The 109,613-nt window shown below is 45.5% G+C and overlaps 2 protein-coding genes across 2 annotated transcripts; one reads left to right on the top strand and one right to left on the bottom strand.

Moving 5' to 3' along the window:
- Nucleotides 1-1,714: 1,714 nt before the first annotated feature.
- On the top strand, nt 1,715-77,771 carry RBM47 (RNA binding motif protein 47; the record flags this gene model as incomplete). Its single annotated transcript, XM_084266971.1, has 5 exons — nt 1,715-2,127; nt 70,908-72,067; nt 73,349-73,555; nt 76,967-77,169; nt 77,529-77,771. Exons 1-5 carry the CDS (start codon nt 2,099-2,101, stop codon nt 77,769-77,771), a joined length of 1,842 nt encoding a protein of 613 aa, XP_084123097.1. The 5' UTR covers nt 1,715-2,098.
- A 25,736-nt stretch (nt 77,772-103,507) lies between these two features.
- Nucleotides 103,508-109,223, bottom strand: CHRNA9 (cholinergic receptor nicotinic alpha 9 subunit; the record flags this gene model as incomplete). The annotated part of the gene is made up of 5 exons (XM_084266826.1): nt 103,508-104,064; nt 105,857-106,389; nt 107,063-107,217; nt 107,990-108,135; nt 109,157-109,223. 5 exons carry the CDS (start codon nt 109,221-109,223, stop codon nt 103,508-103,510), a joined length of 1,458 nt encoding a protein of 485 aa, XP_084122952.1.
- Nucleotides 109,224-109,613: the final 390 nt, after the last annotated feature.

Raw genomic sequence — 109,613 nt, 5'->3', positions numbered from 1 at the left:
AGTTTGCAGAGAACACACTGCTAACTTGAACTTTGCAACATTTGGCTGTGTGGCTTAAACGTGTTATCCCAACAGCAGTTTGATTCATCAGTTCCTGCCTCAAGCAAAACTCTCTTAGGGAGTCAAGGTGGATTTGCTTAGGTAAAACCTGCGGGATTTTTCTCTACTGGAGGATGAATGCAGTTCCAGATGCACGTGTTTAGAAGTACAAACTGCTTTCAAAAAAACATAGGCAATAGAACAGCAACAAAGCCACATAAGTGTGTAGTCAACTCTGAATATTTCTTTTAAAATTTAAGGATTAAAAATTCCTAATTAAGAATTCCTAAGAATTAATGAAGAATATTTTTTTAATTTTTTTTTAAATTAGGAACAATTAATTTCTGTCACTAGCTTTAACCACCAATAATATTCATTCTTTAGAGATTTAATTTGTAGGATTGATAATCTACTGTTTGTTGAGGGCTTGCTTTGTCCAGCTCTCCTAGATGAAGATCCTCCATCTAGTCATCAGTATTAATTGGGGAGGGGAGAGGGGGGCAAGGGAACGTTCTGCACGGGGCAACTGTAAGATCTTTAGATGGCTACTGGTGGTAAATGTTGTTCTGTTAAATATTTGCATGTAAGTGATGAAACGTGGCCTGTACTAAGTTTAAAAAAACAAACAAACAAAACAAAAAAAAGGCATTTGAACAAAAGTGACTGAAGGGAGAAGCTGCTTTTTTTTCTTTTCTCCAGTGCATGACAACGCAAGCAGGAATTACTACTTAAAAAAAATGTTGTGTGCTTCCTGTTCCAGTTTGTTTAGTCACCAGTCTGAATTAGTTCTTTCTGTTGGTCGGTTTCATTTACTATAAACAGGTCTTGTGCTTTGTTTCAATACATCAAAGCCCGTAGCCAGGCACAGACAGGTAATGTAAAAGGGGGTGAGAAAGTTTACAGGCTTGCTTCATTGTTTCTTTAAGCATCGAGACAACGGTCAGAGGGATCACCCGGAGGTTAAAAGAAGGCTTGGCTTTTTTTTTTTTTTTTAATAAACTGGTTTCTCTTTTGTTCCTTTTCTAGAAACCGTGGGTAATTTTAGGTCAGAAAGGGGTAAAATGTGGCATTTCTTTAAGCAGCGTTACCGCTGCGTTGGGTTAACCGGATCAGGCAAAGGTGTAGGTTCCTCTCCCTGCTATGCTAACGCCGGCGATGCTATCCTTCAGGTGAGTACCAGAAGTTTATTTTCTTTTCAAATCTCCATCCACCTGAAGGATGCAGATGGCTGAGGAGGGTACGTCCTCGTGACTGGCGCTGCCAAAAACAATAAATCACTGGTTTAGCCCTTTAGAGATAACAGGGGCTCGCTTCCTCCCACAGTATTTTTAGTAAAGCACCTCTAAAAGTTAGTTTCCTCCCAGCCTTTGCATCCCTCCAGCTTTCTCGCTCTTTTCATCCTTTCATTCTTTTTTTTTTTTTTAATCTGCCCTCTTAAAACAACAGGAATGCTGCACTGGCCCTGGGCCAGCCAGCCAAGGCTCAGCGAGCAGGGTAAAATTTCAGTTCAGATTTACGGGAAGGTGTTGGGAGTAAAAATCTGGTTTGGTGAGTTTAAGGCAGGGAGTAGTCAAGAGACAACCTTGCTACTGTGAGTGCGAAGGGGAGGAGGGGATGAGTGGGGGGGGAAGGATTAAAAAAAAAAAAACCCGACACCCAGGCTGAGGATGAGAGACCAATTTTTCCCCTGTCCGAGTTTCAGTCGGTGTTCCTGAGCTCCCGCAGCCGTACCGAGTCTGTGGGCAGAGAGTCGGGGCTGGAAGAGCTGCGCGGTGCCGGCGAGGAGCTCAGCGCCCCTGGAATGTGAACGTGCGGCTTAGGGCAGGGGTGAGCAGGGGCTTTAGCTTAGCGGGTACTAATTACAAGTTTTAGTGCGCAAGAACTCTGCTTAAAAGAAAAAAAAAAGGAAAAAAAAAAAAAAGAGCCAAGAGAGGGTGTTAAGGCTGGGAGAGCTGTTGCTCCAAGCACCAGTGTGAGGAGTTGCTCAACTCTCATTTAGCAGGGTAGTAGTGAGGAAAATGCATTAGGTTGCTGCCCTGAAACATCGCTGTTGCTGCGAATGGTGCTGGGTGCTGAGGCAGGCTCCAGGTAGGTACCGTCGCTTTTCGGTTTGCTCTGCTCTTCCTCTGTCCTTACCTGAGGGTTTACTCTTCTGTGATTGGGTCGACAACGTGCGACGACAGAAGTTTGCTTGGAAAATACATTGAAGAGTATTTTTAGGAGGGGGAAGGCAAACGGAGAGGACTGCAGAGATTCTTGGTGAAGTTTTGGTGACTCTTTCCAAGTGACAGATTTCTGGTGATGCTGTGGAAAGATGACAGGCTAAAGCGGGTATTAAATAAGGAGAGAGCGAGAACTGATCTGCAGATTTGTGGTTTACACTTAAAGGTCTCTGTTTCTCCGTGCCAAAGAAAAGCTACATCGTGACGTACCTAGTGTCCTTGGAGGAAATTTTGGAAGGAATGTTTTGTTCGTATGGCTGTTTTCTTCTTTTTCAACATGTAAAAAATACCGTGGTTTGCGCGGGCAGCGGAGCGGTGGCACAAGTGACAGGGAGGTGGCAAGAGGTCTCTGAGATAGGCTGCTGTCTGCCAGCCGGTTACAGACATTAGCATAAGAATGGGATCTTATCTGGGAAAAGTTTCTGATGACTGTCTGAAATACACGTATGGATCAGGAGGTCAGGCATCTCCTGCACTCTGAGCTATGCGTGATTAGATGAGAAATACCAGGGAGTCCTTATTCGTGATAAAAGAAATAGCTGTTTTCTTTTTTGGGTTTTTGTTGTTTTGGGGTTGGGGTTTTTGTTGGGGTTGGTTTATTTTTTTGGGGTTTGGGGGTTTTTTGGTCGGGGATTTTTTTTTTGGGGGGGGGGGTGGGTTTGTTGTTTTTAAGAGGGAAAGCTGCACAGCTCACTACTTCTTAGGAATTTAAAATAGAATTTTGAGCTAAAGCCAAAGTATTATACTAGTTGAAGGTGGGCAGGGACCTAACAGGTTGCAAAATCCCTCCTAAATTGTATCAGCTCGACTGGGCTGACCTGGCAGAGAGGGCAGCAGCGTAAGACCAGGCTGAAATGAACCGCCCGGGGCGAACGCAAATTGAGTATCGGAGCTTCCGTGCGCCTCCGAGACTTCGCGAACGGTAATTTGGGCAAGCCCGCAATTACCCTGCACCCGCCGAGTCGAGTTCACATGATGCGAGCGGGGGAACTCGGGCGTCTTTCGCAAGCGCGGAGGCAGCGAGCGGCCGGGCGCAGGCCGGCTGCCAGCGGGGCTGCCGGCGGGGCTGCCGGCGGGCTGCGCGCCCGGCCCGCCGCGCCGCAGGTGCCAGGCCGCGGCGGTGGGAGCTCGCCCGCCGTGCTAAGCGCAGCCTGGTGTACGGCTGGAAGGCGATGTGCGCTCTGGCAGAGGGAACGCAGATAACGCCGGGAATGCGCCGCTGTTTGGTGTCCGGCAGGCTCGCAACACAGTTGCTAAAGGCTGACAAACTGATGTCTGGGAGATAAAGGCAGAGACAAACAACTTCTGGGCGCTCCCCTTGCCTGTTCCCGTCCCTGCAGAGGTTTCTCTCCTGGCTTTTATATATATATATAGCCGTGCATCCCGCCAGGAGCTGAGGGCAGGTGTTATCCCTGCCCGGGAGACCCTGGTTCCCTCCCCTGCTTTCAGGTCGTCTGATCCGCAGAGTCAGGGCCCTGGGTGTTAGGGAACTGCTTGGGGTTGGCTGTCACGTAAATACAATTGCTGATGGTTTCTGCGTGTCCCTCGGCAGCCCGGGGTGCAAAATCTTGCAAGTTTTAGGAAGTAAAGGAATGTGCTGCCTTCAGCACACCAGATTTAAAATAAAAGGAATAAAAGTATTTAATATAAGTGTGGGAGATGGCAGAGCCTTCAGGGAATGCTGTTTCAATGGCTGTGTGGTCTGAAACCTCGACCCTTGGCAGCCCACGCCTGGCTGGCCCAGGAGTCTCCTTTTGGGGCTCCTCTCTGTGAAATGATACACCCTCTTGTGCAGAAGCTGTGTGAGCATCTGTCAGAAGGCAGAGGGGTTTGCTTTTGCTTGTTGGGATTTTTTTTTTTCCACTGTCAGCTGTTTCTTCCTGTGAAAATGAAGACCACGTGGGTAAAAAACTGGAAATGATGATTTTTTTTGGGAAGCTGGTTAAAAATACTTAATCCCAGCAGCATGGATGGTGATTCATATTTTTACCACCATAGATTTATCTCTGGCTCTGACAACCAGTGCGATTTATGGCTTTAGCTGTATACTGAAGTCCAGATCATTGGGTTGCCAATGACATATTCAAAATTTACTAAATATCCTATTTTTTTTTTTACAAAAGCAGCTTGAGAGGTAGATCTGGGGTCTCCTCTGGAGCAGGCATACAAGCACCTGCTGGTTTACCTTAGGAGACCAGAGCACTGTTAGTGACAAACTCTGTCAGATGTTACACACACTGATAGGTGAAGCAGTAACATAATCTTGATTTATTTTATTCAAACCGCTGGCCCTGATCATCTGCACATGGTTTTCCAAATCAACATTGCTCTGATCTATTGAGAAACTTGGTAGGGGAAAATACGTGTTCTTTGTGAGGAAATGCTGCCAGATCCTGTTCCTGTTGAAAATAAGAAATCGGTGGCTTAGAGGAACATACTGATCAGGTTTGCTTTGTAGCAAGGAAGCAGATTTGCCTGACTAACTGTGAAGGGACTACTGCCATGCCAGAGTATGGGTGTATGTAGTTGCCTCCTTTGTCGGGAACTCAAGATCTCCAAATTACTGATGTCCCAAACTCACAAATCCTTCCTTATATTGCGGTTGAGTCATTTTGAAATTCGATTCACGTGGGGATTTTGAGGTGCAGTTTTGAAGGTTGTAAAATGGCTTCAGTGAACAGGATATTTGTGCATGCTGCTTTAGCAGAAGGAAGGGCTCTGACTGTTAACCTTTCCAGTAAGAGGCCTAAAATAATATTCCTTTCTGTTGTTATAATTTTTTCTTTCAATAAAATGCTTCTGGGTACACCTAGCTCTTGCCAAGATCAGGAACATCTCAGTAGCCTTGCTGAGACAATGCAGGTTTTGTATAGCTATGGCTGTTAGGTTTTTGGTGACATGGTAAACTCAAGAGAGCAAAGCAACTTCTGAGTAACTGCAAAGCTGGCTACCTGGTATTTGAGGGCATTTTTGTCCCTTCCAGTATTTCATTTGCCATGACCACAAGCAAGCTTTCATTTGAAATGGAGAGTGGCTATCTATTTGGGTTTAAGTGTATGTTTTAAAAAATATATGTAGAGTTGTAGAGTCTGGGTGTTATCTTTTACCTAGCTCAGCCATAAAGCTGAGAGTAAATCAGCACAGATGGGCTTATTTGGCATGAGATGGGAAGAAACAACAAATGCACAGGAACCCTCTACCAAGAATCATGATGCAAAAGTAGCTTTCAGCTGTTTCCAAAGTGGACGTGGCTTAACCAACCAGTGACAACCAAAATCCTCTCTCTCCTATTCGCCGATGCTGGGGCCATTGGGAGATTTACCCTGGAGAAGCACCACCCTGAGTGACGTAGCTCAGGATTTGCATTGCTGCTTTTGCCTTTTGAGTACCCAGTGGATGTCCTTGAGTTCTACCTTTGAAATAAACTGAGATACTGCCCCTGCATTTCTCTCTTTTATCAGTCAAACTTCGTGAGCTCTACCACAAGTCAGGGTGTAGGTTCAGCCCCAGCAAGTTGAGTTCTCAGTAACATTAAAGATGTCAATTATTGCACTGTCATAGACCTGGGATTCCTGACTGGGGTGTTGCTGCTCTGTGTGTACCTGCTCCACAGGTGGAGCGGAAGGACTGTCGCTGCCATGTGGGTTTTACACATTAAATAATTGGTGAGAGGCAAGAGGCAGGTTAGACGTGCGGTGGAGCAGAAGGAAATGGTGAGAGGGGTCAGCTGTTGGACTATTTCAGCAGCACGGGGGAGGGTTTTAGAGGTAATTTAGGAGATAAGAGCGAAGTTTCTCTGCAGTTGTGACCAGGGAGGTACTCACAGGGAGGAATTACAAAGGAAAACAGCAAAGGTACTTGATGAGAAGTATAAATTGGGTTCAAAAGCTGCAAAAGGCACTCATCTGTCACTCAGCTTTGACTGCACAGGTGCTGTATGTAAGGATGTCTTGTATTTTATTTGTTAGGGAATGGAAAGCTGGTCAGGAGAAGCACGAAACTGAGTGGCACACACAAAGCATCAGGCTATGAAAATGACCCTTGTATTTGCATCTGGAAGATGAAGCAGCAGATCAAGAATGTGTCTATGAAAGCAGAGAAAAGGATGTTGCCGTGATGGGGATAATGGAAGGGGGGGGCCCTGGAGAAGTGTTTTAGCTATGAGAGCAGATAGAATAGGCAGCGTCTTGGACATGTAAGTGGAAAGCATCAACAGATTGTAGCTGTACCTTGAAAGCAAGGCTGCCCAAATAAAACTGTGCCCTGCCTGCAGTCAGAGCAGTAATTGTTACTGAGGAAAGCAGAGAAAAGAGATTATGGGTATCCCTTGAGAGTGGGGGTATTAGGGACTCTGCTTTATCCACATTGAGCTGGAAGCTATGGCTAGGCTTTCAGCAGACAGTTTTTCAGAAGACACCAGAAAAAGTGGGTGAGGGGTGTCAGCTGGGCTGGATATTGATGGGAAAGCAAAATGAAGGAAATTGAAGTATAGGGAGAAATTGCAATTGAACTTGGTAGAAAGTCAAGGGTTAAAAGCAAAGGAGAAGCCATCAGGGTTGATGGAGTGGAAATCACAGGAAGGCTGAATGGTGGAACATAATGGGGGAGGCTAATGGATGGTGCTAAATGGGACCACTTGAAGGTTAGTGCAGGGGAAAATCATCAGTGGAGAGCTTGGAGTCTGAGCAGCGCATGCCAAATAAGCAGTCTTTTTTATGAGTAAAAGAAAAGGACCAAGGCAGCAGAGGAAAGGAATAGGTGAGATGGACACAGCACGTTAAGGGGATGATATGAGTCATTAGTGTAAATCAGCAACAATGAGAAGAGGAAAATGGAGAATCAAAACCAGAGGAGGAAGGTGGTGGACTTGGGTGAAGGGAAGGTGTCTGCCAGGCAGGGCAGAGTGAATGAGAACTGAGGGATCCTTGTAAAGAGAAGAAGGAAAAGGGGAAAAAATCAACAAGGTTTCAGGACCTGGAGGGAGGGACATGTGAAGACTTTAGCTAACTGAGGTCATTAAAGGTGTAGTGCATGCTGGAGTGGGACTTCGAGTAGGACTGGGCAGGCAGCACACAGGGTGCTACTGCAGCTGCTCTCAGGGGCTGAGGAGGGAGGAACAGCCAGTGCTGGGAAAAAAGGCACCAAAGGCAAGGAGGGAAGATAGAGTCAAACACAAATGTGCACGCAGAGACATGTTTTTACAGCAAAAGAGCATGTTCAGCTCACCTTCATAAAATACTCACGTTATTAACATGACTTTAGGCCATGTCCACGTCATGTGCATGCTTTTGGCAGTAAAATTTCTGTTGGCTGTAGATGCTGCAATTTCACCAGAGTTCATACACTGGCACCCACATCCTAATGTGAGGGCTATTCCTCACCAAGAACATTTCACTGCCATTAGTATTCCCATTAAAGAGTACTAATAGGGTGCCTGAGGCTCACAGGAGCATAGTTGCAGGGAAAACGGCAAGCAGGGATAGATTTCATGGGTGGATGCATTCAAACTTTTGGGATTGCAGTACTGCCTGTGACTCTTGAAGTTTGACTCAGTCCTTGGCTTCTTGGCCTCATGAAATGGGTAGGAAAAGATCCACCTTATCTGACTTGCTTAACGCTCACATTCAATGGATAGGAAGCTGGAGGCACTTCAGATTGGATCAAGTTGATCTGAAAGTGCCTATTGTTGCTGGCATGTGTGGTATCTTACTGGGTGTTTATGAAGTAAACAGGGTGGAGTTGATGATGCTGACAAGGTTGTCTGCTAACCCTGAGCACCAGGGCCAGGATGGCTGCAGGGGTACCCGGCTGTACTGCACAACCCCAGGGCCCAGGAGCAAGCTTCAGCCTGGGCACAGTCCAAACAGGACTGCAAGGAAAGGGTAAAAAAACCACCCCAAACAATGAAGTGATTTTCATGGAAGTTAATTGTACTGTTTTAATGAACAAAAAAAGACTTCTACGTGCTTCATCTGCATACTGAAGTCCAAAGTCTTGTCTTACCTGTGTGAGTCACAGGTCAGGCTATACCTGTGCAGAATAAATCCTCCCAAGCAGGGAGGGGTGACGAGGGGTGTCTGGTATGCTAGGAGGGTGCTCTGCCTCCTGTGGTGTGTGATCAGTGGGAGTGAGCACAAACTGAGATGGGCAGCAGCTCCTGAACACATCTGGGGCTGCTCTGCTCCTCACTGCCTTGTAATGTGCCAGCCCACAGCAAGACAGGCTGGCAAACAGTTTTCCTTTCTACTGCCCATTGGCCTTATGACTCAAAGTAAGAAAATTCCTGTTGACATTCCCATGCAAATTCCTGGCTGTTCCCCTGGCCACCTGCCTCAGGAAAGTTTATCAGCTCACTATCTGGTTGATATATAGGGCTGTATAAACCCCCCAAGTCTGAGGGATGTGGAATGAGCTGCTGGAAGTGCAGTTAAGTATTGGTGAACTGGAGGCACTGGTGGCCTTGGCTCTTGGCCTTCTCACCAGAAGGAGAAAAGCCCCATGCAAATGGCTGTTTTGCTCACAGGGCACTTTCAGAGCTTTTCTTCCCCTCTAGCTACACAGCATTACCTGATTTTTTGATTCCTGTCATCTCCCAAAGATGAGTATGTGGTGCTATGCTAGTGGGAAGAGAGGCAGCATTAAAACACAGCAGGGATTTGAGAGGTGTGTTACCTGCGATCTTGTTAGCCCCTGGGCTGTGGGGGGGTCAGTGTGAGCAGGCTGTTGGCACAGTTGTGGTGTCCATTCTCCCAAAACAGTGGAGGGCTGAGCCTGTTCCACCAGCCACAGCTTGTGGTTTTACAGAAGAGGCTGAAACCTGAGCCGGATCCTGGCATTTCCAGCTGTAGATCACCAAGCTTTAAACTTAAAAGAAAAAAGAGAAATAAAGGAAAAGTGTGTTACTTATATTTGTATATTTATAAAAATATATGTTTATGGTTTTTATTTTATATATTTATACGTTATTTCACTCCTTAGCCTTTCTTCTACGTTGGTATGAGTGATCACTGAGTTCAGCGAAGTCAGTTTACAGCTCTGTACCTCTTTAAGTGCTGAGAACAAGGCTTTGGTAAGCTTAACTTTGCAGCTGTTTGGAGAATACCTTGCTGCTTCTAAACAGATGTAGGCCTCTCTGTATATGCACAGCAGGTATCAACACAAATCAGTGTCAGTGGTGGATTTTTAATTCCCAGAGCACTGTCAGTCAGCTGTCAGGTTTAGTTACACCATCTTTGTCTCTGGTTTAGGGGGATGATCTTGATGGGATCGTTTCCCTTCACTGTGCTGTAGCTTCCCCATCATCAGATAGGAAATACATGGCTTTTTCCTCTCCTCTTCTGAAACACAAGAAATGCACTCTCAAGGAGTGCCACGGGAGATGGGCTGTTAAAGAGCATTCTAGCAGGAAGCATCTCTCACTTTTATATTTTCCAGTAGACACAACATTTTTTCTTTCTAAATAAACAAGTTTTGTAAAGAATACAGGATTTCCAAAGAAAACTAAAGCAAAATAGCTGACAGGGGAATCTACTTACCTATGGGGAGTATAATAAACTTAGGTTTATGAAAAATGCCATGTATCCATAAGCCTAGAAGGTTAGATTTGCAATACAGCTTCATACTGGTAATAGTGAAACTACTTAAAGGCCATGGCTCTCCACGAATGTTGCAGGTATCCAAGGCACAGTCTGCCCAGGGGAGCTGTATGTAGGAGTGTACAGTATCTTTGGACACACCTTTGTGTTTTTACCACACAGGCAACTTTCTTTTCTTTTCTTGTATTCCAAAGTAATCAGGAAGGATCCTGCTGCAGCTTGGGAGCTGTAATCATGCTACCACAGGGCAGATAGGAGGCTATCTGTCCCCATGCGTACAGTTGTGCCCTGGGAATACCCACAAACGGATTGAACAAACCCTTTCCTGAGCTAAGGCCGGTGCAGGGAGGATTAGATAAGCTTGCTAGTCATTGTTGTGCAAGTTTCTTTCTGAGTTCGGGGTTCAAAGCAAAACTTGGCCAAAACCACAGGGTTGTAACTCCTCAGTGGCCGTACTCCAACCATAGGGTGCACTATGGCAGTCAGCATGCACTGCCTACTGCTGACTCACTGCTTCCCCATCCTGCGATGTCTGCCTTTGCCTTCTAGCACGGGTGCCAGTTTCTGGGGCCCCCACGGTCCCTGCTTGCTCTGCCTGTGTTTGGGTCTGTGGCCAGGGATCCTGGAGCAGGATGCACGTTTGCAAGGGGTCTGTGGAGCACCAGGGCATTTACAAGCCTGTTCAGAGCACTACATATCTGGGTGCAGAGGTGCTGATACCATGGAAAAGCGAAAGGGATGAATGCCCTCCCTGACAATGTCAGGAGCTCTGAATGACATACGATATGAAAGAATCAAGCTTTCATTTTAATTTCTTTTCTTCGCTGTTCAAATCTGGGTTCCAGTCATGATGGCACAGTGCAGGAAGGGCTTGGCTTCTGCCTCGCCTCTGACCATGGGTGCACTGGCTCAGAGTCTCCTAAAACAAGCGCTGTAAACATGAACAATGTGAGACACGTTATTGCTCCTGCTATAGATCCAAACCATTTCTATTGCATTTCCTCTTAGTCTAATCTTATCTCTTCTGTGTTGCAATCCTTGCTGTGCTTCCCTATTTCCAAATCAAAGCGCAATCTTGCTGCAAAAAAATCTGAGAGCTGCCTCCATTTTGAAATGCAGCCTGTTTAAAACAAGGAACATCAGCTGGTCGTTAACTCATCGCTTTGTTAATCCTTACCTGGAAAGTAACCCATGCCAAAATCACTGCATTCTTAAAGCTCTTCCAAATGTCAGTCACTATTAAATAAAGGTTTCTTCTGAGTTCACACATACTATTGTATGTCTATGTGCAATAGGGTGCAGAACAAGCCAGGCAAGAAGCAAAAAGTATACGAATGACAGGTTTTGCAGGAAAGGTACTGGTGCAAAGCTTAGGAAATCTGGGTTCATGTCCCTGCCTTGCCACAGAAAATGGCACGGATGAGTTCACGACAATGCGGTCAAGTAGGTTGTTTCTGGTTGCTGTAGGTATCTGTTTTGTGGTTACTGGTCTCTGACGGTGTAGCTGAACATCCCATGGGGTTGTGAGGTCTTGCAGCAGGATCTGCTGTGGCCTGTCTTTGGGGAGTTATGACAAATCTCAGGGGTTTCCCTGTGTCTTTGGCTTACAACTCGATTTTGATAGGGTTGGCAGCTGTGCAGTGAGAGCCTTGGGGAGGGAGCAGGGAAAATGCCCATCAGCTGGACACCTAACCCAGACCTTTGGTAGTCCCTGGGGACCCTGCCTCAGGTCCCCTTCCTAGACTGTCCTGAGCAGCCCTGGTACGTGCTGCTGGTACTTCATCAGTCTTTGTAATCACCAATGGCACAAGCTGTCCAGGGAGGCTGGGGAACTGCCCAACCGGTTGTGTTTCATGCTCCAGTTGTGCCCTTGTGAGGTGAGAACCAATTCAGCTGCCAGAGTAGGTGAATGGCGCTTGCTGTGAAACCCCAGGGATGGGGGACATCCAGATATGAGGGAATAACTCAAATGGAAGGGACTGAGAACCGATGGCTGGGCAGGGAGACAGCATTGTTGGGAGCAGGATCTGACATGGGGGGCTGCAGATGGAGCCAGCCAGGTAGGGGAACTCTGGATGAGAGGTAACGACCAGAGGGAGGTAATGGTGTGAGCCCAGGGCACCCATAACCAGCAAGGGCAAGGGAGGGCAATGAAGCAGGTCATCCAAGGAGCCTGGACAGAGCCCAAGCTGGAGTGCTTGGGGATATAAATCCAGAATCGGCAGCTTTTTCCAGCACTACCTTTCCCTTTGAAAGCTGGAAGGAGCACCCTGCTCCTGCCTGTTCCCTCTTTCGTTGCTGCTGCCAGCAAATGTCAGGCTGGGCTGCTGCCTCACCTCTGTGATTTACTCAGTGACTTCATGGAGCAGAACTCCATGTGGTAAATCTCATGTGCTACCCCTCCGGGTGACACAGGCATCAGTAGGATGCCACATGATGGAATTTGGGGTTGGGTTTCAGTTTATATCCAAGAAAAACCCATACAAGCTTAGGAAACAGTGCACAGATATATCCTGCTCAGAAAAAATGCAAAGTGTGTAATTCAGATAGTGCCAAATTTACAGCCTGCACAATCCTATATATATATAGTATGATCCCATTTTTTGACACATTCAGTACTGTTGAGCTTTTTGTAGGATTATTGCCATATAACATGTATGAAAAGGAGAGTAGTCAGTAAGCAATTTACTTTAAATATTTATATTTCTTTTTCTTTTCTTCTGCTGTTCATGAAGTAAATGGTTCGTGCTCTTGCATTGCTTAGTAGTTCTGCAAAGAGATTTATTACTCTTTGGCTTTTTAATGGCAATCATCTCTACAGCATTTAAATACTTACAAACAGTAATGAGATAGCCTGCACAACAACCTTTTGATATTTATTTTCTGAAAATATAGGGATACAGAATATAAATTCAGAAGTTTGCCATAGTTTTGACTGTACAGTTTAGGATGCCAGGGCCAGGCATAGATGAACATTTTTAGTTAAAGGTCAGCTTCATTGTATGCTTTAGGAGTAACAAACTCTAGCTATAGATTTATATCAAGCTGAGAGGCTATTTTGGGTGATCAGAAATAAACATATGTAAATACATTGAAGTCTTATTATTTTTGAAATAATGCAACCAAGTTTTGGCTTTCAAATAACATTTCATTTCAGTGAGCAAATTTAACAACAATAAAAATAGGGTAGAGAATTCAGAAATGAAATGTTTTCTCCTTGGGGCAAAATAAATTAATAAATTGCCTCTTTTTCCCCCCCTTCAGTTCAGCTAGCAGTATGAGTCAGTCATACTGCTTGCCTTATGACTCTGTTTTCCAGAAAATGTAGTTTTGCTCAAGATCCACATTTTCAAAGTGCATTTCCCAGTGAACTCACTTGCAGCTTTAAGTGCTCTTTGCTTCTGCAAGCAAATTGCAGACTAGAAAATGTTCCCACCCCAAAATAAGGAACATGCAGTCTGTGACCATCTGTACAAATCTTGGTTCAAATGACTCGGCCAGTGATACATGGGATCCATGTGCAGACTGAGGACAGAAAGCAGTAATCAAGAAACTATTTATCTGCCCTAGCTACAAGTTCCCTTTTCTCACAGTGCATCAGGCACCATGTTCCCTCTGACATCTCTGGCATAGTGGTGGGGACAACAGCCACCGTCAGTGCCCAAACCCAGCTCCTCTGCTAGACCAGGGCCAACCTCTGCACCACACAATGAATGAAGGAGAACACTGTCTCCTGTGAGGGTCTGGGACGGCATGAGATCTGCTCTGCAGCACCCAGCTTCCAAATATTGGGTGCTCCAGGAGACCTCTAACCCTTCTCAGGGAGAGCAGCACATTACAGCAGTTGCTCCCCCATGCACAAGTATGCAGCATCCTTCCAGACCCAGGCTGGCACCTTCACCTAGTGAAATACAGGGTTGGGGGCAGTGGTACTGCTTGTCAGGATGGAGGGTACCCAGGCAAAGCAACCCAGGGAAAGCACCACAATGTTTCCATCCCTTCTGTACCGGCAAGGCTATGTCAGGGTGTATGCCCAGGGGCAGGGAGCTGGGGTGGGATGGCATTAGCCCTATGCCACTGCAGGGGCCTGCAGGACAAACCACAGGAAGAGACATCCTCACCACCAACAATTGGTTTTGGGCTGGGAAGGGGGAATCCTGGGATGTCATGTCTGTGCCATGGCCCGTTTCTGTGTTTTATCTGTTGGGTAAAATAAAAGAGGTAGGAGCAAACATCAGCCTCTCATGGGCAGGAGTCACCCAAGCTCTGAGTTGTGCTGGATTAGGGGCCATTTTCAGGGAGGTTCTGGACACAGTGGTCCCACACAAAGCCCACATGGCAGGCTGGAGAGCTGATGAGCCCATCTTAGCAGGGACAATGACCAGTATCTTGCAGGGGTAGTCTCACTGACACTGTTACAGCTGGAAAAACAGCCTGTGGGAAAGATAAATGAAGCTGGTGTCCTTAGCATGATGAGAAAATACAGGAGGATAAAGAAGGAAGAGATAACAGAAAATGAATAGTGAGGAGAGTGCTGAGGGCTGGGATTTCGCCCTTGTTAGGTCTCCTAGTGTTAGACATTTCCTTGCTTAGGGAATATGTCCAAGCACAGCTCTGACCACCATGTTACACCCCTTCTGGAGACCTATTTTAACCAAAGTGGTTTGTAAAAGCAGGAGTAAAATGTAGCGATCCACACTGTGCTGCTAGGGTGTTTGGCTCTGCTTCTCCTGGTGGATAATAACTGCAAATGATAATTACCAGAAACTGAGCTGTTTTCAGGTGAGGAATGGGATGTCAGTAGGAGCCTGAGATGAGGGGACTGTGGGCTCAGAGGAGCCCACTGCCTTTTGCCATCTCTCTGCTTGGCACTTTGCTTTCAGACAGACTAGTGCTGCAGCACAGCCTTGCAAGGGGGCTCCTTCCCCTCCACCAGAGGCATCCCCAAAGCCCCAGTGACTTGAAAGGTGCAAGGACTGGAGCTTGCATGGGTTCCATGTCCCAGGCAGAGTGAACTGGCCAAGATTCAGGTCTTTTAATGAATTGTTCTGAAGCAGAAGTAGGTGAATGAAAGATGCCCGTTGCACCGCAGACCGTGGAGAGAAAGGCAGCCCCTGGTCAGACAGCTTGAAATCCAGAGTAACAAACACAGCACACAGAGTAACCTCCCTCACAAGTAGAAAATTATTGAAGATAGATTTGGGTTAGATAGTAGGAAAAAAGTCCTCACTGTGAGGGTGGTGAGTCCCTGGCACAGGGTGCCCAGTGAAGCTGTGGCTGCCCCACCCTGGCAGTGTTCAAGGCCAGGTTGGATGGGGCTTTGGGCAACCTGGATTAGAGTGAAGGGTGTCCCTGCCCATAGCAGGGGGGTTGGAACTAGATGATCTTTGAGGTCCCTTCCAACCCAAACCAGTCTGGGTTTCTGTGAAACCTGCTGCCTCAAGTGGGCTGAAACACAGCAGATCATGCTTCAGCCTTCATTGAGCAAGCCTGAGTTGTGAACATGCTTATGAAAACTAGTGGGTGGATGATTCACAGAGAAAAGGACAAAAAAAAAAAAAAAAGCAGCAGCAGCAGAAAAGTTTGTACCTCTCTAATAGGGGACACGGTGTTTAAACTCTCCTCCTAACCCAGTGTGGTAGTATGTTCCCTTTCATGCACCTGCACCCATGCTCATCAGCTCTTCCTCTGTTCTTCTGCAAGGTCACCAGCTTTGAGGATGACCTGCAGTGCATGACAGCAGCTTTATAACACGATAGCAATTTTATAGAATGCAGGACTGTTGTTATCATATCACATCTGTCCATTCTTCTGCTCATTTACCGGGATGTTCATACAGAATGCAAGCCACCTTCTTTTCATCTTCAAAGCTTTGGCCAGATCTATAGTGCAAATGTTGGCTGGCCCAGCTGTTTTGGCCAGATGATATTTAATTCCTTCTCCCCCCTGCATCCCCCCACTAACAAAACTAGGGGTCATACCCAACAACCCTACCAGGAGAAGGCCCACATCTGCTGGCCAGATTTTTCCCATATGGGCTGTATGTACAGCGTCCTGGTACAACATACAGGGGAGACAGACTGAATTTTGTGTGAGCCACTGCAGCCCGTGCTAGTGACCACCCATCAGCAGCTCACAGCTGCCTCAGCTGTCTAAGGCAGACACAGGCTCTCCTTGCCACCATAATTTATTGAAACTGGTGAAGATTGGCACGCAGTTTTCTGGCTTTCTAAGCTGGATTGATGTCAACCCCTTTGGAAATAACATGCATTATCCTTGCTGTACTTGAGCAGGTCTTCTTCCTTTCTATTTTCCCTCCCTGTTCGGACTTTGATTTAGTTTTCCCTTCTCTCCCTCTGTTTTAGTTACTCCGTGTCTTAGTGCTTAGAGATTTTCTGCCTGTATATTGAAAGATTTTAATGAAGAATTTCAGCAACATTCCAAGTTACCAGTAAAAGCCCTCTGCAGATTTTGACAGAAGGAGTTATATGAAATTACTTCTAATCTCTTTATCCTTGTCACACCACTCTGCTATGCAGTAATACACTAAAGAATTTCCAGAAAGCAAAGGTTGGCGACTTACAATCCCTACCGACATGGCTGCAAAAATAAATAATAAAGGACTTGGGAGGTGAATGCAACCTGCTGCTGTGTTAGCTGGGGGACAAAAGAGGAGAAAAGTGGAGAGAGAAGGCTGGCAAAAGTAAAAGCTTTCTCAGGTAATTTAAAAAAAAGAAAAGCCAAAAACTTAAGGCCAAGCAAGCCACTTCCATCAGAAGTTTAGATCATGTTCTGAAAGTTAAAAAATGAGACATTTTGGTTGACTTTATCACGGGAGCAATCAATGGCACATTGTTAATCCCTGTTAGAGTGGCAAAGCTGCAAAACAAATAACAGTATGTCCTTGGGTGCACTGGTTCTGTGCCTGACAGGTTTTCATTTTTCACCCCATTGCATAATGCTGGCACGCACACGCGACACGTAGCGTACGAAACTTTCTGGGTAGGGCTTGATCCTGCCTCCATTCAAGTCAAGGGCGATACTCTTCCAGCTCTCAAAAGAGGCAAGGTCATGGTGTACACTGGAGCCAACTGCAGCCCAATTGGGAAGCCGGGCAGTGGGATTTTAGAGAAGGTCAGCTGTCTCCCACTCCAGTCCAATCCCACGTGTGCTTGTGCAAGGACTTACCTTTTGAAATCCCGTGGCAACTAATGGCTTTCACCACTTGTCTGCTGTTTTATCAGGTTTATTTCCTTAAAAGAAGAAAAAAAAAAAAAGGGAAAAAAGCTAAAAAAAAACCCCCAGCTATTATTTCTGAGATATACAAACACAGAAAACAATATATTGATTTTCTTGTACTCTGTGTTTGCCAGTCGTAGCCGAGCATAGTGTGTAGGCGTTACAAGATTTAAAAAAAATAAGATGAAATGTGGGTGGGACTGCAAATGCAGTTGCTATTATTCATCTATTTATGCCATCACACACGTGTGATCAGGCACTGATCTGGTGCAGAAGCTTAGGAGCCTACGGATTGCTTGAATCATCCTCCTGTAAAAGGGCTAGGAGATGTGTTATTTAATCCTGCTACAGACCAGCAAGATCTATATATACTAAATTTGTATTTTGTACCTAGAGCTAGTATCAGCCCACACACGTGATGAAACATAGAAATCCATACCTGTGCAATCATCAGGAGTCTAGCTAGGGAAAACAGTCATGCAAAATGCACAGTTACCGAAGTGTGAAGATTTTGTAAAAGTAAAATTACACCTGAGTTTGGGTAAAGTTTGTAAAATGATCTGTTATGCATAAAAATAAAAATTCCAAGGAAAATATTCCTGCTCTTCAATTTGGAGCAACTTATGTGGAAATTGTAGGAAATTTTAAAGCAACACCACAGGGAAAAAAAATTTTAAAAATTTTTTTTTCAAGAAAGGCAAGAGAAAAGAATCTTTGTTCTTATAGTTTCCAGGGTCAGTTTGAGATAGAAAGAAAAAAGTTTGTTTATGCACTTCTACTTTTGATACTTTCACCTTTCCAGAATGAATGAAGATGTGGCACTGGCACTTGATGGCCAAGCCATCCTCAGCTGGTTTGAGTAGGAAGGCTCTACATGGGTGTTTAATCCTGAGCACTCTTTCAGCTCTGTGGAGACATACCTTTGACATACGCAGACCATCCAAAAATATTAGGTATAGATCCCTTATCGTGTTTTTGCAGGTTCAACCACATTCCTGCTTCCACAAAGAGCAGTTCTTCTAGCTGCAGGCAGTACAAACTTGTTGCAGTACTAATTATTTGATCATCTTCCCCAATATTTCTAGATGCAAAAGATTTCTTTATTTTGCTTGTTAAGGAAGGAGGTTGGTTTTCTATCTCTGTTCCCCATTAGCTACATCTCTGCTAGTAAATTGAACGTGTCCAGAATTGCTCCCTGGCACAGAGGCTGATTGCCTCCAGAGAAGGATGCTGTCTCACCCACCAAAACCAAATGGCTGCACCCAAACCATGTGTTAGGAAGGATCCAGAGAGCACCCTGACCTCTGGCCTGCTCCTGGCAGGGCAGCATTTGCCCTCTGTTTGGGGTGACTGCTGTTTAAATGATGTGGGCCCAAAGAGTGTCAGGGGCTGTCCTGGTCCTTAAAGGGTGCAATCAGTTTTCACCACCTAGGAATGCTGGCTGACATGATTTAACTTCATTTACTTCTGTAGAGGTAGTTCTCACATCTCTCCCTTCCTTATTGGCACTGATCAGCACAACAGCCTTCTTTCAGAGGCTCCAGAAGCAGGTGTATACTTATTATGTCCCCAAGCAAAGTATTTACCTTCAAATAAAAGTATAATTAGTGCTACCAGCATTAGCAAGTGTTCTAGCATGAGGCTGGGTAGGGGAGGATGGAGCCATCAAGATAAAAGCCTACATTCTGTGGGATGTCTGCCCGGGAAAACACAGTGGAACAAGGCAAAACGACAGGGAGCAGCAAATGCTGATGGCGAGGGCTGCTGGCTGCTGCCAAACCGAACAGGCTCGCTGGGAATAAAGTCAAGAATTTCTGAGCAGGCATCTAAATTCCATTTTCCCTAATCTGTCCTTACTGGGGATGCTGTGGGGTTCCGTATTGGGGCAAGAAAACAGTTGACTTCTGATTCCCATGGATATGCAAAGGAAGACAATTCTTTGGGAGCCCAGTGGAAGGACAGGGTGCAAAGTCATTGAGAGCCACTGACTTCCTGGCTGGTCAGTACAACAGGAATGAGACACATCTTTTTCAGTTTAGAAGCAGGCAATCCTTCTGATAAAGGTTTGGAGTGAGGTTGTCCTTAGCCAGCTTTTGGTGCTATTTGTATGTACCTGTATAGCCACTGGGCTAGGGTGCAAACCTGCAGAATAACAGCAAATCCCTACATTTCCTTCACAGGAATAATTCTGGAGATCAAACAATTTTAATTAAAGCTGGTTTTGCCTTCTGTGTGTAGAGTAAAGTCTTCCCCTGTTACATGGTAATATTGAATTCGAGAGAGATGCTTTTTTTTCCTATGGAATCTACCTGATTTGACTGTCATCTGAGACTCTTGTTTCACAGATTAGTTTTGTTATCCACCCCTTTCACCCGCACGGACTAGGGCAGCATTTTTAAGAATTAACAGCAACAACTTTGTTTCTCAGTTATGTCTACTTTAACTAACGTCTAATCCTCTTAGCTTTTATACCTTCACAAACAGGGATTTGTTTGGCTAAAAACTTTTAATTAGCCCAATCACATGGAGCAGGTATTTAACAACCCCAAGGCAAACCCACTTCAGACATCAGAAGTGTCTCATCATCAGATTGGGAGAGCTAATTCTAGGAGCCCTTTGCTGTAGGCTGCAGAACTTGAATAACAGGGTCGGCGAGCGGTTGGCACCCAGTTTTTCCATGTAAGTGGGCAGCATTCTTTAGTGGTAACTTGCTGGAGTGTTTTGCTAGCCCCCCCTATCACTGCTCTTCTTCCAAAGCAGCCCCTCAGTTTGCACTTGCCCAAGTCAAGCCAGCTCTGGAGGAAGCCAAGGATCTTCTCACGGGTTTGATAGGACTGCTGAAAACCTGGCAGGTTACAGGAGGGAATAAATACGTTAGCAGTCTGAGCAAGAATTGAACCTGCTGAACTTTTGATCTTAGTAATTTGAATCCAGAAGAAAGGCTGCTGGAGCAGCATACGGGGCCTAACCCAGGAAGCGCAGGGTCACTGCTGCGGGGCAGGCAGGCTGGGGAGGGAGTGCTGATGCTCATGGGACCCGTGCTCCTGCCGTGCATGAAATCAAACGAGAAAAGGAGTGGCTATCACGAAACGGAAGAATGGATGCTGGCAAAAAAGCAGGAGTGAACGCTTGCATAATATGCTAAACATGTAATTATTAACTTGAGACTACCTCTGCAGAACCAGGGCCGTGGCCATGGAGGGGTCGAGACTGTTTCTCGGGCAGCCTCTGTCAGCAGTGATCCTGTGGGGCTGTGTGGAGCATTTAGCACTGCCCCTTAGGCAGGTCTGAGGGAAACAAGGGCAATTTTGTGATTGGAGGGAAAGACAAAATGAGTGGTGGCTAACAGACGTGTCGCTTCGATGCACTTTTCCAGCAGTAATCTCTTCTGCTTTGTCTGCTGCTGCGGAGTTTCCAAAACACCTTTGCCAGTAGGAGTGATGCTGATGGAGTCACTGAGGGTGCTGCATGGAGTTATTTTTTGCCTATGTGCTCATCTTAAACTTGATTTGGAATTTCTCAAAACATAGCAGAAATAAATAAGTAAATAATCGAGAAATCTTCTCTTGAGCATCTTCTCTTTAAAGTTGCAGAGAGGTGAACCTTCAGCATCTACCGATCTCAGTCCTGACTTTGCAGCATACTCAGAGCTTGTCTAGACATCAGCTTTAGCTGATTACAATTAACTTAAGGTATTTCATACATTTGTCCTTACATTCTCACCTATTCATTCCTGTCTCTAGCTGTTCCTCTTTAGGATGGCAGTGCTAACTCTCAGAGCAGGGTGGCCCTGCCTCTGCAGGGGTAGCCTGGAAGGTCTACCTAGTTAGCAGGGTGTGATGTGCCCTTGGAACGTGCTCTTTGCCTTAGCACACACACACAAACCTGTGAGGAAATTGACTGTCCAAGCTGGGTTTTATGGATGTGGTTATGATGAGCTGTCCTTGCTGTAAACAATTAAAAATGCCCTCCCATCCCGGTACGGGAGGAAAGCCAGGTAGCCATATGGTTCACTTGCTAGGTGCAGGGCACTTGGTTTAAGTCATATTCGATCACATTCTAGCTTTAAAGCAAATCATTCTTATGAATGGATGTAAAATCAGTTGAAAGTATGTTGCCTGGCAAGAGCTGCATGATCGGGCAGAATTTCCACTACAGACTACTTACTGAGAGAAGTTAAAATAGCAAAAACATGAAGTATTAGAAGTTGTTCCTTAGGAAGACAGCTTTCAAATAAATTTGCTGAGCTCACCCTGAATTTTTTGCCTTCAGAGGGCAACTGCAAAACTCACAGAGTCCAGCCAGTTGGGTTATTTAGCTCAGTAGCATCACGTGGAGATGTTTGCAGGCAACAGTATGAGTGCTCACAGTGCTGGCAACGTTCATACCATTACAAAGTCCACTTTCTGGCAGATTCTTACTGCTAACTGAAATGAAAACATAAGCCAAATGAAAATCTGGCAGAACGTTGTGATGGAAGGGAAACATGATGTTGGGCAGTATAGCTAAAAGCTAGCAAGTGTATCTAAATGATGCTCATCTAGTGAGGGGACCTTAGCTTTAGTAGGAACATATATGCTTTATTTTAGCAATCTGAGTTTCCTTAATGAACATTCCTGCAGGACAGGTCTTCCTGTGGATGTGTCCATGGACGTCAGGGGTTGGACTTCATGGTCTGGCAACTATGTTGGACATGCTGGCCAGGACACCGATTACCAAAGAGCAGGTTGGATTTCTACATGTCTTTCCAAAACATGGACACACTGGCAATTAAATGTTTGGGATTATTGGTCCACACCAAGCTTTGCGTGAATATTACGTTCAGCATGTTCAATGTCCAACCAGTGAGTGTGGAATGAAGTTTTGCAGATGTGCAGGGAGCCTGGGCAACAAGAAACAGATGTGTGCTACTTAGCTTCTGGTAGAGTAGTCTCAGGCTCTGGCAAAGAGACCACTTGGAAGAGAGATCCACCACTGGGCAAACTACATCTGGCTCGAGGAGTGTCCTGAGCTGAAAGTGGTTGGAGTCTGGAAAAGAACTTGCAGGAATGACCACACAGAATCATGGAATGCTTAAGGTTGCAAGGGACCTCAAAGATCATCTAGTTCCAAACCCCTGCCATGTCCTGCAGGGACACCCTCACTAGACCAGGTTGCCCAGAGCCCCATCTAACCTGGCCTTGAACACTGCCAGGGATGGGGCTTCCACAACCTCTCTGGGCACCCTGTGCCAGTGCCTCACCACCCTCATAGCAAAGAATTTCTTCCTAATGTCTAGTCTAAACCTACTCTCTTTCAGCTTGAAGCTATTACCTCGTCCTATCACTATACTCCCTGGTGAACAGTCCCTCTCCCACTTTCCTGTAGGACCCCTTTAAGTATTGATAGGCCATAATGAGGTCACCCTGGAGCCTTCTCCAGGTTGAACAAGTCTATCTCTCACAGCCTGTCTTCATAAGAGAGGCTCTCCAACCCCCTGATCACCTTTGTAGCCCTTCTCTGGACTCACTCCAACAGCTCTACATCTTTCTTGACCCTAGAGCTGGACACAGCACTCCAGGTGGGGTCTCACCAGAGTAGAGTAGAGGGCAGAATCCCCTCCCTTGACCTGCTGGCCACACTGTTCCTGATGCAGCCCAGGACGCGTTGGCCTTCTGAGCGGGTAGTGCACACGGCCGGCTCGTGTTGAGCTTGTCATCCATCAGCTCCCCCAAGTCCTCCTTACTTGTCCTGCTCTTCCTCTGCTGTGTGGATCAGTTTGTGGTGCTACGTAGGCCCCAGAAACCGGAAATAGTAACACTGTCCTTAGTGTTTTTATTTGGATAATGAAGAAATTTAGTGCAGGCTTTCTGATGTGTTGGTGAGCTCGGGGTGCTCAGCCTTCCCGCCTGTGCCTGAGCTGGAGCAGAGAGCACTGCAGGACCTGTGGGAAGCGGGTGGCTCTCTTGGCTGTACCATGTCTGTAGGTGCCAGGTGCAGAGGAGGACAGCAGAGCTTGGTGGCAGGAGCATTGCATGACGCTGTGTGTTAGTTGGGGGTCCAGTAAGATGCAGGCTGAGCTCTTTGAAGGCATGCTACCCACATGTGCTGTAGTGCTCTGAGTTATTTACACTGGGAAGGTCTTTTAACCCTGTTAAACTAGCTTGACAAGATTGACTTAGCCAAGAGCACCTTCTTCTCTGTGTCCCCTACCCCCTTTTGTCCCTCTTTCCGTGCTTTGGAGGACTTAGATTTGAGCTCTCTGTGTTTTCTTATGTGAAACTAAAATAATCTTTGCAAAGTTTCTGGATTAACAAATGACCCCGAGTTCTTCCATTATCCTCTAAAAAAGGTAGAACACCCTTTGCAGCTATGCAGTGAAATTGTATTGCCCTTGCACTTGAGGACATTATGCTCAGTGCTTAAATTAACTTGCTTATCTTCAGACCACCGGGAAAAAAAAAAAGCAAGCATTATTTATCCCCCTCTTTTATAGTGCAGCAAGCACAAGTGCTTTGTTAAAGCATATTAGAGCAATGCAGTGCCATTGCCTGGAAGTCTGGAGCTGTCAGGAGGGGAGACTGACCAGCTGGTTCTGGCCCACTGTGCTTCTGGGTTTATAATCCCAGTGCCAACATGGCACAGCACAAGCAACATCAGTTAAGAAATCAGAAGAAAAAATCACTCTGGTGTTACTATTGCTCAAGAATTTAAAAGAAAAAAAATCAAATAAGTGATTATTTAATTTTAAAATAGTTAAATATTATTTTAAAGACTTTAAAAATTATTTTAATATCATTTTAAAAGGTGATACCGCAGGATTGGTGCACAGATACATGCACAAAAGCGTGCAAATTTGGTCAAACGTGTGTGCAACTCTTCTGTAACAAGTTTTATAAACGGTATTGGCTTTTTTTTGAGTTGCCTTAACTGCTACAGCACTTTGTGTTTTGTCTCAGAAGGGATAAAGTGACTTACTCCTGATATTAGTCACATGGTTTAAAGGTCTGCTGCAAAGCCCTCACGTGATAAGAATGTATCTGAAATAGTGCAGCTACCTTGACTGTAGTGGAATTAGGGTAATTTGCTTTAATGAAGAATGCAGGCTCGTTAGGTTAAAAGAAGTTGACTCAAATCATAATCTGATATGCCAGACAACTCAGTGGATTCTGACTGATACATTAATTTGCATGGCTGAGCACTGCACTGTTTTCCTTTAGGTTAGAAATGCGGCCATTTAGCTTAGATATTGCTTCTGCATCTTAGTCACAAGGCAAAAAAGACCTTGGGGACACAGGCTTCTGCAAGAGTGTCACCAGTAATACGAAAAGAGTGAAAACTGCTGCAGTCCCACCATTACCACCTTCTTCACTCAACTGGTATAAAATCAGTAGAAAATTTAATTTCTAGAAATCCATTTCCCAGGGATACATATTTATAATGAGGCCATGCAGAATTCCCTTTATCTTCTCTGGAACATATTTTATTTTCTTTTCTTCCTTCATAGTACTTCGCGTGGGCCTACACATGGAAAGGGAGCAGAATCAAGGACATGCAACAGCCCTGCCTCCATTTCTGTTCCCTTCCACATTGGAAGCCTCCAGGCTAGGGGCAGGGGACATTTTAGACTATTTGCTCACTAGAAATAAATTCCCTCAGAATGCTCACCAACAGCTCTGCTACCTGCAGAAGCCCAGCAGCTTACAGAGCTCCTGAGGACCAGCATCATCATGTGTAGCACAGGGATGGAGGGTGGTTTGATTAACCAGTGGCAATCCCTTGGTGTATATCTGTCTCTCCTTAATTTTTCCCCCCTCTGAGTATCATGGCTGGGAGATCTGCATGCCAAAGGAGTTGTGAGCTACCACTTTCTTTTCGGTTCCTTAACAAAGAATGCAACCAGCAAGATGCTAACACCCAAAACATTGACTAACATACTGATGAAGATTAAGTTTCAGCAAGTGTTAATCCATATGCCATTTTTCTGCAAAAGATCACTGCAGGCCCTGCCACACAGCCTGCAGACTGATTCATAGCCTGGAATTCCAGGCTCACACACAGTGTGATCCCAGAGGCTTATATTCATCACTGCTCCGCCTGATGCATGGTTTTTGTGGGCTTAGCACCGCAAGAAAATGTTGATTGACACTGGTGATTTACTTAACCTCAAGCAAATGAAATTGTATTTGGCCTGTCAATAGAGTGGCATCAACCAAGAACTAGACATGGGCTGAGTAACTGGGGTCGAATCGATAAGTGAGCTGTAGCATCTACTGTAATAGCATCAAAGCGTCAAGTGTGCGTGTGAAGAATAGCAGCAGATCCCAAAGGTGCAATTTGTTTCCCCTCTGTGCTTCTATTTGTTTATTTGTACTGGCTGAGTCTCCCTCACTTGTTTGCATCTAGGAGTGTTCCAACACGCCATTGCCTTCGTTCCTGAGAGAAGCTCGGTGTGAAGAAACACCTTACCTTTCCCCTGAATGTGCTGGGGTTACAGCTCAGCTCCCCAGCTGCTCTCCCGGCATCCTCCCAGCCACGCTGGAAGCGAACGCTGGGGCCACGGCAGGACAGCAGGAGATCTGCCCTGGTGTCAGGCTCTCCAGCCCGGCTCTTGAACCTGTGCCCCAAGCCAGAAATGAGGTTACAGAGAGGAATGAGGCGGGTTGGAGGTGGTGCCAGGTGGTAGGGCAGGCTCTCACCAGCAGTGTGCCACAGCTCTGCCAAAATCACTGCAGTGCTGCTTCTCCCCTCAGCTCAGACAGACACAGTGCCTAGCAGGAGATAATCTATTAAGTTTAGTGGAGAAAATAGAAGTGGCAAATAGGAAATGTGCAGGTGCAAACTTGGCTGGCCTCACAGCACACGTAGCGGAGATTTGTTGTTTTGGGTGTGTTTTCATTCTCCACAGCTCTTCACTTTCAAGTGGTCGTGTGTCCCTGCTTCCTACCTGGGCAATGGGTGAGGGTATGGAAACACTATTTGTGACCTAGATCCTTTTTTATATTTTAGTAATGAACTTGATGAGAGCTTTTTGACTTTTCCTGGGATGAATGGTGCTTGCTGCTGGTAGTCTTGTACTTCTGTAAAAAAGGAAATTTCAGAAGTGGCCAAGATGCTCAGTTTCCCAAGCATAGTCATCCCTATGTCCTCAACAAGTAGCCGGCTAATGTGTGAGATCAGATAAGTGCATTCTCTCTCTCAAAAATCTTCCCAGTAACTGTGGTGAAACCAAGTAGGTTTTGTTTTTAATTTCTAGTCATCATTTCACACTGTGTTCTCCTTCAGAGCTGACTGTCCGTGAAAGGAGGTGAACACACCACGTTCAGCAAGTGAGCTGGGATTCCTTCAAGGGAAAGGCTGGGCAAGTGTAAACCACTAGTAGCATTTAAAAGCTCACATGTACATAGCTGTAACATGAAACACTGACTATCACTGCACAATACTTCACGATTATTCCAAAATACCAACCATGTTTGGGTCTAGGTTCAGGCAGTAAGTTGCATAAGAAAAAGGAGAGTACAAACGATCACCAAATAAATTCCTCTTTTCAGCTTTGTGGTGCCATTCTCAGACTTACCGACGTCACCAGACTGCTAAAGGCTTGTTTGGTCCAGAATCTGGTATTGTATTAGTGTTGGGTGACTCTTCAGCAGCCACCTAGCAATCTTTCCTAATGCATCTTCTAAGACCCTTCTCATAATCTGGTGATGCTTGGAGTGTGTCAATCCTTAAAATAGGATTTGTCATCTCTCTTCACAAAGGTCTGTAAATCCATTTAAGTTCTCTGAATGTATGTTCTTTCAGAACAGCGCTTTCCAAACATCTATTTCCCTGTGTTTACAAAACAAAACCATCTAGCTGTCTGTGACTGATGTGTAGTACCATAAAAATGACCCAACTAGGAGTTCACGACACAGGCAAATATCAATACTCTCCAATTCCCATGTGGAATAAATGGAGCTGCATTGACTCAAATGCATCCTTCCATCCTTCCAGGTGTTTAAATCCTCACTGGCTTGGGGACTGTTTTGAACCTACAAAGCCAAAGATCTGGTTCTAGTACATACAGATGGAGCTCAACTCAAATGCAAAGCCCTGCCCTGAGCGAGGTTTTGTTCTAAGCAGAACTCTCACAAGAACAAGCTGGCCCCGAGAGCCCCTCTATCTTGTGCAAACGTTAACAAGAGCAAACTGTGTCGTTCCAGTCTTAACATAAATCAAATCCAAGCCTCAAATCTGAATTGTAGCCTGCAAGTAAACTGGACCGAGGCCCAGCCAACCACAAATGTGTGCACCTGTGCATAAAAATAGACAGTACTCTTTTTTTTTCTGTTTTCTATTTTTTTTTCTTCACTAAAATACGTGTCCAGCAGCTCTTGATTTCATAGGAGTGAGCAGAGTCAGGTTCTGTGTGTCAGCTCTCAAAATAGGGTGCCTGCTTAAGCTGAAAGGTTACAGTGTTAATTTGCAGAATCTGGTTAAAGGTTTTTGAATTCTAAAAATGTGTGGGAACAAGCTGGATTTTACAGCTTGGGAGTTGGACTTGGGATTTTCCCACTAACCGTGCTGCAAGCCTCAGGACAGCTGGATTGCAGTCAGTTTGCCACCGAACTCAGGAAATGCATCAGGGCACTTGCAGGAATAGGCATTACAGTTTTTCACTTAAGGTAGCCCTTTGCATGGAAAAAACAGTGTTAAAGGAAGATCTAAAGAATAGAAATGCCATAAAATTGCCCTGGGAAGCTGTGATACACTGGCTAAACACTGCATTTTTCTGGTACAGAACGTAGCATTACTCAGTTCTCCAGCTTCCATACAATGGATGGGAACACTGCAGCCACAAAGTGTGACTGGCTGTGTGTGCACCAGAGCAAATGGTATCTGGTTTTTGTCCTTACATAGGAAAAAACCAAACAAGTTTAGCAGCATATTTTATTTGCACATGTGATGCAGCTATTGTAGAGAGGGTATTGCTGGTTCTCCTGGGCTCCTTTTATGCAAAGAGTTTTTAATAAGTAAGAAAATCTGCTTGGGGCTATTTTTATCATAAACAGGAAAAAGGTTGTTTCGTTATTCTTTCTGAACCGTTACCCCTCTAGTTCCCACTCCTCTTTTCACCCTTGCCCCTGGGCCAGCTCCACATGACAAGTACTTTTGGCCCTAACCTCCCTGTTTTACTGTAGTCAGCCTCCCCTGAGCTGTCACCTGCTGCTCTCTTCTCTCTATAGATGGACTCCATCTCCTTCACCTTTCTGCCAGTGTGGCTTCCAGCAGCAAGTACAGTGGTGTCAAATGCCTGGATCAAAAGCAGTCAACCCACCAATTTTTCCTTCACCCATGGTCTAGCTGTCCTTTTGGAGATACCCTTTCAGTACACTACAGTTTCACCTGAATCATTCACATTTCTTCAGAGCCAACATTTATAAATTATGTATTTACTGTTTCCTCTTTCCAATTCAACCTTCATTTTCTCTTTGTAGATCAGACATTTTCTTCTTTCTCACAGGCATTTCTATGTCTCAGCAGTTGTCCCCCCCAAAAACACCTTACCTCACCCCAGTATTTGGGTTGCCTCATCCTGCCTTTTCTTTCCCTTCACGTCGTAATTTTTCTTTCCCTTCAGAAATGATGGATTTCCTCTCATCTCTTTTATCAGCAAGATGCCTTCCAGCTCTACCCCACCTTCCTTACCAGCTATCACCTGCCCTGTGAGCAGTTCACAGCTCCTGTTCATCCCAAACCACACCTGATAGTCTCTGTGATTCTCTGTTAACTTCCTTCCAAACATTATCAGGTCCCTGGCTCCACCCTAAGCATCCTCAATCTTCCTTAGAGTTTTGCCATGCTGCTACCTCTAGGCCCCTCATCCCTTCAAGCTCTTTCTGTTTCAGAAAGCCTCCTTCCACCTCGGGCTTCCCCCAAAAAAGAGGATTGAGAGGCAGCCAGATGCCTCTAATGGCAAGACAATAGGAAAACCACAAAGCCAGGGGTCCTCTGTGTGGATCAGCCCTTCATCCCTTCATCCTCATCTACAAATGTGATTTCTTGCGCCTTGAGCTTGGTGATGAAGTGACGTGCTGTAAAAGGCATCTTGCATGCTGAAACTGAGGGATGGTTTTGGTTGCATGGAGCTAATTAAGCAGTGAATAATAAGTTGCAAAAACTCAAGTACAGTCCTCAGGAACTGGCCTCACAGAGATCTGTATCAGTATCTCCTCTGAGATTCTCAGCGAAGAAAATGAGAACAAAAAATATTTCATTCATCAGCAGGGCAGTATCTGCTGGAAGGGTTGGTTCGGTCTCAGCTTTTCCCTTCAGCTGTAAAATCTCTGTATGTATTATCTTAAGTATGATTTTTAAACAGAAACATTACTTATCTCCTGGGATTCATTCAAAGCAACTAGCTGCACTTGCAGAGTCTGATGAAAAAGTTTCACGTCAGCAGATGTTAGGCACTAAATTAGGTGGCGAATATTTGCCCAAATTTAACACAAGGTACTAAGGACAGCACTAAGAAGACCACTCATGGCTAAAATGGCTACAGGCTAGATTCAGTGCCAATGTTAAAGCCTGAGAAAGTAGAATTAAGGCATTGTTAGCAACACATGTACATTCTTTTATCAGAGACTCTTAATTTTACAGCTCCATGTACCCAGTCAGATGTCCCAAATCATTGCAAAACCTAATGTGTCTTAACAGAAAGATAGGTAATAGATAAATAGATAGGTACAGGCAGACAGCAGTCTGATGTTGATTCAAGTACTCTCCCAAATAGAGTTAACAATTTTATTCATATCTGAAAGCAACTAAAGATGTCACATAGCAAGCTGTGGTTTAGAGTTATTTAATTCATATGCATAATCTATGTATTTTCAAAAAGTAATTAAAAAGGTCTTAACTGAAATGTAAGTAGAAGAAACCTCTCTTCCTAGTAATACCCCTTTAAATCAGGAAATTAGTAAAAGCACTATGCTGATATTAGAGTTGTTTATTTTTTCAAACTGTTACATTTTCTAAGCAACGGTCATAGAAACATACAAATCCTTTGTGCCAGTATAATTTTCATGTCCAGCAGCTCATCTGCATGGCAATGGCACCGCTGCGAGGGACTCCTTGCAGACCCTGCCTGGTTGCTGCAGGGAAGCCTGATGCCCTGGGTTGGTGCTGGCAGTGCTCAAGCACAGTCTGAGCAGTGGTGATGGCCACACCAACATCCCCAGGAAAGGGTCTGATTTATAAAACCACTCCACAACTCCTCTGGGCCCAGGTAATCAGTGGGGCTCTGGTTTGGGCTTAGGCTTATTTTGGTGCCTAAAGGTGAAGTGATTTCTTCTAAAAACGCGGTCCTAATGCACTCTATTTATTTCTCCCTGAAGTAGTAATAATCTTCTGCTGTCGCTGAGAAGCTCTCTGGCTTCTCTGGGATACCTTTCTGTCACACTCCCCAATGTACGGACACTGTTGTGTGCACCCAGCGCCATCCCGATGGGAGGCCAGAGCAGATGCACCAGCCAGGCACTCCTGGTGCCGTGGGTGCTCCTGGGGGCATCTCCCCCCAGACCACTGCCAACCTGCCTGTTTGCTCCTCTGCTCCTGGTCTGCACAGGCAGACATGAGAGACCAGGGGAACAACTAGGACATTGCTCAAGCACCCAAACCATTCAGACTCCCCAAATGGCTGGTGAGGATTCCTGACTGAACCAGCACCACTGGAGCGCGAGGCTGAGATTCTCTGCTCAGTAATTGTCACGTCAGGGAAATCCCAGAAGCAGCTTAGCTGAGCGGCTTTTGCACTAAAATCAAGCCCATGGGGAATGCACCTCTGTGATTATAAACCATCGTGTTTGGTCCTTTCCTAACTGTGACTGTGGGTGGCATCATGCGATGCAGCAATACATGTAGAAGCGGTTGAGCAGCTACAAAGAAGGGAATATTGTGAAATATTTGTCTGCAGTGTGAAGTTGCTAAATCACTAGTATAGTGTGGTCGTACAAAACACAGATAAAGTAAAAATAGGCAGTGCTTAAGAAAGCTTTGTGCTTTTAAATATTTGGGGGGGGGGAAGCTGCAAATAAGGGAGTGAACAAGAAAGGTGGGATGGGGTGGTTTGTTTATTGACTAAAACCTCTTCTTTTAGGAAGTTTATAGCCTGGCTTTCTATGATTCTGTAACACTGGTGCCTATTCTTTGCTAACAAAGTGTTTAACAAATCAGCTCTATAGAAACTGTTCACAAATGTCCTTTCCCATCAGCATTAAATTTCCCTGTGAATCGTGAGCAAGTTTTCTTACGTGTCTTCTGTATTTTGCAAGGTCTGTTCCGTCCAAGGGAATAGGGATGACTGAAATTCCGCCCAGTGAAACCACTAGCAAAACAGCTCTGGGATCGGCTAGTAGGGACAGCCTGTAAATAATTCCCTTGCTATCTCTTCCCTCTTATCAGCCAGAGTAACACTTTGTCTGTCTAGTGCTGAGGATTCATTCTGCAGTAGGTGAAGACCTATAGGGCATTTTGGTCTGAAATCTCAGCACAAGATACTCAGATTACGGACCAAAGGGAAGAGTAGGTAAGGCAAGGCTGTAGCTCTTGTACTGCTGGCATGGCCAGGTACGATTTCTGAGAACCCTGACACCCAGCCACAGCTGGAGAGGTGCCTTCATGAGTACCACCTTCAGGCCGCTGCTGGGGAGCCCCCTCAATCCTCGCTTCATGTCTCTGCTATTTTCCTGTACGGTAACGATCTTCCACAGCTCACAGTGATTATTTTCCCCCTTCCACCTGTTTCTTTTGCAGTAGGTAGTTGCTAGTCCTCCTGCTCCAGAGGAGGGGACATAGCTCCCGTTGGAGGCGATCAATGCTGTTCCAGTATTTCCTGGGGAGGTGGTTTCAACACACTGCTTGGGGATGGGTCTGAACATATTCCTGACAGCACTGTGTGCTCAGGCACAGGAGGTTCTTTACTGGGAATGTAAAGTTTTCAAAGCCCGTGCAGGAGCCCCTCTGGAGCTGTCTGTACTGTTTCCCAGAGCGAGTGTTGCCACGCAGGATGAAATCCAAATGCATCTGTTGAAAGAGAACTGGAACAAAATTAAACCCCACTTAAGATTCACAGAAAGTTCCCCTTCTGTTACCCGATCCCCACGTTTCAGTTTCGTTGTTTGATCTATGTGTTGTTAAGGCTGCTAACACTTTGTAAATAAATTGGTGTTGCATTGAAAGTGCTTTAAAGCCCAGAAGCCTGAGAATTTTAGGTGCTTTTTCACTTTTACTTTACTTGCTTCCAAGCCAGCCTGAAATTATAGGGTGTCTGTACTAAATTAATGTTTGACTTCACAGCCTGTGTGCTGTACAACCCAGCACCTCCTCCATTTGCAGTAAGTAAATATGCAAGTGTTACATTGCCCTTGAAACCTGTGCTCTGTGACAAAGGTTGTGCGCTGAGAAGGGACTGAAACGCCAAGTTTCCCTGGGTCAGAGTCTCTCCTGACAGTCACACATTAATCAGAAACCCACCCCAGCTATCTGCAAAAGCAGAGGACTTTGGACCAGCTGACACTGGGTCAGACTTGGCCTCACGGGTAGCATATGCCTCTCTCTCTGAGCCCTTGGCTGTGAAAGCTTCATCTCTAAGAGTGGAAAATAAGGAGAAGCATCTTAAATTCAGGTTGGCCAGAAGCCGACCGCACTCGTTTCAGGAACATGGGAAATGATACCTGCAGAACTGACTGCAGGCATAGTGCTGTCTTGCTGTGTGACCTTTGGGAAATTACTTTATCTTAGCCTTCTCCAGCCTGTGAAGAGCCAAAGGCATCAACACTTCAGCGAAATGCCTCACAATGGTACTTAATCCAGTCATCCATGTTTGCAGCTTGGTTTCAGCTGTAACACCCTATAAAAATCAGTACTATCACTTTCTTACAAAGAAAGGTAAAACTCGCCGTGGTTGGATGATTTTCCTTCAAAGGTTAATCTCTGAAAACGTTGCACAAGCTTGTGTGGCTGCAAGGCTGCGTTTTCTCAAGGTGGTAGCTATGCAGGGCTACGGTGGGAACACACATATTTTTTCTTCTTGCTTGCACTGTGCAGCAATGAAAAAGCTGTTTGGTTTCTGTTACTTTATAACAGCTTATCTACAAGGGCAGATTCAGTGGGAGGACCCACCGAACTGTACAGTTCTACTTGTCCAGTGTGACAACTGTCCAGCATGACAACCTTGGCTGTACCACAGCAAAGCCATCATTTTTCTGTGGTAGCTATATACCTGGCAGCTGGGACTGGTAACTGAGTTTCTCCAAAGTCCTTTGGCCTTCAAAGCAGGTCAATACTACACAGAATTTGACTCCTTCAGGCCTGTGCCAGGCTAACGTGCTGTGCAGGAGCGTTAGCACTGTGGAAAAGTGAGCACTTGTACAACCTTCCCATAACAGGCAGTGACCTTGCCTATGCTGCCAAGCAAACTGGATTGGAGCTGGCTCCATAACCTGAGTACCTCTGCTGTTCTTCCACTTCCAAATCTAGCCACTGCAGCCTCAGTTCCCAACCTTGCCGGTGACATGAAACTTGATAGAAATCAAGCAGACTTCATAAAATCTAGATCTGATCCAAATGAGCGAGCAGCACTCCCCCAGAACCTTCTTTTGGAACACTTCTGCAACCAGGAAGCACCAAGTTGCCAAAAGCAGAACTTTTCACAAAAAAATCACCCGTTCCACCCCATTTTTGTTAGGAGGAGAGCTCTTGGTCAGTCTCTTTGTCCAAGCAGGAGACAGAAACAGCGTGGCTGGATCTCCCCCAGGCCCACCTAGTGAACCTCTCTGGGAGCAGCTCTCAATACCAGGTGGAACAAGACTGCTACCAGTAGTTCCTGCTCCCTGGAGCTGGTTAGACAGGGTCTTCTTAAGTGCAGATCAGCCCTTTCAGATAAGCCCCTCTTTCTGCCCGGGGGTCTCAGAGGTGATAGCCAACAGCTGAGGCTCCAAGCAGTTCTGTGGACTAGCAGGTTGTTATTACCTCCACTTATGGCTGGGGAATCAGAGAGGCACCAAGAGGTTAAGGTGATGTGGCAAGTGTCCTGCCACAAGCACTAGAAGCTGGCTGAATAAGTAAGATGGGTCTCTTGCTCCCCTGTGCGTTCATCACAGTGCTCTTCCTCACGGGTTGGGAGCAGATGCTGTAAAGCAGCTGTGAGGGTTTGGGGATTTTTATCTAGAGTGAAGTCTAGCTGGTGGTTGGGAATTAATAAGACTTATGTAAAAGACATTGCAAGGTCTTGCAGGTTGCCCTTCAGCAGCTGCATGGTGTCTAGCAGCTGTAGGGAAGTCCATGTGCCTTCTCTGCTCATGCAACAGCCTGTTGTACCAGGGAGTCACAGCCTGCTGCTACGGTGGCCTTAAATACCAAATCTGTGAGAGATGCCTCTTCTGCCTCTCCTTTTCTAGGCACAATGAGAGGGGAGGTGAGTGTGGACTGGCAGGAGGGAAGACCACACCTGAAAACACCCACAGCAAATGGTGGCTCCTTGAAGAGCCAAGCAGGCTCATGGACTTCGGGTGCACTGTGCACAGCAAGGGGCCTGCGTTGCTGTAGTGGCTGGCCATGCATCAGCCCCTGCAGACTTGCCTTGGGCTATGAGGAAGCCTCCTCCAGAGTCCTGGTTCAGGGAGGGTACTTCTGCTTTTGGTGACATGTCTGCTCAAGTCCAGCCACAGCCTGTTGCTGCACCATGTGCATGCTGGCAGGAGAGCTGGACACAGCTGTTCCCCCCTGCCCACCCGTGAGCACACTGCAGCGTGCTCAGCAGGCAAAGAAAGTCTCTCCAACCTGAGCAGACTTGGCTGGTGTCCCTCAGTCCAGCATCACTGAGAGTGGGCAACCCCATCCCTGTACAAGGCTGTACCAGATCTGGATCAACAGCAAACCCAGCACATGGACATACTCCTTGTTGCACCATGGCAGGTTTTAGTAGCTAATCCGACTAGCTAAAGTAGATGGTGATGTAGATTTTTCTCATTAAATGCATGGAATAAAATACATACTGCTGAGGCCAGGGATCCTAGATAGGAGAAAATGAACCACCCTTCCCCAAACCAGACTGCAAGGCTGTGACAGATGAGGCAGTATCACAAAACCAGTACACAGCCTAGACGCTCCTCCATGAGCACACAGGTCATGTACCAGGTCCAGAAAGGGTCTCCCAGGTTGGGAGCAACCACTGTGTCCAAGCCAGACTCTGAGTCCTTCCCAAGCTCGGCAGCTGTCCTCTCCTTCTCGGGGAGCAGCGGCACCTTGTCAGCGCCACGCTCGGCTGCCAGCCTGTTTCGGCTGCCCTCTGCTTGTAATTGTTAACTTGCTGGGAATGGGAAAGCTCTGGTTATTGTGGGTAGAGCTTTGACTCTGAGGCGCTCCCGAGAAGCCGAGACACAGGAGCAGAGCCTCTACCTGCAAGGTAAAACATTGCAGATTGCCTTGGCCATTTCTTCCCCCTACCTCTTTGTGTTTAGGGTCCTTTTGCATTATTTTATGGCACGGTTTCAGGCCTTTTTGTTGTTGTTTTGAAGTTTTGGCTGTCATTTGAACGGCTGCTTTCCTATGCTAAGGATTTATTTGGAAATTTATGTACTCCCATAAATTAAGCGTTCCCTCTCAGCTTTCAGCCAGGCACGCCTAGGCTTGCACGCAGCCTTAGAACAATACAGAGAAAGGTTATCATGACTTACCTGCCACAAATCATCTATTAATAGCACCATTTATGTACTTTTTCTCCCCCCCCTTCATTGCATGCTTTTCCTACATCCCGCTCTTAGCAGGTTGCCTTTTTTTTTTTTGTTGGAGTGCTTTGTTTTCCCAGTGGAGGACAGGGCGGGTAGAAGAGAGGCGACCTTTTCGGCACCGGCTCTGCCCCCGTGGCCCTGGTGCTGCCCTCCCCACGGGGTGTTTGCAGGGAGGGTGGGACGGTGGGTGCTCACAGCCTGGTAAAACATTGACCTGTGCAGGCAGCCGTGGCTGCGGAAGTGCTGGGCTGCCCAGGGAGGCAGGCAGCGGGAGCCCTGCAGAAGCCAGCACCCACGGGAACGCGCCAGCTTCTCCCCAGGTACAGTTTTCCACTTCAATTTTCCTAGCTTTGAGAGGCAGGAGGGTGACAGCACTCGGTTATAAGGTTTGCCAAAGGTTGGCTCCCTAGAAGTCGGAAGAGGGGTTAGCGTTGTTATTTTGCAGTTTACTTGTGTCAAGTGTAGTTGACTTCATGGGTTGATTAACCCATCCTTAATTGGCTGGTTGTTTATATTTTGTTGTATCTTCAGCAAGGAAACAAAATTGATGCACTGTTGTATTTGAAAACTTGATGGTTTTCTAATAAAACTCAAACCAGCTGCTCATCTTCTAACTGAAGAGTAGGAATGGGAGTCAGAGTTGCTAATGAAAATGTATAATCCACTTGCTGCAGTAGCGACGTGGGTCGTGACTCATGCTGAAAAATCCTTGCTGATTCTTGAATGAGCTTTGCAAAAAGAGGCAAAGTGACTAATTTTTTTCAAGATTTTTTCCCATGTCCCAAAACAGTAGATGCAAAAAAAAAATACCAGGATTTAAGTTCCTCATATGCGTATGCCACTGAGAGAGGTGGAGCTGAGTAGAGTCAAATACTTGTTTCAAGTTTGCTCGGTGACTGAAAGTTTCTGCCACATGGTAGAAGCTGACTCGTTCATGTGGGAACCATCCTCTGTGTGTGCTTTGCTGGTCTGGATGTGTCTTCATGTAAGTGCATGTGGTGACTCCCCAGAAATTACCTTTAGCATCGCAGGTAACTGTCAGGTAATCCTGCAGAGGTCTCAGTGTGAAGATCTTGTAGTCACTACTCACAATTTATTTACAGTACGTTTTGCGTGCAAAAGAAAGTGCAAGAAAGGTTGGGTTTGGAGAGGGGGTGTTCCCCAGTTTGTTGCTTCCAGTTTATCAGTGTGAGGCCCTAGCTGTGCTTGCTGCTTGCTTGAGTCCTACCTGATGTGACACAGATTTTCTTGATGTGTTTGCTAACTGGGCTTGCACATGACGCTTAGTAAATGCTCGGTGGTGTTAGGCGGTACTGAAGTGTGGTAACACGTGTACTTCATTAAAAGTAGCCTAAAGTGTGCTTTCAGTTCTTAGCAGTACTGAAACTCCTAAAGCAAAGTGCAGGGGGAAAATTAGCAGAGAACAAAGTGACTGGCTTCCCACAGGTATCTGCCTTAAAGAAGGGAAATACAATTCGAGAAAAATTTTGGTAAAGGCTGCCCCATAGTTTCAGTCTGTTTGTGAGTTTGTAGGTGTAAAGCGTGACTATGCTTAAAGCCTGTGATTTTCATGTGGGTCATAGCTGATGTGTCATCTCCTCCCAGGAACGGGGGTTGCAGTATTTGACAGTAAATTGGTTTGATGTAGAAATTTCTTTTGCAGTAACCAAAGGAAGAGATCAAATCTTATCTCAGAGCACATGGAGACTGAATTTAAAAAAAAAAAGAATATCCAAACTGAAATGCAGTGATGACATTATTATCTTGTCTGTTTTCATACAGAGATAGGATTCCAGCTGGTGACTCTGAGGGAGATTAAATGGAATGAAAAGCACTGTTGATAAAATCTTTTCAGTCTTTGGGTCCTGTTTGCACTAGGGAGGACTCCTTTCAGAGTAACACCAAACCCTTTTGGTCTCGGAATCAAGGAGTCAAAGAAAAACATCATCTGATAGACAAGTTTCATGGCAAGGGGGTCTTAACTATCTGTGAATTATGATTAACTTAAATTGTTTCTGTAAATAATAACATATTATTACGTGCTAAAATGAAGCAAATGGGTTTCATTCCATGTGCTTGATTTTCAGCACAGCTGTTTACCAAGTTTCGGTTGGTTAAACCTGTGTCCATACACTGAAAGGAGCAGGGCTGCACAGGGATCACAAGGACATCCTGGTCTGCCAAGTCTTTTTTCTGAATATACAAGGTGGAAAAGACTGAGAATGGTGCTTAGCCTGGGCTGGTTTCAGAGTCGCCAGTTTAAAAGAAGCCTCTCTTTACCCTTAAAGGCAGACCCTGTGAAGCCAGCATTATTGCTAGACCTACACAACATAAATTCTCACGGATCCCACAAAGATCTCAGCGATACTTTCCCAACTTTCCATGTTAAAGGGATACAGGAGTAATCTCTTCAAATACTTTGGAAGGGAGCATTACTCTCAATAGAGATGCCAAATATTTGGATTGCAAAAAAAGCAACCCTGCCAAACAAAAGCCCCCATGCAACCAGGATTACAGAAGAGTAAGGAGGGCATGACGAAACTCTGCTGTCTCCTCCTTAGAAAGCATCACCATTTTCCGGCTTTGCCGCGTGCCCAGGGCCCCACATGCTGAGTAGTGCCCTTGCAGAGGCAGGAGTAGCCTCAGTCCCTGGTCTCCGGGGGTGGGTGACAAGGCTGTCGCTGGGAGGGTGCCACAGGGACCCTCTGAGCTGTGTGCTCAGCGACCTCCTGCACTCAAGTGTTTGTTCCAGTGGCTTTCACTTGCTTATTTTACTTGTCTCTGCAGCAGCCGTCAGACCATGAGTGACATGCTGCAATTGCTTTCCTTGATTCCCCGTTACATAAATGGTCAGCAAGTTGTCTGGATCAGACAAGTTACTTGGGGTTTGCTGTGCTGGACCTCTTTGCTTAACAACTTACCTTGAGTGGAGACCTTCATTGGCATTTTTTTAGCCCAACGCAGCAGCTGCATGGCACCTGGATATGGCCACTGCAGGTGCTGTGGGCTTGAAACAGAAGAGTGAACATCTCTGCGGTCTCTGGCAGGAGTCTCGTTCCTTCCATGAATGTGCAGCTCCCTGCTTTTCCCTCTCAATATCGGACAATCTTTTCTGTAGCTGCCCCCTTGTGTAACACCCACATGACCAGAATAGCTCCTTCAGAGCCATTTAAAATGTTAACATTTAAGTGGTTTGTTTCCTTAAGGCAGAAGTATGAATTTTACTGGGGGACTTTTGCCTTTTACAGGAGGGAAACGATTCACCTTTGCAGAGCCAGCCACAGAAGTGTATTTTTGTGACAATAAGCTGGCTTTCCTCTTTCTGGGGCAGTGAATGAAATGGTCAGGTAAAATGCATAGGCCACTGAACAGAGCCCAACAAACGTACCCTTGCCTGTTTCCAGCTGAGCAGAAGCTCTGGCAATGCCTTGAAACCCCAGCTTGCCAGTGTTGCTAAAGTAACACAAAGTACTAACCCCTGAATTAAATCCAGTCGTGAAATATAATTTCTGTGAAATGAAGTAGCCTTGATTATTATAAGTGCCAAAATTATTTTGTGCTGGGTGCATGTATCTGCAGTTCCCAGTGATGTGAGTGAGAAATGAATGGGTAGATCTTGATTTTGGTTTTTCTCCTTCGCAATGCGTACTTTCAATGAGAATATTTCTTTATAGGATTTATTGCTTGCAGTAATAACTTTCAGAACTTTTATCTCATCAGAAGTCAGATGTTGCCCAGATCAGAGTGCAGTATGTAGTTGATGATTAAACATATCTATTCAAATGACAGCCCTGCCCTCCTCAGTGCTGGGTCACACTGTTTCCCTTTACTTTCAGTATTCAACAACAGTTGTCAGTATTGAATGGTATTTGCTGACACACTGGAAGGCAAAAGTAGAAATAATAACCAAAAATCTTGGCAGGAACAATTTTTTTTAAATGGCTGACTAAAGGAAGGCTTATTTCTCGTGCTGTAGTATCCTGACTCATGTGGGTTTAATGTTCTTCTCCCAGGCTGTGAGACCAATGAGGGTGAAAAGCAAAGGACACTGAGAAAAGGTTGCAGTGCTATTTAACCTTTGTATTTGGAAGGAGTCAAGTTTGCGAGGTCATCAGATTGTGTCTCCTGTATCTAACCAGTATTTGGCTGTTTGACACATCACTCAAACAAAAACCTTTTGTGTGTTGGGTGAAGGAAGTCATGTTTGGCAGATGGGAAGCCTCCACTGACTTTTCATCCTCTGCAGAAAACAGTCATTATTCCAGGCCTTCCCACCTCCTGCAAAGATACAGAATCATAGAACAGTTAGGGTTGGAAGGCACCTTAAAGATCATCAAGTTACAACCCCCTGGCCATGGGCAGGGACACCTGCGACCACCCAACCAATTCCTTATCCACTCATCAAATCCATATCTCTCCAGTTTAGAGAGAAGGATGTTGAGGAGGACTGTGTCAAAAGCTTTACAGAAGTCCAGAATATTATATAACATTGCCCTTCCTGTGTCCACTGGTACGGTCACCCCATTATAGAAAGCCACCAGGTTGGTCAGGCAGGACCTGCCGCTGGTGAAGTCATGTTGACTGTCTTGAATCACCTCCCTGTCTTCATGTGTCTTAGCATAACTTCTAGGAGGATCTGGTCCATGATCTTCCCAGCCACAGAGGTGAGGCTGACAGGTTGGTAGTTCCCCACATGTCCTTTTTACCCATTTTTTACCCATTTTTTACAGACTTTCTACCTATTCTTACCACTTTTTTACCTGTTTTCACAGACAAATGCTGTATGGCTATAGCAGTGATGTATTTTTGATTGTTTCCAGAAAAAAAAAAAAGATGCACCTCTTGCTTGGATCTTCTTTCCTTTAGGCAGTTTCTGTATTTGCAACTGAAAGCAGCCCCAGCAGCAGTCCTGTTGGCTGGGATCATGCTAAGCTTTACTGAACTGAAAACTTTCACCTGAAAAATTTGGGTTGTTTTAAAGGTAAAATTGCTATGTAAACACTCTGTAATGCACAGAAACAGCTTTTTCTAACCTGGTTTATGGCACTTTTGTTAATGCTTCTCCAAGCAATTCTCAGGGCAGCCACTTTATCATCAAGCTCTTCCACTTGAATGGCTCCCAGAGATGCTCAAGCCACACCTGTAATTAGCTCCGTGTGGGCAGAAAACTTTATAAATAAAGCTGAAACTGAGAACTTGACAATAGAAAATTAATGGGTAGGCACCTTCAGGTTGACTTTATTGGGATTACTCCATTGGCATTAATCGGTAGGATTGATAGTTAAAATCTTGATTCTGCAAACCCTTCTCTACCTGATATCATGTTTACTCCTGCTAACATTATCCTTGGGATAATGTATATAACTGCCATTTCGTACTGCACACTGAAGAGACTTCATCAGGCTATGCTTATGAGCAAATGCTATTTCTGATAGAGCTATACCTGCCTGGGGCCTTAAATAGACATAATGGCAGGGATGGCTCTGAATGGAGTTTCAGGAGAAAACTCAGTCTGTAGTACTATAAATGTATAGGATGTGTCTATGGACCTCCAGAAGTCTCTTCAGGCGCTATATCTTCATGAAAGTGTAGGAAAAGTGCCTGGGATTACTGCATGGAAAGCTTGTTTGGCTTGGTGGTGGGTATCATCCGTACGTATGGCAGGGAGTAGGTACAGTAGAGGTTACAGGAGGTATCACCACAACTTCATTTCTACTTAAAACTTCTTGTAAATCAGCGCTGAAGTACAGTGCTTAGCTCAGCATCAGTGGTCAGGTGGGAATCCCTTAGCAAGGGGGACATTGTTTCAAACTGTGCAATGCTGTAAGTAAAGCCATAATCACAGTGGCTGCAAAAACAATAGTGTAAGTAGGAGCTTGAGATCATCAAGCACCTCCACCTAAACGAGCACCACTGATTCCAGAGCTCTCTGTAGAGAGATCAAGGGGTAATGGCCTTAAGCAGGAGAAGGGTAGGTTTGGATTACATATAAGGAAGAAATTCTTCTCTATGACGTTGATGAGGCCCTGGCACGGGGTGCACAGAGAAGCTGTGACTGCCCCTCCCTGGCAGTGTTCAAGGCCAGATTGGATGGGGCTTTGGGCAACCTGATCTAGAGTGGAGGGTGTCCCTGCTGTCCCCATGGGAGAGGTTTGCCACTAGACGGTCTGTGATTCTGTGATTCTATGAAAGGGGGGTGAGTGTGGGGGAGCCCTGCTGCCCTCTGCTGAAGGGAGGGCTGGAAGATGGGAAAGGAGTTCTGGGCTCCTGGTGTCTCAAGACAACCTGGTGAAAAGACTCCCATGGAGAGGAGCAGTATCACAGAAATGAATAGGGAGAGCAGTGGCTGGGGGAGCAGCAAGCATGGCCGATGTCCAGCAATCTGGATGTTGGAGAAGCCACCTGTCTCAGAGTCTTATCATAATCCATAGCATAGTGGGGTCATAAAGGGTAAGAATCTGAGATGACAGTGCTGAGAAACAGAAAGGGGCTAAACAAGGCCCATCTTCTCCATTACTCCCTTTTGTTCATCTTCTACTTCTGAGAGACTTTATGCTTCAGTGTCCTTTGATATCCTCTGTACACCAAAATACCGCAGGTGCCACGCCTGAAGGAGAAGGATTTCCAGAGGCTGACAGGAAATACTCTCTCTCCTTTTCACAACCTGGAGTTCAGGGGAATGGCCCGTAAATCCAACGGAAACGTATTTTGATAGTCTCACCAGGCCACAGTCCTCTTCCGCAAAGCCCTGCTGGAGTTTCCTCCTAGACTAAAGTCAGCAGGGTGAAAACCACCACTGTGATTCTATACTGCCACCATAATTACAGATCACCCGTATCAAACCTGGAGTCATGTGCAGCTGTTCCATACGCTACTGTTCCAGGCGCTAAGGCATTTTTTTCCTCCAGGTCGTAATCTATTTTCAGCTGCAGAATATTTTGATGTAAATGGCTGATGAGTTAATCCTGATGTTGGATACCAATGCTATGACTAACCAGACTACTGTACGTGTCTGCAACTGAGCGTTTTTCAGAGAGACTGCTTTCTGCACAGACGTAAAGGCCTTTCTTTGATGAAGAACGTGTTTCTTTTTACTTAGCTTTTAAAGTGCTAAATGGAAAGGTGAGCAGCCTTTTGTAAATAGAAGCAGGTTGCGTAGAGAGCTTTCTTTTGAACTTCATGATGACACATCTCCCCTACGGAAGCAAAGAGGGATGACATGGAAATGAAATCCGGTTGCAGCATTTCAGTTTATGTTCATTCAACACTGTAGGCTCACCTCGGCTCGTCATTTGCATTTAAACAAGGAAGTTTCAATAAAGAAATTGTTGAATTACTTGGGAGTGTCTTCAAGGCAGTGAAAGCTCTTCTGTACATTAACTGCAGTGGTAGGGAGGTTACTGAGACCTCTGGCTACATTTTGGGAGAGGCGGGTAGGGTTTGCCTCAGCCAGCACATGTTTCATTCAAAATACATTGTAATTGTGGTTTACATAGATGAGGTTTTAGCTGTTTTCACTTGCTTAGATACTTTGCAGCATTAAGAGTCTAATTAGAGTTTTCTTTTATGTAAAACTAAAGAACTAGGTTAAAAAGAAGTCAAGAACTAATTATCTCAGAAGCATACATAGTAATCATTCTTAGTCAAACCTTAGAATGTCTGATGGACACTAGCAAAACTGGCAAACTCATGCTTGCGTCATTTCTCCTTTCTCTTCTCTTACGGAGGCGAGCAGCCTTATTCAGCTCCCTCCTGATGAAGGGAAAGAGCTATGTGTTAGCACCCCATAAGAGCATTTCATGGTGCACATTTCTATTAGCCCCATGTAGTGCTCTCCAGCAACCTCACTAGACTTTGTATCCAGATTCCATGATTACTTTGCTTGGCAAGCTATAAACTGGCACTTAAGTTTAGTGTAGTGATAGCATGAGGGGTAATGGTTTTAAACTGTAAGAAGGTAGAGTTAGATTAGATATAAGGAAGAAATTCCTCACAACGAGAGTGGTGAGTCCCTGGCACAGGGTGCCCAGTGAAGCTGTGCCTTCCCCCTCCCTGGCAGTGTTCAAGGACAGGCTGGATGGGGCTTTGGGCAACCTGGGCTAGTGGACGGTGTCCCTGCCCATGGCAGGGGGTTGGGACTAGATCACTGTTGAAGTCCCTTCCAACCCAAACCAGTCTGATTCTATGATTTATCATGGTGCTGAACTTTGAGGCATGATGGTTTTGTTCTTTAGTATACTGGAGAGGTATGTAAAAAAAAAAAAAAAAAAGAAAAAGGGGGGGGAGGAAAAAGAAAAAAAGAAAAAAGATTGTTTTGAAGAAGTCAAATTTTGACAGGGCTTTAGGAAGTCCAATTCTGACAGTGTTTTGGGAATAGAGTTGTGCTAACATGCCAGGCTATGGGAGATAGGATCTGTGTCTCCTCTTTTGTTTTTCTGCTCATCCAATCCACTTCCAGTGAGTTTGCTGTTTTGTTTAAACTCAGGTTTTCCAGAGTTGTAATTATGTAAATTACTTATAGTTAAAGTTATGTTTTTGTGAGTGAAGTCCAAGTAATTTTGAAAAGGGTTTTTCTAGTTTCTAGACTAGTTTCTGTGTTATGGCAGCAGGCACGTCTTTCTTAAGGGAAGTGAAAAACTGAAAATATCTGTTTTGTGTCCTTCAGACTGCTAGCATGCAAATCTGTGAGTTGGTGTAAGGGGGGACATCTGCAAGGATCTGACAAACAGACTTGCAAGCAAGTCAGTGAGTCCAACCTCCCTCTGCTTCTCCTCTTTAATCCGGGTGACCACCTTGGCCCTGGAAGAAAATGTCTCCAATGTCTGCAGGTGGAGTTTTTATATTAGAGATGATGGCCAATCCCAACAGAGGAGCAATTGCACGTAGCTCAGCAACTGGCATTTGGCCATTTCAAGTCTAACTTTCATCAGATTAAAAAACCAAACAAACCCAAACCCCACTACTTTTTCAATTGAGCCACTTTATAAACATTAACTGTGAGGGCAGCTTTTTGAGACCTTGGATAAGCATATTATGTTGGTGGTATTTTTATATGCAATAGATTTGCCTGTTTGCTTTGAAAAATATTTGAGAGTAACAGTTTTTAGTCATATAGCTAATTTACAGTGGGTGTAAGTCTCCTGTCAGTAAAAGATAGAGAGAGTCAAATGTTTTGTGAGTTTTTTTTAATGTGGAGTTGAGTGAAAAGGCCGGGAGGTGGGTTTTGTTGTTTTAAGAAAACCATCACCAAAATAAATGTACCTGTCTGGATCATCTGTTCAAGTCAGCTTTCAAAGAGGATTTACTCCCGATTCACAAGCACACCCTTTCTCATTTCTTCCTCTGGTTGCTCATGTGAAAAAGAACAGATACACACACTGGGAAAATGGGATCCCTTCCCCAGCCAGCCCTAAAAGCAAGGAAAATGCACAGCAAAGGGTGGGAGAACTCAGGCCAGCTCACAGTCCCAGCAGCCTGGAAGGCACGTGCCTGATGGTTCTGTACCCAGGTCTGGTGGGGATCCGGCAGTTTTGCTTTGCTGAGGAGGGCATAATGCAAAAACATGACTGGCATTGCCTGGGCTGGCTCTGAGGAGGGGGAAGCATTCAACCCTTTGCAGCTTCTCAGGTTATTATGCGCCAATTAAAATAACTCCCACCATGTAAAAACACGCCATCAGATAACAGGACACACTGACTCATTAAATATACCCTTGCCAAAATCGCTTCTTGGGGTGTTCCAGTTTCTCGCTTGGGTCACGATGTTAAATCATCGCTTGCACTGGGAATCCATGAGCCAGCTACTCACAGGCTGACCAGACCCATAAACACAGCTGTGCTGGCCGCCGCTTTATAGAAGGTTTTCTTTGAGCATTTGGCTTGACTTTTAAAAATAGCCTCTTTCTTCTGCGCAGCCTCTTGTCCCCAAAGCATGAGCCCCTTGTTGAAATCTGGTAGTGGAATAGGACGTTCCCACTCACCTGCTAGGAGCGGGACACTTTCTGTACAGGCTGGGTGTAATAGCACAGCATTTCAGTCGCCTTGTTCAGCGATGTGATGCTCTTGGTGGCAGGCTGTGCAGTGAGGCGTCTCTGTCTCCTCTGCCTGTCTGTTCCCTGGGGAAGGCTCCGTTTTCATTTGTTTAGAGTTGTTTTTTTTTTAACCATTTGCCCTACAAATGCCTGTGGGAGGTGGGCAGGGTTGTGTGTGGGGGGGTGCATGTTAATGTCTACGCCTCCCTCAAAATGCTCCATTGCTAGATGCAAGTTTCTTCACATTTATAAAGGCTTTTTAGCCTTTATAAGACCTTTTAGCTGTGGGCCTGTGTTTCAGAGAACTGCTCTGCTTCCAAGGAACCAGAAGGAAAACAAGTTTTGCCTCACCTGAGCCCAGGGCAGGCTTCAGTAGAATCCCTCCAAGTCCTTTGGAGGTATGACACCAGATATTTGCAGCTGGTGCATCAGATTTCCAAATTCATTTAGCCTACTGGACATTATTTTTGTTTGGAGTAACTTTTGTAACCATCAGCTCTCACTTACATTAACTATGCTGTGTTGCTTAGGGAAAAGCAAAAAGTAGGTGGCAGATATTTTATTAATATAAATCAATGTAAATTTATTATTTCTATCAGAAGATGTGTGCTTTGCTAACCCCTCCGGACCAGGGTGGCTTATCCAAACAACATGTGTCCTGGGTCTTCTCTAGCACTTGCAAGACCTTCTCAGTCTTAAGGCAAAGTTATAATTTCTCATATGGTTTTAGTTAGCTCTCAGCTCCTGAAGTGTGGCAGAGGGGTGTCTTGAAACTGAGGGTGTGCATTTGGCCACAGCACAGAGTCACACAGGGACACCTGTGGGTGCAGGGATCTCTTAGAAGACGGTGCTACATCAGCCCAGGCAATCCCACCAGGCACAGGCTAGACCATTTTATCTGTCCCTGGAGCCACATCTGGGCTTTGTCCAGGAATAGCTGGTCTGTTCTGTCCAAAAGAGGACCTAAAAGGAAGCATTGATGTAGTGTGGATGCACAGCAGACCAAGACCAAGATGACATGGAGAACTGAGCTATAGCATGGTGCAGGTGTGCAGAGAGCATGGGACTGCCCAGAGCAGTGGGCAGCAGGTTTCACCAGCTGGGGCAATGGAAAGGACACATAGACCCCTCTGCAGTTTCACAGGCTGAATGGAAGTGCAGCACAGGCAGTGGTCCAGCGCTGCCTTCATGGGGTATCTCCTCTGGCTTCCCTTTGTAGGAATAAATGTGATCCCTCTTCAGAAGGGAGAATCTGGAGTGCCTCCACAAGAGCCAAATGCTGAGTGGGTGTTATGTGCTTATGTTATGGCTTTTTGAGATTTCTTTTTTAAAAGCAAAACATAGTTTTTGATGGAGAGCATACACAATTAGAAGTAAAGGTGTTCAGAAGATCTCACAGTTTCAGTTAAACTTTCGTGCCCAGGTTGTGATTTCTCAGTCAAACCAAGAGAAAGAACCTCTCCAAAGAAGCTGGGAGGGCAGAGAACACACCTGGAATGTAGGACCCCCAGCAGCAACCTGCACCCTGGCTGCATCAGCTACCTAACTGCAGCATGCCAGTTTTCCCCAGACAACATCTCTGGCTGTCAGGTCCTCTTTCTAGCTAAGAACTGACACCGGGGTTTGTAAAACTTTGTGCTCCCAGCTTGACAGGCATTCAGAGAAACTCCTGACAGGTAATGATGGGCTCCCTTTGCTCCTATTATGAATTTTACCTGCTTTCATGCTGTTCCTTATTTTCTTTGAAAAGCCCAGTCTAAATGTAGAGTTACATTTCTTCTGGCTGTGCTGTTGAGCAAGACTTGATTTCCCTGTTCTGGTGAGAAATAAGAGCATTGTTTGATATTAAACAATGCATTGTTTTGGTGCTTTTGCTGCTTCTGAAAGGAAGGCCATCAGAAATAAATCCTTATAATGGGGTAATAAATAAACCGGGTTTTCCCTTTGCTGAAATCAATGTGCAATGGTAGGCAGCGCGTTAGCTGTCAGGGGTTTCCAAACCACCAGGCAGACAATTAGTGGGATTGTTCCCTTATACATTCTTATTAAAAGGAATCATTGACTCTTCAGATTTATACCTGTGCTAGGTGTTTCTTCCTTCTTTTATTAGAAGGTCAGCTCTTTCTGAATATACCTCCTTTGTTACTATTGCCTTAAAATCAAGCTCTGTTACAAAGAGCAACTGAAAGATGGAAAAAGATAAGAGAAAAGTAATTTCTCCATTTTGTTCCTTCTTTGCATTGTCCTCTTCCTACGGGAGGGAGGGAAGGAAGGAAAGCAGCTTTCTGGAGACAGCACTTCTACTAATGAACTGAAAATAGCAAAATCAGCAGCCAGGATTTTCCACACACATCTCCCCATTCCTGAAGTGGAGAAAGGGTTTCTTTTCTTTTCTTTTCCTTTGCTGTAGGCCACACTTCCAGATGTTGTCATTACTTCTGTGACATTCCACTAACTGCACATCTGTATCTGCAGTGTAGTTAAGGGAGCTTAAATTTAGTGGTTTTCAAGGTGGAAGAATCATTTAAGGATCTAGGTTAATTTAAAAAATGGAATATGCTTAATGAAATGAAGGTGTAGCATAGTCTTAGAAATTTGGGGTTTACTCAGAATGTAACTGTGTACTTTTTGCACAGGTTTGTTGATAAGGTTTCTGTGAGTTGGGCAGTGTAGTGATTAAAGTTTGTGTCTGAAAGACAGACCTTTTTTTTTTTAATATGTTGTCATTTTAGGACAGGGGTATTTAAAGTCAGACCTCCCTGGGCCGGTATCCAGGCACTTACACAGCCTTCAAAGGCTCTTGAGCATACTTAGTTCCTACTTATCTCAGTGTGAATTTGACAGACAAGGACTGGAGGATTTAACATCATTATAACAGGCTGATCTATGAATAGCAGAACTTATTAAGTCTGGTTTTCTACAGCATCACCCTAGGAATGCAAAGCAATTCCGGCTCCATCCCGTGTCCCCAGCTCCTCCCACCCTTTTCGTTCCTACCTTGCTCTGCTCTGCACCCCCTCCCTGCAGACTAGGTGGCTGCTGGGGGCTGTGGGTGCCCTCACGGGCAGGCTGTCCAGCCCTGCTGGCACTGCTGCTCCGGGTGAGGGGAAAGGCACGACTGTAACCACCTCTCCCTCAGCCCCAGACAAATTTCATCTCTCTGAGTTAGCCCTGGCTTCCCTAAAGCTGCAGGAGCCCTGGGACCTCTCTCCTTCCCGTGCTGCTTGGCTGCAGGTGGCCAGCAAGTCTACAAGTGGTGAATGGGGGGAACCAGGGCTGGTGGCCACAGCATGAGTTCATACGCCTGGGTGGGCTGTGGGGCTGGTTTTGGGATCTTGTGCTGGGAACACCACGCATTCAACAAAACCAGGAAGAGTGTGCAAGTTCTAGGATGTGCAAACAGGGAAATGAACTCCCGGGCAAAGACAACGAGTCCATTTATTGCCTGTTTGCCCAGTCACAGCAGCAAAAGCTGTTTGTCCTCTGTGCTGAAATGCATTCCCTCCCCTTCCAAATTCTGCAGTGTTTTATACCTGTGAGCTTTGAGAGTCACAGGAGCTTTAGTTCTGGGGGACCAGCAGTAAAATGGAGTGGCTTTAGCTGTTTAGCTGTTTAACCACGAGCCACTTCTGGACTTTGTTCAGCATGCTGACCTTTGGCCAGTGCAGGTAGGAGAGAATCTGGTTGCTCTTGGCGAAACACGATCACAGTGTACCCAGGGAGGAACCTTTTGTAAAGTGCCCTTTAATCAGCTCTGGTCGTCGTTAGGGGTTGTAATGATTTAGATTCCCTTGATAGTTTCAGTAAAAGAGCATCTGAAAGCACAAGGTCTGTCCTGCTGTTTCTCCGTGACCTACAAAGTCCCAGCGGAGGAGTTGAAGCAGCAGGCGGCTGGGTGCTGGGGACCTGACGGCGACGGTGGCACCAGGCACGCGGCGGCTTAGCAGGGCACAAGCCTACTGCTGCTGGCTGGCTGAGGAGCGACCTGTAGGTTAGTACCCGTGCCCTGCGGCGGTGTTATGGTGGTATTTCCGACAGTATTTAGTGGGGGCACAGGCTGTGTTGGAGGGAGCCTAGTCAGTGAGGCACGTCTTTCAGCCTCCTGGGCAGCAGCAGATGCCCTGAAACACAGCGTAGTGTTCATAGAGGGGGTAATGATGGAAAATCCTTGCTTCAGCGTGATCTGTCTTCCTAGTCACTCAATGCAAGAGACTGTCTCGTGCTTTAGATGGGAAGGTTGTTTCTTTTGTGAAGCTGACCATGTTCTGAGTACAACCGAGTATCATCGATAGAGATGGGCAGTCATGATGGAGGCTCCTGGTCTTGCAGGTTGCAAGCGTCCTGTGCCATGGAGTAGTACACAGCATGCACAGCAGCGCACTGTACTCCAGAACTGCTCTTTTAACATTATAATTAATCTTCTAGGGCAATCAATAGCAGATCAAAAGTAATCTTAATGCATATATAAAATGGTCTTTTCAGGGGTAAATGCACAAACTCAAAATACTGTTTTCTTCTCCCTGAAATTCTGTCATTCAGTGACTGCACAAGGAAAATACTTTCCTTTTGTTGGCATCGTCAGTATACGTAGGAAAGTAGCAAGGCAATTTTAATCTACTTAGGTTTTATTTTAACATTAATAATTCCCAAAAGAATTGAGAAGTTCTAAAGGAAAACAGTCAAAAGCCTCAGTATGACCTTGTAGTCTTGTGGCACATCTTAAGAAAAAAAATTTGCTTAATTTTATAAAGGCCAAACATAAAAACAAGGGAAACCTCACCACCCTGATGGCTTTATTTGAATTTTCTGTAATGTGCTGTCATGTATGTACCACTACTTCCATACCATGAAACATATAATGTTTGTTTGACCCTGGCTTGAGGCCAAACACCCACCAAAGTCTCCACCCCTGCAGCACACCCTTCTCTATCAGAACCCAGCCACGCAAAACTACAACACATATGAAAAGTCAAATTAAATCCCTGATGTAACATTGTTTGTGTCAAGCATGACGATGTGCTGTCAAGAGTGAATTGGCTCAATTCAGATAAACAAAATTTCAACCATCTCTTCACATACAACCTTAATATAAACAGAGCAAGTAATTCCTTCTATAGATACAAAATTCAGGCCTCGGGTGTGGTGGAAATCTAAGTCTTCAGACAGTTATAAGATAGGTGGCATCCTGGTTATTGCAACATTAAGCTGTGCACTGGACATCAGTATCTGACATTTTCATAATGAGAGTTTCTGCGCTGAATCACGTGCTGGTGAACCAAACGCGGTCAGTCTGGGACAGACTGCACAGAAAGGTCTTCCTTTTTCTCTTGGCATAGCCGCCTGCACTGCAGCAGGAAGGCTCTGCTTGCCTTCAGGGGCGCTCCAAAGACAGGACACAACCCCAGAAGGGCCAGGCTTCTGCCATCTTAGATCCACCAAGGCTGTAGCAGCTCTTTCCCTGGTTATCTGGTAACGTTTACCTTTAAAATTCACCCTGTATGTATCCCCACCACTTAAAAGTGCTTCCATTAGCAGGTTGGCTTGCATGGTTTTTGAGAAGGGTAAAGTCACTGACCTTTTAAAGTTCCTGAGAAGATATTAACTGGTTTTGGTTTGTTTGTTGTTGGTTTGGTTTTGGTTTGGTTTTTTTCCCCCAAAAAAGGGGAGTATCTCTACAGGGTGACAGTCATTTGTCACCTGGTTAACCCACCGAGGACCTGCAATTTCCTGTTTAATTACAGATGCCTTCTTGCAAACAGCTCATGTCTCAGCTGCACAGAGAGCATTATTTATGCCCAAGAGTAGAGGACAGTAGTTCTCATAGGTTACATATTTGCTAACTAGTAAAACGTGCTGAGGTCTCTTGCTTGAACCGGAAGGCCTGACAGAAGACAAATCTTTTAGCTGAAGTCTTCTCCTTCTTCCCCCAAAATGAGGTGGACTTGCCAACAGTGCCTACCCTGAGCAGTCCCAGGGTCTATACACACCCACCCTGCAGAAGAGAAGAAATGCAAGAGAGAAATAGGGCAGGGCTGAGAATGCAGACACTGCTCAGAAGAGCTCATTCTGTGTCTCCAACCCCTCCTTTAGCCAAAATAAAGGCATCTTCCTGTCTGGGGACCTTTTCATACAGCTTGTGAGTCTGAATTCAAGGTTACGGTTGTTGCCAGGTTGGAAATATCTTCTTGAAAATAGAAACCTTCCCCTAGAAATAGGAAGTGTTGGCCTGAGGTGTGCCCTGAACGAGCTATACCTCCTGCTTAGGCTTTGAGAGTGGCTCAGGAGTGGCAGATCCTAGGTCACTGTAGAAACATTTTCTTTACCGAGGAAGAGAAAGAGCAATTTAACTAATGGATTTAATAATTGCACCCATTAAAACCATTCTTCTCATTCCTAAATGTTTCAGCTATCACTGTCCTTGAAATCACAGACACCCTGCCTGTTTTATCTTGTCAAATATCTACCAAGCTAAGTTATGTCAACAAGGCTGGGAGATCTTTCTTTGAGAAAGAAGTGTTTTATAGCAGAAGTATAGTCCTGTAAAAAAATCACCTTCCTGTGATTACTGGGAGCTGCCCGTTAACACAGCCCTTGAGCACTTTCAAGTTTAATTAGGCCAGCTCTAACCCACAGGGTGACCTGGGGCAGCTCTGGCAGTTAGGGGGATGATGCTTGAGAGCCCAGCACCAGCGGTGGGCCCCAGCCCCAGCGCAGCAGTGAAGGTGAAAGTGCCTTTTTACTCAAGCATGTTTGGTTACAGTGGGTGGTTTTACCACGGGGTTGCAAAGTTCATTCCAAGGGACACTTATGTTACACTTGAGTTTCTGCATCATGCAAGTGACTCGGTATAGACATAGCTCCAGGGCTCGCTCGTGCTGTAGATAGTATTTGGTGGAATAACTGGCACATCCATCCTGTAGAGGCACACCTTAGCCTGGCAGCATAGCTTAAATCAGCCCCAGACCAGAGCAAGCCGCAGCGGCTCGGAGCAGCGTACCCGCAGCTGGTTCCTGGCACAACGCTGGCTGCTGAGAAGAAAGCTCAGCCCAGGTCCCGCCTGCCCATAGCGAAGGTCAGCAGTGGAGGGGAGCAGACAGGATGCAAACACTGGTGGGGGAGGAGCTGGAGAGCTGAGGTGAGGTTAGGTAAAGTGAGAGCCTGTGATGGCACAGGCAAATCTGTGCTGGGCCAGTGGGACAAAGTGTGCCATGCCGAGCCAGGGTGGTGGGCCAAGGAGCAACCCCACTCCTGAGACACAGCAGCACCCACCACTGATGGGTGGGTCAGTTACAGCAGCTTTTTACCATGTAAAGCCCTGTATTCTGGCAGTGTAAGAATGGTGTAAAGCTTGGTCTGCTTAACACAGACTTCTTTGGTAATGATGCCTTCTCTGTGCACGGCAGGTTGCTCTGCTGACACCACCAAAAGCTGCTTTTTTCAATCCTGATAATAAATCAGTGTTCTGAGTCACGGAAGTTGTGAACATGTCACACAATGTAGTGTAAGAGACCCTGGAATATGAAAATATTGAGCTCATTCAGTCCCCTTAGCTTAAATTTTTCCCTTGTGTTACTGAGTGGCAGGAAAATAAGTTTGGCTTCCTGAAGGAAACTGTTGGTCCCTTATCCAATAACTTCTTCTTAAAAACAATTTCCAAGTGACATGTATCGTCTTGTTTTCAGTAAGATATCAGGAATCAAAGTAGAAAAGCTTATGCCCTAACTGGGGGTGATGCCTGTTGGCTGGAGGAAAAGCTCTTTTGCTTAGTATTCTTGTATTCTGCTGCGATCTGTAAAAGGCAAAGCGATTGCTGGAAGAGGGGAATCAACTGTTATGTGTGCTCATTTTCCTACCTTGATTCTGGAAGCATCCTGTAAATAGAAGTTTGGAGGTCTTTACCCTCCCTCTTGTGAACATGTACCACAAAACCCCGTGATGCTTTGCTTTGCAAAAAGGGTCCCCCAAGGGAGCCCGTGAGAATGGTATTTACCAGGAATCTTTTAATTATCAAAATCAGATGGTACATGGATCGTGTCTGTGCTGGCTGGATGTCCCTGTTAGCTGTGGGAGGTGACGTTCAGGTGCCTTCAGCAACTTGTGGAGCTCACGCTGCCACACTGCATCTCCCTCCTTGATTCCTCCAGTACCTTCAGCCTCTCAATACCTGCTAAAATTCACTCTTCTGCCCTACAATCCCTCTGGATGGTTCAGTGAGATCCTTTTTGATACAGAAAGACTCTCAGCTACCCCACCGTGAAATCTCATTGGCTTCCTCAGAGCAGGAGCTTTGAAACTAGATTCAGCAGGCTTGAAAAGAAATCTTTCCCCTGTTTTCTCACAAATTTGCTCAATGCTGGTTATTCAACAAACACTTTAGACCAGCAATGCTGGCAGAAGGACCGGTCCCACCTTCTTCCCCTCTGCCAGCACAGGTGCTCAAGTAGCGTGTGTGCAAAGGCTGTGTGGGGTGGCTGTGGGATGGATGGAGCGGGATCTCACTTTGGTAGCACCAGTTTAACATGGTTATGAGACTGTGATGTGACACACTGGTCTTGAGCAGCCACATCAGGCTACTGAGGGATAAACTGTTTTCCCATAGAGTGTTTATTTACCCAGGGACTGAAAGGCAATTGTCATATTAACCTCCCTTGTAGACACATCTATCCAGAACCCACCCTGTATTTATTTTAATGGAAAGCAAACATGCCCCAGAAATGTAATTGTTGTGGCTATATAAAAAAAATTTGGTTTTGCTGGCTTCCTTCATTTGTATGTGCTAATTAACATCTAATGCACTCCGTGGGTTTATTCGGTATCTTTCTTCTTACATTTTGGAACCTAAGAACTGCTTTCAGGTTTAAATGGAAGCACAGAATTGCACATGGGGAAACTGAGTCTACTTTCCAGGGTGATCCTCTGTGCTGACTTCCATTGCAAAATGACAGTGACATTGTTTGCTAGAAATAAAACTTTGTCTAATGACCAGTAAGGTTATCAGGGCAACTCTTACTGCCCATGAACCAGAGAAGCCTAAGATTAAGAAACAAAAGGGGAAAGCCCAAGGTGTCCTTGGCCAAATATTCCCCCTTGGGTGGGTCTCCACCATCAGGGTTTTAATTTAGTCCTCTCTGTGTCGGGATGGGGGATGTGGCTGGGGCTGACAGAGTAGAAGGGTAGTTCACCTTTGCAAGGGCATTTACTGGGAATCCTCTGTGCTATGGCAAGATAAAGGTCAAAGCAGTGACGTAGTTTATGGCTGGAAAGGGCTTCAGTGTGAGAGAACTTGGAAAGCTATTGCTTTCAAGTGTCTATGTGGGTGCCTAAATGCCTTGAAAAATCTCTTGAGACTATATAGTAAAGTTGGTTTGAGGTGTATAATTATGTGCGTGTTTGTTGTATCCTACCCACCCACTAAAATACAAGAGTGTTGCAGTACAGCCTGTGTGTTCTCTGAAGGATGTCCCTGGTTTTTCTCTGCAATAACATATGAAAGTCAGGAATCGATGAGTTGTGCCGTATTAACTCACAGGGTGTAAGAACAGGTGTAAAATAACATGTTATTCATTTAAATAAGTGGTGTTGTCTCTTTAAACATTCAAATAGGTAATAAAATGGTTTTACAAACACATGGGAACCTGTTCCACCAGACACAAAGTGGTTTTGTTAAAAAGAGAAGGAAAAGAAAGAAAAGGGGAGGAAAAAAAAAGCTTGGCTGTTTCATTATGAGCTCCTGATTTCTGTGGCTGGGGACGGGCTTGTGTGTGAATATACTGATAAACTGTAAAGACTTTCTGAGACTGAAATTAGAGACTATGCAGGTCTCTCGTAGATTTGTGTGTCCTTTTGGTGAGATATTTTACTTGGCACATTTTCTTCTCATTCCACTACAGTGTCTCAGTAGTTTTTGAAGACCAAATATAACCATAAGAGCCAAATCACTGCTCACTCCTTGCTCTCCCTTCTCCTTTCACTTGCTCACGTGTTTGCACTGTCATGCAGTCTAGACCCTCTTATATGCCATGTCACATGACACCAAGCTGCCAATCTGAAATACCACCTGAAAGCCAATATCCTTCCTTCCATCGTCATCACAAGTTTTCACTCTCACCCACAGAAAACCCCCACCCCAATAAAATGACTGTCCTGTGATCTGCCTCGGGATCTCCCATGGCATTTGGGTTTGATCTTTGTAAAAATCTCAGGGAGCAGAACTGACAGCTACAGGCTGAGCAGAGAATGGATGGAGAGCAGACCTGAGGAGAAGGGCTTGGGGGTGCTGATGGATGACAAGCTCAACATGAGCCAGCCATGTGTGCACTACCCACAGAAGGCCAGTGTCCTGGGCTGCATCAAGAACAGTGTGGCCAGCAGGTCAAGGGAGGGGATTTTGCCCTCTACTCTGCTCTGGTGAAACCCCACCTCGAGTGCTGTGTCCAGTTCTGGGGTCCCCAGTGCAGGAAAGATGTAGAGCTGTTGGAGCGACTCCAGAGGAGGGCTGTGAAGGTGATCAGGGGGGTGGAGCACCTCTCTTATGAAGACAGACTGCGAGAGATTGGCTTGTTCAGCCTGGAGAAGGCTCCTTGGTGACCTAATTATGGCCTATCAATACTTAAAGGGGTCCTACAGGAAAGTGGGAGAGGGACTATTGTCTGAGGAGTGTAGTGATAGGACAAGGGGCAATGGCTTTAATCTGAAAGAGGTTAGATGTTAGGAAGAAATTGTTTACTATGAGGGTGGTGAGGCACTAGCACAGGGTGCCCAGAGAGGTTGTGGAAGCCCCATCCCTGGAGGTGTTACAGGCCAGATTAGATGGTGCTTTGGGCAACCTCGTCTAGTGAGGGTGTCCCTGCCCATAGCAGGGGTTGGAACTAGATGATCTTTGAGGTCCCTTCCAACCTACAGCATTCTATGATTCTATGGTTTATTAGTGCTTGTCATCTGGTGACGGAGCCCAGTGCACCAGCTCAGCCCAGTGCATCGACTCAGGAGAGTCCAGATCTTGTGCCTGCTTGTAGGAGAGAGCCAGACAGGGGAAGCACACCATCCCCTTGGAAGCCTGTTCCGTGTTAGAGAGCAGGTGCCTGGCTGAGAGACATTAGCACGTTCTGGTGACTCTCTGTCTTTCTTCAAATGTCCAGCCTTTTCTATCATTGTGTTCAGGAGAAAAACAATTTAGGAAAAACCTCTCGTGTAGTCCCACTACTGCTGTTTGAGGAGAGGAGTGTGTGTGTGCGTGTGCACAGAACCCACCTTCCCTGCTGCTGGGGTGGTTCTGCCCTTAACATTTCTCCTCTCTGCCTTATGTGTATCCCGCTCATGATGCCAGAGCCATCAGAAAGAGGCACATAAAAAGCCATCTCATTGTTGTGAATACAGTGTGCTTGAAGCCAGGGACGTAGGTGCCTAACACCAGGGAAAGGTGGGGGGCTCAGTTGCAGTACTCTGCCCAACTTTCTTCAGTTCCCTATAAAAGCACAGCCTGCAGGACAAATTAATGTATTTCGAATTCTGCCACTGGAGATGCCAGCACCTCAGAATTCCCTGCAGCAGCCTGATCTGCTGATGTTCACTGCTTGAGACAATAATGGGAGCATAACTTGGAAACAAGCTGAACCTAAAAGTGAAAGCATAAAGTGAAAAAGTCAAGAGTTTGGGTGGCCTCCTGACATGAGCCTAATCGACACGGTATGTTGAAAAGCCATCTGAAAATGACCCCACTGACTCATGAGCATTGGTGCATTTTCATTCCACTCACGCCTGAAGTCTTCCCCGTGCATTCGAGTATGTGCACGGTTGTAGCTGGTATGACTGGCTTTACAATGCTTATGGTGACAAGTTTAGTTTATTTTCCAACAGAAAAACACAACACAAAGAGTAGGATACTGACTTAAACTAATTAATCTGTTGGAGGGGAGTTTCACAAGGTTATTCCAGCTACATATTTTATACTAGTTTCCCTACATAGATTGGTGGGATTAAGGCATGGGTGTGATTTTAGCAGAATTTCCTAGATTTTATCCCTGGATTAGAATTTCCTAGGTTTTATCCCTGGATTTGAGACTGATTCCGTTCATAGTCTTGGGCAAAGACTTAATTTCCATGCAGCAGCTTCACTGCCAGCAATCAGTACCTGCTTCTCTGTGGCTCTTGTAGCTAACGAGTTAACATGTGCAGGGAGGAATTTCGAAGATAAAAGACTTGTGCAGTAGACTTGGGCTGCAGGCATTTTGGGACCAGGATCCGGGCTGCAGGTGTGTTTGTACAGTGCCTAACACACCACGGCCACAGTACTGAGGGTAAACAAGTATAAAAATCCAGGAGAGAGTGACTGAAATCACCCTGTGCATTTGTGGTGTGAGTAGAGCAGCTATCCTTCCTGTTGGCTCAGAGACTGCCACAGGGATGCTTCTTTTGCCGGACTTTGCCATCCCCCACATTTCTCTCTCTAACTTGGCGCCTTTTAATTTGACTCTCATCTCTGTACTGGTTGACTCTCTTGCCCCTCTTCTCTATTGGCCAGCCTCTGACTCTGCAGTACAGGGATGTCTCTAAATTTTACATGCCCAGATTAATCCGCTCAGAGGGCAAGAGCAAATTATTATCCAGGAGCGTCTGGTACAAAGCAGCGGTGCTTTCTCTGCAGAATCCACCTCTGTGCACAGCCCATCGTTGAGAGGTTAAGACACTTCTCCTTCCACACTAGGGTGCCCTGAGGTTTCTGCCTGTGAGCTGCTTGGCTGGAGAGTTGAATCAAATCTTTGGAAAAAAAAATTCTTTTGGAAAAAAAAAAATAGAAAAAAAAAGAAATAGCAGGGAAAAAAGAAAAAAGAAAGGAATGGCTGCAGCAGTAAAAAAAAACCTGGGAAAGGACCAAAAGCTGTAGTTGTTTTGCCCCAGTAATATGCTGTTTGCTTTTCACCTTCTGCAGGCATTGTCCTTTCCCAGAAATTAGTCGTGTCCCCAGGCATGCCCTGCTCCCTCTTCTCCCGCCGGCTGGCTGTGCACCCTGCTTGCCGACTGGGCAAATTCATCATCCAAAGAGCGTTTCGGTGTGGTTCCTCCTCTTGGCTGCTCAAGAAGGTGTGTTGTTTGCTTTGCCTAAGTGCTCCCGGGGCCTAATGCTCCGTTGTTATGTACAGACCATTTCTGCTGTCATGATTCATGTTTTACCACCCCTGTGCTTTTACTTCGGCACCAGGCTCGCTTTTTTTTTTTCCAATTTCAAGCAAACACGTTTGCGTTTCCGTGTTTGCGCTGAAAAGGCGCACACGGGCTGCGCAGCACCGCCTGAGCTGTTCCTGCCGGCCCACCGCTGCCCAGATCCCTAAGCCCACCTCCTGCTCCAGGAGCTGCAGGCCTTTTTTTTTTTTCCCCTTCTTGTAACTGAAGGTAAATGGATTCAGCACAGCCTGAAGTTGTTTTGCCAGACATATAAAGGAAAAAAAAAAAAAGCCAAATAAAGAAGAAAAAGATTTTCACTGAAAAACCTCATGCCATCAAGCAAAATATGCCCTTATCTTATCTGTTGTGAGTAACTCAAGCTATTTGCACAACGCCTTGTGCTAGGAAGGAGTTGTTTGTACATGTTTCACTCCCTTTTTTTCCCCCCAAGTTTTGGATTTTGAACTAAATCTTTCTCTTCAAAATCCTTCTCCCTGTGAAAATGTGAAGCTCTTCCCCGAGCTTCCCTGAAGCTTGGACCCAGCCCTCCCTCCAAAGATCTCTTCACTGCAGATGGTTTTCTATTAATCTTCAAACCGCTTTGGAGAGCTCTCTGCGTCTGGCAGTGCTAACATCCCCTCTCCCTCCCGTCCCACCCACTTAGCCTCAGCCTAAGAGCCCTTAACAAATGACTCCCAAGGAATTTAAATGGCTAACGCTCGCTGGCCAATAACGAGATGCATAAACTGTATAACCAGGTTACACGGCTCTTGCCATTAGGAAGAAAGGTTGCTCGGGCAAAGGCACAAGTCCTCTTAACCTGTTGCACTTCGATCGCGGTACCGGAGAGGTAAGGGAAATCTTGTTTGCTCTGTAGGGCTTTTTATCTGGTTTTCATTTATCAGGAAGTTGAGACTGAAAGTATGTCATTGTCAAGGTATCGGGTTTGGGGTTTGCTTTCCCTTAGAGGGTCCTAAAGAGTTGTTTGAGAAGGAAGCAACTACTTCTAAGCTTGAACTACAAGCTCGACATGCGAATGCCTAAAAGAATTCGCGTAGCAAATAGCAAAGCGAATGTCAGAACAGTGAAAACTCAAACACTGATATTTTATGCAGAGGACAACAAATGAAATTTTGTCTCAGAGGTATTTTTTTCTACTGTCTTAAATTAATGAAGTGAAAGGTAGCCATTTATAACCTCCTGACGTGGTGTTTTCAACTTGTCCGACATCGCCTGTTTGTGCTGGCTGGCATTTTGTTCTGCTTTTTCAAGAGAGTGACATAAAAATCAAGCACTGAAAGTTGGTTATTAGCTTTAGGTGCAGAATTTGGGTCTTGTAGATCGAAGGTAGCTGGGAAGGTTGAACAAGCAGGGTATATATATGCAAGTCTTATTAATACAAATGAATCCACATAACTCATTCTGCGTACTGAAAACTTAATAGCATTTTAAGAAAATCAAGTTCTGATGTTTTTCTATTCATATCCTACTTAAGCAGCATGTGAAACATTTAAGACTTGTATATGACATTGGACACGTGATATTAATCTGTCCACCCATATTTATTTATTTATTCATTTATTGCTTTATGGGGGGTGAGTGTTGATAACAACAGTGAAGTTTGAACTTAAAGCTGGAAAAAATCAGTTAAATCAAAAACCTTTAAAAAAAAAAGGAAATGTAGTTGTTGGAAGTAAGGTTTCATTTAAACCAGTAACAAAATTGTCCATTCACACATGGAACAGATGTAGCAGTTGTGTATAGTGCTGTCCTGTCCCGAGCTAGGTGGGATTGCAGCTGTGGTTCAAAATATGTGTGTAAAGTGCTCCTTCACCATTTGGACACCCAAACTTGCCATGGATGACAGCCAGTGCTTGGAGAGTGTCAGGGATGTCATGGCAAAATGTTCCTGCCATCCCTTGCAATGCTCCATGGCCTGGCAGGCTGGGGTGCAGGAAGGACATCTTTTTTGATAACATTACAATAGCTGATCTCTGAGGGCCTTCACACCCAACACAGTCCATGGTGGCACATGCCAGTGTTAGCTGATGATGTTGCACCAAAGACCTTTCCAGTGTCTGAAAGAGTTGAGAGAGCTTTTTTAATTAAATGAACATGGTTAATCTAACCGAACTGCAAAACACGTCCTTTTTGCTTGTCAAGACAAGGCCATATGACTGTCTATCAAGAGCTTCTTGTAATGTTGTTGGTCTGATTATTTTTCCATGGGCTTCTCATATAACTCTGCACTGTATAACTGAGATTAGATAAAGTTGGATAAAAATAAAGTTAACAAAGGAAGAGCCATTTTGCACTCTTTAATCATTTCTATTCAATTCTGCATTTCAGCTCCATTCTTTGCTGAAGAAATGATACTGAACCAAATGTTGCTTGTCTTCTTTCTTCAGCTTTTAATTAGAAAAAAAAAAAACAGTTAAGGTCAGCAAAAGGAGAATTTCAAATGACATCTGTCTCAAATCCCACTCCCTTTCTGAAGCACACGGAAATTTAATTTCCAAACCATTGGTATTTTCAAGTGCGCTGTAATTTCAGTAGACTTAAGTCTAGAATTCCCCCAGCACAGGAATGGTGCCTCCTGAGAGAGTTCCTGCCTTGGTTAAACATTTTTTTTAAATTTATAATATTAACCCCAGGCACAGGTAACGAGTGCTGGAAATCTCTTCCTTGTACTTGTAAATCTTGTTTCTCAATTTCAATCCAAGGTTCAAAGGTTTGTACAAGCTTCTTAGATCAGAGGTCAGGTACGAATTGCTGCACTTTGCAGCTCCTTTCTGCCGATATGACAGAATTTCACAGCAAAGACGATTGCCTTTCATCCCCCCTCTCCTCCGCGCACGGGCAGCGCCAGGCAGTTAAAAGTGTGATAGGTACAAGTCAGCCATTGGTACCTGAGTTTAATAAATAACTCGCTGGGTTTCAGTGGTGCAAGGTGCATATTATAAAAGGGGTCAAATGTCCGTGCACAAAGGAGAAAAAAAAAAAAAAGCACAAAAATCCAAAACCCAAAACCCAAATCACCCAGCAGTGACTAAGCCAAATGCTTGGACTTGAATGTACGTTCAGCAGTGACCATTCACATCCCAGCCATGGTGTGCTTTATGATGATTTTCATTTCTGTGACCTGGGGGAGAGGGACATGTGTGGCTATTTTCAGCTTTCCCCAAAATCTCTGCCACCTGTGAAAGGCAGGGTTGCAGGTTGGACCCTCCATTGTTGTGGTGTTTGCGTGGTGAACACAAGACTGATGATGCTGTAACAAAAAAGTGTGCATGAGATTAGGGTGAACTGAAAAGTCTGAAGTTATTTTTCTTGTTTCGGGATTAATTGAGTAGACTTTGTGCAAACAGGCAGGATGTGTCATGTTGCGCTCTGGGATCTCCAGAAGAGTTAGCTGGAAAAGTTACATCAGAAAGGCTGAAACAGGAACTGTAGATTATGAACTTTTTTAGATACTCTTGGTTGCACTGCGGAGTGGAATGTGTTACTGTAATGTTTACATAGACAGACAGACAGACAGAGTGTTCTGCATTGTAATAACAAAGAAAAAGCACGTGCAAGCACGTGCACACTTACCCCTGCTCCTCAGAGTTCAGCAAAGCCTTTCCCAGGCTTTTTCAATGATCAAATTAAATCACCGTGTTCATATACAAGATATTTCTTTGAAGAGGCAAGCAGTGACATAGGTGACCGTCTTCTCTTTCCTGTGTAATAATTAACAGATGAGTCTAGCTGCAGCTTTGTTTTGCAGTTGCAGGAGATTGTTTTTTCCCATCTTTCTTATGGCAAAAGCTCATGAGCTCCTAGGCCACACTGAATGAAATGCTTCTTCCTTTCCTAGAAAGAATGCTTTTTAAAGCAGAGAGTTAATGAGGAAGACACACTTATCTGTACCAGCATCTCTGCAGAGAACACTGTTTAATTGCATTTGTGGTAAACAAACGCCTCAAAAAGTTTCCCATCGTGTATGGCTCATCCAGGATAGGAAAGGCTTGTTATATAGCGAGTGACTACATTGCATTTTATTTATATGTCACACATTTTCCTGTCTGACCATGGTAATAATAGACTTTGTCGACCAGACTGAAATATGGGAATCTGGGGACAAGGGATGGGTTGTGTTGTTTCCTGTTTTGAAGAGCTGATAAGAATGATTACACAACCCATCTCCCATCTTCTCAACTTTCCTCGATGTGTGGCTTCAGTATTTTGCAGGACAATAACTTCAGCCTCAGACAGTGACTGGTCCTATGAAAATACCTAGGAGTTATAGAATTATATTGAGTTGGACTCAGGAAAAGGCAGAGCTGGGGCAAACAGTACAACACATGGGTTGTGCAACTTGTTGGGACAAAGTCTGAATGACTGTCCGCAAAGTACATTATAAAATATGGGAGGAGACTGGGTTTCGCTTAACCAAACTTCCTTCAGAAGTGGTTTAAGCAGTGGTTTGGGATCTGTGTAGAGAGATGTAGAGTAAAAACACTTCAGAAACACATATTGCATTGACAGAATTCACGTTGCAGAAGGAGGGAAATAACTGTTGTGTTGATAGGTTGCTCTAGGTGTTGGTGGGTCCTTTTGTGCATCAGTAACTTTTTCTTCAGCTTTGCTTAATTCTCTCCATGGGAAAACCGTATATCCATGAACAGAATTTTCCCTTGTGATCATCAAAAAGCAATGGCAAGAGGTGCCAGGCTCAGGCAAGTTTTCTCACTTTATTATTTGACATATCATCGCTTATTTCTCAGTGAAAACTATTTTTGCAGTTTCTAGGCCAGGAGGTCAGGTTGCTGAGGGACCTCCATCCTGGGAAGGGTCACTGCTAGGCACTGCTGCAGTGCTTATGGATAACACAGGAAGAACCTTTAACAGCTTATGCAGGATCACACTCCAAATTAAATATGTCCTAAAAAGATGCAGAGAGGGTTGATAATAGAACAGACAGGAAGTTTGCACAATACAAGGTAACATTATTTTGCAGGGGAGTCATAACTTCAGCTCCATTTTTAAAAATGGACGTAAAATTGCTGTGAGCTAAGATTAATACAGCTAAGGGAATGGGTATAATATGGCTAAGAGAATTAGGTCTGTGGTTATTCTTGTTCTTAATGTTAGTGATGAAAATAAGTTTAGCTTTCAAGCCCCAGTCTGAAGTTACAGCCAATTGTTGACTGTACAAATTTGGTGTTCAATTATCTGATCAAGTTTTAACCTGGTACATTCCAAGGTGTTAATTTAGAGAATAATTTCAGGTGTTTTCCTCCTAAAAAGAAGCAAGAAATCAAAGAACACATTTGCAGTAATTTTGTTATGTTTTTTTAAGCCAAATGCACTGCTTTTGATTGGTGCCTGGAGGATATAGCCAGTCCCTGTGAGACTTCTAAGGCAGGACTTCCAGTAGTGCTCATTGCTGTATCAAATATATTCCCGTAGAAGTGATTAGAGTCTTATAAATGACAGCGGGGAAGTAGTGCTGGGTGCTGGGTGCTGTTGGAAATATCACCCTTCATTTTCTGTTTCTTTATGGTACTTCTTCGAAGAGAACACAATCAAAAGACAAAGCCAACAGGTTTTGGTGTGTTTTAAATGGAAGCAAACGTTTTTAACGTGCTTAGGTCACTTAGGATTAATTTAGGCAACTGAGAGTCATGCATGGACCCCCTCTGCCGTAGCTCCACCCTGAAAAATGCTTTTCAGGCCCAAAACATCGACTTGCCCTATGCAAGGGAACTGACTAGAATAAAATTGAAGTTTAATCTTGAATTTACAAACTCTTCCACTGAAATGAGTGCCAGACCCCTGACAATAGCGAGCCACTGCTGTACATATTCATGCCTGGTCATATGTGGGAAATGGTGTGGTGCAGCAAACACTGCTCCATGAGCATCTCCTTGGGTCCCATGTAACACCGGAGCCAAAAAGTTTCTCCTAGGTGACCCTAGCCAGAGATGGACAGGTTTGTTTGCCTTAGATCATGCATGAGCATGACAATGAGACTATGCAGTGCTTTAGCAGTGCTGGCGCCGGATAACTTGGACGGCAGACAGACATGTCATTGTCAATAACCCATGCCAGTCTGGTCTGTGAGATTACTCTCCCAAGCTGCTCATCACAAGCTCCTCATAAAGTCTCTTGACAGTCGATGTTCCTGCACCTTCAGGTCTGCTGACGCTGTTCACCACTTTCTCCACAGAGTTTTCCCAAAATGATTCAAATTAAGAAAATTCCTCCTTTCAAAGTATTTTACGTAGCCTGGGGCAACTTATTCACCCAGTTCAGCTGCAATTAAAGCAATGTGTCTGTCACACTGCAGACACTGTCACAGCCCCTTGGCCTCAGGTATTGCTTTTTAGGTTAAAAGTCTGAAGGCATCATCCATCCCAAGTAACCTTCCTTTTCCTGTATGAAGGACTTTCAGAAAAGGCCCCTAGCCAAAAAGCCATGCTGAAATGCTGCACTCTTTCTTACACTGACCTACAACAAGATTCAGCTTCAGATATCTGCACTTTAATAGCAGCACTAAGTAGGCAACCAAGCTGTGGTCCAGCTCCTGTTGAAAACCATGCTGAGGACTAGCCTTTGATACTTGAAGTATAAACTCATTTGGAGTCAGGCAAAGTCTTTGTATGGATTTTTCACTGAAGATCAGACCCTTTTTTCATCATACCTGTTCCCTGCCTGGCCTCTGTCTGCACCGTGCATGGAGAGGAGCCAAGGATGCTGCTTCCAGCAGGACATCGCCTAAGCTGATCGCAAACAGAGCAAAGTATTTTGCCAGGAAGCACAAGGGAGTGCAACAAGCGCTCTGTAGGACTGGTGGCTAAGTTAGGCAAGTTTGTAAAAGATGTGGGACTTTCTACTTTGCTGTTAGTTTGAGAAGAGGCACCTCGCATGCCAGCTCCTTGCCATAGCTGCAGGGCTGGCCCTGGGTCCTGAACTCAAGCACGCCATTGCTCAGCTTCAGTAACAGCCCCAAGGATACCAGCTTCATTTGGCTCATTTATGCAAAAAAAAAAAAATCACAGGAAAGGAGAGACAGTCTTGCCAATAAAAAGAAAACTGATGTATGATGATACTGTAGTTATCTTTAAAAGGGGAGGTAACTTGCACGTTACACTTGAATGCTCAAGCATTGATGTGGCCCTTGTGTCCTGTTCAGCTGATAAGTTTGTAAACAGGCAACACGGGTTTTCAGCAAGAGCGTTTCTGTGGATATCTGATGTTTGTGATAGTTATACAGCTGTTCTTAGTAAGCTGTTGTTGTTATATACATTTTATGCATCTAAAGTTGCCATGAGAAAAGAGTCAGCTTTTAAAAATAAAGAGCTTTAACAGCAGCCATGCTTCCAGAGCTGCTGTTCAACATCAATAGCAGGATTACCATTTGCCCTTATTATTCCAACTAAAAAACTAGGAAGGTCACTTTTAAACCAGGAGCTGTTATTTCCCTCTGTCAACAGGGTGTATTTAGTTAAAATTTCAGTGACCGACCTTCCCTCCGCAGCAGCTGTGGCTGAAAATGCAAAACTGCAGAGGTTTCTTGTAGCAAGCAGGTGGCTGTATGCTGTCCATGAGGGGCACGCCATGTCAGCTCAGCAGGACCTTGTACAGTCCAGGGTTTGTAGGTGGGGCATGGGTGTCCCCATCCCCTCCCCTCTCCAGTTACGGCAGAGCCAGCAGGTCTCCCCGGGCTCTCCTGCTGCCCACCGTGGTGCTGGCATCCGTCCCCGTGCTGTGTGACTGCCGGGGGCGGTGTTGCCCACACAGGGACACATGATGCCACTAAATCGATGTCACACAAAACTGGAGGGATGAATTAAGCGCAAACATAAACAACCCCATTTTGTAGGAGCACGTGAGCGGAGTGGACACGCGGTTTTTGCCACAAGGACACCGGCTGTGTCCCTGTGTTTGCAAAAGCCTGTTTTACCACACCGTGATCAACAGAGCAGCAGGTAGCTGTGTAACTTCACAGGGCACTGCCCAGGGCCCCGCAAGCTCAGGGATAGGACTGCGGGCATCACTTTCTCACTGGGACCATGAGCTGCCTTTGCCCTGACACCAGGGACATCAGCATTTGGCCCCATGTTGCTGTTAGTCAAAGCGTGGTATAGAACAAAAGATCTGCCTGGGTTAACCTGCCTGCTCACAACGTGCTTTAGGTCAGTCGCTGCCAACGCAGTAAGTTTACCATTGCATGTTCTGAGCTGTGATGAGAGAAAAGATAGGTTAAATAGAAGGCAATTAATGTTTAGGGCAAGAATTATTTACACCCACCCAATTGGCAGCAGGGAAGGAGTTTTGTGAGCAAAGGGAGTTGAAATTTGAATGGTTTCAGTCAAACATGTGTGTCCCTGTGCAAGGGAGAGTCCTTGGAGCAGAGACACTGTACTGGAAGACAGCAGCCATCTAATATGGCACTGAACCATCAAGCAGGCTCCACCTTCTTCTGAGAAGAAGCCAGTCTTGTTTCAGCCCTGACAATTAGTAATTCAAAATGTGGTTGTCTCCAGAGCACAACCTTTCTCATTAGTGATTAATATTTTTGTCTGTCTCTTATGAATCTGTGTCATCGAGATCAGGTGTACGTTCCTTCTCAGAGATTAGGAATGAAGTGCTTATATTTCACAAGACACTACCTTTTAATGTAGCTTACATTTCCCCTCTTCTAGCATTACTCACACTTGGACGATGTCCTGAAATGGGTCTGGCTTTATTAAGGCCACTAAACCCACAGTATTAGCTCACACCTTGTGCACACCCACAATACACGGTAGCAAGTTTTCAGGACTAGTTTCACTGTGGACTAGAAGAACCAAACACAGGTAGGTTCAGATGCTTTGGAAATAGGTGGTTTTTTGAAACAGTTTTGTTGAGAGTGATTGCTTTTCAACATGAAAGGGCTAGGTTGTGCTGGCAGCCCATTTTGTAAGGCTGTAACAACAGGAGGTGAGAGCGCAGACCAGACACGCCTGCGTTTCTTCTCATCAAGGTAGATGATATCTGAACTCCGTGAAGGTGTTGGCTGCGTCATGTGGCAATAAATGTTGCTAAGTGTGTATTTAGCTACATCAAGTAGGACTACATGGGCTCTACAATTTTCTTAGGTAGTATATACTTACGAAACCCAGATCTGTAGAGATGCACAGGAAAAAATTAAACACATTTGACTGTGAATTTTGATTCCTAATAAAATACGTAGGGATAAATGTCTTTTAAGCTCACAAAGATTTTTTAGTTATTCTCTGTCACAAATGGCGTGTGGTGGTGTTTGCAGCAGAAGTGGCCATTAGCACTTAGCAGCACCTTCAAGTACAAATCGTCCAGCTGGTGCAATGCAAGGTGTTGGAGGACATGCCAGTTCCTGGACAGCTACTGAATTACCACCAGCTGGTTTCTAGTGGTTAGGGAAGGTTTTGTGCCATCTCTCCTCTCTCCACAGTCCCAGAGCCCATCCATAACTTTTCAGGCTATAGCCCAGTGACTGAGACCTGCAGGTAACAGAAATCAGAGACTTTTATTATGTAAGTTGACCTACAACTGATGGTAATGACTCGTTTCTAAACTTACCCAAACCTGGGGCTATAAGTAATTCACTTGCCAATGGATGGCCCTTTGTAAAGGTAATGATTATTCCTCGGTCAAGTGTTTGTTTAACAAGCTTTGCTTCCATTCAGGGAAAGGTGAAGTCACATTGTTAGGAACAAAGTGCCATTCGAAAAATGAAAATGTTTTTCTCTGCCTTAATTTTTTTTCATTATGTCAAATAACGCCCAGGACTAAAATGAAAATGTCTGACTGTGACACGTTAAAAAGGGGGAACATTTGGATCTGAGACAAACATGTTTATCAATAACTTTTTAAAGCAAGAAGCTACCAGAACTAATACACTTCCATAAAGGACCTGGCTGTAAAGAAATTATGTTTTCTAAAGTGCTGTCTGGGCATCAGCATCACTATTGCTACCCTACATCTTCTCTGCCTCCCCCCTCTGCTCTCAATATTTATAAATTAAAAGAGCTAATAAGGGTCAACACCCATGGCGCAAATTCATCTGTGGGATCAGGCCCTACCACAGGACTGAGGCTCAGAGGCCTGGTTTACCAATCATAAACACATTTAGGACCTAAACCAGGCACAGTGGTGTTTGCCCTGGCTGGTGCAGAGGCATCTCTAGATACAGACCAGCATGACTCTGGGCAGCTCGAGAGCTTTACTGAAAAAAATATGTGGCATTAAGGTTACCAGGATCTAAACAGGTTTTATGGAGCATAGAAATCATACTGAGGTGCCTCAATTTTGCACCCATATTTCTGTGGACTTGGGCCTACTGTACAAGTGAAAGACTTGCCTGCGTGGTGACCAGTGCACTAAAAATGACTGAATTGTTCTAATGATCTCTCAGGGTCCTTGTGGGAAAGAGAGAAACCTGCTTCCCACTGAGTAAGACTATTACATAGAGTGAATAAATCTGGCTAAAGCTTGGTCCCTTTTCACAGAAATAAGCCTGTGAAACCTGACTGGGAGCATTTCTTATGGTGGCTTGCAGAGTTTCCTTCAGGGCCCAGTGGTTTTTGACAGCTCCATCAATGAACTGGTCATGATTGTAAATCATCACAAATAAACCGGTGGATGATGCAAAGGCTGATGGAGTTGTAAAAAACAATGAGGAGGAGCCAATGATGTGTCACTTGGTAGGTGGGATCTTCTCAAAGGGCAGTTGGGATAGGGCTGAACCCAAAGTTGTGACTTTTAAGGAGTAACAAATGCAAGGCATGTCTGCCACATAAGCCAAGCAAGTCATGCTTCTGGAAAGGATTTTGCATTAGAATTGACAAAAAAGCCCTTCACATGGTTTGCTAGTGGGAAGCTGTAGAGAAACAGGCCTTGGCAATAAAAAGACATGGGGAGAAGAAAGAGGGATGATCTTCATCCCTGTACAGAGCAAGGGTGAAAAGGGCTGTGCCCTGGTTCTGGCCTAAAGAACTGTCAAAAGAGCCACAGAACAACTTTAGGTGAAAAAAATGACTGATTGTGAAGGAATGAAGGAGTTCAGCCTACAGGTTGTATTAAAAAGACAGTGTTGTGTCTTGATTACACAACTTAAATATCATCATAAGGTAAAAGCAGAGGTCTTGAAAAACTCTTTAGTCTATCAGAGGAAGGTTTAACAAGTAACCCTAGGTATAAGCAAAAGCCAGACAAATTCGTGAGATGCTTGTCTGGGGGACTGATTAGCAAACAAGCCATATAGGGAGATGGTGGGGTCTACAGCTTCTTCAGTCCTTAAACCCAAGGTCCCTCTGAAAGCTACAATTTAATCAAATGTTATAGGACTCAATGTGCAAATAACAATAAAATGTACTAGTCCATGTCATACACAATCACTCACGTTATATGGTCTGATGGACATTATCAGCTTTAAAAATCAATGAATGACTTAGAGGGAGAAGAGAGCTCTGGAAGTGGGAACCACTGGCTTCATGACAGCTCCTTTCTACCCTTTCAAAGACGACACAAGCCTCCCTTGGGTCTTGGGGATTTAAGGTGCTTGGTGGCACCTGTTCATGTGAATTCAGACTCCTGCTGTAGCACCTCTCAGTGCCAGGTAGATACAGGCAGGTGATTCTCAACCGCTCCCCTCAAAGAGGGGCTGTACCCACACCCTGGATGCATTCCCCCTGCAGTACCAGTGCTCAGGCTGGCATGACTCAGCCATCTGCTTTTCTGCTGCCTTAATCCCAGTTTGAAAAAAAAAACCCGCAGAACAACTACAGGAAGACAAAAGGGAGGGGTGGGATTCTGGTAGCTAACAGCTTCTAACAAGTGTCCTCCTTCTTCCTTTGCCCAGGCTTTACCAAGCTGTGAATGAGTTTGACACCATGACCGCTGAGGACTCTACTGCAAGGATGAACAATGATTCCTCCAACATGGCTACCACAAAAGTCCCTGAAGGCGTTGCCGGTGCACCCAATGAGGCAGCTCTGCTGGCCCTCATGGAGCGCACTGGATATAGCATGATCCAGGAGAATGGGCAACGCAAGTACGGCGGCCCCCCTCCCGGCTGGGAGGGCCTGCACCCGCCTCGCGGCTGCGAAGTCTTTGTGGGCAAAATCCCCCGCGATGTCTACGAGGATGAGCTCGTCCCCGTGTTCGAGACCGTTGGCCGCATCTATGAGATGCGCCTGATGATGGACTTTGACGGGAAGAACCGCGGCTACGCCTTTGTGATGTACACGCAGAAGCATGAGGCGAAGCGTGCTGTCAGGGAGCTGAACAACTACGAAATCCGCCCTGGCAGGCTTCTGGGGGTGTGCTGCAGCGTGGATAACTGCCGGCTCTTCATCGGAGGCATTCCCAAGATGAAGAAGAGAGAGGAGATCCTGGAAGAGATCGCCAAGGTGACGGAAGGTGTACTGGATGTCATCGTGTACGCCAGCGCCGCAGACAAGATGAAGAACAGAGGCTTCGCCTTTGTGGAGTATGAGAGCCATCGAGCAGCAGCAATGGCCAGGAGGAAACTCATGCCGGGAAGGATCCAGCTGTGGGGACACCAAATTGCTGTTGACTGGGCAGAACCAGAGATAGATGTGGATGAAGACATCATGGAGACTGTTAAAATCCTCTACGTGAGGAATTTAATGATCGAGACCGCAGAGGACACTATCAAAAAGGTCTTTGGGCAGTTCAATCCTGGCTGTGTAGAGCGGGTGAAAAAAATACGAGATTATGCCTTTGTGCACTTTACAACCAGGGAAGACGCCATTCACGCCATGAACAGCCTTAATGGTGTCGAACTGGAGGGCTCGTGCCTGGAGGTTACCTTGGCCAAGCCGGTAGACAAGGAGCAGTACACTCGCTACCAGAAAGCAGCAAAAGGAGGAGCTGCAGCAACCACCGAAGTAACTCAGCAACCTAATTATGTTTACTCTTGTGATCCGTACACACTAGCGTATTATGGATATCCATACAATGCCTTGATCGGGCCCAACAGAGATTACTTTGTGAAAGGTTAGTAACCACAATTAGGGGATGCAGTGGGCAGGTTTGATCGCAGGCTGGTGCGACCCAAGGTCTGCCTGAGCAGACTTGGCACTTTTTTCTTAATCACGCTTCTAAAAATCTTTTTGCCGTATTTCTGTTCAGTCTCATTTTAATTTATGACTCTGCAGAGTGTATCTGCCTATAAATAATTGCTAATGTACAGTCTAATATGAGGAAGGCATCAATAATATGAGCTAACGAACCAAGCACAGGATGGGGAAGAGTGGGATTTGGTTTTTGAGTGGTATACTAAGTCTGAGCAAGCCCAAGGACTCCAGCTTCTCATGCCTCCGTCCAAAAAGCTGGATGCTAACAATTAGAGATCTTGACAGAGTACTCTCTTTGCCTTCTCCTGGAGATATGGGTAACTTGGCCTGGTCACCCAAACAGAGGGGTGTCAGGGAAGGCCTCAGCTGGGCGCTCTCCAGGTGTCATTTGCTCTCCATGCTAAACTGACAGTAGTGCTGTGTCCTTTAAAGTCATTTGAAAACTACGTGCAGAAGGAATCATGTAAGTGCAAAACAACTCTTTTTTTAAGTATACTTCAATTAGTTATCAGCTACAGTCCTTAAAATTTAACCAAACCCCAATTATTCACAAAAAAACCCTAGCAGCTATAACTGGTGCTATCATGGTGTTTATCTGGAAATTTAATGTGCATTTCCATGTATCAAGCAGTTTAGGATGAATACTTACCCACATAAACCAAGAAATATTTTTAACCCTAGCTGATCAAGAACTTCTTCTCAATGTGCAAATCTGGATATTGGGAGGAAGTTCTTCTCTCCAGAAGCCTCAATATTCGATTGGGCCATTGCAGCGTGCGTTAATACCACAGCGTCCAAAGTACTGCTGGAACATGCGTGGAGTCCCGAAGATAAATAGGGGCAATGTTTTTGGAGTGCAGAGAAAACAAACACCACCAGTAAAAATATATGTGCAATGGTGGGACAAAGTTGGTTAAAGGCCAGGTACAACTTGGGGCCATCTCTGCAGGGTCCCATGGATGCCAGCCGAGAGGCTGGGTCTCCTCTGGAGGACAGCTGAGGGCAGAGCTGTTTCTGCTGCACAGAAATCACCCCAGAGGGGCCCACCTCTCACTGCTGAGTGTATTATACCCATAATGCTGGCCACGAGAGTCCCATCAGTATAAATAAGCAGTTAATGCATGGTCAGAAGCATCAAGAGCTCCCTGCAGGGCTGTCACTCTCTGTTATTCACCATCCTCTTCTATGTTGTTATCATAAGCAGGCAGCATACGAGGCAGAGGGCGAGGTGCAGCTGGCAACAGAGCCCCGGGCCCCAGGGGCTCCTACCTGGGCGGATACTCCGCCGGCCGTGGCATCTACAGCAGGTACCATGAAGGCAAAGGAAAACAGCAAGAGAAAGGATACGAGCTGGTGCCCAACCTGGAGTTACCTGCGGTCAATCCCGTGGCCATCAAGCCTGGTGCAGGTTAGTATGTGCGAATGAGGGAAGGATGGCAGAGGTGGTGGGAGAGCCACTGTTCCAAGCCCCCTGTCAGGTATGCTGGGACCCCCCCAGGGCCAGCCCACAGCTGTGGCCATGCGGACAGCCCCAGAGCTGGGGTTCAGCACTCCCCTGTGCTGGATGCCTCCTGACCCTGGCTGGGCTTTCTGCAAACAAGAGGCATGCAGTGGGACAGAGGTGACATGGACATCTGGGAGCAGTTCAGTCCAAAGAACAAAGAGATGAAGCTGTGCCCACCCCTCCTGTCCCCTTTCGCACCTCCTCAGGAGGAAGTGGGCTTTCTTTTCCATCTAGTCATGTACACTAGAGCACTGTGACTAAGAGCACTCTTCCTGTCTTTTAATTTCTTCAATGCTGATTTCACCCAGGAAGGTTCCCACCCCAGATTTCCATCCAGGTCAGAGCTCTCCCCTGCTTAGTTTGTAGCCCCGGTGCTACGAGGTTCCATTGCAGGGAAGTCCCCAGGCTGAGGCAAACTCCTACAGCACCATCATCGGCATGGGGAAGGAAAAATGCCAGGAGCCCTCAGGGTCCAGCTTGCAGCAAGCCTACAGGAGAGCTCTCCGCTCTGCTGGGGGCTGTGGGGAGCTGGTCCAAGGTCTGGGGCAGGGATCACCCCCTTCTGCCACATCCTCAGTCGAGTCTCCAGCCCTTGCCCCTCCCAGGTGAATGGGATGAAGCCCTGAAATTCCTCAAGATCCTGTTTGGAAATCTTTTTATTTGGAAAAGCAGCCTGAGGAAGAAGTTTCTTGCAGGTGATGAGGTCAAACCTTCTTGCAGAAGTCCTCAAGGTCTTCTCTCCATTCCTCTGTCCCAGTAAATTGTAACTGCAGGGCCTAAGCAGTGTTTAATAATAGAGCTGCAGTGTTTTCCCAAAACATGCTGCATACTGTCAATGGAAACTACAGCTTGCACCCAATGAAGGCTGTGAAGAGTTCTCCATAGAGGTGGTTGAGATGATGTGAGAAGAGGGCAAGAGATAAAGGAAAGCAGTTAAGATTAGAGCCATTTCCGAAGAAGATCAGGCTTCCTGAGAGAACTATCCACTCACAGTCAGAAAATATTGCCACCATGCCTGTTTGTAAAGATTCTTCAGGAATTCCAGGTATTACTAAAGGAAGCTTGAAAAATGGGCTTTCAAATGCACGCCTGTTAGGGGTGTTGGTAATTCATTCCACTGCCGAGCAAAAGCCTGAAGCTCAAGTCTAAATGTTTCTACACTTGAAGCATGTTGAGACTGAGATTTCTTTATCAGGTCTTACCCACTCCTACAGTTTCAGCACAGCCTCTGATCACAGAATCACTGGGTCTGTTCTCCCCCACCAGATCAGATGATCTAGCAAAGTTATTTAAGAGGGTATGACACTGAAAGTCCGTCACCAGAGCAGAGGAGTAGGGATGTACTAACTCAGCAAAGTTTCCTACTGTTCAGAACAACCTTAAAGCTTGTTTTATTGCAAATGGTTAGAAAACTCACAAGAGGAGTTGCCCATTACTGCTTTTCTGGCAGAAGTTACTGCAGAATGGAGAACATGAGGTCTCTGCCTTTGCTTTGGTGAGAAATTGTCCAGGGTAATTAAACCAGTTTGGAAGCAGGTTTGAGCCAACCAGGTAGGCTCAGTGTAGAAGGAGAACTGGAAAAGCTGATGAGGTAGGTCTCTGCTTGAGGAAACAGTGGTGGTCCACTGGCAGTGAAGACATCTCTTCCTTAAAGATATCCAATCGGATCCCTTCTTGCAGTCGCCAGGATCAAGACAAGTGCACAGCTTGCTGGCACCTACCCTTCCCACAGACAGAATCACCTGCTGCCACACTGCAAAGGTCTGTCCCAGTGAAAGAAATCCATGTGCATATTTGGCTTCTTTTCTGACTTACTGGCTGCATGTCCTCCCATAGAAGCCAACATCACCTCTTAGTCCATCATTTATTGATTAATCTGGTTGCCTTGTGAACAACCTTACTTGCTGAAAGGCTCACAGGCTGAGTGCTGAAGTGTGGACTACGAGGCAACAACAGATATCATGGCAAGATAGGACAGTTTGGATTGGAAAGGTCCTTTAAAGATCATCTAGTCCCAACCCCCTGCCATGGGCAAGGACACCCTCCACTACCCCAGGTTGCCGAAAGCCCCATCCAACCTGGCGTTGAACACTGACAGGGAGGAGGTAGCCACAGTTCTCTGGGCACCCTGTGCCAGGGACTCATCAACCTCATCACAGTGTATTCCTTCCTTATATCCAATCCAAATCTGCCTTCTTTCAGTTTAAAACTGTCCTATTCCCACAGGTCCTACTAAAAATCTGTCCCTGTCCTTCTTATAAACTCCATTTATGATCATCTTTGTAGGCCTACTCTGGAGTTGCTCCAACAGCTCTGTGTCCTCCTCCTACTGGGGACCCCAAAGCTGGACTCCAGGTGGGGTCTCACGAGAGAGGAGTAGAGGGGGAAAACCACCTCCCTTGACCTGCTGGTCACACTTCTTTTCTTTTGAAGCAGCCCAGGATGTGATTAGCTTTCTGAGCTGCCAGCATACATTGCCGGATCATGCCCAATTACTGTGATTATTAGGAATGTTCAGCAAAGCATGTTTCTTCCCTAAGCAGTGCCACAACAGTCCATTTTGAACCACAATCTCACCGCCTGTGAACACTGTCATTCTAACCAGAGTGTTTTCTCTTTGTCTGGAAGCCCATAGCTCTAATGATTTTGTGTTGTCCAACTTTGGCATGAGGGAGAATTCTATAAGGAGCCATTTCCTTTTTTTGTTTGTTTTTAATGTTCTTAAATAGATTGATCCTGTAGCAGAGAGATGGGATAAAATATATTTCATCAAGTTAGTCCTGGGAAATGCATGCTAGTAAATGAGCTGATATTTCGCAGGGTTGGCCAAAGGGTGGCACATAGACTGCACCAACTGCTGCCTGCAGCAGCTCTGCCTATGGCAGCTACACATCCTTTGATCTCAAAAGCTGGACCAGGGACCCCGGTGGGACAGTAAACACTCCCACATGTCCCTGTGCTCAGGCCACACTCTTGGCCAAGTTAGAGGACAGTGGTGGTCAGAAGGGGCTGTATAAACCAACGTCGTAGCTCCCAGCCCCCAGCAGAACTCTGGCCCTGGGACACCTATGCTGTGGGGGACTGCAGGGCAGAGTAGACACCCCCCAGCCCATTGCTGTGCTCAGGCACGGTGCTCCCACCTGTGAGAAAGGCAGAGGTGCCCCAGGCCCTCCACCAGCACTCAGGGCTACCTGCCATGACAAGAGCAGTGCAGGACTGTTGCAGGAGAGCCAGTGCAGCCAGGAGGGAGGGCTCTTTGAGGTAAGACCCTGGAAACCCTCTTCCAACGCACTCCATGTGTCTGGTCTCTCCTAGTGGCCATTCCTGCCATCAGCGCCCAGTACTCCATGTTTCAGGCCGCGCCGCCTGCCAAGATGATGGAAGATGGCAAAATCCACACTGTGGAGCACATCATCAACCCAATAGCCGTCCAGCAGGACCCAGCCAGCGCAGCGGCTGCTGCAGCGGCTGCGGCTGCAGCTGTAATACCGGCCGTGTCAACACCTCCCCCCTTCCAGGTGAGTCCAGGACATAGTCCTGCTCTGCATACCCAGGGTGGGAGGAACCCTGGCCTCTTGCCCTTCTCCCATTCAGGAGATGCTGTCAAGGGTCTTACAGCACCCACTGGCCCTAGAGTTCATCTGACCTGTCTTGGACATCTGGTCTCCCTCCCAAGGCAGATCCAACCCTGGGAAGGAGAGAGGGAGGGAGGGAAAGAAGGAACAGCCTCCCCATGATAGCATAGCTCTCATTCAACGGGGCATGCACTGCCTACCCCGCTTCTTTAGTATGTCTCCTTCTAGGGGGTTTGCAGCTTGGGGGCTGGAAGCAATGTGAGCACTTCTTTTGAGGTCTGAACCCGTTGCTTTCCTTCCAGGGCCGCCCCATCACGCCGGTGTACACCATGGCTCCCAACGTGCAGCGGATCCCCGCCGCCGGGATTTACGGGACAAGTTACGTGCCGTTTGCGGCACCCGCAACAACAGCGATAGCCACGCTACAGAAGAACGCCGCCGCTGCCGCCGCCGCTGCCTACGGGGGATACGCTGGCTACATCCCACCCGCCTTCCCGGCCGCCACCATCCAGGTCCCCATCCATGACGTCTACCAGACGTACTGAGACTGTTGGCAGAGGAGGGCGGCAGAGAAACACACACTGAAGGAACACTTTACTATTTATGAAGAAAGAACTGGCTGCGAAAGAGTAAACGTTTGGGCTGGGTAAACTGATGCAGGAAGCGAAGAATGTCATAGAAATACGTGTTCGAAATATTTTCTATGCTTGAAGTTTTCACTAACTTTTTTAGGCTATTTTTAAAATTTAACACAGCTGTATGAAAACATTTCTAAAGGACCTGGATGCATCCAGCCCAGCTGATGGGATTTATACACATCCTAGAGGGGTTGCATAGGGTCTTTTTTTTTTTTTTAGCAGTTATATTTTCAATATATTTGTGGTATGAAGGTTATTTTTTAGTAAGTTCTGCACTCCAGAGATGTCTATTTTGTAGTGCCTTTAATAATATATCAGCTATATATTAAAAAGCACACCTGAGCAGCTAGGGAAAGTTTTAACAATATATTTTGAAGAATATATTCAATATTTAAAGAATACATACCTTAGAGTTTTTTTTTAAGAAAAAAACAACAAGTATCTTATTTAAAAATTATACTGGAAAGTGCAATTTAAAAAATGTGCAAGACCTCTGCATTTTTATGCTGGCATTAATACGATCTGCTCAATTCTTATTTGAAATCAGAAGTAATGAACATTGCCTGGTTGGGAGTGGGGAGTGGGGGAGGAAAAAGCCTACTCACACAATCCTCCCCATAGTATGATTCACAGGCTTGTGTCAAGTAAAGGAAAAGCTCCAAATTTTCCTTCACAACTGGATTTCCTATTTATTGAAGCTACTTGTAGTTGGAGCATGTGCAAAAACGAGTAGCTGATATTTTGCTTGAGGTGTCTTGACTTAGATCTTCATCCAGTATAAAGCGTAGGCTCCTTTTCAATGCTCTTTGTTTTAGTCTTTGAAGTATATCTTGTAGTGACCCAGAATGTATGCTGCTGTCGGCAGGAGCAGGAGCGCTCGCTCTCCGAGAGGATGCGCAGCGTTACTTACCCGTTGCTCCATCATGTTCCAGGAGAAATTTCCAAGGTACTAGGGGTGGTAGTGATACTGGAATTAGTGAACCGGGGCTAGCCTCCCTCCCAGCCTCCCTTCCACGCTTAATCCCCCTTCTCCACAAGTGGAGTTGTACATGCACATCAAGGGTGGGAGTGAATAGACCCGATGATCCTAAGACCTAGACCTTGTACATATCTTTTCATATGCATTTTTAAAGTTCATTTTATGTTGCAAATTTACATGGTATGTGGTTTGCCACAAAACAGAAACCTTTTATTGCGATGTTATGAAAAAGTTTGTTTTATTAAGAAGTAAATATATTATTGCAGTGTTTTGTGGCCTGTTTAAAGGCTTTTATTTAGTAGTGTGGTGAATGTAAAGTATAGTAAAACAGTAAAGAACTATCTTGTCCATTGTATGGAGTGCAGCAGCCCTGCAAACAGCTCTGGTGACATGAGGTGCGAAGCAGGGAGTAAGCAATGTTCCTTTACCTTTTTTTGTGATGTAAGTACCAACCAAAGGGGTTTCCTATGGAGTATATGTTGACAACTGAACCACTTCCAGACCACGTCCAGCTCAGTTAAGTGACCTTTTAATACATTCTTTTTCCCTGCCTCAAAAGTGAGCAGTTGTTTTTCAGGTGCTCTTGCTCAGCCGAGCTGAGCTCTCCTTAACCCTGCTGACCCATCAGCAGAAGCACTGTGAGGAGGTTAACCACCAGGTCAGACTCTGCCCCTCTGTGCCCTTTCCTGGGAGACTTTTTTTGTCAGTCCCTGTGCTCCTGAAAGCGCACCCAGACCTCAGCCCCGAGGCTCTGCCCCTGCGCAGGGCAAGAGGAGGTGATTTGGGCAAAGCCCCGAGGGGAACCCTCAATGGGGACCTGGGTGCTGCCTCCTCTGGCTCTCCAGCTAAGGCCTCAACACTTAAAATGCCACTGCAGCTCTGTGGGTTCTACACAAACACCCCCAGGGCTGGGAAAAGGCAGCAGAGTAGTTTGGGTCTCTGTTGGCCTCTTTCTGTCCCCTTTCCATCCCCATGCCACAGCCAGCCCACAGAGGAGGGATGAAGGGCAGTGGCTCCCTTCCCACTTGTCTTCTCTCTGCTGGCAGGACGAGTGTCCTGCCACTTGCAGAGGTGGCAGGGAGAGAAAGGAGCTACTAGGGCAAATCCCAAGGTGGCCCAGGCCAAGGGGGTGCTGCCTGCACCGGAGCAGGAGCAAGCAGGACCCATGGACACAAGGACACAGGCAGGATGTGGGGACACAGGCAGGCAGGTCATGCTTACCCTACCACCCATGCCTTTTACACTTGCTTCTAAACCATTTCATGTACACTACTACTGAGGTAAGTCTGGTAACTTGAAATGTGAACACCTTTAGGTTAAGAACAAACTATTTTAAAAAAATAAATAAAAATCTTTTAAAAAAAACCACAACAAAACAGCAAACAACAGAATTAGTGTGCCTTATTTTCAAAAGAGCTGATATTTTAGGAATTTTATTGTATCTCTGTTCTCTGTACTGTCAGAAGCCTCTGTGTTTGTTTAGTTCTTGCTCCCTTTACGGTACTTTTCTAGGATGTAGTGAATAAAGCATTCTTCTAAAATGGAGACTGTTATTTCATTGCAGCATCCCACTGCTAGGTTTAACCACTCCACCAAGGCCGTGCTCCCCTCTGAGCTGGAGAGAGGCTGTTTGGGGCAGAGGGGGAGCGAGGCACCACAGCCAGCATCCCCACAGGCTCCTGCATGGAGAGGAGATGCACTGTCCCGCTGACTTCCCTGTCCCACCATCTGCAGAGGACTGTGACCTTCCCAGCAGGCATAGCAGCCACCTCCCCAGTCTTCCCACAGCCTCCAATCAGCCCCAAAACCTCTTTTCCCATCCAGTTTAGAGTCAGTGCCTGGATGCAGATGGAGCTGAGGCTGGCATCCCTCTGTGCTTTCCTTCCACCCAGCACACAACCCCCTGTAGCTCTGGCCTGTGCCCTCACCACAGGGCAGAAGTGCTGTGGACTGGCACGTCATTTTCCAGGTTGGCATGTTCCACCCTTTAAACACACAGAAAGCCAAGCTGCACATGGTGGCAGTTTCTGCAGCCCTCCAGAATCCCTGGCTCTTTCCTTGGTGTACATCCACCCAGAGAAAACTTGCTGCAAATACCAAGTCTGGGGAGAAGAGCATGGAGAGGGAGCAGAGGCAAACTGAGGCAGAGCAGAGAGATGGGAGAGGTGTTGGCCACCATGGCAGGGACTAGTGCTAGCGAAAGAGAGCAGAATAAATACCACATGAGGTCCCATGTCCTTCACAAGAAACCAAAAGCTTCTGCAACTTCCTGCCTCAAACATAATTTCTCCTAATGCAACTAGGACAAGATAATTTGTGCCAACATGCCTTGGGTTTCCCAAGGGATACTAAACATGAGGCGTTTTCCTAGTCCTTTTTTTGTGCAAGGAAATGGAATTTTTTAAAAAATTATTATTATTATTATTATTTTAGCATTTGGGGTGGGGATAGAGATAATGTTGCCTATTTTCCCAGAATAAACATTGCAGGCCTGGTTTAGTAGTCTGCATGTCCCAGAAATCACTTCCACTACTAGGTCAATCTATCTTGCCCAGGGAAAGGGCAATCAACACGATGCTAAAAACAGCTTTCAAGGAGATACAGAAGCATTAGGACTTCACCTGACAGATAAATCACCAGATCACACAAGACAACACACATCTTCCCCACAATCCATTGCTGACCTGTCCACGCACCAGAGGTCCACCTGTGTTCACTTGGATAAGGAAGAAAAGACCAGCAAACCACAGCCCCTTGCAGGTGTTCAGCTGTTAGGCTTGTCCTTCCCAAAAGTCAACATTTTCCAGGTAAGGTAAAGAAAGCTGCCACACAGAAACACGTTTCTCTTTCCTCTTTCCATTTCTCCAAGCTACCCAAGATTAAAATGAGTCCACACAGCTTTTTCTAAACAGACACTCTACAAGTTTTATTTATCTTTTTAATTTTCCTAGACTGACGGTTTCTGGCTTCAGTTTTGTAAGATCTTAATGAATGATTAACCCATCATTAGCCTGAAACATGCATGTCATTCTCAGGATATTAACATAAACAATGCCAGAGAAATGCAATAGGGCTTTTGCGATGACCTTGCTGCCTTAGGAATGTCAGGAGCTCTGCTGAGGCCTTGGGCACTGGGACAACTCAACACACTGCCAAGTTGATCCTATTCCCTTTCTGAATGTCTTGATGATCTTGAAGAGCAGATGTGCAGTTCCTGGGCTGGTATTGACCTACATCACTAAAAACCAGCTTTGCCTTTCTTCAGGAAACACCACCCATTAATCCAACTGTGATACAGCTGCTATATAAACAGATTAACAAGAAATTCAAGTGGATTAACACCACTCTGACATTGCAAAATCTCATTTATGTAAGCACAAGAGCACAAAGTATATGCAAAATGCGTTTGTGACACATCAGAACAGGTATATGCCGTACCCCATCTGCTCCTGCTCTGGTCTGGCTGGGTACTGAACACCTCCTGAATTCTCCGCTGCCTAGTAGGTCTCTCAGCCACAAAACTGGCCCATCATTCTGACCTGTAAAACAAAGAAATCCCAGACCTACCTCTTAACAAAAGAAACTACTGTGCATCCAAAAGCCAGCAAAGTCAAGTATTATGCTCCCATGTGTCAATTAAACACTGAATCACACTAGACAGAGTTTCAGGGCCAAGTTCTGCCTGGCAATAAAATGGTCAGAGGGGTGTTGCAGGGAGAAGATGCAAATTAGGCAGAAAAAAAGGGCGGTTTTGTGGCACCAGGTCGACCCTCCTGGCACAAAGGTAAGCCGTGCCATGCGATGATGGTTGTTCGGGATGCTAAAGGGCAAAGAGACTATAAAAAGTTTTAGAAATCTGGTACTGCAAAGTATTTCCTGTCAAGCTGGTGAATTAGATCAGATACTCTTTTTCCTCCAGTCAGAAGATCATGACTGGAGTTTACTGGTTTCAAAAATCAGAGAAGACAGAAGCTCTGCCTCATAGTTCTTGCAAAATTGCAGCTCCTGCATGTGGGAGGTGAGCAGCCAAGGACTATGTCTTCACCAGATCACTTTACAGGGAAAAAAAGCTCAGATGTGCTCAGCTTTGTCCCTTGTGCACCAAACAGACATGTCTTGCCAATGCAGTGACAGATGCCTCCATCCAAACAGGCTGTGCCAGTCGAAGCTCTGCCCTGTGGCAGGCCAGAGGCTTCAGCTCCATCCACATCCTCCTTTCCCCAGGACATTTGGAGATGCAAGATTACAAGTTTGGGTTGTGGGTTTGTGCCCACCCAGACTGTTCCTGAGCTTCTGCACGCAGCTGGTTTGTAGGATGGTCACCAGGCTGAAGGAAGCTGGGTCACTGTTCATGGCCTGGTTGCCCATAGCTGCACTTTTACTTTGAAGCAAGATATGCTTTTATTCAGTTTTCGTACCTGTTTCCAAACAGACATGTGTAGATTTGCCAGGCAGGCAGCTCCTTGAGCCTGCCCAAGAGCATTTTTGCAATGTGGCTGAAGTTGGGCATTAGCTGAGCCACAGCCTGTGATCTGCACACTGGTGGGAAGTGGGAAGCCACAGGTAAGCCAGAAGATCTTCCTGAAGCATGGAAAAAACCCTGCAAACAGCCTACATAAGCCACAGGAGTGACCTCGAGCTAAACCAGCAGAGAGATGCATTTACATTGGTCAGAGGCAAACCAGCCTACACTTGGAGCAGTTCCTTTGTTCCAAAGCTTTGAAGCAACAACTACAATGAGCAATTCTCACTGCTGTAACAGATCTGTAGGCTATGGACCAGGATGTCTTGCAGTCACTCAACAGGGCATGCAAAGACAAGGGATTACTTATTAAACTAGTTGAGCATGTACACAGGACTGTATGCGGGGCATCCTTAGTTTCTCTAGTCTGTGACATTTCAGCTGCTGTCCCTTGCAGGAGGGCCTTCAGGACACATGGATAAGCTAAGAATTCCCTCAAGGCTTGGCTTCACTCCAGGCAGACAGATTCCTTGGCTCACCAGCCTTTGTGCAGGATGCAGAGGGACACAGTCCTAGTCAGCAGCTGCAACACTGGCAATCAAGCAGCGCCTTGGAGGCACTTGTCATCCTACAATCCTCCAGGCAGTCATAGTGCAGCTGCCAAGGGCTTGGAGAGCACTCAGGAGGGCTCTGGCAGACAAAAAGTTGGGAAGCATCAGCACCTCATCAACGAGCAGATCACCAAGGATATACACAAGCAAGAAAACGCCTTTAGCATCATGTAAGCAGTCCAGGCTTCCCCTCCTCCAGCACCAGCTGGGTAGTTTCTTGCTACTGCCCAAAGCATTGCAACAACCTCTTACAAAAGAAAAAACAGTGGAGTGCTACAGCGTGAGGTGCTGTGGAACACCCCATGCTCCAAGAAGACATACACTCTCCTGTGGCGTCCTGGCAATGCTGCTGGCCATCCCCTGTGCCCACAGTGCTGCAGCAGGTCCTGGAGCACACCAAAGGCTGTCTCCTGGAGCACACCAAAGGCTGTCTCCTGGAGCAGACAAACCCCAAGAAGCACGAGGTGAAGTACATCAGGTTTAGCATACATGTCCTAAGGAACCTGCTTTGGCAGGGAGGTTTGGGTTCAATGATCTCTGGAGGTCCCTTCCAACCCCTACAATTCTACCCCCACGGAGGTGTGCAGAGCAGATCTCCACTGATGCACCTGGCCATGCTGAGGGTTTTTCCCTCACTATCTGCTTGTCAAACAGAGGACATTGGCTGGGCAAGTTATGCAACAGCCACAAAAGGCAGGAAAAAAAAAACATATATCTGTCTTGCCTACTTCTTTCTTTTGTGCACCAAGAAGGGCAGTGACAGGAGCACATTGGCAAGGCATCCCTCTGTCCCCCTAGAACCTCTGAGGTTCATGCATAGAGAGGCTGACCTTCCTTCCTCCAACAGATACTGCACTCGTCTTTGAGCCAGCCCTCCCAAGAGTGCACATGGGAGAAGGGTAGGCTGGGAATGGACTCAACCAGAACCAATTCCCCCCCAGCCCGTGCCCACTCCATCCCAATCAGGATTTTTTTTCCTCAGGGGGTCCTGCAAAACAGAAATAGTTCTGTCAGTCCATTTGGGACCAGCAGCTTGTTTATCTTTTGCCAGGGAATATACTGAATACAACGTACAGCAAAGAAAAGCTGAATCTCTCCAGGAGGCAGGAATACTCACACATGTGCAAGGTGACTAAAAATCAAATTATGGTTTTGTATTCAATATTGGAGTAAGAAGGATGCTTTTAAACAGCTCTGATGCTGAGCAGCTCTTTACCAGCAAGGTAGCCTCTATCACTGACGTCAGTAAGATTACAGACATCATTATGGTAGGCATCAAAGGTGCAATATTAAGTGCATCTCAGCTTAGGAAAAAAGTTCCTTCTTCCTCATAGGCACTACTGGAAGCTCATCCATAACCTTTCACTTGCTGCCCCTTAAAACTGGACAGCATCCATACTCAGACAAAGGTGCTCATCAATTCAAATAACATAGTTCCATTCTAATCAGCAATGTGCTCTTCCTGTAGTTTCCCTCTTTTCCCACACGAAGCAGAAGAGGGTTTCAGCAGAACACAGACCTCAGGCTGGGTCCCACAACAGGGTTGAGTTTCACCCACCATTAAATGCTTCAGCTGAAGCTTTGCCAGTAACAAAGACTTGAGCTGAGCAAGGTGTCTGCACACTTTCAGCACTCACAAGCACTGCCACTGCCCAGAAGCAGTGGACGAGAACTCACTGGTTGCCAGGGTTAGCTCCAGCCAGAGCTCTGAAGCTGTGAAACCCCAGGAGCAGCTTCCAGCACGACCAACACAAGCCTGTCACTTGTGGGGAAAAATATATCATGGAAATCTGCTCTAGTTTTTAAGTGGGAAGAAAAATCAAGTCTGGTTCAGCACCACGTTGTCTCAGAATCACAAATTCCTTCACACCCATCACCCACTACATAGAAGCCAAATTCCCAAACACGGATCCAACCCACCAACCTCCTCACAGTCCCTGGCAGGTAAGGTTTTGCCACCTCAGCTTGTCATGAGCCCCCAGCCCAGCTCAAAAGGGTGTGTGGATACCCCAAAACCACAGGGAACTGCATTGCTATCTGCACAAGAGGCTTTGTGCTGCACAAGGGTCACCTAACACTTCTTAATTTCACTGGGGCGACTGAGACCTGGACCCTGCAGCATGTGTGGGGTTTTAGGACACTTTAAGTGACTTTTTGGCTTCCATACAAGTTCTTCTCAGGCTGTTCCTTTCGGGGTTGGGACTAGGACAGCACCAAGGTCTTAAAGGATTAGATTTAAGAATAATAAACGCTGCTTTAAGTTTATTTTTAAAAAATCCACTCCCTGAGAAGCAAACTTCCTTGTCTTTCTGTGGCGTCTGTGTGAGCGATAGGAGGGGAGGGAGAGCACAGAAATGTGCAGCGCTTGGCACCGGGTGCACCTCAAACTCGTTTTTCAACATTTTACAACCAGCTCTGGCCCATGTGACCTACATGGCAAGATAAACTGAGACATTTAATCCCCCTTTTTTTTTTTTAACACAAGGAAACGAGTTTTATGTGGTTGTGATCATTAAATTACAGTAAATGATTTGCCCACAAGAGGGAAGGGGGTGGGGGTGTGGGGTTGATTAACATAGTGAAGGCTGGCAGAGGGCAGCTCTTTGCAACCATATCCCCCTCCTGAGCTTGAAAACTCCTCCTGAGCTTCACTATTTCTCCTCAGCTGTGACATTTAGGGACATAGCAACATGGTGAGGATTGCCACCATTTGCTTTTGCAACCAGAGTATGAGTAATGGCTTTCCAAAAGCAAACTACTTTTGGAGGTAAAGCAGCAGTGATCACTCACATGTAAGCTGCTAGGAAGTTATTTAACACCGGCTCACTCTGGGAAGCAGCACACTTGACAATTTTTTGCTTCACCTTCAAAATACCATCAACTTTTGAAACAAAAGCTGGGTGCCTGGTAAGCTGGTTCAAGCCAGCCCTCCTCCCAGCCAGAGCATCCGCTGGGCCAGCAGCCTGTCCTTGGGGACAGACATGCCATGCGTGCAGTGACAAGGCCAGCCCACACCTCTCCAGCACACTAGGTCATGAGTGGAGGAACATCCATGGTGAGGTAAGGATTAGTCACCAGCTGAGATGAGGACACGGGCTGGGAAAATGTTAATGGAAACAGATGTACGAGAAACTTTGCAGCCTGTGCCTACGCTGCCCACGGCATGGTCTGTCCTGCCCACGAGGACACACACCACCATTTTCCTGCCAGCACAGAGAACCGCCCTGCAAGCGACCCATGAGTGTGACTGTGTTTGTCAGAGTGCCAGTCACTGGAGATTGTCATCTCCAGTGCTGAGTGGCCTGCCTGCTGATTTCTGAGGTCTGTGGCTTTCTGCTTTTGGTTTTTCTGTTTGGCTGCACTCCCACGTGCTAACACAGGTAACACTAACGTGACTACCTAAAGAGCTCTTTTCTACAGCCTGCTTAATTTGGGCTCCAAGGAAACCTTGGCCTAAGCGAGGTAACAGCTAACATTGAAAGTACCTTTCTGAAGGTACGGTGGCTACCCCTGTGATATGCCAGCTGTGCATTCACACAGGCTGAGCAGGGTTTCTTGTCTCAGGTGCTATGACAGCTTCACATCTGTGTTGCCAGATCGAGCTGGGCCAGCTTTGACCAGCCAGGCAAGAGCAGGCAATCCAGGCACCCTGAGCACCCATAGATGCACACCACCATGACCTTCCTCAGTACTGCTGCTGCCAGCCCTGATGCTGGGCCAGAGGGGAGGAACAAGGGCTTGTGTTTAACCACACTCAGCTTCCTGATGTGGCCTGCCACGTCCCGACATGAACTGTTTCACAGGCACAGGGAGGAGGCAGAGGGGAAAGCCTGTGCAACCTAAAGGAGCTCCACAGGAGCAGCCTGGCATCTGCTCCCGTCTCAGCTTGCCTCCATCCACAGAGTGATAGCGAGGGCACAGTGACAGAAGCACATGAAAAACACACAAGTAGCAATGCCCAGGGCAGGTGAGCATGGCTGAACAACACGAAAACCCCACCTGCAGAACAGAAAACATCTCGTATGTGAAATTCAGCAATGCCACTTCTATAACTGCACTGTGACTGTCCCTGTGAGGCTGCTGACACTCAGCCCCAGGATTTCCTGTCATGAGCCATTTTTATTAACCAGCAGCTCTCCTACACCCATTTACTCTTGTCAGTGCTTTTTTTCCCCCCGATAATTGCTGTGCCAGTGTGGCCCCACACTCCCTGCCAGCAGCCCAGCTGTGTTTCCCCCGGGGCCTGCTCTGCCAAGCCTCTGCTCATCTGCTCTCCTGACTCTCTCCTGCTACTTGCGTAATGGCGTTACGCACCTCCTCAAGCCTTAGGAAGGGCCGTAGGGCCGGCTGCAAGCGTCATTAGCAAGAGGAGGATCAAGCACCAAGAGCTCTTTCTCACGTCAGGGCAGGAAAGAAAATTGTTCTGCCCCCCTTCCCTTCCTGAGAAAGCTCCAGCACTGCCCCCGCTGCTGCTCCCCCCGGCTTTCTCTTGCCGTCATCCTACCGATGGCAGCGCTCCCGCAAACACAGCGATTCACCCCCCTCATCCATCAAGAGGTTTGACCCCAGTTAACTCGAGAAATGGGTTGCAGGTTTGCAAAGCGGGAAAGCTGCAGGGAGAGCTGACCTGGCCATTGTGAAACGCAGAGGTTACGCTGCCTTTGAGTTAAAGAACAGGCAAAAAAATTTATGAAACATGAAAGGTGCACAAGTTTCCTGTGACATCACTCCTCTGTGTCTCTCAAATCCCAGCCTAATGTGACTAGTGTAGCTCAGACTTTGCCTATGCAGAGGTATTTTCTCCTCAGCTTACCATCACTGTGGAAAATTCCTACCAAGAAGCATTAAAAAATTTGACTTTGACAAAACGTAGGAACACCCTGAAATGTCCTGTATAACATGAACAACTGCATATAATAAACTTACTCATAACTCATTGGCTTTGTGGATATTTCAAGACATGTCTTTAAGAAGAGACTACTAAAACATCCTGACACCATACATTATGCTGGGGAAAAAAGAGAACATGCCTGCCAGAAAGGTATTTTGCAATAGCTTTCTGATAGTTCATTGCAAACCTGAAAGCATTCTTATAAATTATGCTTGGCAAGCATTTCTAGAGCCCCTCGGTATTTTCCTATTGTTGATTCCAGTCTTAACAGAACAGACTTTTAAAATTATTATTTTTAAATTGTTACCTGTCTACTTAGTCAATCCTGTCTACTTAGTCAAGCCCCAAAAGGTTTAGATCCCACAGTGAGTAGAAGGGGTGGCAATATACTCATTATCTGACAAAATTATATCCACATGCATCTCCAGAATGTTCTTTCTTGGAGTCTGACATTACAAACATTGTGATGATCAGGACAATGTCATGGGTTTAGACAGGGCTTAGAGGTATCAGGTTTTGTTTCCTCCAAGTTTCCCACTTCTAGCGAGTTATGGAAGCACACAGAGCAAAAGACAAAAGCTATTCTTCTCAGGAAACTAGAAGGGCGGAGGGAAAAAAAAAGTGAAGGTAGAGTGGAAAAACCTGCAAGAGGTCAACAAAGAAAACAAAGGGCAGCTTTATGCAAGTGGCTGTTTCACAGCAGAAAGGCGAAGGCACTGCTGCTCACTTTCTTTTAATACAGAAATTCAGTGCAACTAGGGCTTTGCTTGCACTAAGAAGGCAATGGCAACCCAAAAGATAAGACTGAAGAGTAGATGAGGCCTGGGAGAGTACAGAAGAGAAAACAGACAAGGAACTGGGCTGCTTCACAAAAAGCAAAGGACTGCTAAGGAAAATGGAGGAGATTCTGTATATGTTACTTTTCCACTTTGATTTCAGTTGAGACAGTTGATTTTCTTCATCCTAGCTAGTAGGGGGCTATGCTTTGGATTTGTGTTGGAAACAGTGTTGATAATATAGAGAGATGTTTGAATCACTGCTGAGCAGTGCTCACACAGAGCCAAGGTCTTTTCTGGCTCTCACACCACCCACCAGTGCATGGGCTGGGGGTGCACAAGGAGTTGGGTGGGCATACAGCTGGTACAGCTGACCCCAACAGACCATAGCATATGATGTCACACTCAGCTTATAAGGGGCTGGGGGAAGAGCAAAGGGTACGTGATGGTTCTCTCCCCCATCCCATGGGGGGGATGGGTGGAGTGAGAAAGTGGCTGCGTGGTTCTTAGTTACCAGCCAGAGCTAAACCACAACAGTTGATCAAAAATGAGAGCCAGGCTAATATCCCTAACTGAAAAATAAATGAAGCAGATTACAATTTTTTAGTAAGAAAAAAATCTTTTGGACAACTAGTGACTGGCATAAGAAGGTGCTGCCTCCCCATCCCCCAAACACGAAGCTCAAGCTGATGAAAGCTAGAAATATATACATTTAAATAGATGATATAAAAGGATCAGTGTCAAGGATGAAGTGATAGAGGAACTAGCAAATGATAAAGCTGGGCAAACCATTATAAGATCTCTGCCAAAAAGCTGTTCAGAGGCATGATCTTGAGCTGTACCCCAAGCAGGACAAGCCCACATGCATTGAGCAAGCCATGCAGTGTTGGGCAGCTGTAGCGTCAGCCCCCATACTGCAGCCCCGGCCCCTCACTTCTGCTCCTGTAAGGGGGGGTCTTGCAAGTTCGAGCTGCCAACACCTCCCCACTTGGTAGGAAGACTTACCCTGGCAGCTTGCTGAATGACAGCTTGCTAGCAGTCTGTTGCCAAAGTGATGGCTCGCATAAAATCTTGATTTTTGGTTGGACATTCCCACTATAAGGAGCCTCATGCGGTGGCTGTTCTGGTCCAACATAGCATGTGGGGGTTTTTTTGCCAGAAGAGAGATAACTGTGTCTACTCTAAACTCTTTCCTTTCTAAGTTTGCTCAGCCTAAACTGCCAAGTAGCTTGAATTTACCTAAAATTTGCTTGCTACTACAAGGAATGCTGAGAGAGAAGACAGTGTTTCAAAGCAGGCCAAGATGAATGGAGTAGAAGCAGCAGAATGATTGTATTTATTTGCTTCCACACTATTTACAGCCTAACAGGGAATTAATGAATTCCCCAGGAAGATCTTCCTGTCTCTCTAGCAGCTGCAGGGTCAGACCTCATGGGCGGCTGCACCAAGTCTGATGCAGGATCCATTTAGCCCAAGATTTAGTCTCCAGCAATGGCAGAAGTCAATAACCAGAGAAGAAAAAGAACAGGGCAAGTTTATCTACTGTGCCCAAGCACTCCTCCAGACTCCAGGCACTTCCAGCTGAACGTATGTTCTATTTATTTAGTAACTGTTTACAGACATCTCTCCCAGGCATTCTCTCCCATCAAAGTGAAGGCAGCTCAATCAGCCATCCTTCCTTTTTACTTTGATTAGGTTGTTTCTAAGTTCCCTGTACTTTCTGCCACACGTGTGCTTCCATTTATACTATATATGATTTCCTGGGCCTGAAACATAGAGATAGAACAATGTCTCATTGTGAGGGAGGGGGCACACAGCATTCATCTTTGGAGACTGTGGTAGATGGTCAGTATTTCAGGCTGACATGCTGATCTGCACAGCAGCAGCCGCTCTGCGGTTCTGAAGACACTCAGGTTAGAGCAATGTGCCCTTGTGAATCTCATCTGGATCCCTTTTAAAATAAATGGCAACAAACACAACAGTTTCCAAGGAAGGTGTTATGGATGAGAGAGCTACTTTCCACGAGGCAATTCCAGCTTAGCATATGGAGAAAGAGCAGCCACACTCTGCCCACAGGAACAATTAAAGCTTACAACATACAACTATTGCAGAAAGCGGATTTGTATTGGCAGGGAGATGGCATCTTTGGTGCAAAAGGGTGCCATAGGTTTTCAGGCTATTCAGATCATGCCTGAACACTGTACTAGTTAGGAATATAGCCTGACAGCTGACAGAAATGAATCAGATGTAATGGGCAAACTGGACTGAGCACTGCTCCTGTATCTAGTATGTCCTCTGCACAAGGTGAAACAAAGGCTGGCTTCAGTTTGCAACCTCATCTGTCCGAGATCAAGTACCAAAGACATGCTGCAAAGGATTTCCAAGTTGGGAAATGATGGAGCAGAGGAGCTGTGAAGCTGGGCTTTGTAAAAGTGTTATGCAGTGAGTGAATAAAAGGGAACTTTTTCCCATATCCTGAGGACTGGATATGCTGGAAAGGGAAGGTAGGCAGATGCATCTCCTAAGAACAACGTTGAATGTTGCCTTCAGATCTTGTTTCAAAACTTTTTCCCTGAAGCTGCCCTAGTTCCCCCACATGCTGCCTGAAAAGCTGCTTTAAGGCACATTTGATCATTGCATCCCTATTGTGTGCTAAAGAATAATCCAGCAAGGGGCTGGACACAACTGAAATCAGCTTTTCCCCAGTATAAAAGGACATTACAGATGTTACAGCAAACCTTCCTCCTCCATACACTTCACATAAGCCCTGCAGGCCTGGGCTTGTGGAGAGGGTGTCAGGGGGGAGGTCAGGCCCGTGGCAGCACCCTGGCAGAGAACACCCAGGCACAAGCAGAGGCTCCGTCCCCACCGCCTGCGCTGGGGTGCAGCACCAGGATATGGGTGGCACCCAGCCAATTCACTAGTGCAAGTACACAAGTACCTACAAAGTGCTTTGGAAGGTGAAGAAATTCACAGTGTTACTTATTTTTATGAACTCTCATAAGAGTTTCAAGGATTCTCTCCTTTAATGTAATGGGTTGCAATCTTGCCTCATGATTGCCATAGCCATAAGTGTGCTTCACTGCCTAGTTCCATACTCATAAACTACATTTTACAGGTAGCACAGTGACTTTGCTGCAGCTGCCTCAGAGGTGCTCCTGGGAGGAAAGGCAAGGCTGCAATGCTAGTCCATAGGGATCTTGAAGGGTAAAGAGGTAGCTGAGATTTGTGCATGTCTCTGGGCTGACTATCTCTGCAGGTCTTCTCTGCTTCAGCTGCTCTGGAGAGCCTTCTAAACTTTGGTAAACCTCTAGCACAGACCATGACCAGCTATGTCACAAGAGCTCCAGAGAAGCTGTGATGCCACCTTTGCAGTGTTGTCCCCAGTGACAGAACACAGTAGGACCACCTTGGCAAAGATGAGCTGAAGGGAACCCATGCAAAAAGGACAAAGGCATCCTCTTCTGCACATTCTCTCTCAACACATGCTCACAAAGGGCCATTCTGCAGGATTGCTCTCAGCTCTACCTGTCCCACTGGACTCTGCCAGTGTGACTCCCAGGAAGAGCAGCAGAGACTGCCCCACCACACGTTTCAGTGCAAGGGAGCAAAGGCTAACCAGGAGTGCTAGGCGGAAGCAGCTGGGCAACCAGGCTTCTATGAAGACATCCTGCTGCCAACTCCCCCTGGTTCCCTCAGACAGGAAGAAGCTGGTTTGGGGCAGCCTGTTAGTACACAGGTAGGGCTTTGGAAAGCAAACCTGACCCTCACACTCACTTTCATGAGTGAGTTTTCTGTGGGGGCAGAGTGAGTGCTGGCCCATGCTGCTTTAAGCACCACGGCACCGTCATCTTATTCTCAGGCTCTACTCCAATTTCATCAGCCTGGAGAAGATCCTAACAAAGGCAGAACAGGGAAAACAAAAGCAACAGCATGGTTTCCAGTCTCATGAAGCCAGGGAAGGTGTCTGTGCAACAGACAGTTCATGATAGTTTGGGGTTTTTTTCAGTCTGACAAAGCTGTTTCTGTCATCTGATTGCACCCCAGTAAAATTAGAGGCTCCTAACCCGACTCTGAGATGTCATACAAAAATTGGATGGAAATGAAGTACAAAGGCAATAGTCTTTCTTTATGATGAAACCTCAGAAGAGTAATTCATTTAATCAGCAGGCTTCAAGACTGCCTTTCATAACCTGAGATGCACCAAGAGGCTAAGGTATAGGGGCCAAGTTATCTTTGTGACCTTTACCACCAGGAAAAATTACAAACGGCAATTACTAGATTCAGAGACCGAAAAAAACCATAACCCAGATAGAAAGCATGTAATAAACCTCTGGCATTTAATTCTGTGAGACTGAAGCAGAGAAGACAAGACAGAAGCCAAGCTGTGCTACAGCCACTGGCTGCAGTAAGCAGAATTAGCATTGGCCTTCTCACCAGAGAAGGTTTGCGAAACACCACATCGTTGTTATATACTGAGGCCATAAAAGTGAACCTACCTATTTCACACAGAATCTAGAGCTGTTGGACAGTATTTGAGGGAACAAGAGCAAACTGGAAGTGACTGTACAGATCCCTGATAAGATACTTTTTCGCCCAGTTTTGCAGTGAACCTTGGAGCTTCTAGCTCAGTCCCAGAGCACCCTCTTTGCTCAATAGCGGGCAATTAGGTGAATTACTTTGTATAGATAAAGTTGCTCTTTGGAGAGATATTACCATGAGACAGCCTAATCCATAGGAGTGATAAAATAAAGAAAGCTCACGTACCAGGTAAAAAGTAACAGAATTCTAATAAGGCTGGGTTTTGCTGGGCACATTCTTCCCCATCCCCCCCTCCCCGCCCCCCATCTTCCTGCATTAAAGCGACTCTCAAGTCCCTTCCCTGCAGATTTAATCCATTTTAAGAGAAGTCTTTATCTCTGTAATAGAAATTGTCTCTGTGTGTTTATTCAGCAATAACACCTGGGCACACTTAAAGGGTCACCACATGAGAACTGCAGAGCCATACACCCCTTTGGGACATTTCCTACATGGTGGTCCAACTCCCAGGGCATGAAGCACCCATGGATGGCAGCAGCCTAGGCAGGATCTAGAACGTAGCCAAAGCAGCTATTCCCTATTTCTACAAGCACCATGGATAAACTTGTCAATAAATGCTTAATTTGAGGGGGAAAAAATGCTATAGCTATAGCAATTAAGTAGAAGGAGTAAGGAAATCACTGCTGATATACACTATCCTGGCTAAACACCCCCACCAAACGTATCAGGCAATAGAAAAAAAAAGTATCACTGTGTTCTGGCTGACATAAACCTCTAGCTAGAGCAATTCTCCTGCAAGAAAACCATAGGGTGCTTGCTGCTGGGTGAGTTACATCAGTAGGCCACAGTCCCAGAAAGACCCACAGCAGCAGAACCATGGCCCAGAGCAACAATGACATTTCAGTGCCTCATTTTTAACATCTCATCAAAAACAGGTACAAAACCACTACAAATCTGCTCGTTTGCTCTCTCCAGTCTGTGATAAAGCCCCATCATCACGTGCAAACCCTGCAATTTTAGGTCCCACTGCATCCCTCCCAGGCTTCTTTCTTTAGAGTTCACCTCTGACTTTTCAGATGTCCTATATGGACAGCAATTTCTGAAATAAGTAATTATCCCATGCTCCTTCACTATAGTGCTTGATGTATTTAATGGATTTAAGCCATTACTCATAAAAACCTACTTAATAATTACCTGTTTGTTCTGGCTGGGTTTTGTGTTTGTTGTTGGGTTTTTTCAGGAAAATCCATGCTCCAAATCATCAATCTGACAGTCACAGCTGCAGCACAATGGAAACAAATAACGACATGTTTTGCTGCTGCACAAAGATGAAGTCCTGCTCCCCAAGCTGAGTCTATCACTGCTCATGCAAACACACCCAGACTGATGACAGCCTGGCAGTGTCTGCAGCCATTCTGCCTTCTCCCCTCTGCCAGGTGCAGGGAGACCTTCAGGTCCAAGTCCCTCTGGGATAGAGAGTGAAGGAGACACCTGCCTAGTTGGGCTCAAGAGGACCACCTTTCCAAGGAGAAGCAGGTGCAGCAGAAACAGTATCCTAGGGGAAAGTCAGAGCATAGGCAAGAACCTGGCTGCAATGTAAGTGCTGTGGGCCACTTGAACTGGACCAAACTACCACCAACACAGTTTTGTTACATGCTTCAGTTATCCTTAAATCAGTTCTGTTCACAATACTATTAGCCCTCAGATGATACTACAAATTAAAGCATGGTTTCTGAGGAAGCAATGAAATGGCCTTTATGAAAATATCCTGTCCTGCATCCCAAGAATTACTCATTTACTTAGACCTTAATAAGACGTTAGCAGGAACAACTGTGCTAACAGGACACCAAGTCTACATTACTTGTGGCATCTTGGAGAAAACAGAACATTATGGTTTAAGAGCAACATTTAAGAATTGCCTATAAGCACTGCCTTGAAGCACCCTGCAACGAGAGCAGCACTTGCATGACCTCTAGAGGTCTCAGGATTTAGCTGAGGAACTATCTCCACAGGAGGAGCTTTTGCAAGGTGCCGACTTTGACAGCACAGGCACCCGGGCCTTGGAATCATTGTCACCACCACCCTTCACCTCTCCTCCCCTTGGTGCAGGACCTCCAGGCTGGTTTGCTGATGATGCCTCAGGAACTGAGGGTCCTGGAGCAATGCTCCTACTGACAGAAAACTTGCTGGCTTCAAGCGCTGCCAAGAAATCACACAGCTCAAGGGCGCTGTGCCAAATAAGCACTTGTCCAGCCCACTCCACTTTGAACCATGGTGTTGAGAAATGCTCCGTGTTACAGTTCAAACAACCTCTACACGGAGTGAACGTGGCATTGAAAAGCAGAACTAAGGCAGCATACCTGGAGGTGACCAAGTTTTGCCTGTATCTGACCACCATACCCCTGAGCTCAGTTGCACTACACTACACTACACTTGCACTACACTACACTTGCACTACTTCAGTGCAAGGGGGTAAGGGGCCAGTTTACCCCTGGGTTTGTGATGTCAATGGTAAGCCTTTTTGAAAAAAATCCTGCCCTTTAGCTATGAGGAAAGAGATTGTCTCCTGATCACTGTTCTGTTTCCAGCTATGCACTAGTTTCCAGCAGCACAAGTTTCATTCACCACAAATGTCTTATTGGCAGCCACCTACAACATCAACATGTGAAACAAACATGGACAGAACAGTCCATTTAAACAGCTCTGAAATGTGGGTTTCTTCTACAGGAGGCCTGACATCTGCCAACATTCTGTGACAGACTGGACAGTGAACGGGATGTGGAATAGAAGTAGCTACAGCACAGCAAGAATGTGCCCCTGTGAACTCACAGGTGCTTGACAATTGTCTTGGTAACTTTACATCTTTCACCTCATTTTTAGTTAGCTTTGCCCATCTTTTTTCTCATCCCCATTTTGCAAATGCCACGTAGTGTTATTTTACAAAAGACACATCTGCTGCCATCCTCTAACCAACTTTGTCCCTGTGGAAGTCACACCACCACTTTGACCACCACTCCACATTCTAGGCACCTGCTTTATCTGTGAAGGGCGTTTCTAAGTTCTGGAGGCTACTCCAGATAACTTTACCATTTGTTTAACTTTAGAGTCCATTTTTGCTGCCATGAAACACTAACAAAAGGCACTCCTGCCACTGAAACATAGTGACCAGCTTAGTAGTATTTGGCCAGAATTGAAGCCAGATCTAGTACTTCTCTGTGGCATATTAACAACAGAACCATATAGGTGCATGCATTAATCACAGTATCATTTCTTATTTGTTCATATTATAATGGATCAACTATTTCCTGCTATAATGTTCTTAGACATGCTAACAGAGCACTCACAAGCAAACAAAACCAGAACACACTATTATACAGTATCTAAGAACACTATTAATCAAAGTTATCTGCTGGTAGTGACACATAGCATACAAATACACAGTGAATCTCAGTTTACCCATTTTATTCACTGAAGTACTATGCCTACAATAATCTGGGTAAGGTCTCAGCAATTTTTAAACCCACGTCATTTTTCAGTCCTTTACCAGCTCTGTCACTGCATTCAGAGTCACTAAAACCAGGGCCTATTCAAACCAAAGGGGAATGCAGTCCCCAACAACTCCCAATGGCACAGATAAAATCCTAGTCAGTGAAGAATGGTATGAATATGCCATATAAAAATCTGTTACATGCTCTTTTGGAACTGAGGAGAAAATTTATTGCGAGTAGTATGAACGTCACAAGGCACACAACCTGGTAAAGATAAATGCTCAGAACGGCAGAGGAAGCAAACAGCAATTCCTGCTCTCCAGAAAAATCCATAATTCAAGGTGGCTTACTTAGAAGGTAGCACTGAATCACTTGTTAAATAAACATTTTCAGGAACCAGAATGAAAAATGGTAGCTGGCAGTTTTTAATCTTGATTTGTGGCTTCTGCATGTTCACTAGATTGACACCTGAAACAGGAGTGCCCAGGAATCATAGAATCGTAGAATATCCTGAGCTGGAAGGAACCCATAAGGATCAAGTCCGACTCCTGGCTCCACATAGGACCAGCCAGCTCAGAGCATGGGACTGAGTGCATTGTCCAGACGCTTCTTGAACTCAGCCAAGCTGGGTGCTGTGACCACTTCCCTGGGAAGCCTGTGGCAGTGCCTGATCACCCTCTCAGTAAAGAACCTCTTCCTAACATCCAACCTAAACCTCCCCTGTCACAGCTTCATGCCATTCCCTTGGGTTCTATCACTGGCTGCCAGAGAGGAGATTGGCGCCTGCCCCTTCACTCCCCCTCATCAGGAAGCCATAGACTGTGATGAGGTCTCCTCAGCCTCCTCTTCTCCAAGCTGACAAAGCAAGGGACTTCATCCTCTCCTCACAAGACTTCCCCTCCAGACCCTTCATCATCCTCGTTGCCCTCTTCTGGATGCTCTCCAGTATTGTGTCCCTCTTGTACTGTGGTGCCCAAAACTGCACACAGCATTTGAGGTGAGACTCCCCTCAGTGCAGTGCAGAGTGTAGAATAGATCAAAACATAACAGTTCTGTGCAAAAACTTGCATCTGGAACTAACCACAGGCCATATTCTCTGCCCTGCTATGCTTCCCAACACTTATATTTTAATTACCCTTTGCAGAGGTCCCCCTGTTGCAATCCACCCCAGATTGCCTTCTCAAACACACTGTGGGTAGAACTCGCCTGGAGATGCAGTGGCAACATGGCCAGCCAAAGCAACACAGGACGTGGCTTAGTTCAACACTAGCCTGCTGCAAGGCCAGTGCCTGCACCCCAGGTGTCCAGAAAGCTGCCAGACTGCCTTTGTGCTTGGACAGGGCGAGAACACCCTGTGCACCTTCCAGGAATTAATAGGGCCTGTAAGACCCAAAGGGCTACTAGCACAATAATGCTTTGACAAACACATTGCCTTTGTTGTCCACCCCAGTGGCTGGACAACTTTTGGAGGTCAAGCAACCTCATAAATTCCCACAGGTAAGGAGGGGTTAAACCAGTACAGCTTAATCAAACAATTGCAGTGCATTCCTGGTGGCCTGGCAGACCTTCTGTGGTCTGTGGACTACAGCCCAAGAATAAAATGCACAAAAACATTTAGAAAGGAAGAGAGAAGAACAAACCCGAGTTGAGCACTTGTAATCTCAGTTATTCCTTACTGCATGTAACAACAGTATTGTTCACTGCCACCTTGCAGAATGGTGTTCTTAAAAGGTATCTGGAGAAAATGAAGTCCCTTGTCCTTTCCACACAGCTGGACTTGTCTTTAACAAAGAAGAAAGATGCCTCCTTTTTAGTGGTCTTCAGAAACAGTGAGAAAAGAGAGGTTCAGCTTGCTCTTCTCCTTTAATTGATCTCTAGGTTACTCACTCTGCCTGCAAGGACAAAGGATGTGCTTGCACATGATCTCCAGAGGTCACCTTTGGTCCTGTACCCTGTTACTGATGAAAAGGTTTTAAGAATGAAAACAAGACTCAACATATTCTTTTCTTTAACAACAAAAGGTTTTAAGAACACAAGACAGATTCTTCACAGGTTTATAAACAGAATGAAAAGAATTCCCTCTCACCCCACACTCTCCTGAGCTCCTAAACAACCACACTACAGGTCTTCCATCTCTCAAATGGTGATGGAGGTGCACAATGAAGAGTCCTGGCCTCACTCCTATGCCTCTCAAAAAACAACTCAAACACTTCCCATACTTCTAACAGGGTCAGAGAACCAAGCTTACCAAGCTTTACTAAACAGAGGATGAAACATGCAGATACCTTATGAGGTAGCACCTGAATTCATGAAACATTGGGAAAACTCTGTTCCAAGGTGTCATTTACTGTCCAGGATGAGCCTTTTAGGTTTTGCCTAAATCCTCAGGCTACACTTTCCACAAAGAGAAGCCAATTTCCTGGGGCAGCTAAGGGCATCTCCTACCTTTCTGCACAGTTGCAACACCTCAACATCCCATCACACTTCATCTTCAGTTCTGTAATCCTGATCGTGGAAGACATGAAGGCATCACAGGAGATAAAATGAGGACAAATAAGCTAACACTGCAATGACTCAGTACAAGAGGGGAGAGGTGATCATTCTGCCAAGCGATAATACAGCAAAAAAATTTGTCAGCTCATTCCTCAAAGGCCTCTGCAGCACACAGATCTCAAACTGCATTTACAGCGTTATTGTCCCCCTCAGTATAAAGTCACCCTGCTGCCTTCATTTTAAGCCTGCAGACTTACTCAGACAAGTGCACAAATAATTATTTTTCTGTTACTATAATCATAGTCATTCATCATCTCTGGATTTAATCTTCCTCAAAGATTACTGGATCTAAGCATGAGACACAAAGGAAAGAGGAAGAGACCAGGACAGACAGAATTAACTTAAACTTTCCTGTCGCCACTCAGCACCAGAGTCATCATGTACAGTTCTGACTGCTAACACTAACATTTAGAGCAGCTTGTTTCTTACTGAAATATGGAGGGACACTTAAAGTACAGCCCCTTACGTCTGGTTAGAAACTCCTGAGCTAAGTTTAAAGTAACTAGCCCTCATATGGCTGCATTTGCACAGACCTGGGGCCAGCCTTGTCACCAGAAGCATCGTATTGGGGTTTTTACCTGACTTGTACCAGGTCTCATCGTCTGCTGCTCATGTTCATTACTGGATCTGACTCTTATGACCTAAAACCAGAAAAGTGTTGGAAGACCAAGCATATGTAAACAAAGGAAGAGAAACACTTGAGAGTGCCTGATGATCCAACAGAAAGGATAACAGAAGATAATAATAAAAAAAGCAAATGTAGTGGTTAAACTCGGTAACTAGAAATAATTTTCGAATCATAACCTTGTAAGAAAGAATTCTTTAGTACTATCACATCTTCACATGAAACATGCTAGGGAAGTGTGAAGTATGATAGCAGCAGCCAAGCCCACAGCATACTGAGGAGGCACCAGCATGATAAAAAGGTCCATGATCCACCTGTGACTGCACCTTTCCCTGACACCTGGGAAGGCCACACAGCGTGTGTGCACACATGCTGCAGTTTGCCTTGAACAGAACAGCATGGGCACAGTCTGAATTTCTAAGAGGGATATTAAGTCAGACTAAAGGTCTGTGTAAACATGGAAGCTGTCTCCTATGGATGCCATTGATGGGATGAAGAGTACAGATCATAGTCATGAATTCCTAAAGCACTGCTCCACCTTTCAACACTTCATGACTGTATTTAATAGTATGCTGATAGCTTTTTCTTCCATGCTTTTCCCTAAGTCTTTAACCCTGTATAATCTTTCAGCATTCACAAATCCTGTTGCAAGGAGTTCCTCAGCTTTCTCACACATTGCACAGACTCCTCCACTGTTACACACTATGTGTATTTAATGTATCCTGTTCCTGTATTAGAAGAGACAGTGAGCTGTCTCCTTTTTGCCACCTTGGACAAACCCTTGCTCCTCTGTTTTCCATGCTGAGTATTCATGTTCTGACCATTTTACCCTTATCTCTAAATACTTCGCTCCCTCAGCTTTTAAGACATTATTTTCCACACAAAGAACAAGTCCATTTCCTCAATCAGGCAGTGTACATGCCAGACCCTGAATTCCACAGCAAAAGGGTGCAACCATTTTTCTGCAGTGAAAGTGAGCAGCCTGTCTTCTAAAGGAGCTATTCAAAGTTACCCCGGTTGACTGGGAACTGATAATTTACAGGGAACATACTTGAGACTTTTTCCACACACTGAGTTTATTCTTGGCTACTCACCTAGTTTAGCTTTACATTAGGACCTGGACTTTAAGGCTTGCATTATGCATGAGAATCCAGATAAGCTTACAGCATTAATTATTCCACACAAAGGAAAACCTGCCATTAGCAATTCAATATATCATTTACATAACAATAATAATTACAATTGTCTTTCTTCCAATAAATTTGGGCATAACAACTGCGTCATTTTGTCATTTTGACTCCTTGCTCTTAAGTTACACCTTCACAGGTATGCTCCTCTTAGCAGCAACAATTAGGAAAATTAGTTTTATCACATGAACTTTTGACTGGGATCCGTTACAGTGTCATTCTGCCTCTCCCACTGCATCTAGAATAACATGGTTTCAAAGTTCAGGGTGCTTTGTAAAAGCAATTTATCTGCCACAGGTTTGCCTGGGGTACTAGCTTCTCACCTTACTATGTGAGACGCCTTCCAGACCTCTGTATTAGTCTGAGAGAGTTAACAGAAATTCACACACAGAAGAGAGATTTTTGGTGACATCAGCAACAAACACATTCACGTACATATAAATACTAAGGTGTTGAGCAAGGGGTGTTGATTATGGCACTACTTTAACAAGCTTGTAAGATCATACTTTCGTGCTAAGTAATGCACAGAGCAGCCTTCATGCTCCTGTAAATAGTTTAAAATTTAAGTACCAAAAGAGGATGTAAGACCGGACAAGGAACACATGTGGTGAGCACTGGTGAAGGTCAATAAAATGAGCAGAGACAGAAATCACAGCCTCCTATTTTTAACAGTCTCAAATAGCTTTTAAAGCCCATCTTGCACAAATGCTCAGGGGAATGAGACATTTAGGAAGGACAGCAGAGGTCCTTCCTTTCATTGGGCTCAAAAGGCAGAGAATGGAAGAGAGGCCTTCTGACTTCATGAGGAAGAACTCCTAGGAATCTGATTTACTGGAATCATGGTGACAAAACAGTAATATTCAACAGCAGGGAATGATAAAGAGGAAGATTATGATAATAATCTTATTCAATAAACTCAGTGGTATTAGAAGTGAAAGGCACAACAGATAGAGCTGTAGAGCCTATGAAATTATAGGAACAGTGACCAGAATGAGCCATAATAAAACCCTATGTTAGGAAGAGAAGCTTAAAAAACCAAAACCAACAACAACAAAAAACCCACCACCACCACAACAACAACAAAAAGAAGCAATGTCATGAAGGGATGGTTTCCAGGAACTGCCACCATGTCACCTATACAATATATTTCTGGGAGAGAGAAAAGTTTGGTCAAATTACAAAGTGAAGAGATGCAGTGTGTGATCACAGTGCTGCCTGCTAGGCTGTCTGCTCCCTGGCTACAGTGCTCCAACCCATACAGCCTGAAGCCATGGCCACCACCCACTGGGACAGAGCACAGAGTGCTAACCCAACCACTTCATCGGGGTTGTGCTCCCCTACTAAAAGGCAAGGAGACACTCATTAATTAACAAAGCCCTCAGCTGAGCAATGTCTCAACACACTGTCACAGCCTGCAGAATTTGTTTATTGTTACAGAAGGCAAGGCATCTCAAAGCACCTTTCCCAGAGCTCCACCAAAACAAGCTAACCCAGTATATTCAGATGTACAAAAGGAATGTGTCCATCTTCAGTTAAGCTGCTTTCCCAATGATCAGCACACTCATAAAAAACACCATGATAAAGAAAATCCACATGAAAAACCTGTCCATCACTTTTGCAACTTTTTTCCATTCAATTCCTTTGGCCCTGTTTGCTTTATGGTCTCGAACACAATTAGCAATGTACTCAATATTTTTAATCAGCATTTTGTAACAGGAACAGCAATTAACGGATTCCCTAACATTTTCGCCATGAATTCCATAGCTTTTAGTCAAATTTCCATTCAGCTTCTCGCTGAGATCACAGTCATCATTCCTACTGGAAAGGTGACTCCTTACCTCTTTGTGCCTCCTCTGACACCCATAATCTCCCTCTAACTTACGTTCTTCTTCCTTCTCTCTTTTTGGACTTGTGCAGTTTTCACCCACATCGTAAACAAAAAAGATTTTTGACATGTAGTCCAAAATAACCACCCTGGCCCATTGTGGAACAGGCTTTGCTTCTGAGCCACAGTGATGGAGATTCATTATAATGATCGTCAGTGCAGTGGAAGCTGTGATCATGGTCATAGTTGCTATGTAATACTTTCCTGGAACAGAAAAGGAAACCATACTAAATGCTACCTTAATTTAAAAAAAAAATTAAAAAATCAATGCAGAAATAACAATGTGAACACGTAGTGCTAGCCATAAGTGCAAGTGAAACAAGTTTTCAATCACCCTGATTCTCTGTACTTAGATCACACTTACTTTGCCATTAAAAACCAATTAAAACCGTAAAGTAAAACCTCATACACATTACCAACATGCCTTTATCAGACCAGTAAGTGACTGTTGTATTAGCATGGTAAACATCTGCAAGGCGAACCCTCTGATTTCTGGAAATGCACCCATTCAGAAAGTAGCTTTAAAATGTTTATCAGGAGCCTTGCTCACTTCCTGGTGTCTGTGAAATCCCAGTGTTGATGGCTCCACATGGCACATTAAAGATCCTACTTCCTGATGTACTAACAGAGGTGGGGATCATGTTTCACTGGAGCGACTGACACACTTCACATCAGCAGACAGCTGCCTTCGCATGCATGCAGGCCAGCAGATCCCCAGACCTTGCTGGTGTCCACAGCCAGCACACTGAGAGCTGGGAGGCCAGGCACAGAGCTGAAGGGGGCTCTGTAGCCTGCTGAGTTTCACTGCCTGGACTTCCTTCAGACTGGACAAATTTTAGCATAGCTAGTCTAAACAGGGAGAAAGCTCATCCTGGCCAGGGACAGCGAGTGGAGAAACCCTCAGCCACTGCTTTCCACACCCGAAGAGCACTGCTGACCAGCTAAGCTAGAGTGGCTTGTGCCAATGCAAAGGCAGCTCCCAGCCCTGCTGCTCTGCAGCCTCTGCAGGGAAAGCAAGGGCTGGCAGGAGTGACACAGGCTGTGCCACAGACAAGCAGGATGTAATCCCAGCTCTCAGGGGGGGTGGAAAGGATGGTGACAGAACAGAGAAAGCGTACTGAGGTTAGGTCCTGGCTCCTTAATTTAGACTGCATGGCAGGAGGGTAGGAAAGGTACTCGAGTACAGCAAGCCCATACCCTAGGCGGGACTAGTTGGTGCTGGTGTGGGAAATGCATTCAACTTTCCTAATCATTGCCCAGTGTGTTGTCTCAGCTAAGCCATGCACATATTCATGTAAACAGCAATAACAGGAACAGAAATAATGAGATCTGAATTATCTCAATGAAGCTGGAAGCCAGTGTGGAGACAACTGCATTCGTAGCCCTCCAGAAATCCCATCAGGGAATCTGGGCAGCCTCCTGCCCCAGGGGGTGGATCATCCAGTGGCAGGAGGGTCCTGGCAGAAGGCAGACCAGAAGGCTGAACACCACCCTTCTCACTACACACCGCCTCTTCTGAACTCTCAGGCACAGATTCCAATTCAGCACAGCGGATTGCCAGGCATTACAACTCAATGTAACCATTGGTCAGATACTAGGTCACCCCTGAGTGTCCCAGGCAGACCAACTGGATCTGACAGAAACCTATCTTGAAACACTCCAGCCTTTTGAGTCCAAGCTCTTGTGTACACTTTGTACTTGAAATTGTTTTCAACTGTTGGCTTCATTGCAATGTGATAGCATCCTTCTAAATGTCTAATTATATTTAATAAATACAAAATAGCTACCTTATATGTAGTTTAAAATAAACACAAAATAACTTTGAAGAGCTTCATCACACCTGTACAAATTCCACACACATTCTAAGGAGTTTATTATGTTTTAAACATGCAACATCTTTACCTTCCCAGAAGCCACAGATTGCACATAGGCTCTCCCTGACATAAAGCCCTGCTACTACTAAGCCACGTTTAAATACAAAGTGCATCAAGCTCACCTATCAAAGGTACGTTTTCAGAGGGAGGCATGATCTCTGCAACCATCAGCTGGAACACAGTCAGAGCAAGCAGAACCGTAACACCCAGAGACACCTTTTCACCAGAGTCTGCAGGGAGATAGAACCCCAGTGGGGCCAGGAAAGAGATCAATATGCAAGGCAGCAACAGATTAAATATGTAGAATGAAGACTTCCTTTTCAAAATCAGTGTGAAGGTCACATCTGGATAAGGCTCAGAGCAGCAGCCATAAGTGATGACATTCTTAACTGCTGGCATACCATGAATCTCCCATTCCACATCTTCTACAAAGTCAGAGAGGTCACCACTGTCAAGAGAGTTGATGATGTCTACCTGATTACCATTATAGGTCCAGGACCCAAATGTAAGGTTGCACTGCTGGCTGTCAAAAGGAAAATAAGATACATCCACTACACATGAACTCTTTGTGATAGCAGGTGCATCCCAAGTGATTTTTCCATCATATCTCAACACAACATTAGTATTCACTGGTTCTGAAAAGTCATCGTCAGCCCTAAAAGACAGAAAAGTGACAGTCAAGATTAACTGGCAACAACTTAAGTGCAGACCAGGGAAGGGCTGGGGAAGACACTCACTTCATACCATTAAAACATGTTTCCAAAAACATATATTTATACTCAATCTTATTAGGAACTTACTATTAACGATTATTTATGAGTACCAGCTATGAGTACTTATGAGTACCACTATTATTTATGAGTATCATGCCAAACATCAGTATTGCTAAATTAAGTCGTATTTGTCAGCTTCTTCAAACTTGACCTCAAAAAAAGGATACAGTAGGATAAGAATCCATTTAAAGATGAAAATAAGCTGCTAGTCACTACTGGCCTGTGTGAGCAGACCAAGGAGTGTAGCCTTTGTGAACCACTTTTCTGTAGACACACTGTCTTCCAGAGGTCTTCAACAGCTGCAGCAGAAAGTGCTTCAGACTTCCCAGTGCAGAGAAATTCAGAACAGCTTTGCTGTGCAGTACAATCAATTGACAAATCCTGTCCATGGCTTTATTGGAAAATATTTAGATGATCAACAAGTATTCAGACAACCAACCCCTTGCTGAGGCAAGATGAAAAGATGAAAGCTTAGGCTCTGTGGGTCAATTCCTCCTTCAACCCAGTCCTTCCCTCCCTCAAATATTCAAACTGATTTTCTCCAGTCACACTCACTTGTTATACAGAACAATATCTGGTCTCCAAACCAAATTGCTTGGAATCCTGATAGAATCCAACCCATCATATTTATCCTTGTCCCATCTGAGGTATGCATCATACCAGCTTTGTCGAATCCATAAGTAAGCTGACAAAATTTGGTTCCTTTCATCCTGCATAAAAAGGTAGACATATTTCTAGCTGGAAGTGATGAAATCACATCTTAAATGCAGACAGCATTTGTTGTATGTTCTTAAGTAGTGCCCCAAACAGGCCAGAATGCTGACAGGATACAAGAGTACTTATCAGACAAGTACATATGCCCTTTAACTGTATGGGGAGCTTATTTGGACTTTCCCCTACACACTCCCCAGCCTTAATTATAAGGCTCCCAGTATCCTAACAGTTTCCTTTTGTGAGCTTCAGAATACCAACAGTTAACGGGTTCAGGCTAACAAATTCTCTGAAAGCTCAGTGAGGCCTTGTAGGAACTCAGAAGTCACAAAAGAGATCTTCCATTCTCCTTCCAGACTGATTTTTTGTCTTAAAAGCTTAAATAGTTAAAAGTATTTGACCAAACCCAATTTATGGGCATTACTGAATGCTAAAATAGGGAGTTTATGCAGAAATTAATTGCACTTGAGAAACAGCTTTTGCTCTTTCTATTTAAAACTCAGCAAAAGTTGCCTGGAGGGTGCAATACCAACACCTAACTACAAAAGGAGCCTTAACTCAGCAGCTGTAAATTCGCAGGCTTACAGTGGAAGTCCTAGTGTTGCAATCAGATAAGAATCTACAAAGAACTGGAGAATATGACCCTTGTAAGGAAGCATTACTGAAGTTGTCACAACAAAATGTAAGTTGCTTTTCCTACTACAAGCAAACTGTTTGCAGCTAGTACATTTCAGCGCATCTTGGGAAGCCCAGAACTGTACTCTTACTCACCATGTCTTTAATTTGAGACAGTGTGATCTGAAGGGTGACATTCAGCACTTTATCTGTGTCTTCCACTGGTCTTAGAGCATTCGAGTAGTTTTCAAACAGGTCATTAAACAGCATGTGAGCATATTTTCCTTTGGCTGATTCTACAGCTAGATAACAGATTCATTCAGTACATCAGATTAATCACTGAGCAGTATCAGAAGACACCCTCTTTTTACAGCTTCAAGTAGTATTTGCTATATTTATCATTCATATACTGTAGAACATATAATTTAGAGCAGAAATACTAGCTTTTTGTACCCACTAAAAAAAACCATCTCTACATCTAGAGATTCATGACTTTTTTGAAGGCAAATATCATTAACTTTATTTTACTGGTATCTTTCATAAGCCTAGAGTTTATTGAGTTAGTCACACATCTGCCAAGCTAAAATTAGAAGCAAAGTCTGAAGTCAAACCTGCTCCTAGGCTAATGGCTTGCAATATATCCCTAAATGCATCACTGGTAGATTCATGCTGCATTCAGAATTTACTGTTTTTCAACTACCACGTGGAAAAAGTCTGAGCTGCAGCTGCTTTTCTTCACAAATTGCCACTTGCATGATTTATGGGCACATCTTTGCACTGAGGCCCTTCCCAAACCAAGTATTTGGGGATGGTTCTTGCTATCCAGGCTTAGCCACTACAAATAATTCACGGAAACTTTAGGTTTTAAATGACACTTCTGCTTTTGCTGTTCTGCACTGTTTTGTGCATCACAGTTTCTGTAGGCAGTCTCTGTATTAACTTGAGATAGATCCACTTATTTCTGCAAGCCAAGGGCAAGGACAGTAACACTCACAAGACTTGCCTGAAGTGCCAGCTGGCACTACGTAGGAAGTGCTTTGGAGTACACTCTCCAAAGTGACTCACGGGGACTTCCTAGACTAACGAGAGCTCAAAGCAAACCTTCCTGATTAAAAAGAAATCCTAACAAATCAAAGCTTCACAAAGAGCATTTCAGTTCTGGCTATACACAATTATTCACTTTGCCCAGGCATCAGTGAGAAAGTAAAACAAAACAGGTGAAAGACTCGGGGAGCTCTCTGTGTAAGACACGTCAGGAAGCCAGTTCCTGTCTGAGTCAAGTAACCCTCAATGCAACATTCAGCCACCAAGCAGTATTCTCACCTTGAAGCATCACTGCTGTAAACAGCAACCAGAGAGAGACAGGAAAGGACAGGTTATTTCTCTTCATTTCGGCACCTTAAGAAAAGCTGCTTGCTCAAGGGCACAAAAACGTTTATCACCATCCAAACCTAACAAACAAAGAAGTCAAGTTGTGCAGCGATGTAGAGATGCTGAGGCACTGATCACTGATGAGCTGCTAGAAGAAACTGGTCCTCCCTCAGTAGCTGTCAGAGTCCTGGAGCGATGGATGGTCTCAGTCCCAGCCACCGCCTGGCACTCTGATGAACCCTCCCCTCCCTCTCTCCGTAACCTGAGAGCTGCCTGCACTGCAGCTAAAGCTGAGGGAGAAGACAAATGGATGGCATATCAGTAGGAAAACTGTATTCTTTTTTTTTTCTACAAATGTAAGATTTTGATAAATTTATGAAGAGCCCTTTTGCATGTCTTTGCTGTGCCA

The sequence above is a fragment of the Gallinula chloropus genome (genome assembly GCF_964237585.1).
Source record: "Gallinula chloropus genome assembly, chromosome: 7".
Lineage (NCBI taxonomy): Eukaryota > Metazoa > Chordata > Aves > Gruiformes > Rallidae > Gallinula > Gallinula chloropus.
The sequence above is the reverse complement of the archived record's forward strand: the minus strand, read 5'-3'. Positions and strand labels throughout refer to the sequence as shown.